We start from the raw sequence: 144,179 nt of genomic DNA, 5'->3' as shown, positions 1-144,179 counted from the left end.
TTGGATTTTCAGACATTATACATAGTTTTATGAGATGTTATGATTTGTCAATGTTTTCCTTCGAATGTTTTAATTAAAGTAATTTATAAAAATGAAATTTTTGGACGTGAAAATTGGGCTGTTACACTTGGTGTTCAAGCCTTGGTTGGAGTAGAGATCTTAGATCCAGAGTCTTCATCAATATTGCTAGCACTTGGAGGTATAAAGCTTATATCTTCATGACTCTATGAGTTATATCTAGTCTAGGGCTTGTTGTAAGCATATTTTGGTCCCTTGAGTCATCCTTGTGGGTATGAGCTACTGTAGGAGCTTAGAATGTTAGATCTTAGCATTTATAATGTTGTTAATAGTGCATCAAAGTGTCATCTTGATGGGTGTTGATGAAGCATGTTAGAGTTGGTGCTCATATTATAGATCTAGATGGACAAAATTGGGTTTTGCTCCCGTTAAGACATCCAAAGGGATAAAGTTGCCAACTATATCGATTAAGACTTTATTTAGACATAGATCTGAGGTTTGGACGTTAAGGTCTTAAGGAATTAAGACATTTTCTTAAGCATTAGGGCTCTGACCAGTACGTCGGGCGTACTTCTTAGTACGTTGTGCGTACTCGGTATGAGGCCCGATGGAAGTATTTTGAGTACATGGGGCGTATAGGTCAGGTACACAGGGCGTACTACCTGATGTGGGCCTAGGTCACTTTTTGGGCCATTTTGATGGTTTGGGATTTTGATTGAATGGGTTTAGATTTGAGGGGTAAAACAGTCTTTTACCCTAAGAGTCGGGATTATGGATTTGGCTCTCGATTATGGCGTATGATCTAATTATTAATTAGGGTGTTATTTGATCATATTTAGTGTGGAGATTTCCCGGATCAGCAGTCCGCGCATTTATCTGATATTTCAGCAGTTTGAGGTGAGTCTCCTCCCAGTATTTAGTCTGTCAAAGGAACCAATGTTGGCGCATGGATTATTGTTATTTGTATGTTAGTTGTTTGCGTGACTCATGCATGTGTAGTATGTGTTGTATGTAAGCCGGAGGGGGCCTAATGCCAGGCGGGTCCTGATGAGTGTGTTGGGCGGGGCATACAATCGACCGAGCTCAAGTAAGTTTTCACAAATTACCCATACATGTTCTATGTGATTTGATTTGAATTATAAACCACATGGAAGATTAGGGCTGAGGATCTTCTCAGGATTGCATGATATAATGCTAGGAGAGATGCCATTGTATGCCTATTGTATGAGCTCATACACTTGCAAGCTAGTTCTAGATTAGTCAGTGAGAGGATGGTTTGTTTAGTTTATGCTTGGATTCTGATTACTTGATGCTCGAATGCTTCTTTCTTTCTGATTTTTAGGAGTTCCCATTAACATCAGCTAACTAGTAAGTGATCACGCTAAGTTACATATTACTGAGATTGGATAATTTTAGAAGGTTAAGTTTAACCCTATTGTGCAGCTCTTGTCTGAGACTAACTGTTATAGTGTGAGACCTTTCATTCAAAGAATTATCTGGTGTCGCTGATGTGTAATTGTGATCATGAGCTAATAAGAGTGTGTTAGGGGAGTTCCTTCTATAGCTGATAGCGGAGAGTGGTGTGGTGGTATCCCTAGGAAAACCTAGGAGGTGATTTTGTACCGAGAGCTTTCCTTTATTAGAGATTGTTGGTTTGATAGGGAAGTAACTTGGGGGATTTGGGGCGATCCTTGAGGAAAGTACAGATTGATGTGGAAAGTAGTATGGGACCATACTATTAGAAGCAGAGGATCCGTACTCGAGTTAAGGAAAGTCATGATGAAACTAGGAAGCTTGTTGGGTGTGGGATTCATTGAGTATATTCTGATGGTTTTTATGGTTTATATTCAGTATGACGTCACTCGAGGAAGTTCTGGTGGAGATACGGGTGCGGGTGCCGGTGCCGATTCTGGTACCGGTGATGGTTCGGGTTCGGGCTTTGGTTTGGGATTATGGATGATCACATGCGAGAGTTCATTTCATCATAGATTACCCACAACATTCTTGAACATATTCCTGTGACATTCGGTACGATCAAGGAGGGTATCATGAAGATGTTGGATGAGCGCCTGGGCACTTTTCATTAATGAGGGTGGGGATGATGGTGGCTCGCACTTTGACTTTCTGTGAGTTCCAGGCATGTGGGGCTCCAAAGTTCTTTAGGAAGAAGGAACCGATTGCAATCAGGTGTTGGTTAGTGGATGTCATGAACACCTTTTGTACTAGTTGTTGCCTTGAGGGAGCAATGGTCAGACTTGCATCCTGTCTTCTGAAAGATAGAGCTCAAGATTGGTGGGAGGAGGTTGGGCATGCCTTGGTAGGCGAGGTGATCGAGACGATGACTTGGGAGGATTTTGTGACTAGATTTCGGGCTGAGTTTGCACCGGTGATTGAGGTCCAGCACTTGGCTAGGGAGTTTCATGACCTTTGCCAAAGTACTGAGACGGTGGCAGAGATCACTGCTATGTTCTGAAAGAGGGCATTGTTGGTTCTAAGGAGATAAAGAAGGCGAGATATCACGATATGCTGAGGAGTGATATCAGACAGTTTTCGAGTATATCCAGTTAAAGGACATTGGAGGATATGGTGGCGAGAGCTAGAGAGAGGGAGATTGACTTGGAGATGGAGAAGAAGTGGAAGCGAGATCAAGTTCAGGGTTCTGAGGGTTCGAGCAAGAGGCCCAAGGTTTTTTAATTCGAGATCGAAGGGCCGGCGGGGCCGAGGCCACTGCGGCAAGTGCGACAAAACGCACGAGAAGGCGTACGGGGTGGGTGGTTCTGGCTACTTCAAGTGCGGTAGGGTGGGTCACTTTAGCAGAGGTGCCCGTTATGAGGAGTAGGGCATTTCACCTGACAACTGAGGAGACACATGCGACACCAATGTGGTGATGGGTATGTATCCTATCCTTATCTTTTTATTTATGTTGATTACCTGCTTATATATATATATATATGTGTTTTGTTTTTAGGTTCGTTCCTCGTGAACGGTATCTCTGGTTTGGTTTTGTTTGATTCGGGGGCTACCCGATCCTTTGTAACTCTCAAGCTCAACGAGAGATTTGCCGATGCTCCGGGCAGCTAGACTATCCATTATAATTTGAGATTGCTGATGATAGTCCTATGCGAGTATCGAGGGTTCATCAAGGATGTATATTGGAGTTTTTTAGTGAGCGGTACCCGATTGATTTGGTCCCCATTCCCCTGCGCGAGAGCAAGGTCATTGTGGGGATGATTTGGTTGATCCCCAATGGGGGTAATGATTGATTGCGAACATCAGTTATTTCATATTCAGACCCCAAGTTAGGGAGAGGTGTTCAGCATGGACCAGCTCTCTCTTCAGCGGCTCAGACCAGGCGCTAACTTCAGCAGGGTTGTTTTGGATTTGTTGCTTATGTGATGGACACCCAGGAGAAGGGTAAGGTGACTATGGACGATATACCATTTGTTCAGGAATACCCGAATGTGTTTCCTGAGGATTTTCCTGATGTCCCTCCAGAGAGGCAGGTGGAGTTTTAGATTGACTTGGTTCCTGGTGTGTCTCCGAAAGCCAAAGCACCTTATCAGTTAGCACCCCCAGAGATGCAATATTTGTCTACATAGCTACGGGGGCTATTAGAAAGGGGTTTATTCGGCTGAGTAGTTCACCATGGAGAGCGCCGATATATTTTTTTTAAAGACAAAGGATGGGTCGCATCGAATTTGTATCGACTACCGGGAGCTGAATATGCTAATGATGAAGAATCGTTATCCACTTCCGATGATTGGCGATTTATTTGATCAGATTCAGGGTGCATCTTGGTTCTCCAAGATTGATCTACATTCAGGTTATCATCAGATGAGGGTCATAGAGGAGGATATGCAGAAGATGGCCTTCCAGACTTGTTATGGTCATTACGAGTTCGTGGTGATGCCCTTCGGGCTCACCAATGCTCCAGCCGTATTCATGGATCTCATGAATCGCGTATGCAGGCCTTTGTTGGATCGGACTATGATTGTGTTTATCGATGACATCCTGGTCTATTCCAAGACCTAGGGGCAACATGAGGAGCACCTGAGAGAGGTATTGGAGACTCTGAGGATAGAGAGGTTATATGAAAAGTTCTCCAAGTGTGAGTTCTGGTTGCACGAGGTGCAGTTTCTGGGGTACCCTGTCAACCCGAATAGTATTCTAGTTGATCCGGCCAAGATTGAGGTGGTAATGAGGTTGGAAGTTCCAAGGTCTCCATCTGAGATTCGGATTTTTCTTTGATTAGTAGGTTGCTATCGGAGATTCATTCATGATTTCTCCAAGATATCTGTTCTTTTTACCCGGTTGACAAAGAAGACTGTCATGTTCCGTTGCGGGTCTAAGCAGCAGGCAACTTTTAAGAATTTGAGGTGGATGTTGTGTGAGGCGCCGATTATGACCTTGCCGGAGGGTGATGAGAATTTTGTGGTGTACTATGATGCATCAATCACAGGTTTTGGTGCAGTACTGATACAACGGGGTCATGTGATCGCTTACACTTCGAGGCAGTTCAAGCCTTATGAGGCGAATTATCACACACATTATTTGGAGCTGGGAGCGGTGGTTTTTGCCCTCAAGATTTGGCGACATTACCTTTATGGGGTTTATTATACTATTTTCATGGATCAAAAGAGTCTGAGGTATTTGATGAATCAACCGAATCTGAACATGAGGCGGCGTAGATGGTTGGATGTGGTAAAGAATTATGATTGTGAGATCCTTTATCACCCAGGGAAGGCCAACGTGGTGGACGATGCTCTTAGCCGCAAAACGGTTGTGGCCCCGATCAGGGGTATGTGGTTGAGGATGACAGTGATTACCCCAATCTTAGAGTAGATTCGAGAGGCTCAGGTTGAGGCTATGAAGGAAGAGCACTAGAAGAGTGAGCGTATAGTGGGTCAGGTGGCTTCCTTTGATTATGATAGTCGGGGATTATTAACCCTTCATTGGAGGGTGTGGGTTACCTATTGGGTTGGTGCGCATCAGGTTTTGATGGAGGAGGCGCATAAGTCAAGATTCTCTATTCATCCCATAGCGACAAAGATGTATATAGATCTCCTGCTTGACTATTAGTGGCTATGTATGAAACAACACGTGGCCTGGTATGTGGAGAGGTGCTTGACTTGCAGGAAAGTCAATGCCGAGCATCAGCGACCCCACAAAAAAATGGAGTTGTTGGAAGTCCCCGTTTGGAAATGGGAAAAGACCATATTGGATTTTATCACCAAATTACCTCAGACGACATGCGGAATGGATTCGATATAGGTATTGTGGATCGATTGACCAAGAGTGCATTTTATTCCGATCCAGGAGAGTATTTTGGCGGAGAAGCTGGCAGATATCTACATTCGGGAAGTGTTGGCACAACATGGGGTGCCGGTTATATGGTCTATGATAAGGATGTTCGGTTTACTTCCAAGTTCTAGAAGATATTCCACGAGGAGTTGGGTACTCGTCTACATTTTAACACAACTTTCGATCCATAGACTGATGGTCAGAGTGAGCGGACTATCTAGACACTGGAGGACATTTTGCGGGCATGTGTACTGGATTTTGGCTGGAGTTGGGATACGTAACTTCCTTTGGCGGGGTTTTCGTATAACAACAGTTATCAAGCCAACATTGATCGACCTACTTTTGAGATGCTCTATAGGAGGAAGTGTAGGACCCTGATATGTTGGGGTGAGGTCGGAAAACGGTTTATGGGAAGTACGGAGGTGGTACTCAAGATGACAAAGTTGATTCAACATGTTCGCAACAGACTTTAGACAACACAAAACCGACAGAAGAGTTACGCATATAGACGCCGGTCAGACTTGGATTTCTAGGTTGGGGACATGGTACTCCTGAAGGTGTCACCTTGGAAAGGTGTCATCCGATTCAGGAAGCGGGTTAAGCTAGGCCCCAGGTATATTGGTCCTTTAAGGATGATAGCCCAGGTGGGCATGGTTGCATATCGTTTGCATCTGCCAGAGGAGCTCAGTCAGATCCATAGTACTTTTCATGTCTCTCAGTTGCAGAAATGTTTGGTTGATGATTCCGTAGTGGTCCACTAGAAGACATTCAGGTAGATGATTTCCTGAATTATATAGAGAGACCATTGGCAATTCTTGATAGGAGGAAGAAGACACTACGGAACAAGGTTGTGGATCTCGTGAAGGTGCAGAGGTAGCATCGAAAGGGTTCACAGTGGACGTGGGATCCTGAGAACGAGATGAGGGAGCACTACCTAGAGTTATTTTCGATAGCAGACTTCAAGGACGAAGTCTAAGTCAAGTGGGGGAGAATTGTAACACCCTATTCAAGGTATTTCTCTTTTTGACCCTTATTATGAAAAATGTTTACAATTTGGTCCCAAGGGGTGAAAAGTGGAACTTTAAGGGAAGGGTGTGTACGTTGGGCGTACTCCTAGTACGTGGGGCATATGTGGTCAGGGGACAAACCCTAATTTTTAGGGTTTGGAACCTATTTAAGCATCATTATGGACTCGAGACCCTTTCCCTCATCAGCTTCCTCTCCTCTAAAGATACCCCACGAAACCCTAGTTTGTTCTAGACTGTTTTTGAGATTTGGTGGTTAACTTTTAGTGTTTTGCTCACTTTGAAGAAGAAAGAGCTTGGTGTTCTAGACTTGGTTGGAGTAAAGCTCTTAGATCTAGAGTCTTCATCAGTCTTGCTAGCATTTGGAGGTATAAAGTTTCTATCTTGATGAATATATGTGTTAGATCTAGTCTAGGGCCTGTTTTGAGCATATTTTGGTCCCTTGAGTCATCCTTGTGAGTATAAGCTACTCCAGGAGCTTAGAATGTTAGATCATAGCATTTTCTAATGTTGTTAGTGCATAAAAATGTCATTTTGTCGGGTTTTGATGAAGAATGTTAGAGTTGGTGCTCATATTATGGATCTAGATGGACAAAATCGGGTTTTTGGTCACATTAAGACATGCAAAGGGGTAAAGTTGCCAACTTTATTAATTACGACTTTATTCAGACGTAGATATGAGGTTTGGGCGTTAAGGTCCTAAGGAATTAAGTCCTTTTCTTAAGGATTTGGGCTCTGGATAGTGCGTCGGACGTACCTCTTAGTACGCCCTGCGTACTGGGTATGAGACCCGATGGAAGTATTTAGAGTACGCGAGGCGTACAGGTTAGGTACGCAGAGTGTACTACCTGTTGTGGCCCTAGGTCACTTTTTGGGCCATTTTGAGGGTTTGGGCTTTGGTTAAATGGGTTTAGCTTTGAGGAGTAAAGTAGTCTTTTACCCTAAGAGTCGGGATTATGGATTTGGGATGTCAGTTATGGCTTATGACCTAATTATTACTTAGAGTATTATTTGATCATATTTAGTCCAGAGATTTCCCATATCAGCAGTCCGAGAATTTATCTGATTTTTTAGCAGTTTGTGGTGAGTCTCCTCCCAATGTTTGGCGGGTCGAAGGCACTAATGCAGACCCATAGATTATTGTTATTTGTATGTTAGTTATATGTATGACTCTTACATGTATAGTACGTGTTGTATGTAAGTCGGGCGGGGCCCGATGCCAGGCGGGGCCCGATGAGTGTGTTGTACGGGGCCCATCGCATGTTACTGACAAATCTGTTCCGGGCGGGGCCCGAAGGTTGTCGGGAAAGGCCCATTGTATGTATGATATGGGGTATTTTGGGGAACTCACTAAGTTTTGTGCTTACGGTTTTAAGTTTATGTTTCAAGTACTTCTAGATCGAAGGGGAAGGGCTCGAGATGATCGCATCGCACACACCCTGATTTTTTGCTTTATTGAATCTAATGTATTTTGGATGATTATGGATACTCTATGATTTCCTTATGGTTTTGATAAACACATTTGGTTGATGTTTTATTTAATATAAAAACAAAATTTTTGGTTCCGGGTTTTGGGACGTTACATCTCAATAAATTTACAATCAAGAATCTATATACATTGTAGAGGATTGATGATTTATTTGATCAATTGCAAGGGGCAGATTATTTTTCGAAGATCAATCTCCGTTCCGGATAGCATCAAGTTCGTGTGAATGAGAGTGATGTTGCAAACACGGCGTTTAGAAGTTTTGAGAGATGAGAAGTTTTATGCTAAGTTTTCAAAGTGTGAATTTTGGTTGTGGGAGGTTCGATTGCTTAGGCACATGGTATATCGTGTCAGAATTATGGTAGAACCCATTAAGATTTAAGTGTTCATGAGTGGGAAGCTCTGAGGAATCCTATGGAAGTGTGCAGTTTCTCGATCTAATTGGATATTACCATCATTTTATCAAAGATTTCTCATGTTTTGCTAGTTTCCTTACCAAGTTAACGAGGAAAACAATGAAGTTTTTTTTTTCTTTTTTTTTTTTTGGCCGGGGGGGGGGAGTTAAGAACAAGAAGAGACATTTATGGTATTGAAGAAGAAATTATGTGAAGCACTGGTCCTAGCATTTCTAGAGGGGACGGAAGATTTTTATATCTATAGCAACGCTTTGCCGAAAAGTCTCGGATGTGTTTTGATGCAACATCGTAAAGTTATTGCTTATGCTTCCCGAGAATTAAACGAAGCCGAAACGAGGTACACGACTCACGATCTAGAGTTGGCACCGGTAGTTTTTGTATTGAAGATTTGGAGGCATTACTTGTACAATACACACTACAAGTTGTACACTGATCGTAAAAGTCTTCAGTATGTGTTCAAAAATGAAGGATTTGAATATTCGACATAGAAGGTGGATTGAGTTGATCAATATTTATGATTGTGAGATAACCTACCAGGCTGGAAAGACAAATGTAGTAGCGGATGCGTTGATTCGGAAGGCACCAGAGGTCCACATTAGAGGAAGATCCTTGAGAATTTAGTTGGTATCCTATCTTTTTGAGAAGATTAAAGTAGATCGGGTGGAGGTGTTGAAGGCCGAGAATGTTAAAGAAGAGAAGTTGCGGAAAAATATAGAGTTCAAAGAAAATGATCAGGGTTTGAAAATGTTCAAGAATAGAGTTTGGGTGCCTGTTTTGGAGAGACTCATAAAATGATTTTAGAAGAAGCACATAAATCTAAGTGTTCTGTTCATCCGTAGAGTACAAAGACGTATAAAGATTTGAGGAAGATGTATTGGTGGCCTGGGATGAAGCCAACGGTAGCCAAGTTGATCTCAGAATACTTGACTTGTACGCAAGTCAAACTTTAGCATCAAGCTCTGTATCCCGAGGTCTAGTCAAGGTCATGACACTATTTGGGGTATTGTTGAACGATTGAAAAAGAGTGTACTATTTTTGGCAATTAGGGAAACGAATCCATTAGAGAAAATAGCGAAGTTGTATATTGATGAAATGGTAAGACTTTATGGAGTTCCATTGACAATAGTGTCGAATAGAGATCCAAGGTTCACTTCTAAGTTTTGGCATGCATTGCAAAATTGGGGATGAAAATTCTTATGAGTACATCTTATCATCCCCAAACCGATGGCCAAATTGAGCAGAAAATCCAAACCTTAGAAGATATGCCAAGGGCATGTGCTATTGATTTTATTGGTAGATGGGATGATCGCTTGCCACTTGTAGAGTTTTCTTATAATAACAATTATCATTCGATTATTGGAATGCCCCCATATGAGGCATTGGATGGAAGGAAATGTAGAACATCTTTTTGTTGGCTTGAAGTAGGTGAAAAAAGGCATATGGGCCAGAGTTAGTGAGAATTACCAATGAAAAGATAAAGGTTGTCCAAGATCATATGAAAGTGGCCCAAGATCACCAAAGAAGTTATGAGGATATGAAAAAAGACATTTCGAGATGAATCAAGGTGATTTGGTTACGTTAATGTAAGGGTAAAAAATGTTGTAATTAGTCGAAGTATATTTTGCACTCTTCGAATGTTTTATAATCTATTTTACTAAGGCGGTTTTATTCGAAGCTTAAGTGTCTATGCCTTAGTATATTTTTTGTATGCTTTCTGATTCCTATAAATAGGGATATTTTACTAGAGTTAGATAAAAGTTTTTACAGACTTGTCTTTGTACTCTGTAAACATTCGAAAGCGTAATAGAACTGAAACAAGATCATATTTACATCCGTTGTTCAATCTCGCATTATTACTTCAATTTTAACTCTGATTCATTTTATACTTGATTCATTGATTCTACAATTGGTATCAGAGCGGGTCTTCAAGATCAAGGTGATTTTTGAAGAACGATTCTCGGCTTGGCAACATTTGTCACAATTGAAGCAATTTTTGGTGAGTCTCTCTCTATGATCTCTCTTAATTTCATTGAATCGTGCGTTGCGTTTATGATTTTTGAGCGTTTTGTCTCGGATTGGATCGAATTTGTTTCAAGCCTAATTGGAGATCCAATCTATTTTTTTTACAGATCAATTTCTAACCAAAATCAATATCAAATTCATATTCTAATTCTTAATCTCAAAACCGATATCTGATCATTGTTCACTATTCATTCTTCAAATGTCCAAGCCCAATCAAAAATCAAATTACTGTTCATGATCTCGGTTCGAAGCCCAATATCAAATATAATGTTCCATCACTGTTCATGTATTTTTTTTGGCCCATATGTTATTTTTTTTCGAAAACGACTGATAATTGATAAGTCTATTTTGTGAATATACTAAATTGTCATAAATCTGTTGAATTGATGTATAATTGTCCAAGAATGGCACTACTTTGATGAGTTGTTGAACTTCATATGCAGGTCAATATATTGTACTAAAAGTGGGTGGAACCCACAAGAAAAACGAGCAAAAGGAAGCTAACAAGCATGAGAGACGAATTGATAAAGGAATGAAGAAAAATGGTGCTGAGAAATTTGACCACTCTTAAATGTTTTGATCATATCTCAAGATCTAGAGCTCTGATTGACATGAATGAAGAAGTTCTAGAAACTAGACAAAATTTCCTACAACTTTCATGATTTGCGTTTTTACTGATTCTACCGTTTTCATCACCAAAAAGGGCCAACAAAGATGAGAGACGTCCTAGAACGCGTCTAAGACGCCCCTAGGACGCCCCCTAGGATGCCTACCCGTTTTAGGCCATTTTCAAGTGCAAATCAAGGACGACAGAAGGCATGTAAAACGCCAAGAAGGATGCCCAGACGTCCTATATGACGTCTAAGACGCATACTAGGACGCCGACACGGAAACAGCTCCGAAAATCAGTTTTTCAGCACCTATTTAAAGGAGATTTAACCCTAATCGACTTTGGACTTCTCCCCTGCGATTTTACACACTTTTGGAGGGTTCCAAACACATTCAAACCTTCTCCAAACGTGTTTATGATCATTAATTTCCGAATCCGAGGCTACAAATCACAATGTTCATCATCATTCAACAATTGAAGTCGTTCAACCGGTGGATCTTCATCAAACTCCAGATTTGGTTACTTCTTCTCCAAGGTTTCATCGTTCCATGATTGATTGATCATTAGATTTTATTAGTTTTATGATTTCAAGTTTGTTTATGAATTTTATTATGAATTACATTGTTTTTATTCAAGTTTTGTGTTTTGTGAATTCTATGGAAGGCTAAACCACCTAGGGTACTTCTGGGAATGTTTAGGATGATTTGATGAACGTCTTTTTATTATTACTTCTATTCCAATCAACTTTGGTTATTATATGTTCTTTAATTTATGATTTCTATCAATGATAGTTGAAGTTGGGTTTTATTCATGTGTTTAATTTTACAATTAAGATAGTTTATTGTCAATTCAGTAATCGTGCTAATTCATATAGTTTAGGAACTAAGACGATGGGTTGAATCAACATATACTATTCCAAACTTGTGATTTTAAATGCTAAAAATTGTACTTGGTAATCATAAGACACAATATTGTCAATCCACTCATTGTTCATAATCCATTTAGACATAGGGAGTAAGACAACTAGTCGGGATAACATATTGTGTGCCCAAAGTTATTTATTGCATGTTAATTGACCTTAGTTATGTTTTCATAATTAATTTGGAATTTAAGGGAAGATAAACACGTGAGTCTTAATCATCCGACACTGAACCTGAAGTAACCTGGTTTTTCTCATTGGTAATCGTTTGCAATATAAAGTTTCTAGTTTTTTTTTTTTTTTTTTTGTTATTATTTTAGGAATTTGTCTTTGGATGCATCGAGGACGATGCAAGATTCAAAGTTGGGGAGGGGTGTACACAATAAGAAAACTGAAGATTGAAGAAAAAGTGACAAATTAAAAAAAAAGAATCATAATTTTTTTCGGTTTTCGTTCGGGCATAACGGAACATTATGAAAATGCCTCAAGTTAGTGAAGCTTTTCAATAATCAAAACCTATTCCACCACCGGTACCATCAGATGTGTCGTCCTCCTCATTTGTATTATTTTTATTAGTTTTGATGATTTTTATTAGGTAATCATTTTGGGATAAATGAATGTTATCTTAATTTTTTTTATTTATTATCTTATTTTCCCGAGTTGGTCACCATGAAATATGTGATGAGTTAGTAGCTTCTCTATATCTTGAATGTAACTCATCAAGATGGAAAATGATAGGAGTTTCGTACATTGAGTCATAATATATATTTAATATTGATTTTGTGGGTTGGGTTTGGAAATATTTATATTTATTTAAAAATTGTTATGTGAAATACCCAAGTGTTTGAAAAATGAAGGTTTTTGGCTCGAGCCTACGATCTTTCAATTGAGGACCCAACCGAACAATATGTGTCATCACGCTCTGAGTACTTGGTCTTACTTACTCCTACGCCTTTGGGGTTGGGAGGGGACTATTATTGTTTTCACACAACCAAAAAGCATCATAAGACATTGAAGAACTTCAAAGTATATATATTCAAGCTAAAGTCAAATACAAAGATGATCAAATCCGATGAAGCCATCAAAGAACTTGAAGAATGCACAATCAAGATAAACATGAAGAAAAGTTCAAGTTGAAGATATTGTGTGAAACAATATGTGACCCCTCGATAGCAGGAGTGTATGGGTTGGTCCATTAAGTGTTACCGACCGCGCTAACTATGTTAGTGAACCTTGAAAAGGGGACTTTGGCAATGAGTTCAACTGATTACTCATGAAGTTGATTATTGGAAAGGGTTCAAAAAGTGGAGGGTTTCAAACAACAAAGTAAAATAAGCATAACATGTGTTTTGACTTTAAAAGTCCGGATATGAGACTAATAATCCCCAAAATCAATATATTGTGCTATTGAAAATATTGTGATAAAAAGTACGGAATTCGTGATTCCATTGAGCTTTTCTTAAGATAAGAGAGTAAGACTACGCTGATTATTTCAGGCCAATCTCGGGACGAGTTTGGAATAAAGTTGGGGAGGTTTGATAAGTCTATTTTGTGAATATACTAAATTGTCATAAATCTGTTGAATTGATGTATAATTGTCCAAGAATGGCACTACTTTGATGAGTTGTTGAACTTCATATGCAGGTCAATATATTGTACTAAAAGTGGGTGGAACCCACAAGAAAAACGAGCAAAAGGAAGCTAACAAGCATGAGAGACGAATTGATAAAGGAATGAAGAAAAATGGTGATGAGAAATTTGACCACTCTTCAATGTTTTGATCATATCTCAAGATCTAGAGCTCCGATTGACATGAATGAAGAAGTTCTAGAAACTAGACAAAATTTCCTACAACTTTCATGTTTTGCGTTTTTACTGATTCTACCGTTTTCATCACCAAAAAGGGGCAACAAAGATGAGAGACGTCCTAGAACGCGTCTAAGACGCCCCCTAGGACGCCTACCCGTTTTAGGCCATTTTCAAGTGCAAATCAAGGACGACAGAAGGCATGTAAAACGCCAAGAAGGACGCCCAGACGTCCTATATGATGTCTAAGACGCCTACTAGGACGCCGACGCGGAAACAGCTCCGAAAATCAGTTTTTCGGCACCTATTTAAAGGAGATTTAACCCTAATCGACTTTGGACTTCTCCCCTGTGATTTTACACACTTTTGGAGGGCTCCAAACACATTCAAACCTTCTCCAAACGTGTTTCTGATCATCAATTTCCGAATCCGAGGCTACAAATCACAAATTTCATCATCATTCAACAATTGAAGTCGTTCAACCGGTGGATCTTCATCAAACTCTAGATTTGGTTACTTCTTCTCCAAGGTTTCATCGTTCCATGATTGATTGATCATTAGATTTTATTAGTTTTATGATTTCAAGTTTGTTTATGAATTTTGTTATGAATTACATTGTTTTTATTCAAGTTTTGTGTTTTGTGAATTCTATGGAAGGCTAAACCACCTATGTTACTTCTGGGAATGTTTAGGATGATTTGATGAACGTGTTTTGATTATTACTTCTATTCCAATCAACTTTGGTTATTATATGTTCTTCAATTTATGATTTCTATCAATGATAGTTGAAGTTGAGTTTTATTCATGTGTTTAATTTTACAATTAAGATAGTTTATTGTCAATTCAGTAATCGTGCTAATTCATATAGTTTAGGAACTAAGACGATGGGTTGAATCAACATATACTATTCCAAACTTGTGATTTTAAATGCTAAAAATTGTAATTGGTAATCATAAGACACAATATTGTCAAGCCACTCATTGTTCCTAATCCATTTAGACATAGGGAGTAAGACAACTAGTCGGGATAACATATTGTGTGCCCAAAGTTATTTATTGCATGTTAATTGACCTTAGTTATGTTTTCATAATTAATTTGGAATTTAAGGGAAGATAAACACGTGAGTCTTAATCATCTGACACTGAACCTGAAGTAACCTTGTTTTTCTCATTGGTAATTGTTTGCAATATAAAGTTTCTAGTTTTTTTTTTTATTTAAATCTTAGTTTAAATACTTTTCGTGACAATTGCAAGTATTAGTTCTTTTTCATTGACTACTTTAGCACAAAGTTTGACCACAAACTCCTCGTGGATTCGACCCTTACTTACCCTAGCTATCTAGTGGTTTTTGAGGTTATTTTTGATTGAGACAACGACCTCGATCAATAATTGATTGAGTTCTTTTTCCATCGAAATTCAATTGACATACTGATGAGAAAGTTTGATCGTATGTTTCAACGTAACGAATATTCTTGGTTCTTCTTTTATAAGCATTATTGAGTTCTGATCTCGATTTAGTGATCCTGTATAACCGATGATTAGAGATTGGTTATAAACTTGTGAATCGCTTTTGATTTGATGAATCTCATCTCAAAATCGGTAAGGATCAAGTTACCGTCAATCAAATCTTTTGATTTTGGTGAAATAGTTGATAAAAATACTTGAATGTTATGGAAAACAAGTTGAAAATACTTTATTTGATCCGAAAAATGGTGATAGACTTGTGAATTTGATGTTTCTTGCCTCATGAAATCGAAAGGTCAAACTTTAAGAAAAGTCAAAATCAAATTTTGTTCATCGATGATAAAAGAAGATAGCTTGAGAATGATGATCTTGTTAAGGCTGATGGTTGATCGTGTTTATTGAAATCGAAAATTTGGTTATGACGATGGATGGGATAACGGATTTGGGGTCAAATGATAATCACGATCGGAAAATCGATATTAGATATCGTATGTTTGAAACCTTGGATTGGAACGAAGTGTGATGTACGAAGGTTTATTTTGTGATATTCGTATCTGTGATTCAATTGCTGGGTGTGATATCAGTCAAAGTTGTTCGATGAATGTACGAAGCAATCAATCTGGGAACAAAGAATTTTTGGTTTTGATGATTTAGGTGTGATGTTGCTACAGAAACTTAAAATCAATTTTGATGTTGTGTTTGGTTTCTCAGTTAATAACGAAGGCTATGAAAAAGAAGTTTAATTGTAATTTGGGATCGATAGTCAGTAGTTGGGTTAAGAGTCGATGATTTGGAGTCGGTGGTATGAACGAAGATTTTGATGCTTCGTTAAATCGACGACGATTTTGGTTTCAATCAAACAGACGGAGCCTTGAAGCTTTTGGAGTTCATGTGTTTGTTCTTGATGATCGATAATTTTGATTTGGAAAGAACTGGGTTAATGTACGAAGGGTCCCTGTGTTTGGATTTTGAAGATACGAAGGGTCGATTGTTGATATTGGTATGTTGATTCTACAGTCGATTAAGAGGATGAATGGTTAAGAGGTTACTGTTCATAAGTGAGGCTTCGTATGCTTCGTATATCGTTTGATTGGGAAAAATGGAATTATACGAAGAGTGTAAAAGGTTGTTATAGATTTCGTATGAAGAGGAGAGAGAAAAGGGGGTTATAGATTTCATACGAAGAGGAGAGAGAAAATGGGCTGATTTCGTACGAAGGGTAGTTGATGATTTGTATGAAGGGTGGAGACCAATTCATACGAAAGAAACGGTGAGAATGAATGAAGAGGGAAGGAGAAAAACTCAAAGTTTCGCATATGGTCCTTAAAGTTTCGTTAATTTGGCAAGCCTTCGTATGTTTGATGAAAGCTTCGTATGATTTGAACAAATGACAAATTTTCAAATTCAGTCCCTTAACCTTCGAATATTTGGCAACCTTGACATTTGACTGAAGTTTCGAACTTTTGACACTGTTCACCCAAATTTGAAAATTGTCTAAAGCTTTGTATGTTTGGGACAACTCTTCGTATGTTTGGATCATAAGGGGCAGAATTTTCGAAAATAGTCCCTGAGGCTTCGAATGTTTGGTGGTTCATACCCAAATTCGAAAAAGGACTGTTTTTGCTGAAAATTGAAGAAAATGCAATTCAAGCCCCTGCAGTTTGTGCAAATTGACGCTTTCTACCCAGCTTTGGAAAAGGGGGAGAGTTTTGTATATTTTGCTGTTTTGGGTCACCGGGTCACTGCAGAATTTTGAAATTGACAATTTCTACCCATTTTTGAGAAATTTTGTCAAAGGCGATCCGTGAACGAAGCTAAAAATTGAATATTTTTTGGATTTTCCGGATTGAAGCACAAAGTTTATGTCACATGTTAAGGGGGAGTTTTGACACGAAAAATTCCGAATAGAGCACGTTCTCTTTCCTTGAAGGTTTTATAATCAAATTTCGATTATAAAAAGGGGGAGAAATTTATATGGAAATTCGAACTTGAATTTTTCATATTACGCGGATTTGAAGACCGAAGTGACCTTGATTTTTGAAGTATACGAAATGATGAAATTGGAAGTTCGGAAGTGATGTATTCGAAATGGGTTTGGTTTTATTGAAGATTTTTGGGGTGTGCTTTATGCTCAACTTTTGGTGATCAATTTGGAGTTTGAGAAGCTCGTGATCATTCGTTGATGCTTGGTTTGTACGGTCTCACATCCTAAAGCCCAAATTAAAGAATCATGGAAGAATGGAAGATTGAATTTCGTTTCGACATGTGTCACCCTTGAGGCTCGGATCGCGTAGTTGCTCGATTTTGGAATGTTTGAAGTGGGTCATTCATTCCTAACTTTGAGGGGGATAATGCTGGGGTACAAAGTTTTCCATGAATGACTTTGTAATGTTTGACTTTTGTAAAACCCACTTGCATGTGGTGCATTAGCCTTGTGACATGAGATAGAGAGTGAGAGAGAGACATGTAAACACCTCTATATAAGGTGGGTTTAGTCCACTTGTAGAGGTGTGCTTGAGAGGTGTAAAAGTTGAGTGTGTAAGTGTGTGTTATTTATGTAGACTAGATCTAGATCCCTTTTTGTGTAACACCATACATATTCAATACATCTCTTGAACACCCAAATCACCATGTTCATTGAGCAATCTTTAATTCCGCATGCCAAACCATGTTCTTATGTCACTACAGTTAAAGATATTACCATGGAAAGAGGCGATGCGTTTTGTTAATAAGGGTAACCTAAGTCCAAGGTACATTAGTCCGTTTAAATTTTTGAAGAAGATCGAGTCTCAAGCTTTTGAGTTAGAATTACCTCCGAAAGTTAGTGGGATAGATGATGTGTTTCATGTATGTTACTTGAAAAGATTTTGGGAAAGGAAGATGAAATAAACCCTTTAGATGAATTGAGAGTGGTGGCTTCAACTCAGTTGGTTGAAGAATCAAAAGCGGTTATTAGATCTCAAACAAAGAAGTTAAGAAACAAAGAGATTGAACTTCTATTGTTTAAGTGGAAGCATTCTCTTGGATCCGACCAAACTTAGGAAACAAAAGAGGAAATGAAGAAAAGATTCCCTTAGTTAGAAAATGATAAGATTCCAAGGATGAAATCTTCTTAAGGGAATGAGATTTTAAGAACCTAGAGCTATTGGTATAAGTATTTTAGATTGTGTTTTTGTGTTTAAGGGCATTTTGGTCCTTATGATAATGTTTGAATTATAGAATGCTATTAAATGCCTTTTATGTATTTCTAGGATATTTATAGTAATGAAACTATGTTATTATGTTTGGAGAATGAGTTAGAATTATAGGTATGAGAAATGGGGCGAGAAATGAACTGAAGAAGGGATTGGAAAGCTGATTACAACCTTACGACGTGGTAACTAGATAGCCGCAACGTGGTGGCAAAAGTAGGCAATTGTAGAAAGATCACCGCAACATGAAAAGGGAAAGACCATAGTGTCTTCAAGGCACCGCGACACAGTGAAGGTAAGGCCGCAACGCGGTCACAAGAACATATTAATATCTTGTTGTCCATCATTCTTGCTAAATAGCACCCCTAAACGCTTTAGAGCTAAGCTCCTACAATTTTGAGATTTTAGAAGGATCAAAGGGCGATCAAATGTATTAGAGGCAAGGTTTGAGTACCAAAAGCTCCTGAAGGTATCATCTTCTCCATTTGCTAGCTTTTAGGGCTTTAATGGTGTTTTGGTGATTTGAGTTAGGTATGAAAGATTGTTTTTAGAAAGCTTGTTAGTGATGTTTAATCAAGTGTTTAGAAGCTTAATACATGATTTTTATGAAGATTCCATGGTTGAACCCATGTGATGATTGTTAGGGTTAGAAACCCTAGTTTTGGAAAATCACGAAATGGTTGATATGTGTTAAGAACTTTATGAATTAAGTGTTATGAATCCATAATTAAGTAGTTTAGCAATTTTATTGGCAAAGGATTGTAAATTGGAAGTTTTACCAAAAGTATGATACTTTTGGCTAAAATCTCTATTAAGTTCTTAATGGTAAAGACATGTTAAAGGGGCTTAATATGTGAATGGCATAGGTTGTGGTAAGGAGGAGTTAGAGTCTCTATAGGAAGCTTTGAAGAAGGTTTGTAAGTAGATTGCTATTGTCTTCAAAGAGGTGAGTTATACTATCCTTTAGAGTATGATTTTATGAGATAGATTTTATGTTAAAGTATGTTATGATGAAAATATGTGAAAGTATATTATATCCTCGTTAGATAATGACATGTGGATAAAATGTGTTAAATCAATGTTATGTTGTCATGATATTATGTGCACATGTATGTATTGAGCAAAAGATAGGAATCCCAAGAAAGAAGAATGTCTACAGTTTTGCATGGAAACGGTAGAGTTAATAACGACCGGTTAAATTGTTTCCGGCAAGAGTAAAGATGTATGGTCACTTATGTGGCTAGTTAGATAGCGAAAGTATGTGAAATAAGAAAATGTTATATGTGTATTATGTTATTTTATAATTCACCAGACCTGTTGTTTGATATATATTATTTCCATGTATTTCAACTTCAGGTCGTAAATCTTAAAGATAGTGGACCTATAGGCCGATGGGATTTGAGGCACTTAAAACAACATTAAAGGGATAGCAGAAGCAATAATTTTAATCCTTAATAGGACCAAAATTCGGATCTATGCACATAATATCTATTGCAATGTGATTATGCAAGAAATCATACCTTTTAGGGTTCATAGAAACCCTTGTACATCTTCGATTGATTGATGAGAGTTAAGAGTCCAACGTAAAACTCCTTTTTCATAGTCGCACCTAAGGCACTCAGACCAACAACTTCCACAAAAATCTATGGAAAGATCTCAATGAACGAATGCTCCAAAATCCGGAATCTGATGAAACTGCATCGCCATGTCATGGACAAGAAGCCACCACAACACGTGAATGGGGATTTTGGTGGTTTCAGGAATTAGGAGGTAGGACCGAAATTTCTCTAGGGTTTTGAGTAAAACTCATCCATAGTTTCATCCATAAGGCCTCTCTAACTATAGGAAGTGATAGAAAACCCTAGAAGATAATTTTTTATTCAACTAATAATTATCCATATAAATGGTAATTATCCGACCGAATAATTATCCTCTTTTATCCTCCAAAATATTCCAGAACTTCTATATTTTATTTAATTAATTAAATACTATTATTTAATTAACAAATCAAGTCCCTATAATTTTCCTATGCAATTTTTGCTTATTTCTATCCTTGTGTGTAACCCATAAGGACCCTTCTCTGAATAGTAATATTACCAATTGTTCTAACCGTGTTGGGAGTATGGGCACCATTCTCCATCACTCCCACTTGCACAAGTTACCAACACTATATGGTCTATTATTCGCTAGTAATAAGTAGATTGGTCTAGTATTCGCTAGTAATAAGTAGAGAGTATACAACCAAATGTACTTGTCATGCTCACAACATAGAGTTGTGATACAACCCTTAGATAAGTGATCAAATATTCCTTTGTTTCTTCAATATATCTATATGAACGTGAGACATGGATATAGTCAATCTCATACAATCAAGATTCTGTTTCCCGATACAGACTTGTGTCAACCAAAACAAGTTGCATAATTGATCTATCAATTCAGTCTGAGCAGGACCATGAATTTTAATATCAACACCAAATCATCAAGGGGCCTAAAGATATCGACTCCAACTACTTAAATAAGAAGTGAAAAATAAACTTTAACTACATAGATTCCACCTATTCCTCATGTCATATCTAGCCAAACCTTGTATGATTGCCATTTACTGACAACATTGGGGAGAAACCAAGATACAACAGATTGTAGGAGAAAATCTCATGCGTCTCCATTTGAAGAATATATGATATTACCATCTTAGAATTACTTGTGACATAATCCATGAATTAATCTCTAATTGTGTGTTACCCCAATACTTTAAAATCTCCATTTAAAGTACTGATGAGTATTGCTCGTAAACATTGCTATATTCATACCCATGAACAATCTACCAATGCTCCATGACAACCTTAAATCACTACTTACTTCCAAGAGTAGGGTCGATTGTGGAAGTTTGAATAAATTAATATTCTAAAAGTGGTTCTAAACATGCAAAAGTGGAACACAATGATGTTCTAAATAAAATGACAGAACTCCATCAAATATTAAGCTCTCCACTTTTTAATCGCCAGATCAAACCGCGACCATAACTGCATTAGTTCCTAAATTAAAACAAGCTAAAACTAAAGTGCTCAAATTAATACACATGCAAGTCTAATAACATTAGAACTTTATGTGCCTATTAACCTTGGTTAGTGACTTTAGTTTAAAGGAATGAATCAACATATGCTATTTAGTTGACTATGATGTACTCACAATCGTGAATATACTTACTGAGTATTTACCATGTGATCTTATGTGACTTGGGATCTTTACTAAAGGTAAAAATTAACTTACAGTTACAAGAAACTTCAAGAGAACTATTAATGATTGGATACAACACTAGGGTCACTGTTGAATTTCTTTTAGTCACATAGTTTGTCTTTTCAATCTATCTCATTGCAATATACTCTAAGTCTATTATCAAATCTAGTTAGGTGTATTACTTGGTAATCTTCCAACCTAGTACTTTATTATTTATTCAGAGCAAGAACTTTGACTGCTAAGCGGAAACGTCACTATTAGTACGGAACTCACTATCAGTGTAACTCTTTCATTGATTTCTTCCATACTATCATGATTATATCTTTCTTCCTTTTAGGATTCCGAAGAATATTCTTCATTCTTTGTTCTTTTATTAACACCAAAATGATCTTATATGACTTGACATGCACAAGGCATTAGATTTACTAGCACAAACTCTTTAAGACTTCTGCATCTCGAGTTTCCACAAGATTCTAAGTGCTTTGGCTTAAATCAATGTTTGAGTTAGATCTATCTTCATAGACTCTAAGTATCCTTTCTTTTTCCTCCCATGTACTTCATAGCGAAACAATTCCTAAGCCATTTAAATCTTTTACACTTAGCAAAGTTAGGACATCATTCCTATTTTTAATACAAGGGACAACATTGCTCCGACTAGCTTCGACATTTATATGGATAATATTTTGTTTCTTGTAATTCAACTTCTGAATCCTTCATTAAAGAAAATCATCCAAACATTAGATGGTTGTTAGAATCCATTAATGGACTTCTCAAGCCTACATATCTTTCACAACTCATCTTGGTTTTAATATGTGTATGTTCCAATCCAGGCTTGTCATCTATTGAAGATCCACAAACACTATATAGTTTTAACACCAAGTGTTGGATCAATTCAAATTTCAACCTTACATGGACTGGATCTCATGTCTCATAGCTTCCTCCAATTTTAGTTTATTGGGCCTTCCATAGCTTCTGATATTTGATAGACTCTAATTGTAATCTATTTGTGACTCATTTTCCATGTGATATCGAGTCAACAAGGTCCACGACGTCTTCTATTAGATCTATGTGGAAGAGGTATATGGATGTCATTTAGTCTTTAACCTCTAATTATGTGCTGGTGTTCTTCTTTATGCTCTTTGTTAATTAATTCTTGAGTCTTATCAAGATTAATGTGGCTCCTACTAGTTCTTTCGGATATCAACTCTCTCTTTCGAAAGACTACCCTTAGAGCAACAAATACTTTGTAATCAGAGGGATTCCAAAAACCTAGTTTGGATGTCCAATGAGTAACCTATCTCACAAAGTGTTGTATAAAACTTTATTACACAGTTCAATGGAGATTTATTGGTTTGAAGAAGATCGGGTCTCAAGCTTTTGAGTTAGAATTACCTCCGAAAGTTAGTGGGATAGATGATGTGTTTCATGTATGTTACTTGAAAAGATTTTGGGAAAGGAAGATGAAATTAACCCTTTAGATGAATTGAGAGTGGTGGCTTCAACTCGGTTGGTTGAATAATAAAAAGTGGTTATTAGATCTCAAACAAGGAAGTTAAGAAACAAAGAGATTGAACTTCTATTGGTTAATTGGAAGCTTTCTCTTGGATCCGACCAAACTTAGGAAACAAAACAGGAAATGAAGAAAAGATTCCCTCATTTAGAAAATGATAAGATTCCAAGGATGAAATCTTCTTAAGGGAATGAGATTTTAAGAACCAAGAGCTTTTCGTATAAGTATTTTAGATTGTGTTTTTGTGTTTAAGGGCATTTTGGTCCTTATGATAATGTTTGAATTATAGAATGCTATTAAATGCCTTTTATGTATTTCTTGGATATTTAAAGTAATGAAACTATGTTATTATGTTTGGAGAATGAGTAGAATTCTAGGTATGAGAAATGGGGCGAGAAATGAATTGAAGAAGGGATTGGAAAGCTGATTATAGCCTTACGACGTGGTAACTAGATAGCCGCAACATGATGGCGAAAGTAGGCCATTGTAGAATGATCACCACAGCATGAAAAGGGAAAGGCCATAGTGTCTTTAAGGCACCGCGACACAGTGAAGGTAAGGCCGCAACGCAGTCACAAGAACATATTAATATCTTATTATCCATCATTCTTGCTAAATAGCACCCCCAAATCTTTAGAGCTAAGCTCATGCAATTTTGAGATTGTAGAAGGATCAAAGGGCGATCAAATGTATTAGAGGCAAGGTTTGAGTACCAAAAGCTCCTGAAGGTATCATCTTCTCCATTTTCTAGCTTTTAGGGCTTTAATGGTGTTTTGGTGATTTGATTTAGGTATGAAAGATTGTTTTTAGAAAGCTTGTTATTTATGTTTAATCAAGTGTTTAGAAGCTTAATACATAATTTTTATGAAGATTCCATGGTTAAATCCATGTGACGATTGTTAGGGTTTGACACCATAGTTTTGGAAAATCACGAAATGGTTGATATGTGTTAAGAACTTTATGAATTAAGTGTTATGAAGCCATAATTAAGTAGTTTAGCAATTTTATTGGCAAAGGATTGTAAATTGGAAGCTTTACCAAAAGTATGATATTTTTGGCTAAAATCACTATTAAGTTCTTAATGGTCAAGACATGTTAAAGGGGCTTAATATGGGAATGGCATAGGTTGTGGTAAATAGGAGTTGGAGTCTCTATATGAAGCTTTGAAGAAGGTTTGTAAGTAGATTGCTATTGTCTTCAAAGAGGTGAGTTATACTATCCTTTAGAGTATGATTTTATGAGATATATTTGATGTTAAAGTATGTTATGATGAAAATATGTGAAAGTATATTATATCCTCGTTAGATAATGACATGTGGATAAAATGTGTTAAATTAATGTTATGTTGTCATGATATTATGTGCACATGTATGTATTGAGCAAAAGATAGGAATCCCAAGAAAGAAGAATGTCTACAGTTTTGCATGGAAACGGTAGAGTTAATAACGACCGGTTAAATTGTTTCCGGCAAGAGTAAAGATGTATGGTCACTTATGTGGCTAGTTAGATAGCGAAAGTATGTGAAATAAGAAAATGTTATATGTGTATTATGTTATTTTATAATTCACCAGACCTGTTGTTTGATATATATTATTTCCATGTATTTCAACTTCAGGTCGTAAATCTTAAAGATAGTGGACCTATAGGCCGATGGGATTTGAGGCACTTAAAACAACATTAAAGGGATAGCAGAAGCAATAATTTTAATCCTTAATAGGACCAAAATTCGGATCTATGCACATACTATCTATTGCAATGTGATTATGCAATAAATCATACCTTTTAGGGTTCATAGAAACCCTTGTACATCTTCGATTGATTGATGAGAGTTAAGAGTCCAACGTAAAACTCCTTTTTCATAGTCGCACCCAAGGCACTCAGACCAACAACTTCCACAACAATCTATGGAAAGAACACAATGAACGAATGCTCTAAAATCCGGAATCTGATGAAACTGCATCGCCATGTCATGGACAAGAAGCCACCACAAAATGGGAATGGGGATTTTGGTGGTTTCAGGAATTAGGAGGTAGGAACGAAATTTCTCTAGGGTTTTGAGTAAAACTCATCCATAATTTTATCCATAAGGCCTCTCTAATTATAGGAAATGATAGAAAACCCTAGAAGACAATTATTTATTCAACTAATAATTATCCATATAAATGGTAATTATCCGACTGAATAATTATCCTCTTTTATCCTCCAAAATATTCCAGAACTTCTATATTTTATTTAATTAATTAAATACTATTATTTAATTAACAAATCAAGTCCCTATAATTTTCCTATGCAATTTTTGCTTATTTCTATCCTTGTGTGTAACCAATAAGGACCCTTCTCTGAATAGTAATATTACCAATTGTTCTAACCGTGTTGGGAGTATGGGCACCATTCTCCATCACTCCCACTTGCACAAGTTACCAACACTATATGGTCTAGTATTCGCTAGTAATATGTAGAGAGTATACAACCAAATGTACCTGCCATGCTCACAACATAGAATTGTGATACAACCCTTAGATAAGTGATCAAATGTTCCTTTGTTTCTTCAAGATATCTATATAAACGTGAGACATGGATATAGTCAATCTCATACAATCAAAATTATGTTTCCCGATACAGACTTGTGTCAACCAAAACAAGCTGCATAATTGATCTATCAATTCAGTCCAGGATGATGATCTAAACATTTCAACATGCATTGTGGTTAATCTGAACGACTAATTAGTGTAAACTAATTCCAACAGATAATCTACCATTAGATGATGGTAGTGTCATCATTCTTGACACATAAGATTTACATTTATTATAAGACTTAAGGTCAAATGAATTTCCAAAATTCGATCCAACTGGATATTTGGTAATGCAACTATTATTTGTATCTCGATAAGGATGACTCCATAATTGCATTTAATCCAACCAATGAAGCTCCATTGAACTATTGTTACTATACTATTTCAAATATTTCATGATATACTTTTAAATAAAAAAACATGCAAAATGTTCTTTATTTAAATAAGCTAGAACTATCTTACGAAACATTGTATATACACAATTTCAATCGTAAGACCATAGACTTAACATTTAAGAGAACAAGTCATCTTATGATCTTAAGGACAGTAAAGAGACTCGATTCGATGTCCTTGATCATAATCACTTCTCAATGTTATAGTATATTACTTCCTTTTGGTCACTACACATTATTACAAGTATTAGCGCCCATCCTTTAGTGAAACACTTAAGGATTTGAAGTTACATACCAATGGTGTTATGGATTCATTATTCTAATTATAGGCTAAACACTTGGAAGAACGAGTTAACTCTTGATCTTTAAAAATATTGTGGGACCTTGTTATCGATGATCAATCAAATCTTCTTTAGGTTTTAGTCTACTTCAGATACTTTGGGTATTTGTGCTTTTCTTACTCCTTTTCATAGAAAACAATTTAGCATATTAGAGCATGTTTGAGAATGGGCCTTTATATTGTCCTTAGCATTTGATATTGCGATTGGTTATACCAACTTTGAACATCCTCTTTGCCTATGTTCAACTGGATTTCTTCTTCTTGACACTTCTTTCATGATAGCTAATCATATGAGCATTTGAAGTTTTGAGTTCTAAGCTTAGCCATGTTAGTCCCAAAGATTCTCAGTATGCTATGCAACTCAACAATAGATCTTTCAAGTTGTTCAAGCTTAGTTAGAATTAACTCATCATAGCCAATTCTGAACGTGTGGAATTCCACATGTCTTCAGTCTTATCAATGCACTTAGTTCTTTGAATCTTGGAGTCTCTCTTCTTTGTCATGTTAATTCCAAAGGTACTCAACATGCAATGTAGTTCCATAATGGATCATTCCAAATTGCTCATATTAGAATCACCCGATAGTATGCACTAGTTGGCCAGTTGGTTATGTTTCTATAGTCAGCTCCCAACATGATGGAATTTCATATTGCTTTAATTTATACACTTGTCATTTGCTAAGATTGGTCTTTACCAAGTTGCTCATATCGAATTAGAATCACCTGATTATATGCACATGTTAGCCAATTGGTTATATTTCCATGCTCAACTCCTAACTTGATGGAATTCCATGTTTCATCAATGTTATCGACGTAATAAGTGTACTTAATGCTTGCTCCTTTCTACAGCTAAATGTACGATCTTTCTTTTGTTTAAGAAAAATATTCTCAAACTACGAACAAGATTGACCATTCCTTCTAGCTTATCCTCTTAGAGGATTTTATAGCAGTTAAATTTTAGTGGATACTTTTAAGACACTATTCAATTAAAGTTTCATCCTACTTTGTTTTATTAATCCTTAAAGAATAACTACCTAATTAAGAAATTATTTCAAACAAGGCTAGGATCCATATATCACTTCACGATGTGAAGTGGATTAGCCGAAAATCACACCAAAAAGCTATTTATGTAGACAACAATTGTCAATCTCAATCTTTATAAGAGTCCTAGATCTTTTTAGATTTATTGACACTATGTCAATAGCATGTTAATCTATTCTTATGCTCATTTAGCATTCATGAATGAATTAGCCGAGGATCATGAATCCAAATGGTGAATCGACCATGTGAAGTTACATGATATTCGAATCAAGTAATTCTTGAGAATCGCGATTACCATATACCTTACTTCAAGAATTCTCACTTGACGTGCCGGTAAACCACACACACCTAGCGCCAAAAAGAATACACAACAAAGCTTAATTTCCATGACAAGCATAAGATTCACATTTTTATATAAAACATGATTTTGGTTTAATACTATAACGTTTATACTTTTTGCAAGTCAAGTGTCTAATCATATCCTTTCGGTAACTCTACTCACAAATGCAAGATGTCGGTGAAGGTGATGAGCACTAAATGCCACTTCAAATTTGATCTCATTAGGAATCGAGGAGACCTCCTTAAACCTTAGCATTTAGAGTATATGAGCCTAGTCGTAGTGAGACTGAAAATGTTTTCAAACATGCGAGGATGCAATGTTCATATTTTATAATGCATTATATATAGCGTAATTTAAACCATTTAAAAATTTTAATGTCTATTAATTCTAATTAGACACGCAAGGACACAATGCTAATAGTTAATACGCTCAATCAAGATCTAATTCTTTGACCAATTAAACCAATAAGCATCATATTGACCAACTTTAGTAAAATTCACAGATTTACATGTTGAACTAAATCTATACATATAACTTAAGGTTCAAGCAACGAGGCAACAAATATTAAAAAAAATGAAATATGTAAACAGTCACCACACCGTGTTATAGATGTCACCACATCAAGGTGCGATACAAAAACGCATTTTCTGATCTGACCCCCACATCGTGGAGGAAGACCTACCACGTACTGGTGATAAAACAGATTCAAAAAAATTGATTTTTTTCAAGTAGTTCAGTTTCTAAAAAACAATTAAAACAATTTAACATTTAGAAAATAGATCATATCTAAGCATGCAAACTCAATTAAACCCACAAGAATGGAAACCCTAAAGTGAAAAGCGCGTGTACAGACCGCTCTAATACCACTGATTGGATTTGAGGCGCTTAAAACAACATTAAAGGGACAACAGAAGCAACAATTTTAATCCTAAATAGGCCCAAAATTTGGATCTATGCACAAACTATCTATTACAACTTGATTATGCAAGAAATCATACCTTTTAGGGTTCTTAGAAACCGTTATAGATCTTCGATTGATTGATGAGAGCTAAGAGTCCAACGTAGAACTCCTCTTTCATAGTTACAGCCAAGGCACTCACATCGACAACTTCCGACAACAACCCATGCAACAAACACAATGAACGAATGCTCCAAAATTCTGACAAGAAGCTACCACGACGTGGGAACATGGATTTTGGTGGTTTCGGGAATTAGGAGGTAGGTCCAAAATTTCTCTAGGGTTTTGTGTAAAACTCATCCATAATTTCATTCCTCATGCCTCTCTATTTATAGGGAAGGATATAAAACCTTAGAAGATAATTATCTAGTCAACTAATAATTATCCATATAAATGGTAATTATCCGACTGCTTAATTATCCTCTTTTATCCTCCAGAATATTCTAGAACTTCTAGACTTCATTTAATTAAGTAACAAATCACGTCCCTATAATTTTCCCAGGCCATTTATGGCTTATTTATGTCCTTGCGTGTAACCCAAAAGGACCTTACTATTAATAGTAATATTACCAATTGTTCTAACTGTTTTGGGACTATGGGCACCATTCTCCATTAGGATCATCAAGAATATGGACTGGATTTTTGTTTCATGCATTATTTCTTGTTGCTTTAATTGTGGTTAGGATATCGATTGGTACATCAAACCTCAATTTAACACCCAACCCTTCCAAGTTTGACGAAAAGTCAAACTTGTCAAAAAGTCAACCGTAGGCATGTCATGACCAAGACCAGGCTCTCTGCGCCCATAAAACGACAAAATAGATGGAAAACCTAGCAAAGGTGTGTCGTGACCTTAACATGGCATGTCGCTCTTAGTGGCCTAACAATCTCTTCTTATTAAGCACTTAATCCTTTTAGTCAAGGGTTGAATCTAACAAATCTGAATGTCGTGGGGATGTTAATGGATAAAGTATCCAACTTTATCCAGATCCATGGCTTAATATTCCCCAAACTCTAACCCCAACTCAAAATGTGACTAAAATGACCAAAATCTCATGCATAGGTCAAAGGGAATGCATGTACACCCATTTTTCCACCTTCAACAAGTCCATAAGTCATTCTAAGTCATTCATATAGTTATCGAGTTCTCCAACTTCCAAGAACAACATAAAAATACCATACAAAATATAGATTTAATGAAAACATCAAGGTAGAAACTTTAAACTCATAATGGTCAAGATATGTGATAGAAACAAGGATTCCTTACACCAAAAAGGACTTCCTTCACATTCAAACTTCACAAACAATACACAAAACTCAAGAACACAAGTATAAAGGCTAGGGTTTGCAAGAAGGGCATTTTATGGGAAATTGGAGCTACCAAATGAGGCAACCCAATGGATAAGTTCCTTTAAATAGGGCCCAAGGTCCAAAAATAGGGTTTCATATGCTAGCTTAGGCACGCCATGCATCAACTTAGGCGCTCAATGGTTTTCCATGTGTCCAGCACACAATGACCAACCATTATCACGCCAAATTATAGTCTAAATATCAATCTTGAATAAATAAAATACATTCCGAGAATCAGATGTTACATAGTTTCCGATTACGGTTAAGGATATTTATTATTGTACTTTGACTTTCAAACATTATATTGAAGACTCAAATAACGAATCTGAAGATTATGACTGCAAATTTGAAAATGGTACTATAGAAGAGTCGATGATGAAACTGAGGATATAGATGAAGAGATACATGATGAGGAATGTGTACATGATACATATGAAGAGATTAGGCATGAGAAAAAAGAGAAGTAGTGCTCGGGTGAAGAAGGTGTTTATTGTGATTTGGTGGAAAAGGATTCTAGTGAAAACCGGGTATACTAAAGAAGGAGAAATGGATTATGTATTATCAAGGTTTGTCTCAAGAAAACCTAAGACTAATGATTGAAAACAGGTGGATGTCGAGAATATGGAGCGCCAATCAGCTATCATTGAGGTGTTGGGTTTTGTATGTATCTAAACAAATTATTATGTACAACGAAAACTTAACTATAATCTTATGTGTTCATCCACCCTAAGGATCCAAGTTTCATGCTATTACTGCTACTCTACAAAAACATAAAACATATAGAAGGAAGAATAACATACCTCTTATGTAACTAGTGATCTCCATGCTTGAGATCTTGTCCTCAAATTTTCTTGGATGAGAGGACCAAGACCAAAATCCATCTAATGATATCACACCCAATGAATACCAAAAAGAGAATAAAAATAACTAGGAGAAGGGATCGAGATTTTATAAACCCTAGTGAGGGTTAAGAATTTTGTTCCTTAGGATAGGAGAAAAAATAAGGCGAAAGATCAAGCCAATTGAGCAACGAGAATGAAATTCTAAGCACCCTATTTATAGGATACAGTTGCGTAGGCCCAAAGCTACTCTAATCCCATGTGGGATGCCCTAAATTTCGTTCACCTATTATCCTCATAGGGTTTCTGGAATATTCCGATTAACCAACTATTGATTAATTAATATTCACCCCTTGAATTAATTTAATCCCAAATTAATTCCCAAATAGTTTATAATTAATTATTAAACCTTAATAATTAGTAAAGTAATTTCTCCTTTATTTATGCTACTCAATTTGAGTCTTGAGGGAAACGCAAGAAGACCCTGCCATTATTAGAAATATCACTAATAGTTAATGAAATTGGACACACTTTCCAACAGTCTCCCATTTGAACAAGTCATCAACTATACAAGGTCCAATACTTCTCAAATAATCAAGAAAGAGAATGACATCCAATGTATCTACCGAACTTTCATCTAATTAGGATTCAACCTTTAGATAAATGATCAACTATTCCTTCATTCTACAAGATATCTGTATGAAATCAAGACATGAATAATGGTCAATCTCATAATGCAATATTATGTTTCCTGATAAAGATTTGTGATAACTACATCTAAATACTAAATTGAACACAACAATTTCAGTCAGGAACCCGCCATGTACTTAAGATGTGAGCACCAAATCATCGAGGGTCCCATATATATTGCTTCTCCTGTTAATTTAGAAGGAACAAATAAACTTTGACTACATAGTTTTTGTCTACTTCATCATATCATACATGTACATACCCTTTATTGCTACTAGTTACGAACAGTGTTAGAGTAAACCAATGCATAATAGAATTATAGAGAAAAACCCCACATGTATGTAGATTTGAAGAATAGAAGATATTATCATCTTAGAATTACTCATGACTGTATCTATGAAGTAATATCTAAGTGCGATTTGTTCCAATAATTCAATCTCTATTAAGTAATCTTGAGTGTTAGCATAATCTTTATGTCATATCCAATTGCTATGGACCATCCACCAATACTCATGACAACCTTAAATCACTTACTTACTTACAAGAGTATGACCAACTGTGGAGGTTTGAGTAAATTAATACTTGGGAAATGGGTTCTAAATATGCAAAGTGAAATACAATAATAAGTTGACAGAAATGATAGCATCACTAACACTTTATTAAGTAACCACAAAATAAATACCAAATCAATTACAATTCATACTGCTAAATGTTTCAAAACTTTATTAAACTATCAACTAAACAATTGCACCATATCATCATCTAATCCCTATAGACCTAGTATGAATATCATGCTTGGTCCTTGATAATAGCTTCATGAATGGATCAGCTGGATTCTCCTTTGATGATATGTTATCCATGACAATGTCTCCATCCTTGACACGCTTCCTTACGTAGTGTTATTTTCTATGTATATGTCTCGAGTTACCATGGGCTTTGGGTTATTTAGTTAAAACAAATTGTAACGTCCCAAAAATGCTAAGTAAATTTTCATTTTTAATTAACCAAAACCAACATCCATTCGTTCGAATAAAAATATAATCAGAGTATTATAATGTATCCTCAAAATATCAATGCCAAATCAGAAATATAATGATGAGTCAAGTATGGGGTATGCAATGTGATCATGCCAAGCTCTTCCCTTTCTAAATGGAAGTACTTATAGCATTTAAACACAAAACCTTAAGCAAAAAGCTTAGTGAGTTCCCCAAAATACCAAATACTGTATAAGAACAAGACCAACCCAACATATATGCTTTTCGGTCCAACCCACACATTCGGGCCCAACCCATATAACCGGGACCTACCCATATACTCATGCCCAACACATATAATCAGGACCAACGCATATATTTGGTCCCAACCCATCAAACATACGTAAACATGCAAGAGTCAAAAAGACAGTTTAGCATCATATAATACAGTGTGAAAACTCACCTTGCAAAGATAGTCAAAAGCTAATAACTCACACACAGTCGAGGAACAGGTGCTAAACACCACCTAATCAATCATACAAGATGAAACCTTAATTCACATTCTAAAATAGCAATTTGACCCAAAAGTCAACCCAGGTCAAAGTCAACGGTCAACGTCCAAGTCAAAGTCAATAATTAATCATCAGCAAACCTCCATGTCATGGCCTCCCTTTGGCCACGTCGTCGTTGTGAAAAGACAAAACAGGCGGGCTGATCCCTAGTCGCCATGTTGTGGCGGCCTAAAGGCCACACCGTGGGAACTGGGTCTGAACAACTTAACGAGTTAATCTGTTTTCTCCAAATTCCAAGAGCTCCAAATCTCAAGTCTGATCCTTCCCAATATCTTGATGGATAAAGTTTATAACTTTATCCATTAATACATTCCAAAAAGACAAGATCTCTAAACCTAGGTTCTTAAATACATCAAAAAGCATGACTTATTCATTAAGCTCTTAATCACCAAAGACACTCATCCATGCTTTATAAAAGGCTTTCCTTCACCAAATGGATCATAAAGATGGGTGCTTTATAGACATGCATGTCCAATGCACGTCTATTCCATTTTAGGTCAAAATATGGGAGCAATGAATCACAAATTATCCATGGTACCAAAATACTACAAGAAAATCCATATATAGGATATATAGCCTCAAGGATCCATAAACTTGCCAACTTTATGGAATCCCTTCAATCAAGCTTCCATAATCAAGAAGAAAATGGACAAGGAAGCTAGATCTATAAGCTTACAACCAAAAAGCTTGAATCTTGGACACTTAAAAGGGTCCAGAGAATGCACATGAGGATGATGAGGATGTTTGCTTGCTGAACAAACACACTAGGACACCTTCTTCTTATTCTTCTTCTTCTTTAAGCTATCAAGAGCATAGAAATGAGCCAAGAATCACGAAGAAAGATTAAGGTTAGGGTTTTATAGGTTTGAGAATGATGGAGGCTGAGGGTGAGCAAACCCTAGCCCTCTCATTCCTTAAATACTTTAAAATTAGGATTTTTCCCATCAGGTGGTCACCACGTCGTTGCCAACATATTGCCACGTCGTCGGGATCTAAATGAAGTTTGTGATCCTTCCAGCCAAGCCACGTTGTGGTGACTCCACCACATCGTGGCAACCCAAAATCATGAATTTCCCAATTAAATAAAATACTTATAATATTCAGATGTTACAACTCTCCCCCACTTAAATCAGACTTCATCCTCGATGTCTGTCGCTGTAAATAACTCCGAGTAATGCTCCCTCATCTCCTCCTCATGTTCATATGTCCATTCGGAACCCTTCCGGTGCTGCCGTTACACCTTCACCAATTCTACCACCTTGTTGTGTAAGGTCTTCATCTTCCTGTCAAGGATCACAACTAGTCTCTACACATAGTTCATACGCTTATAAATACTTATAATATTCAGATGTTACAACTCTCCCCCACTTAAATCAGACTTCATCCTCGATGTCTGTCGCTGTAAATAACTCGGAGTCATGCTCCCTCATCTCCTCCTCATGTTCATATGTCCATTCGGAACCCTTCCGGTGCTGCCATTACACCTTCACCAATTCTACCACCTTGTTGTGTAAGGTCTTCATCTTCCTGTCAAGGATCACAACTAGTCTCTACACATAGTTCATACGCTTATCAACCTGAATGTCATTCAAAGAAACCATTGGAGAATCATCAACTAAACACTTTCGCAGCTGAGAGACATGAAAAGTGTTGTAGATCTGACTAAGTTCATCAGGCAGATCCAATCGATATGCCACCTTTCCCACCTGGGTAATGACCCTGAAAGGACCAGTATACATGAAGCCCAACTTGCCCCGCTTCCTGAACTGGATGACACCTTTTCGTGGTGACACCTTCAGGAGCACAAAATCCCCAACCTGAAACTCAAGGTTGGAATGTTGCTGATCTGCGTAACTCATCTGGCTACTCTTTGCGGTCTGCAACCGACCTTGAACCTGTTGTATCAATTCAGTAGTCCTGAGTACTACCTCAATACTCCCCATAACTTGTTGTCCGACCTCACCCCAAAAATGTTGTGTACAACTTTTTGGGCACTTATAGTAACCATTTAGTTGCAATGTAACTACTAGTTAAGGAGGTAATGTAAAACACACTCTTTGGTCTAGACTTTATAGTAAAAACCATAAGCTCCTTTAAGGAGTTAGAGGTTGTGTGTAGACATGATTCTTACATCCATTATTATCCTTAGAGGCCATGCTTTTACTTGTAAGAAGGTAAGGTGATTTAGTACATATCTCTTGGTATTTAAAAGAGAGTAAGAGTCCAAAACGAGCTAGTTTTTAACTCATATTTCCTCTCAAAATTGCTGTCAATTTTATAGCTTTCAAATTATCTTTCCCTCTCTTCTTTATTGCAATTTGGTGCATGAACTAAGTGCTTATAAGTTGCTTCTCTTTAAGGTTTATTTGGTATAAATATTAAGGCTTAAGAACAACTTATGTACAAGTGAATACTAGCATCTTTGGTGGTTTATTCTTGCTTCGTGGATACTTGAAGAGAGCTTCTCATTTGGAGCTTCATGCATCACTTCATCAACTTCCATCTCCCATGAGAATCAACGTCTTCAAAGTTTGTGATACTTTTCTTTCAATGGTTGCTGTTAATCTTTCCATGCTTTTGAAAATTATCCTTGATTGGCTAGAAGGAGTTTTAAGTTTATTATAATTTTAAATCTTTCGGTGCCGTTATTAGCAATTTTGGGAAAATGATTTTGAATAAAACCCAATAATGAGTATATTTAGAAGATGACCTTCAGGACTCATGGGTATTACGAGTTCGTGGTGATTCCATTTAGGCTCACCAATACACCGACGGTGTTCATGAATCTCATGAACTGGTTGTGCATGCCGATGTTGGACCGGTCTGTGATCGTATTTATAGATGATATATTTATCTATTATGTAACGACCCAACAAAATTTCCGTTAACAATGTTAGATTTCCTTTACTTGAATATTACTGGTTGTAAAGTTATTTTGATTCTAAACGTATAAATTGAAATAAATTTAAAAATAAGGATATTAGTTAATATAAAAAAGAAGTAAATGATATTTAAAAGGTAAATAATTTAATTAGACGGATTTATGGGATTATAGGGTAAATAAAAATAATTAAAAGGGTATAAATGGAAATGAGGGACTAAGGTGATATTAAAACAAACTTCAAATGTCATGATATTTAGGGTTAGGGTGGAAGGATCATAAGGTTAAGAATTGAGGGGTTTAATTGAAAATTTGATTGTAACCTCCCCATAGATTCGTCACTAGGTTCTGCCTCTCATCTGTTTCCTATTCCTTCTATTTATGCATACATATCAAGGAAAATAAACGAACCCAATGCTTTTGGTTCCTTCTGGTGCCTGATCAAACAGGGAAAAAAGAATCGGTCTTAAAGGAGGGGCACGGGAAAATAAATTGCGAGGCATGAGAGGAAGAGATAGAAAAGATCGATCGAGATTTGTGGGATGCGATTCTAGCCAAGTGAAATCGGCCATGTACACACGTGGTAAGTTCTTGTCTTGTTTCCTCATGATTCTACATCAATTGCTAGAGATTAGACCGAAAATATGAAGCATTGGTTGCGTATCTTTGTTCAATTTATCTTCTTCATTCCATATTTAATTCTTTTAATTTCTTGTGGGTTTAATTATGAATGGAAATTGATCAATAAATCTTGGAAATTGGTCGGAATTGTGAAGTCAATTGCTTCCCTTCGGCGTCTGATATGTGTGTGTGTGTGTATATATATATATATATATATATATATATATATATATATATATATATATATATATGTTATATCATATCTTAATACTTTAGCCTTGATTATGCTCATTATTAGGACAAAAGATACTTAATTTGCTATGTTTTGTGTATTAGCAGGAAAAGACATGCTTGGACAAAAAAAGGAAGCAAATTGGAATCTGGAAGCTAGGAATTTGGATTAAGACAAAAAGAAGAAGAAAAATTGAAGAACCACGACGTTTTGAACATCTCCGCGCTGTGGTGAAGTGAAGATTCCCGATAAATCTATGACTTGCCAGATATGCGGTTTTTACATCAAACCACGGTGTGGTAGCCATTAACCACGACGTGGTGAACCAATTTTTGGGAAATTATAAATATATCAATTTTTCTCTCAAAACGAACAGATGTTGGAGGCTATTATCGACTTCTAGAGATCACAGACGAACCTTGAAGGCTTTGAAGTTCAGAATTCGATTGCTATATTGATTTTTGAGAGATCTAAGGTAACATTACTCTTTTTACTTGTTTTACTTTGATTTCATCATGTCTTCCAAAGTAAACCTTGTTTTTACATGTTTGTTTGCTAAAGTTATGGGCTAAACACCCTAACTTTCAGTTAGACTAGATTACTTGATTATTCATGATTTGATTTATGGATTGGATTATGTTAAGTTGATTATTTGTTATGTTAGATTATTAAAGAACCTCTCTATGTTTATGATAACTACGCTTCTGTTTATCGTTGAGTTTAATTAAGTTTGCATGACCTATCGTTCTTAATTGACTTGAATCTTATGATCTTGTGATTTGCAAAATTGTAGGACTAGTGTTTTGACCAAAAACCTGGGGTTAAATAGAAAAGTGGGTAAGTGAATGTAGGAGCTAATCTATGAAGACCAATCATATATTGAATTGATTTAATTAACCTAATAAGATCAATCGATTATAAGTCTCACTTAACTCAAACCAAACACTAGTAAATTTGTTAGTTTATCCACTTAATCACTGTATGAATGAACTTATTTGCTAAAGGATTATGTTAGTGAAAATTAATCTAGTCACCATAGGAATCGGTAATCAACGAAGCATTAACCCATTTCACTTCCATTAAATCAACCAATAAAGCAAGTATATCGAATCTAAACGAAAGTCTCTTAATTATCTTGGTAAAAAATCATCTTTTGTTTTCCTAGTTTTTCTTGTGTTTTCTAGTTGTGTTCTTATTAATTAAGTGTTTAAGTTTCTATTCTTGCAAAACTAGAGAAAAAACCCAATTTTTAATTAAATAGTAGTTTAGGTAACTTTATTAGATAAAATTAGCTAGTAATTCCGTTCCTTGTGTTCGATACCCGACTATTTGTGCTATTCTATTTTTGATTAGGTGCACTACCTTAGGTGTAATAGTTAATTATATTAGTTGGTTAAAACTAGTATATAAATTACGTATCAAAATTTTTGACGTCGTTGCTCGGGAGCGGTTCTAATAATTAGTTAGCTTATTTTCTACTATTGTTATCGACCCTTTGTTTGGAATTAATTCCATTCAAAGTTTCTTGTCTTTCAACTTTTCTGATTTATATAGCTCACCACGCCACGGTTTTGCTAGACCACGACATGGTGGTCATTTAGTAAGTTTTTCGTTTTTGTTCTTTTTACGTTTTTTTATTGCAGCTTGTATATGACCAGTGGATCAAATTTTCCTTTGACACCACCATTTGAAGATCCGGAGTCAGCGTTCCATAAAAAGAAGGGCTAAAATGTAGGAGAATCAAACAACAAATTGGTACACCAACCCAAGTTTGAAAGCTTTGAGAAGACTCCTAACAAAAATGAAGTTGGTTACGAGCCCGAAATAGAAACAGAAAAAGGAAGAAAAATCAAAAGTGAGCCAAAACAACACGACGGACATTGTCGACATGACGATGGAGGAGTACAAGAGACGAATGCATGATGATAACGGACCGAGACTTATGCAACCCACAATTCCCGTAACAGCCAGTTTTGAATTGAAAGGACACATACTCGCTCAATTGAAAGACATAACATTTTGTGGGAAGGATCACGAGGACGCTTACAAGAACATTGATGAAGTCAATGATATCGCTGACTACATCAACATCCCCAACGTACCACACGAGACAGTGTTACTACGAATGCTCCCTGTTACTTTTAAGGGTGCGGAAAAGAATTGGCTAAAAGCACTTCCACCGAGAGCAATAACAACTTGGGCGAAAATGATTGAAGAATTCATACAACAATTTTGCCCACCATCAAAGGTTTCAAAACAGAAAAAAGCTATCGCAAATTTTGAACAAAACGTGGGAGAATCATTGTACGAGACATGTGAGTGCTATAAGGGATTACTTAAAATTTGTCTCAAAAACGATCTAAATGTGCAACAAGAAGTATCGATCTTCTATGATAGGGTAAATGTGACAACTAGGCAACTCCTTGATTCTCAAGGGCCACTCACAAAGAAAACACTGACTGTAATCAAGGAGCTAATTGAAGAATTCTCCAAACATTCAAGAGAATACCATAACCCTCGACAAGACGTAACAAGAGGAATAGTGAATGCAGCTTCAAATGACATGGCAACAGTCTTAACAATGTTGCATAATATGTATTGAATAATGACAAAAATAGATCAAACCATCCATTAAATACGAGTGGGGTGTGAAAATTTAACGGACCACATTTAACCAAAGATTGTGATCTAGATGAAAATGGACACCGAAAGGCCCAAGCTTGCTATTCGAGCGGTGATCGTTATGACAAAGACTAGAGAAAGCCCAAAAAGAAGTGGTTACCTTATGATGAATACAAGAAAGCCAAAAAAACAAATATGAACAAAAAGGAAGAGGCTTCTATCAGAAAGTGGAACCGGCTCCCGAGAAGAAACCCGATTTCAAAGCAATGCTTGCTCATGTTGTTGCCACACCAGAAAAGAGACATGACGATACCGAAGAAGTAGTCAGAAATCAGCAAGCAACAATCAAGAATATCTAGCAACAAATTGAGTAACTCTCGAAGCAATTCAACAAAAGATTACCAGGCACACTACCAGGCAACACCGAACAAAACCCAAGAGGAGCCCACATACATGCTATAACGAATAGAAGTGGAAAAATTGTTTCCCATTTGACTCCTATCACTAACACTAATTAGGATGTTGCGCAAGAAAAAGAAGAAACCAGCCAGGAAAAAATCGTTGAACAGTCACCACGGTGTGGTGACGAGACCACGACGTGGTCTTCTGCTGAAAACTAAAAGAGTGAACGCATTAAACCGTATCAGCCACCAATACCATTTCGAAGTCGAGCAAAGCAATATAGACATAGCGAAGATTACCAGATGTTCCTAGAGCACATTAAATGCCTTCAAATCAATATCCCATTCCTTGAAGCCTTAGCTCAAATTCCAAAATATGCAAAGTTTCTAAAGGGTATTCTAACAAACTGAAAGAATATGGGGGAGGTGTCTAAAGTTTTATTTAACAAAACCTGCTCGGCCGCCATGTTGAACATGTTGCTAAAGAAGATGGGTGATCTGGGGAGTTTAACACTTCCATGCCAATTCGAAAATTTAGCCACAAGCTATGCTCTAGCCGACTCGGGAGCAAGTGTTAACTTAATGCCATATTCATTTTTCAAGAAGCTTGATCTCCCGGAACCAAAACCAATTCTCATGGCCATTCACTTAGCAAACAAAATGGTGACCTTTTCAACAGGGGTTTTTGAAGATTTATTAGTTAAAATTGACAAGTTTGTTTTTCCCGCATATTTCATTGTTCTAGATATGGAGGAAGATGACCAAGTGCCAATTATTCTTGGAAGGCCCTTTTTGACCATCGCTCGAGCTTTGGTTGACATAAGAGAGCCAAACTCACTCTTCGAGTTGGAGAAGAAGCCGTAACTTTCGGGATAAATTGAGAGATAAAACATTCAAGAAAAGTGATGACATGGCTTTTTCGGTAGACGTTTTCGATGAAATTTTGGAAAAAAAGAACCAGATGGTTGGAAAGAGAACAAAGATGAAGGATACATGGTTATGAAGGAAAGAGACTTTGATGCTGAACACGATTTAAAAGAACTCGAAGAACTGCTAGAGGAAAGCGAGTACAAAGAATTAATGAAGAATTCTGAATCTCATCATGCTGTGGTCAAGATACCACACCGTGGATTTCAGAAAACGCACGACATATCACTAAAAATGAACACACCACGACATGTTGAGTAGATGACCACGCTGTGGTCACTCAACAGAAGGCCAAAATCGAATTGAAAGCTCTACCCAAACATCTGGAGTACGCCTTGTTGGGTTTTGTATACTATAACATCCTATGGTGCACATACAACCGTAAATGCCTTGGATCTATGTTTTCTCTAATTATACATGTAATAGTGTTTCCAAAGCATTAAGCCTGTAACAAGCATGCAAATAACATATGTATAATAAAACAAGTTTTAGACATACCTCTTGATGTTGTTGATGTTGCTAGAAAGACTTTGGCCTTTAAGAACTTAGTGCCCCAAGTGTTGCACCTCAAATGGAATCACAACACACCTAGAACAAAGGTGACTCTTGAGAGAGAATTTCCATGCACCAAAAACACCTCCATGAACTCCAAGAACTAGAAGTAGGCGTTTTTAGATTATGGAGCTTATATTTATATGTAGGATTCCAAGAGTCATGGGTATAACCCAAATCCATACCCACGAGTTTATGATCCATGGTTCATGTGGCCCAACTCTTTATGTATCCATACATAAACTTAGTCCAATATCGATCATAAGCCCAACAGATATAAATATAACCAATTACCATAATTAGTCCCCATAGATTTAATTTAGTCTCTTTTGATCACTAAATTAATTCCAAACTAATTCTTGATCAATACTAATTAAATCATATGATTTCATATTAATATATTAGAACTTATAATATATTAATAAATCATATATAACCTCTTCTCAAAAGTCCATCCTAACAAATTGTCCTGATGATATGCAACCCAAATGGACCATGCTACACTCGGGTCGAATACATACCAATAATAGTTATGGGCTTAGACATCTAATCCAACGGTCTCCCACTTGGATAAGTATAAAACTATTATTGCAAATACGACTCCAAAATCCCGACTAGCAATCGTAGCTCTTAAAAGCCGCTGTCGAACTCTGACCTAGTCAATGACGTGTCCATTAGATAAGGGATCATATATTCCTCCATTCTAGATATCATATGGACTGAGACATGGATTATAATCATTCTCTCTGTCCATATGTTGTTTCCTGATTTTTGATTTATGAAAACCGACTAATTGAACAAATAAAATCAGTCCAGGCCCGGCTGAGCACTTAGGGTTGTCATCACTAAATCATCGAGGGGCCCACAGATATCGCTTTTATCCACATGGGGTAAAAGGAACGGATAAACTTCTACCCAAATGCTCGCTTGTATTCACTCATCAAATTACACACAACGATATGTTTTATAACATCCAAGTTACTGGTGCATTTACATATGTCAATGTGCAACCGACTCGAAACTACAACTCACACGTCTCCGTTTGAAGAATATAAGATATTATCGTCTCATGATCACTCGTGATAAAATCCATGAAGTGATTCAAATGAGCGTGGGTTTAATCCAATACTCGAATCTTATTCCAGGAGCACTCATGAATACTGCAACTATGTCTAAAACATCTAGACATACTACAAACCCATTCATGATAGTCTTGCCTCAATACCTACTTCCAAAGTATGATCGACTGTGGACGGTTTGAATAACCTAATTATTCGGGAAGTCAAAACATGCAAAGTGAAACACAAGAATAATACTAATCCTATATGGCCCCAAAACTTTTGAGTCATATTGATTACTCATTATTCATTGTATAATGTTTCAAATAATCAACTTAATACTTGAACTAAAACAATAGTTGTCTCATGCTACAAGTATGCACACTATGCTTACCTATGGTCCTTTCTTTGTGGAATAGATCAATTGAAAACATTTCAATGATTCTCATTTCACAGTTCCAAATCGTTATGATAAATGTAAGAATACAAGATTCTTTGCCATTTACTGAAATCTGTTAGATTCTAAACTTATATGCAATGATCCTTTTGTAATGACTATGCACAAAAGTCACAAAGACTTGGCAACAGACATTACAAAGTATTCCAATGGAGAGCAATTCAATGGAAACGAAGTCTCACATTGAAATTACATTCCTTTGAACATCCTTCTTGTATTAAGTTTTCTAATCTTACACAGATTTAAAGAATAACTTCCACTTATGGAAACATTTCCATATTCCCATTTTGACTATCACTTCTGACAAGAGTTGCCTGTTTTCAGAATATGCCAATATGGTCCTTCCAAAATTTACACCATACTTCCAACTGTCCATGAGCAACCAATCTTTGGTAAACCTCAGATTGTCCTCGACAATTGCCTAATCATTTTAGTCACATCCAGTTCTATTCCTTTTTCCCTCTTAATGCCCTAGGCATTTGGAGAAATTAGAACGGATGAATATTACAGCACATGTAATCGATCCTCTATCCGCAGTATATGGGACACGATTCATGATGTCTCACATAAAGACATGATACTAGACCAGTATTTGCTATAATATTTCTATTTGTCATGTTCTCATAATTCGAATTATGAAAAGGGATGTCGTAATCATAATCGAATTTTAGAACGCAAATAATATTTCCATATACAGAATTTCCTTAATGTGAACCATTCCAACATAACATTCATATATATACTTGACTAAATTTGATTAAAATCTCAATCTAATCTTTTAGAATTGGAATGAAGTATAATTTCCTCTCCCTTAATTATAGCAAAACAAATTTTCAAACCCTGCAACTTGGCGAATTGAAACCTTTGTTTTCTATAATTAACATTGCTAACTTGCAACATTCACCATAAATGATTATGCTCCCACTAGCATAATAATTACATATTTATTAGCATAACACGTATGCTCCCACTAGCTTTGACATGTACTTAGAAATCAGCTGGACTTCTAGAAATCAACACTTTTTTAACTTTCTTACCAAAGTTCAGATTTCTGATATGAGATTCTTTGATAAGACTTTATCAAAATCATACACCATTCCTTAGATAGCTCACATATATGTCTAAACAATTTTAGAACTATGAAAAGGGATGTCGTAATCATAGTCTCAAATGTTTAGACCTTTGCCATTGCTCACAATTCGAATTTTGAAAAGGGATGCTGTAATCATAATTGAATTTGAGAATGCAAATATCACAATTTCTATCTCCTTAAAATCTACTTAGTGAAAGCGTTTCCTCACCATCATTTTCATGAATCGAAGAAAAACATTATGACACTTAGATTTTATGGTGTATGTGTTCCTATCCATGTGAATTTGTCAAAAACATAACCACGAGAGGAGGTTAGTGACAAATCCAAACTCATATGGACTGAACTTGTTCAATCTTAACTTCTTGCCACCTGGCAGCACAAGGGCCTACCATTGCCTCCAAGCAGTTATGCAAACAACTGAGAACTCATAGAACTCACATGCATAGTCAACTTTAACTGGAATGGGTACAGAAACAAGAATATGTCAACACAATAGGTTATAAACCTCAAGTCGTGTGCTAGTGATAAACAATACCCTTGATTAGTTCTTGAAACTTTTCAAGATATTTAAGACTCCCACTGACCTCTTGACATATAAGATTCTCTTATCAAGAACCATTCCTTAACAAACAAATATTCAAGAGTTAGTGCGGATTCTTATCAAGACAACCACTTCACACAATTGGCCTTAGTTGGTCTTTGTTTTATCCAAAACATCACAACTCACCAATTTCAAATGTACAAGAGTTGAAAACATTTTACTCTACATTTGATAAGTGTTTTAAACCTTCTTAACATTATGTCACTCAAGGCTCGATCTTGGAGTGTTACTCTAAGACTCAATTTTGGAACAAAGTATGATTCATCTTTTGATTTAACCATTTCAACAATTCACGGTTCCTCTTCTTAGCCAAACAAATGCACCAAGATGACCTTAGAGGATCAATTGTGATATGGCTTTCCATAATCATTAAGATGATCATAAAAGATGATACTGAAGTACTCTCCCATCTTTTTAGATTTGAGAAACTTTTATCTTTCTGCCTAATTTGATTCTTCTCATTTGTCCTGCCATACATTGAAACTTTTCCAATGTTTCAGAATTATACTTCAACTTGTAAGCACAACCATATTTACTAAACTTTAGTAAATCATGACGAATAGCCTTATCATTCTTTGTGGTGGACCTGATCAGCGCACAACCAAGTGTACCTGATCTCCTAGTCCTTCACTTGACTCACATATACATGTGAACAAGGAATTAGTCTTAATTTCCCAAAGATGAAAACTCTCATTCATCATACAATACAAGTTGCATGATTCCAAGTTTCTATCCAACTGAAACTTGGGTGATGAAAATCTTTCCTTATTTGGTAAATTATGAAACTACCACAAACGAAAGAATCAAATCTATTTTCCAATATTGCTATCAATGGAATCATATAAACAACAATTTTTCACAAATGTCATCGTAAGGATACTTAAAATAAATAAAATCAAAATTTTCCTTTTATTTTGAAATTGCGGAAAAACTTATCCTTACAATGCAAATACATATGAAAACTATGTTGTTATCTATTCCTAAGAAATCTATCATAACTTTTAAGCAGCAGCTCAAAATTATGATCTTCGAATCACGCGATCGAAATCCATTTTCGCGATCAGATTCAACATACTCTTCTTCTAAGCTCCCTCTCCTTTGTCGATTCGAAAAAACATCAAAATGCGACCTAGTCACATCATGTAATAAGAATCTCCAAATAGGAACTTGATAGAGTTAGATAGTGGACTTTACCTGAAGCATAGTCAATTTTTTTTTTGACTTTTACCATCGTAGTGAACTTTTAGGTAAATAAGGCAGCTTCGCAACTAATGGCCCCTCTTTTGGAAATAAAAACATATGGACATTTTAGTAATGGTACATGGGACTATCTCAGACTTAGCCTTTCTCTTTACCATTTGGTCAACCGGGTTGACTATGGTCGATCCCTTTCCATTGGGAAGAGAAGAGTTTTCTGTACTTCCAATGTTTCCATTGTCAATGTCCATGTAAGTTTGGGAAGTAGATATTCCAATCAAATTTGCTTTACTAGTGCTCTAAATCATTGCTGATTCAGCAGCAATAAGCAAATAGGTAAGATCATTAAGGGTCATGTCGTGGTCTGTCACATAGTAGTCCTTAATGAACTCACTATATGACTCGGAAAGTGATTGAAGAACCCAGTCAACAGTCAACTTCCTTGAGACTTCGACACCCAACTCTCCTAGCTTGTCAATATGAGACTTCATCTCCAAGATGTGAGTACATATAGACACTGCTTGCCAATAGGGATTGAGTGACCTTGAATTTTTTCAAAAATTTGTGGGTTAGGGAGAATAATTGGAGGAGGTGGAGGAAGTGAAGTATGATTTCCAGTCCCATTAATGCACAACAAAGGGATTAATCTTTCACCTCGATTGCCATTTGGGATATCATCTTCATTAGGATAGCTTTCTCCAAAAAGGATAAGGAAGACAATAGTTGTCATAACTAGACATCTATAAGGGATAAATTCAAGCTTAGTTGATTTAAGGTCTTAATATAACACCCAATATGAAATATTAGGGCTAGGACCCAACACAATATTTTATAACTTGGAAGAGGAATGTCGTAATCCAAGCTACAAAATATTTGAAGGTAGGTAAATGACGATTTACCAATTTCCACCATGAAAAACAAAATTTAACATTACGTTTTAAATGAATTGAAACTCCTAGATCTTTTGAAATTCATTGAACTATTCAATGGCATGTTTCAATCTCGATTGTGCCCTTCAAGTTTGTGACTGGGATGCCGAGGATCACAAGCAAGGAGTGAATAACCATGCAAATTAACTTGGTACACTTAATGTTACAACCACCTAATCAATGTGCCGATTAACCACACACGCTCCATTGATCTATGATTAATATCAACCTACCCTTTGCCACACATTATCAGTCCCAGATTAGTGTGCCGGTTAACCACACACGCTCCACTAACGACTTAACAAGGTGCAAAGTGCAATTTCATGGGTTAGCACCAAATTCACATTTTCCTAAAGTAACTAAGATTGGGAATTTAATAAATTTTAGTTACTTTATATTTATCATTATACTTTTAATGAAGGGAGAATTAATGTCTTGTCCTACCCGTTCAGCTAACGACCCTCCACCAGTCAAGGAAGCAGTGGGTGAGAATGGATACCCATTAAACTGCCATTTTATAGTAAGTAACCTTATACCCCCCTTATAGACCGGCTTCGTGAATGAGGCCTACTAACGGTAAGATTGACTTACTCTTATACATATATATAAATATTAAACCTATAATATTATAATAGTATAAGGGTTGAATTTTAAACTTTTAGAATTCTAAGGGTTGGAATTAAAGTATACATGGGGGTAACTTTACAAATTCCAAAACTTGAGGGCAAGTTTTGAACAATTCAAAAACTTTTGGTTTCCATAACTTATGAGTTTAATATGTTTTTTATGGAAGACTTTTCAAGTTCCACAACTTGAGGACAAGTTATGGAAGACATAAAACTATTTTATGATGACATCTAAAAACAAGACTTTTCATTTTTCATAACCTATAAACTTTAATGAATCTTTTAAAAGAAAAAACTCTTCATTTTCCATAACTTGAGGACAAGTTATGGAGTTCATAAAAACCATTAAGATCAATTATTCCAATTAACACAATAATCAAATAATTTTTTATGATCTAGATCAAACTCATGAGTAAAGATAATTCACATCAACAATTTTCAAGAAAATTAGCTAATCACATAAACTAATACAAATCTTGAAACTTTGACAATTATCCTTTATTTGGATGAGGATAATCATTACCATAGCATCAAAATCAAATTTTATGAACAAAAACATTTTGTGGTAATGATCCTAATCCAAAACAGACCAAAAAAACTCGAAAATCTACACTCAGGACAGCCAACTCGTCGAGTCCCTTGATGCACTCGACGAGTCCAAGAGTATCTTCAAGCAACTCGTCGAGTCACCCAGTGGACTCGGCGAGTCCTACTGACAGAATGCCGAAAATTCGATTTTTTTGCTTCGAAAACCAATAATAACATCAAATATAATAGAAAACAACCCATGGCTCTAATACCACTGTTGGGTTTTGTATACTACAACATCCTATGGTGCACATACAACCCTAAATGCCTTGGATCTATGTTTTCTCTAATTATACATGTAATAGTGTTTCCAAAGCATTAAGCCTATGACTAGCATGCAAATACCATATGTATAGTAAAACAAGTTTTAGACATACCTCTTGATGTTGTTGATGTTGCTAGAAAGACTTTGGCCTTTAAGAACTTAGTTCCCCAAGTGTTGCACCTCAAATGGAATCACAACACACCTAGGACAAAGGTGACTCTTGAGAGAGATTTTCCATGCACCAAAAACACCTCCATGAACTCCAAGAACTAGAAGTAGGCGTTTTTAGGTTATGGAGCTTATATTTATATGTAGGATTCCAAGAGTCATGGGTATAACCCAAATCCATACCCATGGGTTTATGATCCATGGTTCATGTGGCACAACTCTTTATGTATCCATACATAAACTTAGTCCAATATGGATCATAAGCCCAACACATATAAATATAACCAATTACCATAATTAGTCCCCATAGATTTAATTTAGTCTCTTTTGATCACTAAATTAATTCCAAACTAATTCTTGATCAATACTAATTAAATCATATGATTTCATATTAATATATTAGAACTTATAATATATTAATAAATCATATATAACCTCTTCTCAAAAGTTCATCCTAACAAATTGTCCTGATGATATGCAACCCAAATGGACCATGCTATTCTCGGGTCGAGTACATACCAATAATAGTTATGGGCTTAGACATCTAATCCAACATGCCTTTTTGGAAGAAAATAAGCAAAAACCAGTCATCATAGCAACTGATCTCACACCAAAGGAGAAGGAAATCTTAGGTGGAGTACTCAAGAAATGCAAAAATGCCATTGCTTGGAAGATCACGAATATCAAGGGAATTACACCCTCATATTCTTCATATAAGATTAATTTGGAAAAATGAGCTAAACATGTTGTGCAACGTGAAAGAAGATTGAACCAGAACATGCCATATATAGTCAAGAAGGAGGTCGACAAACTTTTGGATGTCTAAATTATTTACTCAATCTCGGATAGCCAATGGGTGAGTCCGGTGCACGTGGTACCTAGGAAAGGAGGCATGACAGTGGTAACAAACAAAAAGAATGAGCTTATTCCTACAAGAACGGTAACCTATTGAAGAGTGTGCATAAATTATCGCAAGTTAAACGATACCACTTGCAAAGACCATTTTCCTTCTCCCTTTATTGATCAAATGCTCGAAAGATTATCCGACCACCTTTATTATTATTTTCTAGATGGTTTTCAGGATATTTTCAGAATCCTATTGATCATCAAGACCAAGAAAAACCAACATTCACTTGCCCTAGTGGGACCTTTGCTTATCGCATGATGACATTCAGATTATGCAACGCACCGGCCACCTTCCAAATATGCATGATGGCCATTTTCCATGATATGTTTGAAAAGTTCATGGAAGTTTTCATGGATGATTTTTCTGTTTTTGGGTCTTCTTTTGATGATTGTTTATCTAACCTCGACTTGATGCTATCTAGGTATGAAAAGACCAACTTGGTCTTAAATTGGGAGAAGTGCCATTTTATGGTAAACGAATGAATTGTATTGGGCCATAAAGTTTCCAAATCATGGACAGAGGTGGATCGTGCAACGGTCGACATCATAGCTAAATTACCACCTCCAATAAACGTGAAGGGGGTTAGGAGTTTTCTCGGCCATGCGGGATTTTACCACCAGTTCATAAAAGATTTTTTAAAAAATAACTAGGCCATTAACTCAACTTCTTTTAAAATATGCTACATTCAATTTTTCTTTGTAGTGCCTTGAAGCTTTTGAAATATTAAAAGGAAAATTAACAAATACCCTAATCATGATTGCCATGAATTGGAACCTCCCATTTGAGCTCATGTGTGATGCTAGTGACTTTGTTATAGGTACAGTCCTTGGACAAAGGGTTGATAAGCACTTTCAACCCATATATTATGCAAGCAAAAAAGTAAACCCGACCCAAGAAAACTACACCACCGCTGAAAAAGAACTTTTGGTCATTGTTTACACATTTGATAAATTCTGCCCTTATTTAGTGTTGTCCAAAACTATTGTTTTTAATGACCATTCTGCTCTTAAATGTTTATTTTCTAAGCATGATGTTAAGCTAAGATTGATCTGATGGGTACTCCTCTTGCAAGAATTTGACATCAAGATTCGGGACAAAATGTGACAACCCGAAATTTCTATTCTGTACAACCATTTACTTCAATAGAAGTCAGAACTGTTTCTGCTAACTTTTAAGCTTTTTGGAGTCAGTTTGAGTGTTTTAAAGCTTAGTACTTCAAGAGATAACTAGAGAGATGATACCCTAGGGTTTATTGTGCATCAATAAAGTCTCAAAACTCCAAGAGTTTGGAGTTTACGGCCCAAACATGGTGTTTACGGCCGTAAACTCTAAGGAGTATAAATATGACACTTAGTCATTTTTATCACTTTTTCACAAATTCAAGACTAGAACTCAAAATCCTCTCAAGTATCATCCGATTTTCCTTCTTGATCTTCAACTTTGTAAGTGTTTCTTGCCTTAATTAGTTGATATCTTCCTTAATCTAGTGATCTTACATGATTTCATCCATGAAATCATTCCATTTGTGTAGATCCTCAAGTGTTCTTCATTCCACCAAGAACACCAAGAACACACACTAGTGTTCTTGGACTTTAAACACCCTTACAAGCTTCTATATTGTAAGTACTCTTACCCTAGTGTGTTATAAGGCTTGTTACACTTGTTAAACAACTAGAAAACACAAAGAAACTCAAGATCAAAGGTGTTTATGGTCAAGACATGTTCTTGGACCGTAAACCCTAATGAAAGGGCCATTGTGTGCCCTAGTCCCTTACCAAGCCTTGGATACTAGTCTAGATCACATCCTTGAAGTGTTTAGGACCTTAAACATCACAAAAACCAAGAACCATTAGAGTTTACGGCCGTAAACTCATGGAGAAATGGTCCATGGGCCGTAAACTCTATAAGTTGGTGCAATGGTGCCCCAATCACTTCCTAAGGTTTAGACTTGAAGATAGGATGCTACTTTATGACCTATAAGACCTCAAAACACGAAATGGTAGAGTTACCATGGGTTTACGGCTGTAAACTCATGGGTTTACGACCGTAAACTCCATGGGAGTTGGTCCCAAAACCGTAAACTCCAAATGAGTCTACCCTTGGACCTTAAACTCATAAGCAAGTCCCTACAACCCTTAAATGCAATCCTTGGCACTTATAGCACTTGAATCAAGTGTTTTTCAATTCCAAGGATGTCTTAACTTGGTTAATTAGTTGTTTAATGACTAATTGGATACATATATGTGTTATTATATGTTAACTAGGATCCTTGTGTGTGCTCAAGTCTTCACTTGACACTTAGCATCCTATAACATCCGTTCATCCAAACCACTCACTACAGGTGAGTTCATACCCCTTAATCAACCTTTTAATTGATTTTAAATGCTTTTATGGGGGGGAATACAAGTTGAACTATTATAGTTATTATATCAATCACATGTGATTAATAACTACCAAACAAGTGGATTTCTTACTTTTCAAACTGTGTTATCAAACAAACTACTCCAAACTATTTTGCAAACTCTTTTACATGTTAAATATTTTATTTTCAAACTCTTTTAAACTTATATTTTGTCAAATGTGTATCTATATAGATATAGTTATATAAGTAAGATTGAAAGGACTTAGGACTGATAGCTCGCCTTGTTTCCTGTTCCTTGTTTGGTTGTGGACTTAGGGTATCGGTTATTTGTCCGAAGGTCGTTTGAATTTTAGTTATATATTATGTATATGTGTATAGATATAAAAGTTCCTTCATTCAGTTCAATACCTTTGGGTACCAAAGGTATACAAACATGTTCATACATACAAACAACATTACTAGTAAACTATAATAGGTATAGTTTAGGAAGTTACAATACTATTACTAGAACAGTGAAACATACAATGAGTCAGTTCATACATGAGTCAATACATACTAGACAGAGAAAGAACATACAATACAGCTAGTACATACTATACATTATACAAGAGAACATACTATTACGAGAAATAGAGAGAACATACATACATACTAGACATAGAGAGAACATACAATACAGCTAGTACACACAATACATATACAAGAACACTACTACAGTTATGTGAGCCACGTAACGGGGCATGGCATCACCTGTCATGGCTCGTTTTGTATCCAGAATCTCCTTAAGTGGAGAGCATTGAGTTTGTGTATAGATCTATACTAGATTGACTATCCTACACCTTGCTGCTCGCTACAGTGGGACTTGCAAGTCTACGGGTGCCAAACGTCATTTCTTCTGACGTCTTACATCGTCGTGTTTCTAGTCGGTAGTATGGTACAGGTCGATCACATGGTACTTTAAATAACAATTGGTTTAAGGTAGTTAGTACATCAGTAGTTACTTAATACAACAGTACAGTACTATTTTATTTCCCCATTGCATTCACCTTGTGATCTTCACACAAGGAACAGTAATGTAGAAACTATATTTTTGGTTAATGATAGTCAGATTTGGGAAAATACATACTCTTACAAGAGTCTTACATACAAACACTTGATGCCTTGGTAGAAGGCTACTTTTAGTAGAAAACATAGGGTTTTCTAGGAAAGTTCAAACACTTACAAACCTTTACAAACATTTACAAACTTGTACATCACATACTTACAAACACTTTCATACAAACACAGACACTAAAATACTTATGATCTCACCAGCTTTAAAGCTGATAAACTCTTTCAAAATAACTTGTATTCTCAGGTCACCAGTAGACAGGTACCGGTGTCAGGTTTTGAGAAGATGGAGCTCGTTCAAGACTCATCTTTCATTTTGATTTATATTTTTGGTGTCTATTAAACTTGACAGAACACACATGTATTAAATGGATGATGTTGTTGCTTGTTTACTACTATGCATTGTTGTGATACTGTACATGACGTCCTCCACCCCCGAACGATTCTGTCGTTCCGGTTTTGGGGTGTGACACTAAAAGGGTATGGAACATGTGGCGGCCGATCACCACTCGAGATTGAAAAACCCTGAAATGGATGGATTGGAAGAAAACAAACTTGGAGACGACTTTCCTAAAGAATATATAATGGTGATCCATGGGGAAGAGCCTGGTATGCATATATTGCCAATTACTTAGCTAGTAGCTACCTCACAAAAGGTTTAACCCATCAACAAAGGAAGAAATTGTATTCGGAAGTCAAGTACTACTTTTGGGATGAATCTTATTTGTATAGGAGATGTGTAGATTCAATAATAAGAAGATTCATATTCGAGTGTAGATATTTTTGATGCATTGTCATAGCGGACCCATCGGAGGACATCACGGAGCGCAGTACACAGTGAAAAACATATTCGATTCAGGATTTTATTGGCCTACGATTTTCAAGGACGATACAAAATTTGTCAAAGAATGTGATTCATGCCAACGATCGGGCAACATTTCTTCCCGAAACGAGATGTCCCAAAATAGCATCCAAGTTTGTGAAGTATTCGATATTTGGGGTATCGATTTTATGGGAGCATTCCTGGCTTCTCGAGGGAATAAATACATTTTAGCGGCGGTCGATTACGTGTCAAAATGGGCGGAAGCACAAGCCTTACTAACAAACGATGCTCGTATGGTAGTGAAGTTCTTAAAAAGATTGTTTTCACATTTTGGTGTACCAAAGGCACTAATAAGTGATCGAGGGACCACTTTGCAAATGAATAACTTGGAAAAGTATTACAAAAATATGGTGTACATCATAGATTTTCAACACCATACCATCTTAAACAAGTGGGCAAACCGAAGTCACAAATCAACATTAAAAAGGATTCTAGAACGATCGGTCAGGAGCAACAAGAAGGAGTGGTCGGAAAAAATTGATGATGCATTATTGGCATTTTGAACCGTATTTGGTAAAAATTGTCATTTACGTGTGGAAATTGAAAACAAGACATATTGGGCTTTGAAGACATGCAACTTTGAATTGACCAAATTATACACCAATCGCCTAATGCAATTGAATGCCTTGGATGAGTTAAGAAATGAATCATACACAAAATCTTTAATCTACAAAGATAAAACGAAAAGATGGCATGATGCTTGGTTAAAAGGAAACAAAGAGTTTGAAACGGGTCAAAAGGTCCTCCTTTTCAATTCAAGAATGAATTTTTTTCCCGGAAAATTAAAGACACGATGGTACGGTCCGTTTATTGTGAAGCAAGTATTTCCGCATGGTGCTATCGAGCTAATCGAAGAAGATGTAACTACTTTCAAAGTTAATGGACATCGGGTGAAACATTATGAAGAAGGAATTCCAAGTAAGGAAAAAGAAGGAGAAAATGTGCACTAGGGGTAGCCTTCATAACGTAAGGCGGGAAGGAGTCTGGCTCACGACTCCTAAAAAAGAAGTGCTTCCGGGAGGCAACCCGTGATTTTGAGTTTGTATTTTTCTTTCCATTTTCTTTTCTTTTGTTTTTTGTTTTATTTTGTTGAAAAAGGATTTTTCACTCTTTTCTTTCTGTTACTAATTCAGGTTGTGAGGGCAAGCATGGTAACAAGTGTGAAGTGTGGTGGTTAAAATCGAAAAAATGAAAACGAAACAATTTATCAACACGGCGTGTTCTCTAATAAACACGCCGTGATCAGCTGGATTTAATCGATTAACGAGTATATTTCGAACAGCACGACGTGTTCCCCTTAAACACGTTGTGGTTTCATTTTACGCTATAACTTAAGTTTGTTAAACCTAGAAATCAAAAACTTTTCACATTTCACTTTACTCGACTCCTACACGTTGAGTTTGCCCCCACCACGAAATCCATCTTCAAAATTCCTTCAAATCTCCACAATTTTCTTCAAAAAGGTAAGAACTTTTAACTAAGAATCATTCCTTTAGTATGATTTAGAGTTTCGTTTTGCACTAATTGGTTATATAGACACATTTAGAGGATTTTTATTGGATTTAGGGTTTCAAATATGGTTTGTATTTGGGGTATTTTCGTCCATGAAAATCACGACTTATGGTGTATCTTGGTAACCCAAACAAACCCCTGCAATTATTTTGATTTAATCTTGATGGTGTTCATGCGATTTGAAACCCGATTCCTCACCCTATTCGTCAACCGTGGCGTGTTGGTCAGCAAACACGTTGTGTTGGCCTTACAGAGAGCCTGCATGTTTTTTATTCTAATTCATGTTTTGCTTTTTTTGGATTTTTTATTATTTTTTTTTTAATTTTTACAGAAAATTCATAGAGGGCGACGAACTCAACAACAAGACCCTAGGGAGCGCCTCACATTCCCTTGGTTCAACTTTCCCGAAGTGGTTGCCCCACTGGTTATGGTGGAATGGAGAAACCGGTTAGCCAATTTGAAAAATCGAGATTTTGATGTATCCAATGAAGTGGATTCAGGATTGGGATTGGTTACAGGAAGTTGGATTCGTGGAAGCTCTTGAACCATACTTAACCAAGTTGTTTGTTAAGGATGAAGTGTTACATGCACCGCTTAGAGGAAACTTTTTAGAATGTAAGAACCTGTGTTTAAGGATTTATGTTTGGAGTTCTTGGCCACTCTTCGATTTATTAAGCGTACCGACATATACGATTCAGAAAATTTAACTTTTTGTTCGGGTGGCAAAAGAGGGAATGTAGCTTGGCGGAACTCGCATGGAGATTGGATTTGTACAACCAATATGTAGTGATGATTGAGGGATTTGATGTTTTTATTGACTAGTGCCATAAAAATCTTCCGGATGGCATCCGTGATAGTACTAGGTGGAGCAAAATAGCAAATGGGGTTTATGTTCCCGGGACCACACAAGAAGGTGATATTAGGTCACCTATTCATCGCCTCCTTCACTGTTTAATTACATATACTATTAATCAAAATAATGAGGGGGATAAGGTCTCGAGTCTATAGATTTTCTTTCTTTGGAGCATCATCACCCCAATGGTTTTTTGCAACATACATTGTGAGGTGGAGTTTTGGATGAAAGAGCGGCGAAGGATAAGAAAAGGGCAATGATTTGTGGAGGTGTTTTGATTACTAGATTATCCCGCTCTTATGGAATACTTGAGAGAAGGGAGGCTATTTTTCTTACTTTGAGTCGGCTGTTGTATTTAACAACCTTTTATTTAGAAGGGTGGACATTGTGCAAGACAATGGTGGTAGTCATTTCTCCATTCCCGATGATGAGGCGGTAGAACAACTAGAACGAGGGCGTCGCGTAAGGCAAAGGCTCGATGATATGCAAGAGTAACCTGCAGTTATTCCCACCAAGGACGAAATGTCAATGGATCCTTACAAAATGGCAATGTATAGGTACCACGACAACTTGGCCCGGGGTGTTAACTATTCAAATATGCACCTTAACTTGATGATGCAACACATGCTGGTGTAGGAGAAAGAAGGATGAGTGAAATGACGACAACTCTCAAATTAGGGTTTATGGCTGTTGGGTTGAGAGAAAATATGAGTTAACAGTGAAATAAGAGAAATGATGTTAATGTTTATTTTTTTAAATAATGAAACAGATACATATATATATCAAGTAAGTAATATATGTCAAGTTAGTAATTAAAATGATACATATATGTAAAGTAAGTAATAAGTATGGTCTTAACTATGCCCATTTTCAAGAAAAGTATGGTTCAAGTACCTCTTAAATTTCAAGAAAAGTGTAATATGTTTTATATAATAGTAATATATATATATATATATATATATATATATATATATATATATATATATATATATATATCATATCTTAATACTATAGCCTTAACTATGCCCATTTTTAGGACAAAAGATACTTAATTTGCTATGTTTTGTGTATTAGCAGGAAAAGACATGTTTGGATAAAAAAAGGAAGCTAATTGGAAGTTGGAAGATAGGAATTTAGACTAAGATAAAAAGAAGAAGAAATATTGAAGAACCACGGTGTGTTAACATCTCTGTGCCGTGGTGAAGTGAAGATTCCCGATAATTCTATAACTTGTCGGATATGCAATTTTTACACCAAACGACAACGTGGTGGCCATTAATCACGCCGTGGTGCACTGATTTTTGGAAAATTATAAATAGATCAATTTTTCTCTCAAAATGGACGGATGTTGGAGGCTATTATCTACTTCTAGAAATCAGATACGAACCTTGAAGGATTTGAAGTTCAGAATTTGATTGTTAGTTTGATTTTTGAAAGATCTAAGGCAACATTACTCCTTTTCACTTGTTTTACTTTGATTTGATCATGTCTTCCAAAGTGAACATTGTTTTTACATGTTTATTTGCTGAACTTATGGGCTAAACACCCTAACTTTCGTTTAGACTAGATTACTTGCTTATTTATGAGTTGATTTATGGATTTGATTATGCTAAGTTGATTATTTGTTATGTTAGCTTATTAAAGAACCTCTCTATGTTTATGATAACTACTTTTCGGTTTATTTCTGAGTTTAATCAAGTTTGCCTGACCTATCGTTCTTAATTGACTTGAATCTTATGATCTTGTGCTTTTCAAAATTGTAGGACTAGTGTTTTGACCAAAAACCTAGGGTTAAATAGAAAATTGGATAAGTGAATGTAGGAGCTAATATATGAAGATCAATCATATATTGAATTGATTTAATAACCTAATAATATCAATTGATTATAAGTCTCACATAACTCGAACCGAATAATAGTAAATTTGTTAGTTTATCTACTTGATCACCGTATGAATGAATTTATTTGCTAAAGGATTAGGTTACTGAACATTATTCTAGTCACCTTAGGAATCGATAATCAACAAAGCATTAATCCATTGCACTTCCATTAAATCAACCAATAAAGCAAGTATATCGAATCTAAACGAAAGTCTCTTAATTATCTTGGTAAAAAAACCGTCTTTTGTTTTCCTAGTTTTTCTTGTGTGTTTTGTCGTGTTCTTTTTAATTAAGTGTTTAAGTTTCTAGTCTTGAAAAACTAGAGAACAAACCCCATTTTTTAATAAATTGTAGTTTAGGTAACTTTAACAGATAAAATTAGCTAGTAATTACGTTCCCTGTGTTCGATACCCGACTATTTGTGCTACTCTATATTCGATTAGGCACACTGCCTTAGGCATAATAGTAAGTTAAATTAGTTGGTTAAAACTAGTATATAAATTACATATCATTGTCATATTTCTTGTTTCTTTTACCTCCAATTCTAGTGATTTTCACATGTGATTTTTTTATGCATAAAGACCATGTTTTGAAGCATTCAAAAGGTTCTCAAAATTGCCCCTAGTTTCTTTTACCTCCAATTCTATAGTAAAACACCATTGTAAGAGCTGAATTAATAAAGTTATTTCCCATGAGATATTTTTCTAAAATTCCACCTAAGAGACATCCCAAGTGTGTCTTAATGTATAGCTTAACGAGCTCTTAAATGGTGGGTGTAGGATTGTATTTTGGTGTGTTAAAGAATCCTACTTTCAATCATGTTTTGGTCATCTCTTTGGTCTTTCCATTAAGTACTCAATTGATGTCTTGAAACCTTCATTCAAGACTAATTGTATGCAATATTTATTGGCTTTAAGTCCTTCTCTCAATTCTTGAAGTATTTGGTGATGTTTGTCAAAAGTTAGATAGCTAGAAAAATTCGTTGATCTGTCTTGAAAGGGAGTTGTAGAGGCCATTATGGTCCTAATTAGAGAAAATCTCCACAAGAACAAAGTTGTAGGAAATCGATTCTAGTTTCCAGAAAGTCTTATATCAGCTCATTTGGACTTATGTATTCTGTTTTATACTTAAAATATTGAACAAGGGTCGAGCTGTGAAACTTTATATATATATATATATATATATATATACATACATACATAACCTATTAAGAATTGAAGTGTGTTATTGAAACTTGGACCTCATTCGATAATTGTTTGGTATGTGTAGTTATTAGCTGAAACCTTGACAACTTCAAGTAAGTCGAAGACTTGAAGTAAAAGGAGAATTGCATCAAGAAAAAAGGTGATTCGATAATTTTCTTAAATTTAGGGCATAACCAAAAAACTACATGTCATAAGTGGATTGTTGATGCAAATTAGGATTATGCTAGAGTTGTTAATGCTTGAGATAGTTGTTTGAAAATATAGTGTTTATATCTTGTGTATGGTTATTCCATGGAATTGGTTGACATAGTGTTATGCAAATTATGTTCTAGTTGTAATTGCATTCAGTTATGATGTGTAAAGAATTGGTAGCCATATGCTACAATATATTGATAATATCATGAATTTTATTACATTCTTTATTACTTGTTAACGTTGTATGAGTAACATCTCTATGTTGATGTATGGTTGTTTTTTTGAGGTATAGTAGTGGTATGGGTAGAACCTTGCAAGTCTAATCTGTTGAAAGAGCTTAATCCATAATGGTTGTGAGTTTCAGGGTCTTTCTAGATGGTCGTGTGACACGTGGTTCGCGTGCACTCCGATGTATGATAAATTGGAGTGGTATGGCTTTATGGTGTGGTCGGATCAAGAATCATGTGGGAATTAGGAGGTATATTGGTACAATTGGCACCATTTATACTAATCCTAAACGATACCATGAAGTACTTGTACATTACAGGTCAGAGTAGCGAAAGTGGAAGTCATGGGGTTGGTGTTTCGTGTGGAAGTCATGAGTCACTTAGAGCACTTTATTGGCTGAGTATGCGAGTAGTTAATGGGATAATTTATTGGGTAGGATGTCACTAAGAAACCGCAAAGTAGAGAATCAGTTGAAAGGTGATTATATACAATAAATAGTTGAATTAAAATTGTATATAATAATCGGTTGAAAGGAATTAACTATAATAAACGGGTGAACTGAATTATATGTAATAATCGGTTGAATTAATTTTTTAATTATAATCATTTGAATTGAGATGAAAATGATACGGTGAAACGTTGTATTGTAAATGGTTGAAATGAATTATGATATGCGGTTGAATGTTGTTTTCTATTTGGTTGTTATATTAGCATAATTTTCATGGATGGCCCATTAGGGGATTGTATGTTTTTCCTTTGGTTGTACACAACTTCTCGGCTCACGAAGCATTTGCTGACACTTGTTTCTTTGTTGTACGCCTATTTATTGTTGTAGGTATCTTAAGAGTACGACTTTGTGAGATTGGGTCTCTTACTTAGTAGTTAGTTTTTAATAATGATGTCATTTCAAAATGTTTGGTTTTTATGGAGTATTTCTTTCCCACAATAATAAAATGGTTTGATGTTTTTTTATGTTTTTAAAAGTAATAGTGTGGTTGTTTTTTTTTAAATAAGTAACTAAGTTGTAACACCCCGTTTTGATAAGTACTTTGGTTGTGGTTTCGGAGGCCCAGGGTATGCGATTCGGTCTTTTATGGGGTCTCGGGTTTTGTCCGGAAGGTTTTAGGCTTAGGGGTGTGGCTAGGAGCGTAGGGCTTCCCGCCACCTTTTCATTGATATCAAGTTCGTCGGAAACGGACATAGAATGAAGTAGTTATGGCATTTTGAAGTTATTGTCAATTTTAGCCCCTAATGGAATTTTGTGACAAGGCAGCCCATGCATGCAAGGAATGCATGCGTAAGTTTAGCTGGGTACGCCCAGCGTAGGCTGGGTTACGCCCAGCGTAAGATGAGTTACTCCCAACGTATAAGGATATACGCTCGTGGGTGCGGAGAGGCGTACACCCAGCATACGAGAGGTACGCCCAACGTACGCTCAGAGTCCTTTAACCCTAATTTTTAGGGTGTGACACTATATAAAGAACATTATACCCTCTAGGGTCAGCCTCCTTCTCACCCGTAGATAGTTTTCACGAAACCCTAGTCTTCTTTGAGTGTTCTTGGAGCTTGGAAGGCTTTGTGAGAGCATTTTTTGGTGTTTTGGATCCACCCTTCAAGCAAGCAAAGGTCAAGGCAAGGTGTTGGTGTAAAAGAGAAGGTTCAGATTTGGGATTGTTGCTTTACTTCAGACCTTTTCATGGAATAAAGTCTTGAGCTTGATGATTTATCTCTTAGATCTCTCTTAGGATGAGTTTGTGGACTCTTATGGTCCCAAGAATGGATCTTTATGACGCAAGCACGATTTTAGGTCCAGGGTTGCCACCCTTAGTATCATGTGAGTCCCATAAGCAGTAAAGTTTCAATCTTTGGGGCTCATTTGTGGACATGCTTGAGATCTAGCCCTTTTCATGGTAGTTTGTTGTCACATTTCAAGTTTAGGCTCATTTGGTGGGTTGCAAGCCACCAAGTAACCAACTTTATGGAATAAGATGTCAAAGAGGACTTGGATCTGTAATTGTAGTTGTTGGAATGGAGTATTAAGCACTTAATGGAAAAGTAGCTTAACAGAGGAGTACGTTGGGCGTACATACAGGTACGCGCAGCGTACACCACCTTCAGCCAGTACGCTTAGCGTATATAGGAGTACACCCAACGTACTCATCAGATATGGGTTTGGCTTATTTTGGGCCTCGATTTGGGCCATGCAAGGGATTTTGATTCTTTGGGCCTTAGTAGGTCATCCGAAGTCAGATAATGTGGGACAAGAAGATGTTTGGGCTTAGGGTAAGGACCATTTGAGGGTTTGGGCCCAATTTAGCAAATTGGGCCACTAGTGGGCTTGGGAAGCCTACCTAGTGGTGGGCCTTTGTAGATCATGGTTTGGGCCTTAGGAAGGGATCAAGTTGGTCTGGGGGGGGGGGGTAAAACGGTCATTTTACCCTAAGAAGGATTATTGTTTTGGACTAAGTAATATTTTGGTATTGGTAGCTCGGGGAGCCGAAGGATCAGCAACTCAGGAATTGCCAGATAGCAGCCAGAGGGGTATCAGCAGGACTTTAGCAGTACAAGGTGAGTCTACTCACTGTGTCCATGGGTCTACGGCCACAATGTCGGCCTATTATGTTTGTGTATAGTAGGAAGTCTCGGGGGTTAGCCCAAGGCATTTTTATGATATATGTTCCGGATTACGATCCGATGTCGGGCGAGGCCTGAGGTATGTTAGTATGCTAGAGGTCTTTGTGATTCTTGCATGAGCCAGTAGTATGTTTCCGGACCAGGGTCCGATGTCGGGGTAAGCCCGAGGAATGTTATATGTTGCATAGTAGAGTATACTTGTTGTCTTTGCGATACATGTATGTGCCTGGTAGGGAGGTGAGTTTGGGCGAGGTCACGTATCTCACCACTAGCCGAGTGTGGACGGGGTTCCACGACTCATCAGTAGCAGAACAGGGGCGAGACCCAAGAGAGGCGAGGCTTTAGAACAGGAGTACAGTAGAGTATGTTTCTTTATGTACTAGTATGTTACATGTGTGTAAGAAAAGACTAAAATGAACTCGGGATGAACTAACCTAAGAAAAATAAAAAGAATGGACAGAATCGCGGAACCTGATCACTGTTAGTCAACATGGTCAGAATTGATCTTGCTATTATCTCATGAATTTTTCATTTGATGACAATGGAACCATAAACCACAGCTAGGACAACTCCTCTAGGTGAGTAAGGATGGATGGTCAGTCGCAGCCCCAATGGAACATGCATACAATGAAGAACATCTGTAGTAGGGAGAAATCAGCTGGATGGGCTCGAGTGGAGCTCTTCTTTAAGTGTACACTCTTATCACGAAAGTTGCATGATCTCACATCTGTCGGCCACTCTCAAATGTGATTGGGTTTCATCGCTCGGGCACCATTGTAGGAATCAGTTCACTTAGTGTTGGCCCAAACCTCCCGTAGTATCCGACTAGACAGTCTCTCTAACATTACCAATTTGCGAAAAGAAACAACTCGATCTATATACAACAAAACATTCCTAAACAAATAAATATGTATCAAACGCCGGGTGACCAAAATGTAGGAAAATTTGTTTAATAATTGAACTGGTCACCCATCCAAGATAATCGTGGCTTGGAATCTGCTTGGGATTCTCTTTTTTTGTTTTTGTTTTGTTGTTTTTTTTGGGACTTGACTGTCATAAATGCACTAACATAACTAATTTTTTATCAAGAACACTTTTTTTGGGACTTGACTGTCATAAATGCAACGCGCTGATCTTGATCTTAATTTTTGCTTCATTTTCCTTCGTTTCTTCGCATTTTCTTAGATTGGAAGGGCCCGAACATATGGAAACACTTAATTCTTCAAAGATAACTCCAAAAGAAACATCAAAACATCTTCAAAACTTCTTTATTCGAATTCAAAGACACGAAAGCACAATGCTTTCCAAAAATGTCCTTCTTTAATGTCTTTGGCGAGACGCCTCCAAACTTCACTTTAACACTTTGGGGCGTCCAAATGGACGACATCGGACATTTGAATCAAAACCTTCATTGAATGGCTTCAATCGATGTCCATTAACCTTGCAAATTTTCCCCGTGTCGACATTTTTTTAATTTCCACACCTCCATTGGGACTCTTTTCTTGTATTTGACTTTCTTTTTACGGGAGAACCATACCGGACTTAGAACTTTGATAATGGCAATCATCCAACCATATTCTTTCTTGTACTTGTTCATTAAGGTGACCAACTCTTCCCTCTTTGACATGGTGGTTGAGTAGGTGACCGGTTGGGCGTCTTCTTTCTCGGGATACGTATCCTTTGAAGGGTCCGACATATTTATCGTTTCAGGCTCTTGTGGTTGTTCTACCACTGGAGTTAGTTTCTCAATGGTAGTGGGTGGCTCAACCTCTCTTTCGTTAACCTCTATTACTTCCTTTACAGTTTCATTGACAACTTTCTCAATTTCTTCCTCCTATTTGACAGCCTCTTCCACCCCTTCTTCTTCTTCTTATTCATATAACACTCTTGGGCCATCAAAACATTTCTCATCTTTCAAAGGAATGGAAAATGCGCTATGAGATGGGCTCTCTTCGGATGGTAGTTTGTCTTGAGCTTCCATTATACTAATTGATTGAGCAAGTTGTTTTATTTGTTGCTCTAAGATTTTGAGGCTAACTTGGGTTGTTTCCTGGAAAATTTGGGTAGAAGTGGCAATGCTTTTCACAATGTCCTCTAAGGATATGCTTGGCGTTTCAGTTTGTTGAGGAGGGTAAGGATAGGGTTCTTGGAACTGTGGAGTTGGTTGGTATTGGTTATTTCCCCATGTTTGGTATGGGTTTGGGTAATGGTTATTTCCCCAAACTTGGTTGTTGTCCCACCAATGATCATGTTGAGGCTGATCATAACTCCATTGGTTTGACCGGTAGTAGCTTCCTTTATCTTGCACTTCTTCCAATTCTCCTTGTAAATATGGACACATGTCGGAATGATGTCCATTTTGGGCGCAAAAATTGCAAAGAAGAGGCATGGGCTGCACACTTTGGTCACTTTCAATCATCATAACTAACTGAGCTAGCTCAGAAAGTTTATCTTCAATGCAAGGAGTGTTCATTTTCGAACCATACTTTTTTTTCAATTTTTGAGTATTAAACTAGAGTACCTGCACAATGAGATCTAGGCATAGAGAAACAAACAGATTAAATATAAACCAATCCCCGGCAACGGCGCCAAAATTTGATGGTTGTCGAGGCCAACTAAATTAATAACCCTAAATATTACACACTAAAATAGTGTATAGTGGTAAAGGGATCGAATCCACGGAGATTGGTTCAATTTTATAACTCTATGAAAAATCTCTTTGTAAAAATACTTGTAAAATGACAATAAATTAAAAATTGGGGGTTTGGTCTTTTGAAATACTTGAAATAAACTAGAATTAAACTAAGACTTAAATAGATAATTTCAACAAAAATAAGAGTTTGATGTAAAATCAACAAGGCAATGATGGTTGACTTAAGGTTTCCTCACTTTGACTTTTGATGAAGACATCATTAGAATCCAATGGTGCAATACTTGATTTAAATCCTTAATTTGGCTATAGTAATCCAAGAAGCTTGAGATTACCTAGACTTTTCTTAGTTGTTAAAATGGTTAGAGAAGCTCATAACAATTTCCTTAGTCAAAGTCACAATTTCCATTAAGCATGTAATTAGTGAAAGTCAACTAGCATTAAGAACCAAAAAGTCACCAAATCCAAGAGGAGTCAAATGCTTTCACTACCATGTTGGAGAAAATGTTTTTATGATTGTGTGAAGCAAAAACAACACAAAAATCATTTGTTGCTTGCTAATTTGAGGATCCTTTACTTAATCAAAAAATTAGCCAACTAATCACCACAAACACATTTAAACTCATGAATAAAAACATACAAGTAGTGATAAGATGTTAAAACACAAAACATTCCCATAAAGATTTAAGAACAAGTTCATGGATTCTTCAACATTCAACAAAAGTTCAAAGGATTCAACAAAAGTCAACCAAGTTTAGTTTAGCCAAGCATGGCTAAACCCAAAGAAACAAAGTTAGAAAAGATTTTACCAAACATTCTACAAGATTCAAGAGCAAAAATGATGAAGTTCTTGAGGGTTCTTGGCCTTAAAAATGCTCCAAAATCTCCAAAGAAATGATGAATTTTCAGATGTGCAAGAGTTTCCAAAAGATGGGAACCAACCTTCCTCAAATAGCCTTCCAAATGAAATTCCGAATTTGCCCCTGCAGTGTTGTGCGCGACCCACGTGTTGTTGCGTGGGTGGGTTGCGCGGGTGGTGCCTGATATGGGCTTCTTTGAGTTTTTGGGGTTCCAAAGCATATCCCACTGGCCAGTTCGAATCCACTACGCTTGTAGTCCATAATTCTTCATGTTTTCTTCAGTTTAAGCCCAATATGACTATTCCTAATGATCTATAGTTCACGTAATCAACCGATCATTAATCTCCACATGCTTGAATATTCTTCCGGTTCTTGCAAATTCAAACTTTATTTTCTCCAAGCCTTCAAATAATCATCAAGCCCGCTTCATGCATCAACTTCCATTATTATAAAGCCCAAGATCCTTGAAATCCTCTAAGTCCAATCGCTTCCTAAAGATCCCACTCCGCTAATCTCATTAAAATCTGCAATTAAGCTCACAAAACTAGAAAGTACCCGAAATGGTCATAAAATAACGAAAAGGAAAATATGCATGGAAATTAACTAAATTATGGATGAAATATGCTAAAATAAACTATAAAAAGAAGTAAATAAAATGAAACTATCAGTTAGCCCTAGGCATTTTTATGATATATGTTCCGGATTACGATCCGATGTCGGGCGAGGCCCGGGGTATGTTAATATGCTAGAGGTCTTTGTGATTCTTGCATGAGCCAGTAGTATGTTTCCGGACCAAGGTCCGATGTCGGGGTAAGCCCGAGGAATGTTATATGTTGCATAGTAGAGTATACTTGTTGTCTTTGTGATACATGTATGTGCCTGGTAGGGAGGTGAGTTTGTGCGAGGTCCCATATCTCACCACTAGCCGAGTGTGCACGGGGTTCCACGACTCATCAGTAGTAGAACAGGGGCGAGACCCAAGATAGGCGAGGCCTTAGAATAGGAGTACAGTAGAGTATGTTTCTTTATGTACTAGTATGTTACATGTTTGTATGTGTATAGCGGGCGAGGCCCAGAGACAGGCGGGGCCTATGAGAGACAGATCTGTATACCGAGCGGGGCTCAATGCCAGGCGGGGCCTGATGCCGGGCGGGGCCCGATGCCGAAGCGATTCCGATGTCGGGCAAGTCCCGATGCAGCGGGCGGGGGCCCAATATGTGATTATATATTTGGTATGTGGTAGTATGGGAAATTCATTAAGCTTCGTGCTTACGGTTTTCAATTTTGGTTTCAGGTACTTCCAGTAGTGGTGGGAAGAGCTCGGGATGACTGCATCGCACACACCATGATGTTTTAGCCTGGGATGTTTTACTCTGATATGATATGTTTAGACATGATACTCGGATTAAATATGTTTTGAATGAATGGTTTGAAAACTATTGTCTTTATTATAGTATTAAAATGAAAAATTTTGGACATGATTTTTGGGTCGTTACAAGTTGGTATCAGAGCCTTGGTTTGAGGGATTCAGGCATACTCTCGGGTGTGTCTGAACTCAAACTAAGGACCTGGTATGAAAGTTTTCAAAAGAAAATCATTTTTATAAAAACGAGCTTTGAGAAAAGGAAAAGAGTTTTGAAAAGACAAAATAATTTTGAAAAGAGAAAAGGCTGTGGTGCATGCAATCAGCCGAGCTCAAGTAAGTTCTCCCAAATTACCCATACATGTTTGTTTAGATATGATATGCTCATGAGAACTGCATGTTAGATTAGGGCTAAGGATCTAGGAGGATGCCTTATATGCTTGTTATATGTGTATGATCTTAGAATCGCATGCTAGTACATATTTCCTGATCTGTGGACAAAATTGTTTGATTATGTTTCTGGTAAGATTTTTTTTCCGTTGGTCTGAATGATGCTTGCTCTGTGCTTGTTGGGACTTTGAGTGATGGGAGTTAACTACTACGAGAATAGGTTAAGTCACATGTGACCAGGGTTGAATAATCTCAGAGTACTGGATTTGACCCTATTACGCAGCTCTTGTTTGAGTCCAACCGTTGTAGGGATGAGTCCTTTACTCGAAGGATTATTCAAGCCTCGTTACATGTGATGGTATTCACATAAGTGGTTAATTGGCATTATGAAGAGTCCTTCAGCAGCTGAGGACTGGGTTGGGTTATAGATTTCCTTAGGGTAAGCCAAGGATGAGATTAGTGTTGGGAGAAATAGTAGTAGTGCAAGGGACTTGGTGGAGTCAAGGCAATATTTGAGGGAAGTACAGATTGATGTGGAAGGTAGTAGGGGCCCATACTACTGAAAGCAGAGGATCTGTACTCGAATCAAAAAGGGCTGAGATAAAACCACGGAACTTGTAGGGCATGTGTGATCCCTCAGTAGAGATGAGTATTATGATATGTTGCAGAATGGTGACGCTACGGGGTAGACCAGTTAGCGATTCAGGCGTCGATGAGGGATCGGGCTCGGGATTAGGAGACGAGTAGCTCGGGGAGCAGATGAGAGAGTTTATTTCAACAGAGATTACGCGCAATATTCTGGACCAGACTCCTGTGATCTTTGGTTCGGTCAAGGAGGGTATTTTACAGCTTCTGGATGAGAAGCTGGGAGCTTTTCGTACGGAGATGATGGCCATGATGGGGGCGCGTACCCTGACATTCCGAGAGTTCAGAGCTTGTTGAGCTCCATATTATCATGGGGCTCGGGACCCCATCGCTAGCAGCAGGTGGTTGGCCGATGTTGCCAACGCTTTCCGTACGAGCCGGTGTCCCGAGGGGGACAAGGTCCGACTTGCCTCCTGTCTTCTGAAGGACATAGCACGGGATTGGTGGGAGGAGGTTGGTCATGCCATTAGGGATGATGTCGCGTTGGACGCGATGACATGGAGTGATTTCTCGGCCAAGTTCAAGGCCGAGTTTGCACCGATAATTGTGGTGCAACAGCTAGCGCGGGAGTTTCAGGACCTCCGGCAGATGACTGAGACTGTGGCGGAGATTACCGCCAAGTTTAGGGAGAGGGCTCTTCTTGTTCTGTAGTATGTCGCGGATGAGGAGATGAAGAAGACCCGACATCACGAGATGCTAAGGGCTGACATCAGGGAGTTTGTGAGCAGGTCCAGCTGCAAGACGCTGGAGGATATGATTGCTCGAGCCAGTGAGAGGGAGATCGACCTAGATCACCTCAGGAAGAGGAAGCCGGATGAGATTCTGGTAGCCACAGGTTCAGGCAAGAGATCCAAGGGGTCAGACTCAAGATCGAGGGACTATCAGGGATGCAGCCGATGTGGGAAGTGTGGCAGGACGCACGAGGGTGCGTGCAGGAGCGGTAGTGGTGGTGATTCTGGCTGCTTCAAGTGCGGCCGAACATGACATTTTAGCCGAGATTGTACAGCTACCACCACCCAGGGATCAGACATGATATGTTTTCATTGCAGTCAGCGGGGCCACAAGAAGGCCCGGTTTCCGAGTTTACTTTCAGCAGGACAGGTGGTAGCACCTGCCCCTGCGACTTTGAGGATCACCGACGGCCATCAGGGCTGGGCAGGAGCGTCTGCGGTGGGGAGCAGGGCATTCCAGTTGATTGCAGAGGAGACGCGAGCAGCCCCGGATGTGGTAGGTGCGTATCTTTCTATTTCCTATCAGCTTTTATTGTGATTTATTTGTTATGGTACTGAATTGATGTTAGTTAATGTGCTTTGGAACTATGTTTCCTGCTTATGATTAAGTTATATGCCATATGCATACCATGGATGTTAGAGTAGTAGTTCGAAGATGTTTCCCTTAAAAGCAGGTTCTCAGGATGCAGTCACTATAGCAAGTGTGAGTGGGGCTCGTGAGGTGTTCTATTAGTCTTCATGAGTGGTTCAGATTTGGTATTGGTTAGTTTTGGATCAGCAGCAGCGGTAAGCGTTGGTTGTCAACAAATCGACCCTTTAGATGGGGAGAAGGACTGGGAATCCTTTCCAAGTTGGGAGATGTAGGGATCTAGTTGAATCGAAGTGGGGGAGAACTATCCCAGAGGTCAGGAGCAGAAGTAAGTGTAAAATTGGGATGAGTTCGCAACTTGTTGGGAAGGAAAGCAGCCCAAGTGGCTGTTTGGATAGAGGAGCACGTGAGTTTGGGGTTTGGGAAACTTCCCAACATTGAGTTCGTGTGTTCACGGTAGTTGATAATTGGTTAGGAACCAGGTGGGAGATTTTCTCGGCAGGACGCGAGTTAGCTGGAATGTAAGACTACAGGATCGTCGTAGCAATCCCCAACAGTTAAGCAGAGCGGTAAGAGTTGTAAGGCTGCGGGATAGCCGTAGCATTTCGTTAGCAGCTAGTTAGAGGAGTGTGGGCGAGGGCCTGTATCTCCTAGTTAGCGGAGTGTGGGCAAGGCCCGTATCTCCTAAATAGCATAATAGAGATCGAGGAAGGATAGTTCATTGAGTTTTAGGATGGAGTTGGTCCTGCATAGCCCTAGATAGGTGGGACCTGTGGGGGGGCACTCTGAGATATAGTTTGGGTGAGACCCGTGGGCGAGGCCCTTGTGATTATAGCAGCGCAGGTGGGACCTGGTAGAGACCTTAGGGTCAAGATAGGGGATCGAGGATCCCAGGACTTAGGGAGCCAGAGTGGCAAGGTAGATAAACCAGTTTTAGATAGCCGAAGTTTCTTCGGAAGTCGCTGGGAGCGACTGAGAGTTTGAGCTTGGGTTCAGTAACTGGAGGGAATCCTGTATTCCGGATAGTAGACAGATAGGTTCGGACCTGGGATGTCCCGGTTCTTTTGGAAAGAAGGCAAGAGGCAGCATGGTGTTCGAGCAGAAGTGTCTATCATGAGGGTTCTTGTGTGAGAAGTAGCTTGTTGATCGGAAGGGATAAGCCACTTGCAGCGGGATCAAATAAACTCATAGTAATGGATTCGATCCTGTTGCGCAGCTCTCGTCTGAGTCAAACCGTTGCAGGGATGAATCTTCTACTCGAAGGATTATCTGAGCCTTCTGTCAAGTATAACTGACCGGTGGGTGGTTGTGCAGGAGTAGTCGGTCAGGGAGACAGACCAGTATGGGATTCGTAATTTAGGAAAACAGATGTGGTTTGCAGAAGCTTGAAGTTCGTTTTCTTCAGACTGGAAGACCGATTTGGCTTTCAGTCGTCTTGGAAATATTGTTTCACGTGTAGGATCATCGGTTGCGTTCCTCAGATTAGTTGTTGGGAGATGGGTGTTAGTAAGGAGAGACTTCGAGGACGAAGTCTAGTTTAAGTGGGGGAGAGTTGTAACACCCCGTTTTGATAAGTACTTCAGTTGTGGTTTCGGAGGCCCAGGTTATAAGTGATTCGGTCTTTTATGGGGTCTCGGGTTTTATCCGGAAGGTTTTATGCTTCGGGTGTGGCTAGGAGCGTAGGGCTTCCCGCCACCTTTTCACGGATATCAAGTTCATCGGAAACGGACTTAGAATAAAGGAGTTATGGCATTTTGAAGTTATTGTCAATTTTAGCCCCTAATGGAATTTTGTGACAAGGAAGCCCATGCATGCAAGGAATGCATGCATAAGTTTAGCTGGGTACGCCCAGCGTAAGTTGCGTTACGCCCACCATATAAGGATATATGGTCGCGGGTGCAGAGAAGCGTACGCCCAGCGTACGCTCAGAGTCCCTTAACCCTAATTTTTAGGGTGTGCCACTATATAAAGAACATTATACCCTCTAGGGTCAGCCTCCTTCTCACCCTTAGACAGTTTTCACGAAACCCTAATCTTCTTTGAGTGTTCTTGGAGCTTGGAAGGCTTTGTGAGAGCATTTTTGGTGTTTTGGATCCACGCTTCAAGGAAGCAAAGGTCAAGGCAAGGTGTTGGTGCAAAAGAGAAGGTTCAGATCTGGGATTATTGCTTTACTTCAGACCTTTTCAAGGTATAAAGTCTTGAGCTTGATGATTAATCTCTTAGATCTCTCTTAGGATGAGTTTGTGGACTCTTATGGTCCCAAGAATGGATCTTTATGACTCATGCACGATTTTAGGTCCAGGGTTTCCACCCTTAATATCATGTGAGTCCCATAAGCAGTAAAGTTTCAATCTTTAGGGCTCATTTGTGGACATGCTTGAGATCTAGCCCTTTTCATGGTAGTTTGTTGTCACATTTCAAGTTTGGGCTCATTTGGTGGGTTGCAAGCCACCAAGTAACCAACTTTATGGAATAAGATGTCAAAGAGGACTTGGATCTGTAATTGTAGTTGTTGGAATGGAGTATTAAGCACTTAATGGAAAAGTAGCTTAACAAAGGAGTACGTTGGGCGTACATACAGGTACGCGCAGCGTACACCACCTTCATCCAGTACGCTTAGCGTACATAGGAGTACGCCTAGCGTACTCATCAAATATGGGTTTGGCTTGTTTTGGGCCTCGGTTTGGGCCATGCAAGGGATTTTGGTTCTTTGGACCTTAGTGGGTCATCACAAGTCAGATAATGTGGGCCAAGAAGATATTTGGGCTTAGGGTAAGGCCTATTTGAGGGTTTGGTACCAATTTAGCAAATTGGGCCATTAGTGGGCTTGGGAAGCCTACCTAGTATTGGGCCTTTGTAGATCATGGTTTGGGCCTTAGGAAGGGATCAAGTTGGTCTGGGGGGGAGGGTAAAACGGTCATTTTACCCTAAGAAGGATTATTGTTTTGGACTAAGTAATATTTTGGTATTGGTAGCTTGGGGAGCCGAAGGATCAGCAGCTCAGGAATTTCCAGATAGCAGCCAGAGGGGTATCAGCAGGACTTCGGCAGTGCAAGGTGAGTCTCCTTACTGTGTGGGGGTCTATGGCCACAATGCCGGCCCATTATGCTTTGTGTATAGTAGGAAGACCCGGGGGTTAGCCCTAGGCATTTTTATGATATATGTTCTGGATTACGATCCGATGTTGGGCGAGGCCCGAGGTATGTTAGTATGCTAGAGGTCTTTGTGATTCTTGAATGAGCCAGTAGTATGTTTCCGGACCAGGGTCCAATGCCAGGGTAAGCCCGAGGAATGTTATATGTTGCATAGTAGAGTATACTTGTTGTCTTTGTGATACATGTATGTGCCTGGTCGGGAGGTGAGTGTGGGCGAGGTCCCATATCTCACCACTATCCGAGTGTGGACGGGGTTCCATGACTCATCAGTAGCAGAACAGGGGCGAGGCCCAAAATAGGCGAGGCCTTAGAACATGAGTACATCAGGGTATGTTTCCTTCTGTACTAGTATGTTACATGTGTGTATGTGTATAGCGGGCGAGGCCCAGAGACAGGCGGAGCCTATGAGAGACAGATCTGTATACCGAGCGGGGCTCAATGCAAGGCGGTGCCTGATGCCGGGCGGGGCCCGATGCCGAAGCGAGTCCGATGCCGGGCAAGTCCCGATGCAGCGGGCGGGGGCCCAGTATGTGATTATATGTCTAGTATGTGGTAGTATGGGGAACTCACTAAGCTTCGTGCTTAAGGTTTTCAGTTTTGGTTTCAGGTACTTCCAGTAGCGATGGGAAGAGCTCGGGATGATTTCATCGCATACACCGTGATGTTTTAGCCTGGGATATTTTACTCTGATATGATATGTTTAGACAAGATACTCGGATTAAATATGTTTTGAATGAATGGTTTGACAACTATGGTCTATAGTATTAAAATGAAAAATTTTAGACATGATTTTTGGGTCGTTACATAAGTGTTCCGCTAACATATTATGTTAAAAAGTATTTTAAATAAAGAAAAAAATGGAGTAAAAATCACGGAGTTACATATTATAAGACCAAGGACCAACATAAGGTGCACCTGCGAAAGGTTCTAGAGACTCTGAGAAGGGAGTGGCTTTATGCCAAATTCTCCAAGTGCTAGTTTTGGTTACAAAAGGTCCAGTTCTAGGGGAACCTCCCCAACCAAAATGTTATCTTAGTTGATTTGGTTAAGATTGAGGCAGTGATGCGGTGGGAGGTTTCGAGGTCTCCATATGAGATTCATAGCTTTCTTGGTTTTGGTTGGGTATTATCAAAGGTTCATCTATGATTTCTCGAATATAGTGGTACCTCTGACTCATTTGACGAAGAAGACTATTGCTTTTCAGTGGGGGCCTGAGTAGCAGGAAACGTTTGAGACCTTGAGGAAGAAGTTGTGTGAGACATTGGTATTGACCCTTCATGAGGGTGTTAAGGATTTTGTTGTCTATTGTGATTCTTCGATCACAGGATTGGGAGTTGTACTCATGCAATAGGAACGACTTATTACGTATGCTTCAAGACAGTTGAAGCCTCATGAGGCTAATTATTCGACTCATGATTTGAAGTTGGGGGCAGTGGCCTTTGCCCTCAAGATTTAGCGTCACTATTTGTATAGGGTTCAGTGTAACATCTACACAGACCACAAGAGCTTAAGATACTTGATGGATCAGCCAAATCTAAATATAAGGCAACATAGGTGGCTCGACGTGGTGAAGGATTATCATTACGAGATTTTAAACCATCTGGGTAAGACCAACGTGGTGGTCGATGCCTTGAGTCGTAGGGTGACTAGTTCTCTTATTAGGTACTTGTTTTTTAGGATGACCATTGGTACCCCAATATTGGATATGATCAGAGGAGCACAGGTAAATGCAATCAAGGAAGAGAATCGGAAGAGTGAGAGGGTTGTTAGTCAGGTTTTAGATTTTGATATCGATAGCCCTGGCTTGATGAATCTTCACATGAAGCAGGATATAGCTTGGTATGTTGAGAGATGTTTGGCTTGTAGGAAGTTCAAGGCTAAGCATCATAAGCCTCAAGCCAAGTTGCAGCCTTTGGATATCACGCTATGGAAGTGGGAATAGATTACCACGGTTTTTATTACCAAGATACCCAAGACTGACTGCGGTTTTGACACTATTTGGGTCATCATGGATAGATTGAACAAGAGTGCCCATTTCTTTGCCATTGAGGAGAGTTATTTAGCAGAGAAGTTAGTTGCCATTTATGTCTGAGAGATCATTTCTCGTCATGGTGTGCCAATTTCTATAGTTTCTAATAGTGACGTGAGGTTTACTCGGCTTCACTTCAGCACGACATATCACCCTCAGACCGACGGGCGGAGTGAGAGGACCATCAGACACTCGAGGATATGTTGAGGGAATATATTATTGACTTTGGCAAAAGCTTGGATTTTTATCTTCCCTTGGCATAGTTGTTTTACAACAACAACTATCATTATAGCATCGGTGTGCCTCCATTCGAGCTTCTTTATTGGAGGAATTTTCGAACCCCAATCTGTAGGGGAGAGGTTGGTCAGAGAGTCATGGGGAGCATGGAGTTGGTGCTCAAGACTACGAAGCTCATTCAGCAGGTTAGGCAATGACTTCAGACGATGCAGAGATGACATAAGAGTTATGATGAAAGATGTTGTTCTAAGTTAGAGTTCTAGGTTGGAGACATGGTGTTGTTAAGAATACCGCCTTGGAAAGACATTATTCATTTTTGGAAGAGGGGAAAGTTAGGCCCTAGGTTTATTGGACCTTTACAGATCCTTGATCGCGTGGGTAGGGTGACGTATCGTTTGGATTTACATGAAGAGCTCTACCAGATTCATAGTACCTTTCACATTTCTCAGCTGAGGAAGTGTATAGCTAACACTACTACCATTGTTCCATTAGGTGATATTCAGATCGATTAGCGTCTGAACTATGTGGAGAGACCGGTTGTTGTGTTAGAAAGGAAGACAAAGACCTTGCGCAACAAGGTGACTGGGCTAGTGAATGTGCAGTCGCAGCACCGTAAGGGTTCAGAGTGGAAGTGGAATAGTAGACTGAGGTTTGACATCTGTTTGGTTTAGGTGGTGTGCGTAGCTGATTCTACATGACTGTGTGGATTTTCATTTCAGCTTTTGATTCATGTGAGTCTTATCACCATACTATCGGACACTGAGTGTCATGTTATGTTTGTTGTCTTTGTGACTTTTTCTTGAATGCTTATGCGCTTGTTGGCTGGGCCCGTTGGGGTAGACCCTCGGGGCTGGGCCAGCATGATTGAAACATAAATGCTGGGTTACACCCGTTAATTGTATATCATATGGTGTTTTGGGGAATTCACTAATTTTTGTTCTTACGGTTTTAAGTTTTAATGTTTCTGGTATTTCTGGTAGCAAAGGGAAGGCCACGGCCTGAATGGAGATTTTCTACACTGTTGACTTTTATTTTATTTACTCTTATATTTGATTTTGGAATTTAAAACTTATACTTTGGTTACCTTTATGGAATAATGATGAGTTGGTTGGACGTTACAATTAAATAAGCTACAATTAATTCAATTGTAACGGCCTAATTTGTCAAATATATTGCCTTCTACATGCATTAAGATACATAATTTTTCTACTTTGTTTTGGCCCTCTTTTTCTCTCTGAACGTTCATAATTTTCATTAACAGTTTGGCTTTTTTTCGGTGCCTAGATTCGAAGGTGTTCTTCTGATTATCCTAGATTGAATTTCATAATACACATGCATCTAGTGGAAATATCAATTCAAAAAGTGATCTTAATCAATACAAGTAATCCAGATTTCCATACTACTATTAACATGTTTGTCTTTGTGTACCAGATCCAAAACAATCTAGTATAAATCTGATTGTAGATATTTTCCGCACTAAACTATGTATAATTTTGCGTTATCTGAATTGTGAATTTTCTTAGTTGTTGATTCGCATAAAACTTATACAACTGAAATATCAGTAAGAATCACAAAATTCTTGTACAACATATAGTTTTATTATGTGATCTGTGTAGTCCTGATCCAAGTAAACAACCATTGTAAAGGGTTTGGATAATCATCATGTTCTTACTTTTAAGATGGAGGTGGCGACAACAGCATATCTGGCGGCAAGTGGCGGTGGAATGCATTCACGGCATTAGTAACACCATCTTCATTCTCTATTAGCTTCGCTAAATCCATTGCTCGAGCTTTCACCTATGAAAGTCACAATAAACCATTGATTTGTAAAAGATTAAATCATTTATCTATTTTCTATTTTATGTACCGGTCAAGTCATTATTATTTTTACAGTTAAAAAAATATTTTTTACTCGTGTTAATATTTAGACAAGCATGAAAAACACAATGTAATTAACAATTTTATTGTTTTACCCTCTAAACTAATCAATAGCCACAAAACTATACATTAGTATAATAAGAACATAAAAAAGTTAAGCAACATGACAAAATCGATATAAAAATAAAAACACGATGTACTTTTCTACGTAAAAAATCTTTTAAACTTCAAAAGAAACTGATTGTATTTGTATTAGAAGAATGGTTGTTTACTTGCCTCGGGTTGTAGCATGAAATTTATCGCATCTGAAAGTGCTTCAACTGTAAGTTGAGATATTGGAATTGGAGTGGGCCCCAGTCCTCTATTATATATTCTATCTCCCCAAAAATATTGATCTCCAAAGAAAGGAACGATGGTTGTAGGACACTGCATTGTTAGATTATGTAAATTTATATATTCAATATTTTATCGAGGAAAATTGTACCGATTATAACAAGTAATACAAACATAATAGAATTGGAAAATTTTCTTGAAACCAGTTGTGATTTTACAAATTATCGATTTACATAATTAATTATTTAATTATTTTTTATGACTCAGAAAAAAACGATTTTTCGATCGTCCTATTTAAAAAAACCAAAGTACTTGAAACACATTTTAGGATTTAGTCACTTAGTTTCTTATAATGAATAATAAAATAATATTTAATCAGATGAATTGATAAAAGTAAATTATGTGTCTTTTTTTTGATGTATTTTACCATGATAACAAGAACAAGTAATTGGATTATTGTGTATTCGGATTATATGTACGCGAGATATGTTTTCATAGCAAAATGATGTTTATGAAAGTATTAGAACTACTTTTCTAATCAACCTCTTTCTCTCTCCTATATTTTCCGAAAACCTCACATGTAACTCTACATATTGTCGTTGACTTCTCCTTTACCACCGATGATGATGGGATCAAGCAGTGCTTTTCCAACCATTGCCTTAGAAAAACGCATGGCATAACCAACATATGAGCTCCTTCTCCTCTAATCCTCGACCTTGATCGTCTCAACTACCATGCATGGTGTGGGCTTTTCTTTAGTAAAAGGTGAAATAACAGTTCACTTTATGTTCACTGTGTGGCTATGTGTCGTGAGCTTTTCTACACTTACTGGGTTGGGTATGGCATTATCGATAACTTGGAAGATCCCTCGGGAAAAGCTCATGCTATAATCGAAAGACAAGAAGGGTTTGTCTCGATTCCATTTTAAAATCATGGATTTATGATACTATCTCCCCACCGCTGCTATAGATCATTCCGAAATAGAATGTCATTGCCTAAGCCTGGATCAATCTCGAGCAGTTGTTTCATAACAATGTTGGGTCTGGTGTTGCGTCTGTGGGCTTGGCTATAAGTCCATTTAGTTAACCCGGTTTGGGCCTGTCCAACCGTGGATAAACATTAGGGTTAGAATATAAATATAGCATGCATGTATAGCTTTGAAAAAGATCGTTCTTTTTAATTACTGGCATTGTAACCCTAACACACCTCTACAGTCGAAGTTCTTCATCGAACTCTTCTAAGGTGTGAGTTATTAATCATTCGACACCATTGATCCATTCTTGTGTTCTTTACTTGATTAAATATTGTTTTTCTGTTTGGAATCTATCGATCTACAACTCAAATATTCCAACAATTGGTATCAGAGCAGGAGACTGTGTAATACATACGCATCTCTTCTGTTTGAAGAATACTTTAGGGTTTCCGCTTTTATCAATATAAAGACGTTGTCTTCTTCCTGTCGACGGTATCTCTAGTGTTTGATAAAACCCTAAGTTCAACGTTACAAGTCTAATTCTAACAGAATACGTTCATCATGTCTCATGATGACTCTCAAAGCAATCCAATCAACATCTCCAACAGCATAGGATCAACTACAAGGATTCCCATACTCTACACTCAAGATTATGAAGTGTGGGCGCATCACTTCGAAGATTATGTAGTTGGATCTGAAGACAATGGCTACTTGATCTGGGAAGCAATAACATTGGGTCCGTTTGTTCACTCTGGAACAAATGGAACAGTCAAAACTCAAAAAGAGTATAACCAACTCCTGGCGAACCAAGATAAGATGCCTCAAGACGAAAATGACAAGGTGTTATGTAACGTCAAAGCCATGAGGATGATCTGGTTTGCATTACAGTCCGATACATTTCGACTGGTGAGTTCATGCACAACAGCTAAAGAAATATAGGATAGGTTGAAAGAATTGTACTCAACAGATGAAGATCTAGAGCACTCGATCCAAACCCTTTTGCTCTCTGAGTTTGGTGCTTTTGTACAGAAACATGAAGAGAAGCTTGTTCAGACATTCGAGCGATTCAATCATCTGCTCAGCAAGATGATGAAACATGGCATTGAAAGGAAGGTGATTGAACAAAAGGTTACCTTCATGAATGGATGAAGGCCCGAATGGATGGCGGTAGTTTCAACTGTGAAGGCTCATGAGCAATTTAAATCATATTCACTGGCGAAACTAATGGGTATTCTAAAATCTCATGAAAGCGTGGTAACGAAGGAAGCAAAAGTAGTTTCGGGTGTGGGTTCACTGGCCCTCGTTTCTAAAAGCAAGAATGTAGCAAACGAGGAGGAGGAATCTGATTTGTCTGAGTGTGATCTATCCAACGAAGAATATGCAATGATGGTCACAAACCCAAAGAAGTTTGCTCGCAGAAAATTCCCAGTCAATAAGAACCGAAACTGGCAGGGAAGCTATAGTTCTGAAAAGGTGAAGGAAGAACCGAAGAACAACACCCAAAAGAACGATGAGAAGAAGGAGTAAACTTGTGGGAGACTCTGGCTACGATTTCAACTACTGTCATGGCAAGAACCACTTTGCCAAGGATTGTATGCTGAGAAAGATGGCTGAGAAAAAAGAGGGTGAAGATGACGAGACTTACTACATGAGAAAGCTGGAGGAGATAAAGAAGAAGGAAACTGCTAACGTGTCCATGAATGCTTTGATTGTGCAGGAAAACGTTGTTGATGATGAGTTTGGTGGAGTGGAAGTTTGGTCTACAGATTCTGAGGATGAAGAGGTACGCAGACCCTCACATGGAAGAGCATATGTAGCGAGAGAAGGAGTTGCTGAGTCGGCTGGGAGATGCTTAATGGTCACAACCGAAAGTAAGCATGAGGAAGCGAAGGTCATGGAAGACAGATGTTTCGCAGCCAAGCCCATGAGTGAAAAGATCAGCGACTGCGATCAGTTGATCAAGAAGGTACAAACTATCCTAGAATCTCATAAAGTACCAATAATAAACTATGAAAAAGACTTAAATGATTTAAAATCCAAGTTTTCCAATTTAAGTGGTAGTCTTATGCAAACACGCTTAGCAAATTCTAACCTAACTGACGAACTCAGCAGGGAGTCTTCCAAGAGTGAGGAGAGAAGAATATGGATTCAGCAGAAGGAGTTAGAGTTGAGTAGGGCTAGGGATGAACTTATTTATTTGCAAAGAGACAATTTGAAAATTTTGAAACAACGAAATGTTTTCTGTTTGATTGCTAAACGTCTATATACTAATATCACTCAGTTACATTTAGATTGTGAGATAGGAAAACAGATTCATAAAATGATTTTGCCCTTCCTTGAGTTTAAGGAGGACGAAATCATTGCTGAATGTGAATCTATAATGCAGACGGGTTCAAGCCAATGAGTGCTCGGTGCATCAATAACCTCCCTGAGAAGCGATTCCATAGTCCATTCAGGAAACCTGGACTTCTTCTGCTCTAGCAGTTCCTTCGCTTTCAATTCCTTCTCAAGAAGTTCCTTCTCTTTCTGAACCTTCTCCCGAATCTCTTGATCAGTAGGCTTGATTGTAACCCTAACACACCTCTACAGTCGAAGTTCTTCATCGAGCTCTTCTAAGGTGTGAGTTATTAATCATTCGACACCATTGATCCATTCTTGTGTTCTTTACTTGATTAAATATTGTTTTTCTGTTTGGAATCTATCGATCTACAACTCAAATATTCCAACAATTGGTATCAGAGCAGGAGACTGTGTAATACATACGCATCTCTTCTGTTTGAAGAATACTTTAGGGTTTCCGCTTTTATCAATATAAAGACGTTGTCTTCTTCCTGTCGACGGTATCTCTAGTGTTTGATAAAACCCTAAGTTCAACGTTACAAGTCTAATTCTAACAGAATACGTTCATCATGTCTCATGATGACTCTCAAAGCAATCCAATCAACATCTCCAACAGCATAGGATCAACTACAAGGATTCCCATACTCTACACTCAAGATTATGAAGTGTGGGCGCATCACTTCGAAGATTATGTAGTTGGATCTGAAGACAATGGCTACTTGATCTGGGAAGCAATAACATTGGGTCCGTTTGTTCACTCTGGAACAAATGGAACAGTCAAAACTCAAAAAGAGTATAACCAACTCCTGGCGGACCAAGATAAGATGCCTCAAGACGAAAATGACAAGGTGTTATGTAACGTCAAAGCCATGAGGATGATCCGGTTTGCATTACAGTCCGATACATTTCGTCTGGTGAGTTCATGCACAACAGCTAAAGAAATATGGGATAGGTTGAAAGAATTGTACTCAACAGATGAAGATCTAGAGCACTCGATCCAAACCCTTTTGCTATCTGAGTTTGGTGCTTTTGTACAGAAACATGAAGAGAAGCTTGTTCAGACATTCGAGCGATTCAATCATCTGCTCAGCAAGATGATGAAACATGGCATTGAAAGGAAGGTGATTGAACAAAAGGTTACCTTCATGAATGGATTAAGGCCCGAATGGATGGCGGTAGTTTCGACTGTGAAGGCTCATGAGCAATTTAAATCATATTCACTGGCGAAACTAATGGGTATTCTAAAATCTCATGAAAGCGTGGTAACGAAGGAAGCAAAAGTAGTTTCGGGTGTGGGTTCACTGGCCCTCGTTTCTAAAAGCAAGAATGTAGCAAACGAGGAGGAGGAATCTGATTTGTCTGAGTGTGATCTATCCAACGAAGAATATGCAATGATGGTCACAAACCCAAAGAAGTTTGCTCGCAGAAAATTCCCAGTCAATAAGAACCGAAACTGGCAGGGAAGCTATAGTTCTGAAAAGGTGAAGGAAGAACCGAAGAACAACACCCAAAAGAACGATGAGAAGAAGGAGTAAACTTGTGGGAGACTCTGGCTACGATTTCAACTACTGTCATGGCAAGAACCACTTTGCCAAGGATTGTATGCTGAGAAAGATGGCTGAGAAAAAAGAGGGTGAAGATGACGAGACTTACTACATGAGAAAGCTGGAGGAGATAAAGAAGAAGGAAACTGCTAACGTGTCCATGAATGCTTTGATTGTGCAGGAAAACGTTGTTGATGATGAGTTTGGTGGAGTGGAAGTTTGGTCTACAGATTCTGAGGATGAAGAGGTACGCAGACCCTCACATGGAAGAGCATATGTAGCGAGAGAAGGAGTTGCTGAACGGCTGGGAGATGCTTAATGGTCACAACCGAAAGTAAGCATGAGGAAGCGAAGGTCATGGAAGACAGATGTTTCGCAGCCAAGCCCATGAGTGAAAAGATCAGCGACTGCGATCAGTTGATCAAGAAGGTACAAACTATCCTAGAATCTCATAAAGTACCAATAATAAACTATGAAAAAGACTTAAATGATTTAAAATCCAAGTTTTCCAATTTAAGTGGTAGTCTTATGCAAACACGCTTAGCAAATTCTAACCTAACTGACGAACTCAGCAGGGAGTCTTCCAAGAGTGAGGAGAGAAGAATATGGATTCAGCAGAAGGAGTTAGAGTTGAGTAGGGCTAGGGATGAACTTATTTATTTGCAAAGAGACAATTTGAAAATTTTGAAACAACAAAATGTTTTATGTTTGATTGCTAAACGTCTATATACTAATATCACTCAGTTACATTTAGATTGTGAGATAGGAAAACAGATTCATAAAATGATTTTGCCCTTCCTTGAGTTTCAAGAGGACGAAATCATTGCTGAATGTGAATCTATAATGGAGACGGGTTCAAGCCAATGAGTGCTCGGTGCATCAATAACCTCCCTGAGAAGCGATTCCATAGTCCATTCAGGAAACCTGGACTTCTTCTGCTCTAGCAGTTCCTTCACTTTCAATTCCTTCTCAAGAAGTTCCTTCTCTTTCTGAACCTTCTCCCGAATCTCTTGATCAGTAGGCTTGATTTTCTGATCAAGTTTAGAAGCATTCCTTTCAGTATTTTCTTCCATATCATCATCATCATCATCTTCTCCAATCTTCTTCTTTCTTCTGTCCCTCATACTGCCCAAAGCTTCATTAACCTTCGGCTCAGTAGTGACGTTCGGTTTGGGAGGTGGATGAGGTTGACCTTTGTCCTGAGTAACCTTATCTCCCCCTTGTTTCGGATGGACACCAGTCACCGGAACACCTTCGATTCGACTCAACACATCCAATGCAGGTCGTAGTTTTTCAGCCAGGTGGCGTCGGATGGAGATGGTCAGAATGGAGTCGTGAGCTTCCAGTAGATGTAAGAGAATGGAGTGCACATCACCAACTGAGCTTTTAATCACCTCTCGCTCAGATTTTAAATCTTCAACCTCTTTGGTGGCATTCTCAAGCTTGAGATTCTGAAGCTTAAGCTGTGAGGTTCGCTTGTCAAGTACATCCATAATTTTATTCTCAATTGCAAGCTCGGCTTCAAGTTGAGTCAACCGATCACCGATTGAAGTATGAAGTTCTTGGTTAGCAGCCTCAATGGCTTTTCGCGCTTCCTCGAGATGTGTCTTTTCGGCTGCCAGTGAACGCGTAAGATGATCAACAGAAGCGTTCACTGTTTCAGCATCCTTTTGTACAGCTGCTTGGAGGGAATCAAGAAAAATTTGTGCCTCTGAAACTAGTTTTTCGACTTTTGCGGTCACTTCCTTGCAATCTTTAGTAGAAGCTTCAACAGCAACAGACGATTTATGGCATGTAGAGGTGGAGGCTTCAATGGCTTTGGCAGCATTGGAGATGGAGGCCTCATGATCTTTGACAACTGAGGAGAACAAAGCTTTAAGAGCAACCTCTGAATATGCACCAGTACAAGATGAGGAAAGCAGTTGATCAAGCTTTTCGGTTATAGCCTTGAGATGCTTTTTGGTAATCGGGGCGTCATCATCTTCATCGCTTTGTACACGATAAGGACTGAAATAAGTTGAATCAAATTCTATGTCCTCACCGCCAAGAACAGGTTTAGGTGATGCAGGTGGGGTTAAAGGAGTTGAGGTAACAGGAGGATCAGAACCGAATGGAGTTGCCCCCGTATCAGATACGTGGACATGAACAATTGGTTCGGGTGTAGTAGTAGTGGTGGTAGTTGTAGCTGTAGTGAACAGAGGGGTTGGAATGGGGATGGATGAAGCAGTTGTAGATGTGATAGGCGGAGGAGAAGGAGCGATAGTAATATGAACCGAAATTGGAACAGAACGTGGAGGCGAGGTTCGGTTGCTATCGTTAGTGGGTGAGGGAGGAGGCGAATTACCTCTAGATGTACTATCGGTTTCAGTAGCTTCATCATCAGTGGTCTGAGGATCTGGCTGGCCATCAGAAGGAACATACTCAGGATCACTTGTAGAAGGTGAAGGAGACTTCGGTCGTCGAGCTTGCTTTTTGACCCGTCGTTTCTTTGGATAAGGCTACTCAGGACAAAGGTCAACCTCATCCACCTCCCAAACCGAACGTCACTACTGAGCCGAAGGTTAATGAAGCTTCGGGCAGTATGAGGGACAGAAGAAAGAAGAAGTCCAGGTTTCCTGAATGGACTATGGAATCGCTTCTCAGCGAGGTTATTGATGCACCGAGCACTCATTGGCTTTAACCCGTTTTTTCGTTCGGCCTTGAGAACTCAAAGGACTTACAGTTTGACATGCCAATTATCCAAAAGGCATTCATCTTTCATTGTTTTGAGTCGACGGCGGGCATTCCTTCTCCAGACCCGAAGGTAGATCGGGATTTGCTCGAGGATTATCTCGAGTTTGCTCAGCCACAATACCTGACCTGGAGCACTCAGAAAATCACAACGGTCAAGGTCTTGAAGCCCACTTCGGCAGGGAAATTTATTAACATTAAATTCAAAGTGACTCGAGGCTCTGATAGCTCGGTCCATATGATTTCCCTGGCTGACCTACCGAATCTGAACCCTCACGACTGGATACTCCTTAATAATATTTTGCTGACCAATCTACAGGAGTATCAGCCTATTATCGATCACATCAAGCGGATGCTTGTATGTTATATTCATGAAGTCGCAAAGATGGATCAGGAGATCGCTGCTGCTATTCATAAGCGAACCACTGTGAAAGCGATTGGAAAGGCAGGCGACGTAAATACGATGGTTAAGGGGAAGATCGATCCAAAATGTCACACAGTTATGTTCACAAGGGGCGAAGGTCAAAAATGCATGTTCGCTCTGATTGACAAACACCTATTTTCCACTTCTTGTTTGGAGCACATTTTGGAGATCATACATAGGTGTAATCAGAACAGTGATGCTGATAAGAAATTGTTCACTGATATGCTTTGGTGGTATATTCAGTTTCGTCAGACGCTTCTTGCGATCATCCCTCGGCTCTTCAAAGTTGTAAAGAAGATCAAGGTCACTCAACCGAAGTAGTCTCTCGCCTCAATTGACGCAAAGGGAGAGATTGTTGGGTCTGGTGTTGGGTCTGTGGGCTCGGCTATAAGTCCATTTAGTTAACCCGGTTTGGGCCTATCCAACCGTGGATAAACATTAGGGTTAGAATATAAATATTGCATGCATGTATAGCTTTGAAAAAGATCGTTCTTTTTAATTACTGACATTGTAACCCTAGCACACCTCTACAGTCGAAGTTCTTCATCGAGCTCTTCTGAGGTGTGAGTTATTAATCATTCGACACCATTGATCCATTCTTGTGTTCTTTACTTGATTAAATATTGTTTTTCTGTTTGGAATCTATCGATCTACAACTCAAATATTCCAACAAACAACAAGGAGCAAAATCCACCTAACTCGATAATGAATTTTTGAACAATCTCTATCGGCGACTCTTCCATCATGGAGTATTGCATGTGAATTAAATCATCATGGATATGCTTGACAACATTCAAGGTATTGTTCTTGAAAAGAATTCGAAAGTGTATACAATTACGGTCTCGAAAAAATGACTTATAAGCCCAACAAAGTTTCCAAACCGTTCAAAAAACCACAATTATATTTTGTATGTTCAAGAAAGTCCAACAAACTTAACATTTTGTCTACAAAAGTCCAACTAACTTACACTTTTGTTCAATTCTCATTAGGGTCAAACATCTAATTAAAGTCAACGAATGACATGGCTTGTGACGTGGAATTAGATATTGGGGAAATGATTTGTAAGACCAAAGAAGTTTTGAAACTGTTAAGAAAACCTCAATCATGTTTTGGTTGTTAAAAGTAACCCAACAAACTTAACTGTTTGTCTAATAAAAAACCCAACGAACTTATGCTTTTGTTCAATTCTCATTAGAGGCAACCAGGTTCATTAGGTATACAATTAGTTGGCAAATGACATAGCATTATATTTACTGCCATTGAATAAACAGATTCGAACTACCTTTTATATATCGATTTAGGGCTTGGAGAAGGGAAAAACGAACGACGTCTGTGTTTGATCTCTTGTAATGACTACTTCTTCTTCTTCCTCCTCTCAATCGTTGATGTCCAACTCAAGATCTACAAAGAAGATATATGTGTTGGAATAGTGTCTAAGCCCGTAACTATATTTGGTATGTACTTGACCCGGTTGTGCATGGTCCTTTTGGGTAGCCTTCTCCAAAGCAACTTGACAAGGTAATTTAAGGAGAAAGAGAGAATATTATGGTTTATTAATATATTATAAGAATAATATATTAAAGGAGAAATCATATTTATTTAATTAGTATTAGTCATAAATTAATTAGGAATTAATTTGGTGACTAAAAGAGATTAATTAAATAAAGGGGTATAAACTGTCAAATGTATGATATTTAAGTTTTGGGTTAAGGAAACCTAATGGACTTAAGGGGGAACGAAATTATGATGGGGATCCATCATATTTTCATCATATTTTCGTCCAAGGCCTTATTCCAGAAGGTTCCTTGGGCTGCTTGGTGGCTAAGCTGTCCATTAGGGTTTAGACTGAAACCCTAGTAGCCTGCAAGTATAAATAAGACCCCTAGGCTATGGAAATCGACTACACTTCATTCTAAGAGAACCCTAGGGCCGATTTCTAGCACCTCTCACCCTCTCTCATATTGCCTTCTTGCTTGTGGGGTTTGTGAACCATTAGAGGAGTTACAATTGTGACTCTAAGCTCAAGATCAAGAAGATTACAAAGGATTCAAGCTACTTGAAAGAGGTAAACCACTTAGATCTGTTTTCTTTATGATAATTTCGAATTATATATGATAGATCTAGTTTTGTAAGTCTTGGATTCAAAGCATGTACCATAGAGAAACCTAGATCCAAGCATTAGGGTTTGTATGAGCACATAGGATTGTTTCTTATGCATAAAACCCATCAATATGATGATGCAAACCCTTGTGGATGTGGACGCCTTTCTCTGATTTGGATATCTAGAACAGAGGATCATCCAGAGAAAAAGTTCAGGGCTTGTTCGAACAAATGGGTAAGTGTAATTGAAACATTTATCATGTACACTTATCATGTCCATGTTCTGTCTATTTGGTTGATTATCTTAATAAGTTCTTGTTTTTGAAGGAACCAAAGAGATAGATGTCCAAATCTGAGATGGGCATCCACATCCACAAGGTATTGCATCATCCAATATCTTCTTTGTAGATCTTGAGTTGGAGATCAACGATTGAGAGGAAGAAGAATTAGCCATTACAAGAGATCGAACACAAACATCGTTTGTTTTTCTCTTCTCCAAGCCCTAAATCGATATATAAAGCACAATTTTAAACTGTTTGTTCCATGTCATTAAATATACTGCCATGTCATTTATCAACTAATTGTATACCTAATAAATATGGTTGTCACTAATGAGACTTGAACAAAAGCGTAAGTTCGTCGGCTTTTTTTAGACAAAAGGTTTAGTTCGTTGAGTTTTTTGAACAAACAAAACATGATTGGGTTTTTTTAACGGTTTCAAAACTTCATTGGTCTTACAAGTCATTTTCCCTTACGGTCCCTTTCCGAAAGATGACAACATTGCTAGTCTCATCTGTCACCAGTTGCCAATTTCGCTTTTTTTGGTGACACACTTAATGATCTTGTTAAAAGAGAAAATAATGAATTAGTTATGTCTTGCTCAGTCGTTGTGCTCAGAACATACCTCGTCACCTTAAATTCCATTAACCGAAAACATACGCCAAAATTATAGTCAAAACAGAGGCATCAAAAATAGTCGACTTCTAGACCACCACGACATCCGTGGCGGTCACCACCCTTCCTCTCCTATTAATACATTGACATTCTTCCCGCTTCTCATGAATGCCCAACAAACCTTCGGGAGATCAACTATCCTATCAATAGGCCCATATGGCTAGCACCTCTAGTCCAAAGTAGTCGTGAGGTTGTTCGGACATAACTTTAACCAAGATAGAAGATCAGGAAACTACCTTGCCTTAGTTTTTTACTACAAAAAATATCAAGAATCTCATAAATTGTGGCTGGTTTAAGGACTCTAGAGGTACCTCACACCTACAAGGCGATTCACGTATATTGAAATCAACTACTACTCCATATAATTCGCTAACTTTATTGGTTGGTGATTTATCTTCCATAATTGTAACTAAGACCGGGCACACTTAAATTCCTAGCCTTAACCCCATTTCCCCTTTCATCTTCATAGTGTCCAAATTACCCCTCAGGTTATTAAGAATCTGATTTATGTCCATAAATTTACTCATGATAATAAATGTGCCCTTGAATTTGACGAATCTAGTTTTTTCATGAAGGAATTTAGGCCTATTAAGCAATACTTCGATGTGACAGCACGAGCAACCTTTATCCCGTCACTAGCGCGTCGCATCAAACTTTTACCATCGTCACTACTTCCATATGTCAGCAACGTCTCGACTATCGTTAAAAACGTGGTTTTCAACATTTAGTGTCAATTCATCTTATTTTTTCAATAAAGTGTAGTCTTACATTCCTTGTTTGGCTTGTTATCAAGTAAGCATGTGTGTCTTCCATTTAGTCGTTCAAATAATGTTGCCCTTTTTGATGTAATTCATTCAGATGCTTGGATATCTCTATTGCTTATTCACAATGATTTGAAATATTATGTCATCTTTTATATATTTTTTTCACACTTTGTTTAGGTATATCCACTTCAACGCAAATAAGATGTTTTTATATATTTTTGATGTAATTCATTCAGATGCTTGGATATCTCTATTGCTTAGTCACAATGATTTGAAATATTATGTCATCTTTTATATATTTTTTCACACGTTGTTTAGGTATATCCACTTCAACGCAAATAAGATGTTTTCCAAGCTTTTACACTTTCGCGTATATCTCAAAAATCACTTTTAGGACATAAAATCTTTCCAACATGATAATGATGGTGAATTCGATAATCATAATTTACACAACTTATGTAATTCCAATGGAATGTCCATCCACTTTTCATGTCCACATATATCTCAATAGTACGAAAAATCATAATGGATGTTACACAACATGAACGACACCATTCATTCACTACTTTTTCATGCTAACCTTCCACCCACATTTTGAGTTGAAGCCTCCATATGGCTTTCCATTTTCTCAACATCACACCATCCACCACCATAAAAAATTATTCCCCTTACCAAAAGTTTTTTGGTAAAAAAAAATTGACTTATTCACATCTCTGTGTCTCTCAGGTGCTTTTGCTACTCACACATTGCCACAACCGTAAACTAGCTTCACATACTATACCTTAAATATTTTTTTGGGGTATCCATCCAGCCATCATGGCTTCTGATGCTATAGAATTTATCAATGAAAATAATAGGGAGACATGTTGTGTTTTACAAATCCCTTTATCCATACACATCCTCCACATCAAACAAGTCACCACCTTCCTTACATCCTTCCCAATAGATCCAACCACTACTATCCCTCCTCCTTGTTGGTTGCTTCAACACCGAAAACCCACCATAGTGTTAACACATACATAACAACTGTTCCCCTTACCACTACGAAAATCCCATCCACAACCCATTGGTCACCATCGAATCCAACCCACCTTCTATTACTCGACATACAATAACCACTCAATAAAAGCATGAGATCTCAAAACATGTTATATACCTTAATCACCTTACTTAAGTGACTCATCTATATCTCAATCTTACTTATATGCTTTAAAGTACCGAAACTGGTCCACAACTATACATGATGGATACATTTCCTTAATCACGAATGACACTTAGAATTTTGTTCTGCAACTAATGAGGGTTAACATGGTCAAATACATATGGTTATTTAAAAGGAAAAATATTGCCAAAATATTATCTTGCTACGAAGAAAGATTAGTGGAAATGACAAAAGTTAGTGCTCGCGTATAGACTATGATGAAACGTTCAGTCTGGTTGTCAAACCGACCACGATCCGTATGGTACTTAGCTAATAAGTCTCACATCATTGACTCGTTTATCAGCTTTATGTGAAGAACATATTCCTTCACAATCACTTACAAGAAATCATGTACATGTTCCAGCCTCTAGGTATTCACGATCGACAACATCTAGGCCATGTACGCCTACTTAAACGATCTTTCTATCGGATGAGATAGGTTCCTCGTACTTGGTCCATCGGTTCACATAATTTTCCATTACTCTAAGTTTCACCAGCAAAAGATGCAACTCATCTCTCTTTATTTTCGATACATCAACACACGATATACCATCTAGTTTATATAGACGACATCATGTTTACTGCCTCGTCACACACATTATTTCAACACATCATATCCTCTTTCAATAAATTATTTAATTGGCATCTTAGTCACTCAAGATCAATATGGCTTGTTACTTAGCCAACATAGATATGTCATTGATATTATTGACCATGGTAAGATGCAAAAACAACAAACCATGTTAGACCCTTGCTGATATGCAAGCAAACTATATACTTTCGGTCCACCCGTGGCTGATAAAATACTTTTTGTAGCCAGTATGAAGCTCTTTAATATCTCACATTCATGATACTCGGCCTTGCCTATGTTGTCCAACAAGTGTGCCTTCCATGCATGATCCCTAGGAAAAATATTTTGGGGCATTAAAGCGCATATTGCTACATCTTCGAGACACCATTAATCACAACATTCAAATTTATGTGTCACCTGCTTAGGGCCTTACTTCATTCTCAGATATAGATTAGGGGATGTCCCATTACATGACAATCTATATTTGAATACTACATCTTTATGGTATGAGACCTTCTATCTTGTTCATCCAAACACAAGAATATCATCACAAGATCATGTACAGAGGTCGAGTACCATGGAATGGAAAATTTGATCGCTAAAACATCTTGGTTATGAACCTTCTATAATAGTTGTACTTTTTGATCATCAAAGGCATGATTGTTGTAACACCCTGTTCCGAATCGTTTCCTATTCAGGGTGGTGACCAAAGGTCGGGAATTATCAGGCTTAGGACCGTTGAGAAAATGAGATTTGGACCTATTTGGATATGGGTGATGTAAATCTAGATGATCTGGGGGTTCGGTTTGTAGTTTGGAGCCAAGGGGTATTTTGGTAAATGTCAACTCGGTCTTTGATGGAAATTAGATTTTTATTCGGGAAATGTTAAGGCGATTATGAGATGATAAAAGCATAGATCTTCTCGTTACCTTTTCATGGATATAAGGATAGTCGGAATCAAATTTATAATGAAGAAGTTTTGGCCTTCGGAAGAATTAGGGTTTTGGGGAAAAACCCTAGTACGTTGGGCGTACATGGGAAGTACACTTGCAAGGACCCTTATGCGAGGCGTTCCTTGGCGTACGCTGAGCTTAGTCAGCAGTTTGATCGCGAAACTTCTTCCTCGTACGTGGGGCGTACGAGGAGTACGTTGGGCGTACGAGGAGTTCAAGAAACCCTAATTTAAGTGTGTTGTACCCTATATAAACACATTAAGACCCTAGGGCTGGCCTCTTTACAAACCCCCAAACCTCCTAAAACCCTAAGTCATCCCTTAAGCTTTCTTAGTGGTGTTCTAGAGCCCTTGAGAGGATTTTAGTGGTTGTTTTGCTCATTGTGAAGGAAACTTTGAAGATTGAAGGTGCCTTGCTTGGAAGGAAGGTCATAGATCCAAAATCATCTCACTTTTTGCAATATCTTTAAGGTATCAAGTTCATACCTTGGCTTGTAGATGTTTAGATCTCCTCATAGTTTGTTTTTTTATGCTTTTGGTCCCATTTTGGGTTGATTGAAGAGTTAAGACGTTTTAAGGGCTTGTTCTTTTAGATCTGAGCTTGTGGTGGACTCCTTGAGCTTCAAGGTGCAAGCTTTATGGGATTTTTGGTCACATGCATGCATTAAGTCACTTGTAAAGTCCTCTTTAATCTTAAGAGCTTCATTTAGCCATGCATGAACGTAAAGTTAGCAACTTTACGTGATAATCCAGCTCAAGGAAGTCAGATATATGTTTTGCACCTATGTCTTAAGGGATTAAGTGTTGAAATCAAGTTTTGGGTTAAATGGGTGAGTACGTAGTGCGTACAAGCAGGTACGCTTAGCGTACCAGCCCTCAAGCGAGTACGTTGCGCGTACGTGCTGAGTACGCCCCGTGTACTTAGTCTGATGGACTTCACATGTTTGGGCCTCATATTTGGGCTATTATTTGGGCTTAGTGGTGTGGGGCCTTGTTGGGCCACCTGAATGCAAGAGTTTGGAGTAGAAAAGAATTCGTGGGCTTTAGGGTAAGGCCCATGTAAGGGTTTGGGCCCAATTTAGAAAAGTGGGCCATGTATAGGCCTTGAGTGTTTATTTGGATTTTTAGGCATTTGGATTGTTGGTTCATGCTGAGTAAAGGGTAAAAATGTCTTTTACCCCATTTTGGGCAATAAGTTTGGACCAGATCCGATTATTGATGGATGTTTATTATGGTGATTTGTAGCGCAAACATTTTAGCGAGGCAACGGCCAGAGATTCTTTCTGTGATATTCGATAGTGCGAGGTGAGTTTTCCTCACTGTACTTGCGGGTCGAAGGCACCAAGCTCAGCCCTTTGGATTGTTATCCTGGTTTATCGTATGATTGTGTACTGTTGTGATCTGTTTGATCTGTATCTTGGTAGATAGGATGTTGCTATGTCGTAGTGATCTGTTAGATCTGTATCCTGGTAGATAGGATGTTGCTATGCTATTGTGATCTGTTAAATCTGTATTCTGGTAGATAGGATGTTGATATGTTGTAGTGATCTGTTAGATATGTATCCTGGTAGATAGGATGTTAGCATGCGGTAGTGATTGGTAAATCTGCATGTTTTTCTGATGCCTGGTTATATGTTTATAAGTTATGTGTATGTCGACATGTTATGGTTGGTTGGGTTGAGGCGGTCATGCTTTGTGCTAAAAGCCAAGACACCCAAGGCGGACCGGATAGACTGTAGGCCCTGCGAGGCGATCCAGTCATGCTGAAGGTCTTGTGAGCAGTCCAGATAGGCTGAAGGCCTGTAAGGCGGTCCAGTCATGTTGAAGGCTCTGTATGCATGTTGTTTGTTATTGTTATATATATATATATATATATATATATATATATATATATATATATATATATATATATATATATATATATATATATATTGTGTATTGGTACTTTGGGGGAAAGCTCACAAAGAGTTGACTTATAGTTTTGAGTTATGTTTCAGGTACTTCAAAGGATCGTAGGAAGGCGAAGACGTGACCGTACACATCCTCCTGTTTTGGACTTATGATTTTGGAAAAACTCTGATATGGAACAAGTTTTGAAAACTATGTTGTAAACGACTTATGTTTTTGGGTTGATTTTAAAAGTTTAAATTTTTCATGAATTTTATGGATGTTATAATTGTTTACTGTTAATATGTAAGTGTTATCTATCTCTCTGCCAATCCAGTTCAACCCTAATATATAAAACACATTAAGATTGATATTCACTTTGTTAATATGTAAGTGTTATCTATCTCTCTACCAATCCAGTTCAACCCTAATATATAAAAGACATTAAGATTGATAATATATAAAAGACATTAAGATTGATATTCACTTTGTCTGGGACAAAGTTGTTATAGGCTACATGCTTGTTCTACATGTTCCTCTACATATGAGTATTTAGATGTATTCACAAATGGTCTATCATCCTCTTTTATTTAGGAATAATATCCGGTCACAATGTCCGACCAACTACCCATGTTTCGTGTACGGGGGATGTTAACATATCCGTATGTGTACGTTTTATATAGTAGCCAATCAGTCTCGACCCATGTGTATTATTGTGTATCCAAATTATATTGTATATATATGTGATTAATGAGAGATATGCTTTATCAGAAAATAATGTTTATTAGTATTTTTACCTAAAAAAGTATATAGAAGTACAAGATGAAAATAATACCCCAGCTCTCAATCCTGTTGCAGTCGTCCCAGCGCCTCCATGATGAACCTAGAAAATCAATAGATTTTTTATTTAATATAAATGGAGTCGTGTATGCTAATTTTCCTTCGTTATAAGAGAACGAAGAATGAAACAAATTGTATTAATAACAATAGCAATAGTAAAAAAAAAAAAAACTCAATCATAATAACAATATCGAAAGTTGCCTTAAAATATAACCCACCACAGCTGCACACTGAGGGAACAACCAATCATGCGGGTAATCCACTATAAGAAAAATATCATCTGAAATTTTGGAAACTGCAATCCCATTTTTATCAAATGGTCAAGAAATTATAGGAAATGATTAGCTTAATGTATTTTGTCATGATGTATAAAACGAAAGGGATCAATCTGAGAAGAAACTTACATGTCCCAAGATTTCCCCAGCCTTGGTCAATTATTCCCCTTTGCCCCGTTTTTTTCAAAGCCTCCAAAATGATATTCGTAGTTCTTTTTGAATTCTCAATAGGCTTAAAATTAAAAAGTGATTTATTTTGTTATAATATAACAAACAATTGATTTAATAAACATTGATTCGATACCAAAAATTAATTAATATCAATTTTCAAGGTCACAATTACTTGAAAAGTTAAAGTGTACTTATTTTCTGTGATCCATTAGATCAAGATTCCCATAATAATATAACTTAAATTAGCAAGTATGAAACTAAGTTACATATAGAATTAAGTCCACTTACCATGCTTCCAAACCCAATATATATCGGACTTGTTCCTTTTCCAATCCATCGTGTGAATTCTATGGGTGGTTGATACTCGGAACCAATATTCAAGAAACAATAACCAACAACATCAACCAACGGACCCCAATCTGTATAAAACGACGTATAAGTTTATGCAACCAACAATTACATCTTCATTTCTTTTCATTTCATATTAAAAATATGATATAATGAGTAAAGTAAATGGCTAACACAACTATGTATCAAGCACAAGATGCAGAAAGTACATATATACAAAATATATTATACATCAAGATGCACAAAATACATATATATATACAAAATATATTATACATACAATATGTATTAGGCATATAGTGATGCACAATATATTTGATACATACAAAAGGTTATAGTATATATCATGAATAATATGCATCATACATACTCTTAGAATATGTGCCTATGATACAAAATACTAACATCACTACCAACACTATTTGAACCTACTGGTAACACATGTAGAGCAGATGAATCATTAAAAATCAACAAAAAAAACCTATTTGAGACTAAATTAAGTATATGATTTTGTTGCACCGACTTATATTTGGAGTTATTATGCCGTGTTTGATATATTTGTGTTAGTTTTAATTTTAGAGGCAAAATTATTAGGGACTAAATTTCAGTATGTGATAAAATTGTACTGGTACTTTGGAGAGAAACTTATTAGATACTATACTTTAGTCATTTTTTACACATGCATAATTTTATATATGCAGGGTAAATTATCATGAACTAAATTTTAGTATCCTAGGTTGATTAATTAGTCATAGTTAGGTATATGAGACCGGTGAATCGGTCACGAATACCATTTTAAGATAAACTTATTGGGGACTAAAAACCATTCTCTAATACACATGTCTCGGTTTAGATTTGGAGTTATACTTTTTAGGGCTGAATTTTACTATAATAGACTAATTAATTAGGCATGAATACCGTATATTAGACACTAACGAATCCGTCATGTATATTATATGGATGAAAACGTGTCAATGAATTTATTTTAGTCTCTAGTTGGCATGTATCATTTCGACTAGGTTCATTATACCAAGATAAGTAATTGTTGAACTACAACTTTTTTTACTAAACCGGTGAATGAAAGTGTTTTACTCATTTATAAAATCAACCCCGATGATATTTAGTGTTTTTTTTTATGAATCGTAAAGTAAACTCATCTTTGATTGAGATCCTAGTCTAATCCATAACCCTATACAACGATTTCAATATCTTTGAAAAAGAATAGGGATTTAAGGAAATTTTTTAGCGATGTTGAGATTTTTCTTACTTCATTACTTGTAAATCGATCATCGCCTATGAAACACTTCCATGAATTTATTTGAAAAAATATTTTTGGCTACTTCTTTTATCAGGCTTGTCTTCGATACACACTCTAGTTATATTAAGTCTTTTAGTGCGATTTTTTTCTATATCGGTTATTTATGAAACCATGAAAATTTTCATTTTTCTTTATACTCAACCCCGTCTCACATGTTGGCATAGATAATAAAAATCTTTTTCCGCATTGCGTATCTTCGATCAGTATTCCACTCAATAGTGAATCAACTTTCGTTTTATTAAGGGGAAAGTTTATTCATTTAGTTCCAAGTTTGCGATCAATGTTTTTAATAAGTGTAAGTTTAGGCTTTCTCGTTTGAAAATTTATAATTCCATCCATGTATTGACTGCTTCTTTTATTGGCCCAATCAAATGGAGAATAACTAACCATTATGGAAATTTTACCCATGAATCGGCCACCACCTTGTCGAAATTTGAATCCTTAGCCACATGTGAAATAATTTAAATAAGATGAGATTGCAGTCTTGAGAATGATTTTTTAACATGATGAGCAATGATCCAACGTCTCGTTGGGGAGAAAAAGAGCATTTTCATCAGGCTAGAAGTATAAGGCATTTAATACTAGACATATGTCCATTTTATAGTGTTATGAAATGACACTTTTTATCCACATACGTTATTCTTGATATATATATATATATATATATATATATATATATATATATATATATATATATACTAGTTTATAACCCGTGAGACCCACGGTTATAAAATTAATTAAACTTTTATAATAAAAACTCAAAATTATTAATCAATTATTTTAAATAAATTATTAATTAAGAGTTTTTTTTAGTTATATAAAACTATAATCATTGATTTAAATAAATATGTGAAATTATATCACTTTATAATTTATATTAATTTTATTTAAATTTTTATTCTAATGTTATTAATTTAATGTAATTAAAGTGTGAAATTTAAAATTTAAAATGGAGAATCCATGAGTTACAAATGGCATGCATTAATTAGAAGACATAATAGGGTGACACTTGGCAAAAGAAGAATAAAATATGCATTAATTAGGAGGTCTAATGGGATGACACATGTCAAAAGGAGAATAAAACTATTATTTTATTAGATTAGAATAGTGAGATATATATATATATATATATATATATATATATATATATATATATATATATATATATATATATATATATATATATATATATATATATATGAGTTCAGGTTCATTTGAGACAATGCTAATTTTGTGAGACCGTGAGACCAAATCTAAAAATAATTTTAAAATGCAAAATAAAAGGAAAAATCCAAAAAAAAAAATTTTAATTATTATTTTCGGAACTTTAATTACCTAAAAAAAATATAAAATAAATAAAAATAAATTACCGTTTTTTTTGAAAAATGCGTGAAATATTCTAATATAATATTACAATGTAAATATTCTAATGTGATTTTTAGAATGTTAGAATATTATACTAGATTTCTCGGATATGTAGAATATTCTATTATTCTACTAGAATATGTAAAAAAAAATATTTTTTTTGGTATTTTTTTATTTTTTTTTTTTGAAAATATAAATTCCGAAAATAATATTTGAAAAAAAAAAATTCAAAAATTTTCAATTATTTTGCATTTTAAAAATGTTTTTTGTTTTATCTACCAAATGAATGGCTAAGATTGCGTCTCATGGTCTCACAAAATTAGGTCGTCTCACATGAACCTAACCCTATATATATATGAGTAGGTATTAGACATATTCATATTCGTTAGTGGTGGATCTATAATTTTTTCACTCGTTATGCACTAGAATAGTATTTATTTTTATCAAAGGATGAACTTTCATACCTAGCAAACCATGCAAGTCTTCTTGTGTTATGATTTGCACACATTAATGTTGAAAGTATAAGCTACACTTGTCTTAGAATAAAATAGTAATTGAATGGTAGTTATTGTGTTAATTATAAGTTAGTTACTAGGTAGTTAATTTTGGTAGAAGTTGGTAGTTATATGGAAGTTATTAACCGCTAATGTAAAAGGTTGTAATAGTTAGGATGAAGGGGTTTGATGGTTAAAAAGGGGCTATAGCATGATCCTAGATTGGTTGATGGTTGTAACCATGGATGAAGTTTGGATTCATGAGCGAGTTGAAAAGATCTTGGTAAAGTTAATTTTTTTGTGATGTTTGTGTTTGTATGGTGATTGATGCACATGAAAAGATGATGGAAAATGAGGATGCTGATTTGAAGGGGTTTGTGAAGAAATCTAATGAAGATAACGGTGTGTGTGGGTTCTATAATGAAACTAAATTTGGAAAGTGATAATGAGGTTCATGAGATGATGATGATGATGATGATGATGATGATGATGATGATGACGACGATGATCGTGGTCTTCTAATGGTCTATAATAGATTGGTTGAAGAAAAAAATGAAGAAAATCAAGGAGAAAGAGAAGGAATCTGATATCAATTCGAAATCTTTAAAGGAGAATGAGAAAATCCCAAAATATAAGAAAGAACATGAAGTGTCAACTAAAGTATTTTTAGACTCTTTTGATGTATATATGAATCAATATGTGGAGGATGCCATCATTGAAAAAACGAATGATGATCATCGAAAACCAACAACCAGACACAGACATTGAAAGATTCTCACCAGCCTGATAAAAATGAAAGTCAAAGTAAACGAACTAGGATGGTTACTACTAAAATGTGTTCTAAAAAGGAAACTAATGAAAAAAAATAGAAGTAGGGCTATTGCTAATGGTAGTGCACAACATTAGGATGTTGTAGGTGTGGTTTAAGTTTAGCTTTAAGGAGAATGTTGAAAGTATAATCAAGACTTATCTTAGAATACTATAGTTATTGAATGTAGTTATTGTGTTATTCAGAAGTTAGTTACTAGGTAGTTAATTCTGGAAGAAGTTGGCAGTTATATGGAAGTTATTAGCCGCCAAAGTTAAGGGTTGTAATGGTTAAGATGAAGGGGTGTGATTGTTGATGTTTATATGTATGTGTCTTGTAATTCTATGGAACAAATGATTTTTTTTCTCTACTAGCATAACGCAATCTTCCTTTACAATGCAGTTATGTTCCTGAAATTCTTATATCTTTATATGTACTCCAACAAAATGGTATTAGAGAAATGATTCATGGTCCAGGCATATAGCATGGTTCTAGATTGTTTTGTGGTTGTAACAAAGGATGCAGTTTGGATTAAATAACCAGTTGAAAAGATCTCAGGTAAAATGAAATTTTCTTTCTTATGTTGGGATTTGTGTGGTGACTGATCCAGATGAAGGATTTTGGAAAACGATAATAATGACTCGAAGGGGTTTGTGAAGAAATCAAATAAAGATAATGATACGTGTGTGAGTTTTATGATGAAACATAGTTTGAAAAGTGATAATAAGGGGCATGAGAAACATAAACACGAGGGTCCATGAGATAATGATCTTTACGTTATAAGATTCTACAAGAAATTGGATGAAGAAAATAAATTGGAGAAATTCACGAAGAAAGAGAATGAATTTGATGTGAAACCCAAAGCTTTGGGAGAAGGAGAAAATCCCAAAATCTAAAGGAATGACATGAAGTTTCAACTACAATTGTATTAGATTCTTTTGACGTCCAAAGGAATTAATTTGTGGATGATAGTTGTATTGACTAATCGGATGCTGATCATGGATACACCAACAAACCAGAAACATGAGATTGAAAATGTTTCCTAGCAACCAGATATGAACCAGGAGGGTTACCACTAGTGTGTGTTCTAAGATGGCAACTAGTAAAAAAAATATAGTGGAGTAACTACTAATGGTGGTGTGCAACAATATATTGTGTGGATGTGGTTCAGGTCTAGATTAAGGGTGAATGTTGAAAGTATTGTCTTAGAAGAATATAGTAATTAAATGGTAGTTATTTTGTTAGTTATAAGTTATTTACTAGTTAGCTAATTATGGAAGAAGTTGGTAGTTAGAGAGAAGTTATTAACCGCGGAGGTAGGGGTTGCAACATTTAGGATGATGTTGTATGATCGTTGATGTCCAATTGCATATACAGCCATATTTAGTGGGGTGGATAGACCCCATTTAAAAATGGGTCTCATCTCCTATTGTAATGAAGTTTTTTTTTTTTTTGAAAAAATGGTATATTTGTACCCCACTTGTAACATCCCGATGATGAGGTTTTTTCAATTTTTAACCCTATGTACGAAGAAATATTGCATTTTGGCCCTTGTGCATGAGAAAGATTGCAAAATGGCGGATGGTGGCTTTTTTGTAATTTTTGGGGCGGACTCACGTACGTTGGGCGTACGCTAGGGCATACGTGGGTGAGCCACAAACCCTAATTTTAGGGTTTGGACCCTTTATAAACATCATTAACTTTTTATTTCCCCTTCCCCCCATCAGCCTCCAACCCTAATTTCGTCCATTGCAACCTAAATCTCTTGTATGTGTTCCTTTGAGCTCAAAAGTGTGTGTTTGTGGTGCCTTTGAAGCAAGGTGAAGCAAGAAGCACCAACTTGGAAGATCAAGACCTTATGGATCCAAGAACACCTCACCTCCAAGCTTCATTTTGAGGTATAAAGTTATGAAGTTGATGATTCTATGGATAGATCTAAGTTAGCCATGAAGTTTGTGTCCATTTGGTCCCATTAGTTGGGTATTTTGAGTATGAGCTACTCCAATCCCTTTAAGTTGTCCTTTCATACATTTTGAGGTGTTTAGAAGCATAAAAATGTAGTCTTGATCATTTCTTCCCTTCCATGCGTGAGTTACAAGGACTTAACGGGATAAGTGGTTAAGGGTTTTGATATTAAGCACTTATTGACCATGCAAGACCATAAAGTTGGAAACTTTATGGTTAAGAACGATATTTGAGACTTGGATATGCATTTTGGACGTAAAAGGTGAAGTATTAAGCAATTAATGGGTTAAGTGGAGGTCCAGTTGCGTACGTTGGGCGTACCATTTGGTACGATGCGCGTACACAACTAAACCCCAGATCCTGGTCAGCCATCGAGTACGACCCGCGTACAGATGAGTACGCCCTTCGTACTCAGCTGGGTCAACTCGGCTGGTTTGTTGAATTTGACCTTTGACCTAGTTTGACTTAGGGGTATTTTGGGTAAATTGATATTAATTTAGGTGGGCAATATTTTGGATAATAAGTGTCCAGTAGAGCCGGTTTCGGAGCAGAGACTTATTCAGCTCGTATTTAGACTGATAGGTGAGTTTTCCTCACTGTACCTGTGGGTCAAATGCACCAATGTCGACCCACTAGATTATATGTTCGGGTTATGGGATAGTACTATGCTAGTATATGCCTGGTTTATAGATCGATATGATTATCTGTATTTTCTGGTTTTGTGTTTATGTTTATCTTTTACATATGTCGACATATTTTGGTTAGGTTGATGTGATACTGCTTTGTGTTGTAGGCCAAGACACTTGGGGACGACCATATAGGTTGTAGGCCCTGCGAGGCGGTCTAGTCAGGCCAGCGGTCCATATATGTTATATGCGCTGCGAGGCGGTCAAGTCAGGCTGGCTGCTCATATTTGTATACTTGTTTGTCATGTGGTGTGTTGGTACTTTGGGGGAACTCACTAAGCTTTGGCTTACAATTTTAGTTTATTGTTTCAGCTACTTCAGAGGATCGTGGGAAAGCAAAGGTCTGATCGTGCACATCTTTCTATTTTCATGTGATTGGTTTATCTGGGACACACGGATATTATGCTACGTTTTAAACAATGAGTATTTTTGTAAACAATGATGGTTCATGGTTGATTTTAAAATTTTTAAATTTTCTTTGATTTTTGGAGTATAACACCACTTAAGGATTTTTGGCATTTATTTTAATTAAAAACCTAAAAAATCTTGAAAACTCAAATTTATTATTGTATTACCTCTCTCTCTCTCTCTCTGTATATATATATATATATATATATATATATATATATATATATATATAGGGTTAGGTTATTGTGTTCTAACTATCTATTGTGTGCATGTAGGATTGATTGTGGACCAATCATTTTTTGATTGATTCAACATTTAATATGCATTAATTACTTTCTTAAAATAGCTTAAATGATTGGTCCATAAACAATCCTACATGCACACAATATATAGTAGAAACATTTGAACCTTATCTTGTAAATCATGAGGAGTAAATGAAGTTTTTGTGTTACAGCATAAAGCAATCTTGCTTTACATTTCTTAAATGTTACTGAAATTATTATATCTTTATATTTAATCCAACAATTAAATCATGAAAACTCAAATTTATTATTGTATTATCTCTCTCTCTCTCTCTATATATATATATATATATATATATATATATATATATATATATAGGGTTAGATTATTGTGTTCTAACTATCTATTGTGTGCATGTAGGATTGATTGTGGACCAATCATTTTTTGATTGATTCAACATTTAATATGCATTAATTACTTTCTTAAAATAGCTAAAATGATTGGTCCAGAAACAATCCTACATGCACACAATAGATAGTAGAAACATTTGAACCTTATCTTGTAAATCATGAGGAGTAAATGAAGTTTTTGTGTTATAGCATAAAGCAATCTTGCTTTATATTTCTTAAATGTTATTGAAATTCTTATATCTTTATATTTAATCCAACAATTAAATCATGAAAATTAATTCGTACCACTTGGTTTTGGTACAACCTGAGGACTCCACATGTATCCGGTCGGGAAATGAGATATTGAATCACGATACATGCTTAAGTAAGAAATAGGAGTAAGATTCGACTTCTTTCTAAACTCGTTTATATATCCTCTTATGCCCCACCAAATGATATGATCTACAACTATATATGAGAGCTGGATGCAAAATAACAACAATAAGAAAATTACGATTAAGAATCTTTGTTATTGCAGGGAAATGAAAACGTACCCAGTTACCAGTAGTCTGAGGGACAAGTGTCAACTTCCTTTTGATGTCGTTTAGATATCCTCTTATGCCCCACCAAATAAAAATATCTACATTTATATACGATAGCTGGATATCCAACAACAACAATGAGAAAGTTACAATTAAGAAATTTTGTTAATGGTGTTTGAACGCGTACCCAATTACCAACACTTTGAGCAACAGGTGCAAAGGGGGAAGGGAACTCAGATGTTGGCCTGTATATATGAAAGGAGTGTAAGAATTAAGAAGATTCCATGTTTATTAGAAAGGATTAAAAACTATATTGAAATGATGATCAAGTTTCTAAATGAAGTAATTGAATCCATTCGACCGAGTTCCATATTTCACTAAATTTTGTAGTTTGCTAGCTACTTGGACCCATTAGCAATAAAACATCACCCAAATTGACCTATATTTCACACAAATGATACCCTTTCTACTCCACCGAAAAACAACAATGTAAGAATATAACAAAAGAAACTTGAGTCAAAACTTACGTCCAAGGCATTGTGAAGAAAATGTGAAGAGGTATACCAAGAGCTTCAGCAACGTGTGCATGTCCTTTCAAAATTCAAGCAAAGAAACACATTAAGATGTGATAACCTTTTCCAAGTTATAGTATATGGTTATTGTTCTCAATATTTTAGACGACTCGAATATCCAAAAACCTAATTATAAATCTTGGAACTAGACTCAAAATGGTGAAATTAAATATGTTTTGGTTTTCTGTATTTTGACCCCAAATCAATAACTAATTTTCTTTACGTATATTTATTTTTTCTCCAAATCAATATTTTGCCTTTATCTCAATATATTTCAATTATAAGAGCAGAAAATCAAGGTGTAAAGGAAACATATTAGGCAATATGAACTGACCACATGCTGGAGGATTTGCAATGATTGCCTGAGCTCGAAAAGGTTGGTTGGTTTTTTGATCCGGTTCTATGCATGCTGGAAGAAGAGATTCAATAATTTCCTTTACTTGCTTAGTTTGTGTGAGTAATTGACCAAGTGTTGATGGAATAAGACCTTTATTTCTTGCCATATCTAAAGTTCAATAAATCAAATTAATTGTGTTTGAAAAGGAATTCAAACATGATATCTATGTGGGTTAAGGGCTACATTTGTTACATGATATATGACTAGAAAAACTCTCTAAGGCTATTTTTGATGATAAAGAGGAGGACATTCATGTTTTTGCATATATAAGAGATAGATAACGAGACATTGTTCCACCATTTTAGTGGGAAAAATTGCATCTTTTAGTATTAGTCGGTGCATAGCAAATGCAAGAGCTATCTCATGTCATATCATCCATACGAATAGAGCTTAATATAGTTGCAATATGACAAAATAAATATAAGGCGAATTTGTTTATTAAGAAAAACCTCTTACATGCTGCCAAGATACGAGCATCACCACCCAAAGGATAAAAGTCTACACCAGCCGATTCTACAAAAGATTGGAAGTTTACATGTGTTGCCAACCTAACATGATGACCAAACTCCTGCAAAAAAATATATAACCATTTTGGTCGGTAGGAAGACTAAAAGTGTACAAAGGAGGGGTACAAGTCACAAGTTGATTTTGGTAATTATTTTTGTGGGGGTGATGGGCAACGGGAGCGGTGATAGGGTGTTTCGGTTTGTCCTATTAGGGTTAAGTGCTTGAAACACCAATGAATATTATTGATACTTTTATTTTAGCATTAATGTTTACTTTCTCCGATTAAAAAAATATTGTATTTAGAAAATCTATTCAAGCATAGAAAATACAAAGAAAAATTTCATTGCTACAAAAAGAGAAATAAACAAAAAGTACAATGCTATAATTAGATACAATTGGTAAAGTATAGTGTGTTAATAAGAAAAATCGCAAATACATGTTGTAATTGAAAGAAATAAATGTATGTTGGTACAATACACAAATATATGAAAGAACATTGTTATTTCTTGTATTTAACCCTCTTTATTATGATAGACGTGGTCAAAGCAAAGGCATAACCTAAGAATATCAAATTTTAAAATGAGTCTACTTTAAAGTCTAAAAGGAATCTAAAGATATTTTGGATAGTTTGACACATTATTAGACAAAAATTAACATCATAATTCTTTAGTCAATTTGTAAAAGCATAACCTAAGAATATCGAATTTTATATTAAGGTTAAAATGTTTAATAATGACTCATTGTTAGCTTAGACATGCCTGTAGTTTCTTTGACATAGCAAGAAAAGGTTGAACATCTCCTCTTGTTCCAACCACAAGAACTGCTATCTTCAATTTTGGAATGAAATTTTCATAATTGGTGATGATGAATTCCATGTATGATCTCGGTGGAATCCTTGAATCGTTTGATACTTAAACAAATCTGAAGCCACTATTCACTATTGCATAGATCCACCTCTACTGTACATTGACTTTGGTTGTATACAAGTTCCACAATTAATAGCCTTTGCTGAAAAAAAATCATGGAAAAAAGGAAATATAAATTGTAGAAACATTAAAAAAAAATTGATTGTGTTCCCACGTCATGATAGTGGTTTAATATTAATACAATGAACATGTTTATATTGGCTCTAGGTTACATTCCATATCTAATTTCTAATATAAAAAGTTGTAAGTATTAAATTATACGATATGAATGTTATTGTGTGAATGATACAAGATGTAACAATTGTATATATAGGTACATAACAAAATCATATCAAATTTACAACATCTATCTATTATTATTTTGAATAATTCTACAATCACTGTCACTAATATACCCCTATGTTGTTGTTTGAGAGGGAACAAGTTTGATGCTCAAACCTCACTAATATGCCCATGCAACTTGAGTAGGAGGAAGTGGAACATTTAATCTAGATTGATATATTGTACACAAATGGTAAGGAAGTCCTTTAGCAAAAGTATATATCTACTAGTACTTAGGTGGGTTTTATTGCATACAAAGTGAGTATCAATCTCAACATGTTTGGTATGTTAATGTTGAATGAGATTTCAGAGAGGTAGACAATAAATATAGTATCACAATACATAGCAGTTGTTTAATTAATTGGTATGTGAAGGTCAAATAGTCAATTACATAGCTAACTAGATTTGGCTACCACGCCAATGATACTGCAATACACAACTTTAATAATTACTCTGGAGACTGTTTATTGTTGTTTAGATGACCAAGAGACCAAGTTGTCACCAAGAATCGTATAGTACCTATATATTCATCATTGTGACTCGAACACCTCTTGTCGACATTGAAATATATGGTGGTGGAAAGAGACGAGGACGAAGAGAATCACATATAATGGGTGATCATTTATTTGATGTGATGGAGATTTTGTTTGAGAAACAAACATGAGATTTCGGTAGGCCATGCATAAACAATCATATTTTTTGAACAACGTATGTAATCTTGGGCCAATGTTAAATATTGTATATCATCAATAAGGCTTTGATATACTATAGGATCAAAGACAAAGAGTCAATCACTGGGAATACTTTTGTTGCTTGTGTTGACCCGAGTTATCAAGGGAGTGTAGTGGTGATGTTATCTTAGAACAAAATACATCTAACATATTGGTACATGGAAATAAATATACATTTAGGTTATCGTGTCTCTTATATCCAAAGAAAATGATTTAATCAAAAAAGATTAGTCATTACAAACTCCATTGACAAAAAGGAGATAATATATTGTAGAAGTGTTTTGGAGAAGGAGATAACAATAATGTCATTAACATATGGTAATATAAACATGGTATGGGTCCCTGGTCGATAAATGAATAAATATGTGTCCAATGTTTTCTTTTAAAATTCTATAAAAAGATTTTACCTAGGTGACACACATGTGATAGGCATATAGGATCTATGAAATCGGATGATTGATGCATGCACATTGTCTCTTGAAGTTCGCTATGTAAGAATGCATTTTTCACATCTGATAGAATCAACTATAAACATGAGACTACCAGGCTCATAATTGTGTAAATGTGGCTGATTGGATTAACGGGATAAATGTATCATCATAGACGAACCTGGCATTTTGATTTTTAGTATTGACCACCAATCATACTTTATATCACTCAAGTTTACCATCAAATTGAGTCTTGTGTCGATATATCCTAAGGAATTATATAATGAAAATTTAAATATCCTCATAATTTTTCTTCCTACTCATCCTCCTACCTATGTTAAATGGTGATACATGTTTTAAAATATATTAATTCTATTAAATATGACACTTGTCACCATTTGACATGGACAAGAATAAAAGATAGGAAGATATTTCATTTCTCTTGTATAATATATGGGTTGGTGGCCCTAGGAATCAAATCCCAAGACTGATGTCTTGTAATGCTTTAAGATTATTGGCCTCGGTAGTATTCTATTATTGGTTATTACAAGATGTCATAATGGATTTAAGAATATGAGATATATGAGTTTAGAGGTAGTTTTGTAAACTAAGGGGTTGATGTGATTGAAAGTACCATGTTTGGAGTAGGTGGTCATGGGATGGTTTAATGTCGATGGAGGAAGGGAGTTGTAGGTAGTGATATGGTAATTAAAGTGGATAGGTTTTGTGTTAGGCTTAGGTATGTATAGGTGGCAGTGTTGTGGTAGGGACACGTGTTTGTGGGAATGACTAGATGTGGAGAAATGGAAAAAAAATAATGGGATGTGGAATCCATTATTTATCTCTTTAAATCCCCTATCTTGATTATTTAATACTTCTATTAATCTAGTGAGTAGAAAGATAAGTAGGAACAAAAAGTAGTTGGATATTTGATTTTTCTGAGAAATGGGATCAGTAGAGGTGATACTAATTGTTTGTTTGGGTTGGTGGGTATGGAGGTGGTCTTGTAGATGCAGTAATGAATCAGAGGGGAATATTTCTAGGAATGAGTATTCAAGTGGTTGGGATTAGTAGGTTAAGAAAACAGGAATATAGACTTATAAAGTAATATATCAAGAGATGTGAACCTTTATGGTATTAAGATCAACTCACTAATACCCCATATTATTGGAGGGATATCCAAGAAAGACACAAATAAATGAGCGAGGTTGTAATTTATTCTATTAAATGATGTTTGAATTAGGAAAACAAGTACACACATACATATAGATGGCCATAGGTACGGTGTTACATGAATAGGGCCATGAATGGGGTGCATAAATGAAGGTTTTTTTGTGTCAAAGTTTTTAGATATGGGGTTATAACGGGGTTATGAAATTATTAATACGTTTTTCTAATGCCAAGTGTCCCAAGATTGAAGCAATTGGGATTCAAATTTGAGACACACTCCTTCGGAATGTTTAAATCCTAAATGATCACAATCGGACCACCTTAATAGTTATGACTATAGAAATTAATCATATGTTGATTTTTTTTCCTTTTTCAAAAAGAGATTAGAGGTCGTATGGATTGATTATAAATAGTTTATTAATAACCTAGTTTAGAAGCTAAAAGCTAGCTTTAGCTTTTTAGGTTGCATGTCAAACACAACCTACAGCTTGTTTCAGATATAAAGTTAAGCAGTTTCGAAAATTAAAAAGAAATTCAAGCATCAACAAATCAAACAACACCTAACATGTCATTCACCGTCTCAAATGAAATAATGCATGAATCATGTCAAAATAACATCAAAACCATTATCTTGGGCTCGATAACAATGGGGGTTTCTAAAAAACCTAATAGCTAGTATGACCGAAAAAACACAAAGAAACCCTAAACCCTAATACCATCATTGATTTATGAATGGTAGCCAACCATATTAGTGAAGACAAGCCACATTACCACATACAACATGTATGAATATGTTGTATTCGGATCTAATGATGTAAAATCTTCACATCGCATGACTTATATGCATGAATAAAAATCCTCATGCATACCACATAATATATGGTATGCATGATGATTTATATATGCATATGTTATATGCATGGGCATTTTATTATGCACATGTGTCATATATGGATAATAAAATGTCAATGCACATATAAGATGCATATAGAAATATCATACACACCTTAAATGCATATACAAACATATTGCATATAAAAAAACGTAGGTAAAATACCGGACTCATGTATCGCTAGAAAACCTCCAAGTCAAAATGTTTACTTAAAAATTGAATTTTGACCGAATCTTGGCACGTATGAATGCCCATAAAACAATGTTATGTCAATTTGTTTTAACAAAAAATGGATGTAAAATATCTCTTTTAAAGTTGAAAGAGAGACATGACATACAACTATCAATAGAACAATGCATACAAAGTAAACGAAGTAAAAAATTATTCAAATTAGGTTATATAAACAACGATCACCATAATACGTTAATACGTTTGACGCGTTTCCAATTTTAAGGAATATCTCAAACTAACCTCTTACGAAGGATGATGACCCTATCCATTTCTCAGATGCTAAGGATAATATGTGACCAAATCAACATTTTCTTTTAAATATGAAGCTCGCGCGACCGTTGGCAAATTAATCCGGTTTTGGAGTTCGCCAACCTTTTGGTAATAAACATAACGATGCTCTTAAAAGTCCTTAGTTCTGTTTAAACTATATAGCATGAATGAAGTAGAATTAAAGGCGACTTTAAACAAGGCACGTTTCTCTTGCATAAAATTTATTTAACACACAATCGTGCTTGTTGTTACTTAACAAATTGCATTGAAATTCTTTTAAATATTTATTTTCTTATATTAGTTTAAACTACTTACAATCATAAAATTCAACGAACAACATAATTGAAAGATTCATCATATATAACAACATTAATTGAAATATGAACCTAAAATTCTTCATTTTCTTATTACGTGCTATCTCCTTATCATGTGTTCCTAGTTCCTACTATGTATTATATGGCCAAATTAAACAAGTTTAGTTCGAATGAATTGCAAAATCTTTCAATTTTCCATCATCTCCACATAAATTTGAGCACAGTATTCTATCTAGCTCAACAAGAAAATACAGTAAGTCTAAGGTTTCATCACTCATAATGAGGGCCAAAGCAGGATTTCATAGTAGGTGTGTCATGGAAAAAATAGTAGTAGCACAATAGTAGATAAAAAAATCCAAAAATTTTTACACTGCATATACGAAAGTCAAGCGTTGCCAATGTCACTGTGAAACACTAAGCAAAACTGCTACTGCTCATAATAATGTTGTAATTCTTTGATGGGTAGCTTCTTGCTAATCTTGGCCTTTTATATATCATTTGCCGTTTGCAAAAAAAAAATAAATAAATAATAAAATAATAAAAAAAAAGTGCAGTATTATTCCACTAGAAAAAAAAAATTCGTATTCTAGAATTAAAAGTTACCACCATAATTAAAGTTTGCAACAAATAGTCTGATATAATCAAGAACTCAAAATTCAAAAAACACATGTGAAGATCAAAATAGGGATGTAGAGAATGTTATCATAGAGACATACTAATCTAGTGAAATACTCCGTATAATAGAATGAAAATATAATAGTAGTAGATCATGTTATAATTTTTTAAGTTGAAGATTCAATTTATAATTTGAGATTCCGTGATATAAACAAAATTTGGGAGCAATTCGCAAAATCATAAAGATGGCTATTGATCAGGTGACTTGATATAAATATGCTTCTCAATTTTAATGCATTTCATTCTTGATTTGCAAATGAAGTGGTCCTTTTATGAAAGATGTTGAAGACATGGTGAGATAATACCCTACAAACCACCTGGATCTGGTAAACAATTTCAAATAACGACACATGTGACCATTAAGTAGTTGAAACTAATAGGAATGGAGCTTGAGCAACTCCATAAGAGTGTTTTATTTCACTTCTTTCACTCAGCTACCCAAAAGATGGTTATTTACATTATCATTTAAATAATGAATTAACAAAAGTTATATCACTTTAAGAATTAGTAACCTATGTTTTTCGTCTAATATACACCACGAGGGATCGTTTCTGTCTAACCGATACGAATTCTAATATTTCCTCTAAACTTTTACAACTTTAAAGCCACATATCTTCTATAATACTTAACATCAACATTAGACTAAGCATTTGGACATGGTCATTTCAACACAAAAAGTACTTTACAACAACTTTTAAAGGAGTTTGTTGATGAAATTGTATTCATGATAAGCCGCATGGAAAAGATTTTTAGTTTGATAATAAGGGCAAGAAAATGACATAATCATGGAAAACAACTACATTTAATTAATATAAAATCATTTGCATTATGGTGACTTGGTAAAGTATGTGAAAGATATTTAATTAATATAAAATCATTTGGATTGTGTTAACTTGGTAAATTCGTGAAATATATGAATTATAACATATTGACTTATGTTTAAATCATGACATCAGCCCTTATGGCCATAGATGTTCGCATTCAGTGACTCCAAGTTATGAGCATAACTTTATATGTTTACAGCGGAGGGGTTTAGTTGATGCGCGAAAGTTAGCCTGAAATCCTCACTTTCCTATATATATATATATATATATATATATATATATATATATATATATATATATATATATATATATATATATATATATATATATTACATGATATGTAGCAATCATGATTGAAAATAAGGTAACCTCCAACAAAGTACTTTGATTTTATATTGATTTTTTGTTTAGCTCTATTTTTATAATGTTTCAACCTTGTATATATTTTTCATTAACCTTTTGATTCTACTTATTTTATACAATTTCTTGCTATTGTTGGTAACCATTTACATCATTTTTTGCTAACTACGATTGCTAATGTGGTAGTTTTTTATTGCTTGGAAACAAACCTGGGTTGCAACAGAAGCTTAAAATAAAAAAGAAAACGAAGTCTAAGAAAAAGGGAATCGAACTCGGGCAACTCCATACACAACCTCACTAAGCTAACTTATGAGATTGGTCAATGTACGATATTGGTCAAATTGGTGTGTGTATATATATATATATATATATATATATATATATATATATATATATATATATATAGAGAGAGAGAGAGAGAGAGAATGAAGATCAATAAAATTTTGATAGAAATATAAGAAATTTTTTATATACATATTTTTTAGCAAACAAACAAACTGATTTATTAGATGATTCATAAGAAAAAAATTCTCAAAAACAACACATTCATAATTTATTTTTATGTAAATTAAAAATAAATTCACTTTTATGACAATTTTACTGAATATCAATAAAATTATCGTAAAAATATATCATCGTGATGTTTTTTCGGGATTTTTTTTGTGAATCATGTTATGTTTTATTTATCTAGTGATTCATTTATTTTGTTCGCAAAAAATATGCAAAAAAAAAAAAAAAAAAAAAAAAACCTTCTTACCTTTCTACCAATTTTTTACCGGATATATATATATATATATATATATATATATATATATATATATATAAGAGAGAGAGAGAGAGAGAGAGAGAGAGAGAGAGAGAGAGAGAGAGAGAGAGAGAGAGAGAGAGAGAGAGAGAGAGAGAGAGAGAGAGATTTATAGAAATAGAAAAAAATGCCAAATAGTGAGATTTTAACTCGTATCATACTTAATAAAATATGTAATGTTTACCTTTAGAGTTCCACAAATGGCCAGGACCAAGCCTACGAGTGGGCTTCAATGGGATTTTATCGGTCAATGATCGACTTTTCTTGGCTTGTAAGCTACTATCATGGCCTTTTTTGATGGTGTTCTTCGGCCTCAATAAAGTTATAATCGTGCTTTTTTCATGTATGACTGGTTATATCCGGGTTAGGCTTGGGCCAAAGCTTTAAAAATTTTGTAAATAGTTTTAAATTTTTCTTTAAATTAATCTTAAAATTATTTAAAACTTTTTAAAATATTTTAAAATGGGATAGGATGGTTGGGCATTTTAGATATGTAAAATTGATTTTAAACTCTTTTAAAATGAAATATATGAAGATTCGTGAAAACCTAAAAATAATGCTTAGATTTCATTAATTGAAATGATCGTTACATATGATTAGTACATAAAAGGATACTAATAATCAATTTATTTGAATCAGCATTCTGGAAAGTCATATGAGAATTTTGCTTTTTTCAATTAATTAATGTTTGTTTTCCATTGATATCATGTACAACACTCTTTAAATCTTTGTGTTGACCATCATTATAATATTGGAAGTCGATGATCCACCATTTACATCTTTGATTTCTTTCGGATTATCCATTTATTCTTGTTTTTATTTTCTTGTAGCATATACTCTCTTTGTGTTTTTCGGTATTGGTGCCACCTCGCAAGAAACAACGAATTAGGCAAACTTATTGGGGTGTGATGCCGGAGTTCTTCCATTCGACTACCTTGGAGTTCCGGTTGGTGCCAACATGAATCTTATCAAAAATTGGAAGCCAATAATCAAGAAACAGCTGACAGAATCTCAGGATCAACTATCTCATGGAATTCGAAGTCTCGCCCCCTGATCTCGGTTTAGAGCTAGCTGTCAGAGCTCTTAACAACAACATCGTTGGCATTCGTCTAGGTCAAGGAGCAGACCATTGGAGATGTAAGTTAACTGGCGATGACATGTACACTATTAGCTCACTTAGACAGATTATTGACAAACATCCTGTTAACATTCTTGGCACTTCGATAATTCAATGGAGTAAGGTGGTCCCAATCAAGGTGTTAAGCTTTATTTGGAGAGTTGTACAAGGTAGAATACCCGCAGTTGTTGCTTTAGAGACTAGGGGTATTCAGGTCAATTCACTACTATGCAGTTCTTGTATCGGACAACCGGAAAGTGCAAACCATGTTCTTATTGATTGCCCGTTCGCCTGTATGATCAGTAACAATATCATGAGATGGTGTGTAGTAAAGCTCGGTCAAATCTCTATAAAGAATACCGGAGACCTTCTTCACTCTGTTGCCACATGGGGAAGTTGTCCAAAGAAAACGAAAATGCTTGCTTTCATCTGCTACAGAATGTTATGGAATCTTTGGAGGTTCAGGAACAAACGATTATTTCAAATGGAGAGTATTTCATCGCTATACTCTCTTTGTGTCATGTGTCAAAAGATAGACTCACACTATTTATCAACATCTGCTTCTTTGACTAGTACAACCTCTTTCATCACATCAAAAATCGTCCAAGGATTAAGCTACTTGTTGGAGGTTGAAGGATGTTTAAATTTATAATAAATTCTAGACCAGTTATAAGATTTAAGTTTTTGAGTTAATCAGGAGAGTAAATGACTCATTGGGCTTTGGTATTAAACATGTTGTGGTCTTAACCTTTTTTATAGTGTTTTTATAAGGTGTTACGTAAGAGTTAGTCGTGTTCATAAGGAGTTGTGTTATGTAGGTATTAGGTAGGACTTGGTTGTATTTATAAGAGTTTATTATATGGATGGTAGGTAGGGGTGTCAATTTATGACACGACACGACAAAAATACACGAAACGAAACGAAATTGGGACGAAATCAAAATTTAAATTCGTGTTCGTGTCGTGTTCGTGTCAAGATTAAAAAACACGATGTCGTGTCGTGTCGTGTTCGTGTTCATAAATCGACACGAAATTGACACGATTAAGCATGTGATTGTCGTGTTTTTCGTGTTTGTCGTTTTTGTCGTGTTATATATCTTTAAGTATGAATGAAATAAATTAATAGTTATGTAATATTATCTTTGTCGTGTTGTGTCGTGTTGTCGTGTTTTAATTGGTTCGTTTTCGTGTTAAGGAAAAAAAACACGACGTCGTGTCGTGTCGTGTTCGTGTTATACAAAACCTTGTCGTGTCGTGTCGTGTCAGACAAAAACACGACACGACTGCCCGATTTGACAGCCCTAATGGTAGGTAGGATTTTGGTGATTCCATAAATGGAACTATGAGCATTTTACCCCTCTAAAGATAAATTAAATGGGTGGTGGTTGGATATTTGTATTCACACTTAGAAAAGAACCATCGTTATTCAAAACAATAGTTGTAGAAGTCTATAACTTTAAGCTAATACATAACATGTTACCTTTAATAAATATACTACATGACACTTATGAAATTGAAAAATTATGAAGGTTTGTGATCGTATGATGTTGAAGGTATCACTCTATAATGGGTGGTACGATTCAATAAGAGATGCAAATTAAATCCAAGATATGTTAAACCATTTAACATGTTGTAACAAATTGGATCACAAACATTTCATTTAGATTTTCCACCATAGGTATAAGGAATACATGATACTTTTCATTATGTTACATAAATAGTTACTTGGGACAAGATGATAAGATAATATTATTTACTGAATTGAAAGTGAAAAACACCAAATCAAATAACTGAGGAACCGAAAGTCAATATAAAAATCTAAAGATAAAAATTACGCAATGAAGAGTTCAACTTGGTATTAGTGAAGTGAAAGCATAACAATGGACCAAACTACACTTGAGAGACAATAAAAGACAGGGAGAAAACGTACCCAAGATTTTTAAAATAATGAAATGCTTCTGAGGACAGAGAATGAGAATGTAACAACCAAGATTTTTTTTAGTATGTTTAATGTATGTAAATATGATAATTTTAATATGCTTGTTGAAGAATGTCTTTGTGTTTACAAGGAAACTTATGCACCATATGAAAGATGGCTAATTTGGTTGTCAATGTTACCAACATTTAAGTAATTAGATTTTATAATGGTTCATAATATTATAATTTTAGTAGTGTTCACTACTAGAAAAAAGGTTTTCCTTGAAAGACGAATTACGACATACAACACGTTTATGACAGGCATAAACGTCTGTCATAAAGTTTATGTCATATATCGTAAAATATCAATGATTTACGACAGACAAAAATGTATGTCGTAATTTTATGTCATATTTTAACGAGTAAATTAAAATGATTTTTATCCGTTAATAGTATAAGGAAAAGTTAGTAATCGCAAACAATAATACAATGATGTTATGTTGACAAGTACATGAGCACTATATAGTATGAAAAAAATTAAAGCATGTTTAAAGGATGTGAGTTAAATATTAAAACCAATAAACCATTAGATTAGTGCAAAAAAAACTAATTACAAAGCAGGGGAAAAAAACCCGAACTGTCGAACCAATTTGAAAAAGCTCCACTTTGGTGTGAGGAAAAAAACAAAAAGATCAGTGTGTGGAAAAAAATTATATTTTGGTGAAAACTCTAAAAAAAACCTAAAGAATGACCTTTCTAATCGGTAGGTTAGCATTATTTTTGTTTGCTAACCTACAAATAAAAGTTATTATATATAAAAACGATGTATGGTAGAAAATCTCATATATAAAAAGGAAAATTATGCATGATAATAGCTAGCAAAACATCAAAATTTTAAATGAAATAAGTGTTTGGTAGGGGTCTAACACTCATGCCACCACGAGCAGGATTTGTGCCCATGTCCTCACTATAAAAGGTCATATGCCTTCAACGGTAAAGGGATCGAATCCTCACTCTCTCAGCCTTATGCTTAGACACATACTTACCTCTCACGGAGACTGACTTGACCCTCGGAGCGTTCTCCCAGGACCTCCTCCTGGAGATCGGCTGACAGCCTGTTTCCTCTTGTTTTGATAACAAATCTCCACCGGAATCCAACCAAGCGCACCGAAGAAGACAATGGAGGAGTAATATCACATCATTGGCGGCATCCGCTATTGAGACAAACCACAAAAAAAGCTCAACGCGTAACTTCCGACAATGGAAAACGATGGAGAAGGCGGCACCAACAACACTACAACAAGCCCATTATGACCAATGTCGTCTCTTGAACCAGTTGTCACAGAGACAAACCCAATCCCACACCCACCGCCACATACTCTCTAAAATCGGGCATGCTAATCAACCAGATATGGGTTCCTTCGCAAACTGCAGCGAGCGGACAACAATCAGCTAAGACCAACTTGACTCCCAACACAGCGCAAATGTCGATCTCACTACTTTCTAGCAACGTGCCACCATATCCACCACCCCAAAAGGGAACACATCCACACACATAAATGCCGATGATGATGAGCTTTCATCTAATCTACTCAACCCCGGTGATAAGACCATCATTAATCACACCGTTCAGCGGTACAACCCGCAACATGTAACCAACATTCAACTAACCACTCCTGTTTGGTACGTCTTCCCCATATACAAACATGCATTTTTAAATTTCAATATACAACCCCTACCAATGTTCACCCCAACACCCATAAACAACATACACCAGCCACACTTAACCCCATTCCTACAAACAATCTTTCCCCATAACCATGGAAACACACATTTCGTCCCAACAGACCAACATACCCCGCCATTCATACCAGAGCTACACGGATATGACATACCTACCGCAGCTAAGCTCCCACACCTCAAAATATATAATGGAATGGCCTTCCCAGATAGCCACATATACTCTAACGAATGAAACATGCAATCACTAAAACTAGACAAGAAGTTTTGGTGCATGCATTTTCCAATCACTATGGATGGAAATACAGGGACGTGGTTTAAAAATCTGACACCCAATAGTATCAGAAGTTTTTCAAAGCTAAAAACACTATTCCCCACACACTTCATGTAACTAAGAAAATATAGGGGAGAAGTATGATAAATCATAGGATGTTGTTAAGAATAAAATCCTTTTTGATCGATTAGATTCTGACAGGTAAAGTAATAACACAATATGAAAACTAGAACACAAGATGTATCAACTGGTGTCGAATGATTAAAAGACACAACCTCAGAAGAACTCTATAAAGAATTGCTACTGTATAGGCATGTTAGGGTTACAATGAAAAGATCGATTCAACTAAAAGCAACTACGGTGCATGCATGCACTATATATATATATATATATATATATATATATATATATATATATATATATATATATATATACTATAACCCTAATAATTAATACGGTTGGACATGCCCAAACCGTGTACATAATGGACTAAGGAAAACAGCCCAATGACGCAACTTATAATACCCAACAATCTCCCGCTTTGCGTCAATTGAGGCCCGAACCCTTCAGCCTTTGATTTGTTTCTGTACTTCATACACCTTCGGAATCATAGCATAAATTGCTTGGCGAACTTCAATGTACCAAACAATCATATCTGAGAAGCACTTGATATCTTCTTTCTTGTTGCCTCTGAACTTGCCCACTTGCTCCAAAATGAACTCAAGGAAGGTTGTGGTATAGAGATGCTTATCAGAAAGATATAAGCATCCTTTACGAAAATCTGCTCCAGTTCGTTCCCTAGCAGAATAAACAACAAACCAATCTCCACTGTAAAGTTTTCCTGGTTTCAACTTTTCAAAATCCTCAGGATTTTCCTTGAGAACAGCAGAAGGCTTCTTTCGCAGGATGCCAGCAACTTCAACATCCATCTCCCCAATCTCTTGAATATAGGATTGTATCATGATCTTGAGATGAGACATGACAGGTTCATACTTTTATTTGTCCTTCAGCAATATGTTGTAAAGAACAAACCAGACGTTTGGGTTAAGACATGGAAGATCTGCTAGAGTAAACTCATAGCATTGACTAGCTGAACCTCTTGCTACTTTAAACTTGGCATTTGGAAAGCTATCAGTCTCGATCGGCCCTGTAACTTTCACACATGTAATCTTGCACAATGACCAAGTTTCGTATTGTGGCTTCATATGCTTTAGATAGAACGAGAATAGCATATGATCCGCTCCGCTGTCTGTAATAGGAGCATTCGCCACTTTAACAAAAGAACGAAATCTGAATGCTTTTGGAGTAATTGGCAGATCTAGTTGGGAGTCTCGTGTGTTTTGCAGTTCAAACGAAACTACTTGTTCTAACCAATACTGACTTGGAAGATCAACAACATCACACTGGATTTGCTTCAGAGTCCACTTGGGGAACAAAAGCTTTTTACTCTGAAGGGTAGCATGTGCTTCTTTCTCATCCCTTTAACTTCTCTTCAGCTTCACGGATGATTCGCTGATGTTCATCCATTTCAGCTTCCCTGACTTTTCTCCTTTTCAGTTCTTCTTCAGTAATCTCTTCTTCTTCATTGTCAATAATTGTTTCGTCACTAAACAACTTTTCCTTGTCTTTAGGTTCCTTCTTGACAATTGGCTTGACAGGAGCTTTAGGTGGCTTGGTAAGAGCAGTAGATGGTTTGGCAGGAACTTTGGGTTCTTCCATTCTTGATCCACCAGCCACATTATCTTTTCTTGACTCACCAGTCACACTTTCTTTTCTTGACTCACCAGTCACACTTTCTCCCCCTTGTTTCGAATTAAAGGATTGATCAGAAACACCTTCAAGGCGGTGAAGCATGTAAAAGACCGGCTTGAGCTTTTCGGTCAGATGCTTACGCATAGTGATAGTGATCATAGAGTCCCTTGTCTCAATGATATCTGAGAGCATGCTAGTAACATCAGTTATACAGCTTCGCATGACTGCCCTCCAGATAACAGATCATTGACCTGTTTCTCCTTTGCTTCAAGTTTGGTACTTAACACCTTGGCTTCTTCTGTCTTGAGAGCGAGAGAATCCTTGAGACCACTTTCCTTGACAAGATCGTCTTTAAGCTGAGAAAGTTGAGACGAGATAGTGGCTTGAAATGATTCATGGTCAGATTGAAGACCAGTCCGAAGCTCTTGAAGTTGCGTCTTTTCATTCTTAAAGAGAGGGACTCTTCAATGCTTCATTAGCGGATGTGGTGTTGGAATTGTAGGTGGTTTGAAAGTTCTCCATAAAGGCAGTGGTCTGCCTAATTACTTTATCGACTTTTTCGGTCGTAGACTTACAAACCTCAGCAGAATCGTCAACAGCTTTATTCGATGTTTCAACAGAAGTGTAATGTTCTTTCATGATTCGCTCAAAGATGGACTCAACGGCTGCTTGAGCATACACGTCCGGAGAAGAAGCTTTGTTAGAGAGAAGCAGATGGTCAATCTTTTCATGGAGGGATTGTAGTTGCCCTTTCGTCACTTGCACCTCATCTTCATTCTCAGTCCTGATTTGGAAGGGACTGTAAGTAAAACCCCCCAAGATCTTCATCTTCATCATGACAGAAGAGCATTTTTGGATCATCACGGTTAAGAGGGGAAATAGGAGGTGAAACATGAGTGGAGAATCCTGAAGTTAGAGCCCCCGTATCAGATACGTTGACTGAAACAACGGGTGGGATGGAGACAGTAGGATCTACTGTTGAATCAGTAAAGAGAGGGATCGAAAAAGGAATGCTTGTTTGTAGTTGACAGGAAACTGGTGGTTGAGATGAAACTGGGATTGATTATGTAGTGACAGGAGGTGGACCAGGTGGGATAGTAATTGGAATTGATGTATGAGTAGGAGAAAGAGTTGGAGTTGGAATTTTATCATTAAGATTTACCTCTTGTTGTGGAGAAGGTGGAGGCGAATCACCACGAAGTGAAACCTCAGATTGAGAGTGTTCGCTTTCCGAGCTTGATGAAGATGAGTTAGGTAGCAGAGTCATCTTGCGTAGCTTTCGCTTCTTAGGAGTGGTAGGAGCTGCTCCTTGAGTCTTTCGTTTCTTTGGAACTGGAGAAGATTGACCTTCTAGTACTCCTTTCTTCTTGCCTCCTTTCTTGCCTCCCTTCTGTTGGATTAATGTCTAAGTCCATAACTATATTTGGTATGTACTTGACCCAACCCGGCATGCTCCATTTGGGTTGCTGTCGCACCCCCAAACCAGAACGGCGTAAACGTTCGGGGGCGGAGGACTTTAGGTAAGTATCACAACACATGCAATATAGTAATCAAAGTACAAACAACCATTGCATTAATAAGTATAAGTTTTACATAAGCGCTTAAACATTACATATTCAAACACTGAAGTAGGTACAGGAGAAGACAAGAGTCGCGGTACGGTACTAGGTAGTCTTCTCAAAAGCTTCGGGAGTGTACCTGTCTATTGGATTCCTGAGAATACAAGTTATTTGGAAAGAGTAGCTCAGCATTTAAGCCGGTGAGTTCATAAGTATTTTAGTTCTGTTAAGTATACCCTAAGTTCTTTGAATAAGTTCACTGGTTTCTCCAGGAAATCCTATATCTCCTGAGGTGATTAACTGATAACCTCAATGGTTTCCCTCTGTAATTACTTAGTTTATACTAGTTATACATAACATAATATCGAATTGACAGTCAACTGGGTGTATCTGCCCTAAGCCCACAACCAAACAAGGAACAGGAAGTAAGGCGGAAGTCACACACTTTACTGTCAATCGGACATTACTTATGTATAACTATGATGTATCAACTAAGGAATTATAGAATTAACCACTAAAGGTCTTTTATGTTATACTAGTTTACCGAGATTGAGTGACTAAGTTCCATTGGATAAGTGGTTTAATCCCATAAACTGTTCTCTTTGTATTACTGTTTTGTATTTGTATTCCTTTATGAAAACTTGAAACCGAGAGTGTGCCTGGCTCCACCAGGTGTTAATGAAAACTATATTAAACCATTGTGTTTTTGTATTCTATAAACTGGTACTTTGAAGGTGTACTTTCGTTTATTTGTTTATACACTAACGTATTGTTAATACCTTTTTAATGAGTAGTTTTTGTTATAACCATACTATGACGGATGGCCTGAAACAAACGCTTTGTGGGCATTTAAACTGGTGATAACAATTGTCACTCATCAAACTGTAGCTAGCAGCCTGAGTGCGAGGTTGTCAATTCCCGATATAGATCTACACACACTTGTTTCGATCCCCGGCTGGAGATTCTGGTTATAATGTCAGGACTTCCTATGTTGTCTAAAATGAATTAAACAACCTGAATACAGAGTCTCATAAAAAGCATATTAAACGTTCATGTATATTAGTTTTGAAAACCCAATCATTCGGAAATAATGATTGACAGTATATTCTTGAATTAAAACCCAATCATTCTGAAATAATGATTGACAGTATAATCTTGAATTAAAACCCAATCATTCTGAAATAATGATTGACAGTATATTCTTGAATACTTGAATCATGAATTATTACCTCGTGTTTGCTAACTCGGGTACCCTGTATAGTACCTTTGCTAATGCAAACCCGGCAGAATGTATCTTTACTTCTTTAATATGTTATTCATATATTAAAGGTATTATACATATCTTGTTATATTTGAATGTATTTTGGTAATTTCCTTGGAAAGTATACAGTTGTAAATCATACTTGTATCTTTAGTTTTGAATCATAAATTATACCTATTATAATTTATATGTTCTATCTGATTAGCATGAATTCTCATGGAATATCACCTTTGCTCAGCCTGATACAAAGGTAACGATACTAAAAGGAGTAACCTTTTAGACTCATATATGTATAATATATATATAATTAAGAAGGAAACGACCTTCAGACAAATACTACAACCCTGATTCCACATCCAAATAAGGAAAAGGATATAGGATAATTCATTAGTCCTAAGCCCTTCAAGTCTTATTTATATATTTATACATATATAAACATGACTTTGGCATTTATATTTTGAAATAGTTTATAAAAAAAATTTCAAAGAATTTAACATGGCTTTACGTTATTTTGGAAGTATTTGGTAATTCTTAAAAGCATTCGGAAACTTTCTGTGTGATTATTATCACACACAGTTATTAACACAATTTAATATTGTGTTAAACTTGTATTTCCCCCCTAAAAAGCATTTAAAAACCATTGAAAAGGTGAATTATAGGGGTATGAACTCACTTTGATAAGCGGTGATTCGGGCAGCGTTTCGTTTCCCGGAAAAGAGTTTGTTTGACGAAAAACCGGCTCAAAACGGGCAGAGTTTCGATAGGAGAGAGGATGAATTCTCGAGAATTACGGGGCTCCGGGGCTTGCTTCGGGCTTTAGACGCGATACCGAGGCCTTCGGGGGTCGTGAGAAAGTCGAGGGGGTGAAAGGGTGTAAAATGGAGAAATTTAGGGTGAAAAATCCTTCAAATCCGAGAAGGCTCGCACCCTTTATATAGGGGTGCGAGGGTTTGGCCGAACGGAGGACAGGTGGCGAGGCTCGGACAGCTGGCTCCTGCGAAGGCGAGTCAGCAGCACACGCGTCATCAGCAGCGAAGGCCACGTGCGAAGTTGGAGGCGGTGCAGCTTCGGACCATGTGCGAGACATGTGACTTCGGACAGGTGGAGCCTCCTGAATGGACCGGACTTCGGTCCAATGGGGAAAAGAGGTGACGACTTCGGACCTATCAGGAGATGACACGCGAGGCTGTGGTCCAATGAGAAGCGAACACGTGGAGGCCTCGCATGCGAGGTGACGTGTCCGAGGTGACTCATGCGAATTTGCCCGGTTTTCCACATTTTCTTGATTTTTGTGCCAAAAACTTGCGAAAATCATAACTTTCGCATACGAGCTCCGTTTTTGGCGTTCTTTATATGCACGCGTAGGTAAAATCATAGTCTACGACTTTCGTTTAGACTTCGTCGGCTGATTTTGAGTTTATTTTTAATATTACTATTTTAAACAGACCGGGACGGGAATCCGTTAACAATTCATAACTTCTTCATCCGACGTCCGTTTTCGTCTGTCTTTTTACCGTTGTGCTACTTTTGACGAGACCTTCGATTCTCGTTTAAGTTGCATTGGCTAAATATCGATCGATTTATATTTCGAATTTTTAGCTGTCTACTGCTAAACCGAAATTTCGAAAAATCATAACTTCCTCATACGAAGTCAGATTTTGACGTTCTTTTCATGAACGTTCTTGGTTTAACATATTCTACAAGTTTCATTTAGATTGTTAAGGCTAAAAAGCATTTTATCGAAAATTCACTTTTTACACTGAATAGTGTTTTGCCAGTTTTGATGCGGATTTTCGATTGGTCATAACTTCTTCGTTATAACTCGGATTTCAGTGTTCTTTATGTTTTTGGAAACCTTGTTACAAAATCTACCACTTGGTTCATCCCAATTACGATTATTGATCAATTAATTTTTGACCAAAATTTGACTGGTGTGACAGTTGCACTTAACCGGCACAACTTATATGGATAGTCTTTTGAGAATAGTATATTTATGATTTATATTAATATATTATAAGTTCTAATATATTAATATGGAATCATATTATTTAATTAGTATTGATCAAGAATTAATTTAGAATTAATTAAGTGATCAAAAAGAACTAATTAAATATGGACTCTTATATATATGGAATGGGCCAAGTTCATTTAGGTTGGACTAAGATTTCATGGATGGTCCATGGAGCTTTTAACCCATGGATCCTATGTAAATGAAAGATCATGGGTATTAGGGTTTACATAGATGTAACCCTAATCCTCCATAATATATAAAGGGGTCCTTGGCTCACAAAATTGGCACAAGTGTGTGAAAATAAGAGTGGGCCGATTTTAGTGTGCCTACATATTCTCTCAAGTTCTTCCAAGGCGTTTTGGTGATTTGTGATTCCATTTGAGGCTTCCAAACTATTGGGGCTAAGCTCTTAAAGCTTGAAGACATCAAGCTACATCAAAAGGTATGTCATCTAACTAGAACTTTGTAGTATAGGTGCTTCATAATATGCTAGTTAGGATGAAACCTTGGAATATTGATTATTTGCATGTATAATAGAGAAAACATAGATCCAAGGTTTATAGGGTTGCATGTACATCATAGGAGTGTTAGAATGCACAAAACCCAACAGTGGTATCAGAGCCAGGTTGTTTTCTGTTATATTGATGCAAATGTTTTATTTTCAAAGTTGGAAAAAAAGGAAAAAAAAAACATGACGTTTGTCAAATTTTAAGATAATTACTTGTTTTGTGAAAAACTAATTATTTATAAAATTTGAATCATTTGCTATATGAGTTGAATTACGTCAAATTTAGTAAAAGATAAAATGATATGATTATTTTATTAGTTTTAAAAGGTTGATCTAAATGTTTTAAGGAGTTACAAATTTTGTCATAAAATTTTGGAGCTCAAAAGTTTTTTTTAAGTTTGTGATCTTAAGAGTTTTGAAACTTCCATAAGTTATGGATATGAAAGTTTTTTTTTAAAAAAAAAATTGATTCAAAGTTTTTATGGAGTTACAAAATTTGGTGTTAATGTTTTAAAGAATTCCATAACTTGTTCTTAAGTTATGGAACATGAAAAGTTTCATCATAAAACAAGTATTTAACTCCATAAGTTATGGAATCCAAAAGTTTTCAAGAGTTACAAAACTTGCCCTCAAGTTTTGGAATTTGGAAAAAGTTTTTTTATGATAAAAAAAGAATTGAATTCTAAAACTCTTGGGTTCATAACTTAAACAATTAATTAAATGGTTTTAATTTTGAATTTAATAATTGGAATTATGATGTTTTTATTGAATAATTCAATTAACTCTTATGGACTTTATTAATAGATAATTAAAGTGTTTAATTAAAAGAGAATTAATAATTCCATAATGACATGGTTTAAGTTTAATTAAATTAAGAGTATAGTTTAATTAATAGATTAAACCACCAAGTATTTTAAATGTCTAAAATACACCCTTATACTATTATAATATTAAAAGTTTAATATATATTATATGTATAAGAGCAAGTCGTCTTACCATTAGTAGGCCTCATTCACGAAGCCGGTCTATAAGGGGGGTATAAGGTTACTGCCTATAAAATGACAGTTTAATGGGTGTGCACTCTCACTCACCGCTTCCTTGACCGGTGGAGGGTCGTTAGCCGAACAGGTAGGACAAGGACTATAATTCTCCCTTCATTATAAGTATAATGATAAATACTAAGTAACTAAACACTTATAAATTCCCAATCTTAGTTACTTAGAAAAAATGTGAATAAGGTGCTAATCCATGAAATTACACTTTGCACTTTGTTTAAGCTGTTAGTGGAGCGTGTGTGGTTAACCGGCACACTAACCTGGACTTAACAAGGTAGGCAAAGGGTAACTTAATGTTTATCATAGTATCGTTGGAGCGTGTGTGGTTAACCGGCACATCGATTGAGGGGTAAATATTAAGGGTACCAAGTATATTTGCATGGTTACTTCAGACCTTGTTTTGTGATCCTCGGCATCCCAGTCACAAAACCTGAAGGGCACACTCGAGATTGAAACATGCCATTGAAAAGTTCAATGAATCTCAAAAGAATCTAGGAGTTTCAAAACCAATTAAAACCTAATAATATATTTCGTTTATCTTGGTGGAAATTGGTGAATCGTCATTCACCTACCTTCAAATATTTTATAGCTTGGATTACGACATCCCTCTTCCAAGTTATAAAATAGTTTGTTGGGTCCTAGCCTTAATATATCATATTGGGTGTTATATTAAGGACTTAAATCAACTTTACGTGAATTTCTCCCATTGTTGATGTCTGGTTTAGACAACAATGATCTTCCCAAACCAAGCTTTCCTAATGAATATGACTTCTCGAGTTTGGCTCATGGAAGTCATACTTCTCTTCCTCCACCTCCTCCAATTATTCTCCATAACCCACAAGTTCAAGGTCACTCAAGCCCTAATGGCAAGCAAAGTCTATGTGTGATCACATCTTAGAGATGAAGTCACATATTGACAAGCCGGGAGAGTTGGGTGTCAAAGTCTTGAGAAAGTTGGATGTTCAATCACTTTCTAAGTCACATAGTGAGTTCCTTTGGGACTACTATGAAACAGACTATGACATGAACCTTAATGATCATATCTATTTGCTTGGTGCTGCTGAATCAGCAATGATTTGGAACTATAGTAAAGCAAATTTGATTAGAAGATCAACTTCCCAAAAACTTTATGGACAGTGACAATGGTGACACTGGAAATCCAGAAAAAGCATTCTCTTCCCAATGGAAAGGGATTGGCCATAGTCAACCCAGTTGACCAAATGGTAAAGAGAAAGGCTAAGTCTGAGATAGTCCCATTACCAAAGGGTCCATATGTTTATTTTGCCAAAGGAAGGGGCGTTGATTGTAAAGCTGCCAAATTTACCTAAGGATGTTAAAGTCAATAAGTTTGACTCTACATCAGGTAGAGCCCATTATCTAACTCTGTTAAGTTCTATTCTGAGATCCTCATTACATGATGTGACTGGGTCACATGTTGATGTTTTAAGAATCAAAGAATAGAGAGAAATCTTAAAGGAAGTATATGCTGATTCTGATCGCGAAGGTGGATTTCGATCGCATCAGAATTTTGAGCAGTTTCTTAAGAAGTTATGATATATTGCTAAGGAATAGATAACAACAATTTTCCATGTGGATTGTAAGGATAAGTTTTTCCGCAAAGTTTTAAAATAAAAGAAAATTGTTTAATTTTATTTATTTGAAGTATCCTTACAGTGGCATTTGTGGAAAATTGTTGCTTATATGATTCCACTGACAGCAATATTGGAAAATGGATTTAATTCTTTCATTTGTGGTAGTGTCTAAATTTACCAAATCAGAAAAGTTCCTCATCACCCAAGTTTCAATTGGACCGAAACTTGGAATCTTGCAAGTTGAATAGTATGATGAATAAGAACTTTCAAGCATTGGAAAATCAAGACTAATTACTTGTTCACATGGATGTGTGAGTCAAGTGAAGGACTAAAGGGATCTAGTACACATTCTTGTGCACTGGTCATGTCCACCACAAAGCTCGTTAAGACTATTTGATTTACTAAAGTTTAGTAAATATGGTTATACTTACAAGTTTAAGTATAATTCTTAAACATTGGAAAAGTCTCAATGTATGGCAGAACGAATGGGAAGAATCAAATTAGGCAGAAAGATAAAAGTTTCTCAAATCTGAAAAGATGGGAGAGTACTTTAGTATCATGTTTGTGATCATCTTAATGATTTAGAAATCATATCACAATTAGTCCTCTAAAGGTCATCTTAGTGCATTCTTATGACTAAGAAGAGGAGTCATGAATTGTTGAAATGGTTAGATCAGGAAGATGAGTCATACTTCGTTCCAAAACAATTCTTAGAGTCATACTCCAAGATTGTAACTTGAGTGACATATCTTAAAGAAAGGTTTAAAACACTTGTCAAATGTAAGAGTAAAAGTGTCCTACTCTTGTACATTTGAAATTGGTAAGTTGTGATGTTTTGGATAAAACAAAGACCAACTAAGGCCAATTGTGTGAAGTGTTTGTATTGATAAAGAATCCGCACTATCTCTTGAATATTTGGCAAGATAGTCTTATATGTGAAGACGATAGTGGGAGTCTTAAAGATCCTAAAAAGAATTTCAAGAACTAATCAAGAATAAAACCTGAGGTTCTTCACTAGCACACGACTTGAGGTTTATAACCTATCGTGTTGACATATTCTGTGCCCATTCCAGTTAAAGTTGGCTTTGCATAGGACTTTTGAAAGTTCTCAATTGGTTGCATAACAACTTGGAAGCAATGGCAGGCCCTGTACTGCCAGGTGGCAAGAAGTTAAGATTGCATAAGTTCAGTCCATATGAGTTTGGATTTGTCATTATCCTTGTCTTGTGACTATGGTTTTGACGATTCACATGGATAAGAACACATACACCATAAAATCTAAGGGTCATAAGGTTTCTCTCCGATTCATGAAAATGATGGTGAGGAAACACTTCCACCAAGTAGATTTGAAGCAGATGGCAAAAGGTCTAAACAATTGAGACTATGATTATGGCATCCCTTTTCATAGTTCTGAAATTGTTTAGACACACATGCATGCTATCTAAGGAAAGGTGTATGATTTTGATAAAGTTTTATCAAAGCATCTCGTATCATAAATCTGAACTTTGGTAAGAAAGTCAATAAAGTATTGATTTCTAGAAGTCCAGCTGATTTCTGAGTACATGTCAAAGCTAGTGGGAGCATAAGTGTTATGCTAATAATCATCATGTTAGTGGGAGCATGATAATTATTGTTAGTGTTGCAAGTTAGCAATGTTAATTATAGAAAACAAAAGTTTCAATTCGTGAGGCTGCAGGGATTGAAAAAGTTGTTTTGCTATAATTAAGGGAGAGGATATACTTCATTTCAGTTCTAAAGGCTTAGATTGAGACCTTAATCATCTTTAGTCAAGAATATATATATGAATTTCATGTTGGATTGGTTCAACTTAAGGAAATTCTATATATTGCGTTCTCAAATTCGATTATGATTACGACATCCCTCTTCATAGTCAAATTTTGAAAACATGGCAAATAAAAATATTGTAGCAAAAGACTGGTCTAGAATCATGTCTTTATGTAAGACATCATGAATCGTGTACCATTTGCTTTGGGTACAGGATCGATTGCATGTGCTATAATATTTGTCATTTCTAAATTTTTCCAAATGCCCAAAGGCATTAAGAAGGGAAAAGGTCTAGAATTGGATATGACTAAAATGATTAAGCAATTGTCGAGGACAATCTGATGTTTACCAAAGATTGGTTGCTCAGGGACAGTTGGAAGTATAGTGCTAATTTTGGAAGGACCATATTGACATATTCTGAAAAGAGGCATCTCTTATTCAGAAGTGATAGTTAAAATGAGAATATGGAGTTGTCTCCATAGGTGGAAGTTATATGTGTAAGATTAGAAAACTTAATGCAAGAAGCATGTCCAAAGCAATGTACTTTGAATATGAGACTTAGTTTCCATGGACTTGATCTCCATTGGAATACCTTATAATGACTGTTGACAAGTCTTTGTGACTTTGTACATATTCATTACTGGAGGGTCAGTGCATATAAGTTTAAAATCTAAACAGATTTCGATAAATGATAGGAATTTGAAATTATCACATTTTTCGATAAGGATTTGGGAGTGTGAAATTAGAATCATTGAAATTATGTTCAATTGGTTTATTTTACAAAGTAAGGATCATAGACAAACATAGAGTGCATACTTGGTGTATGGCAAAGCTATTGTTTAAGAAAAACATAGTGTACATGCTTGGAGCATGGGACAACTAGTGTTTTTAATTCAAGTATAAAGTTGATAAAACCGAAACAATGAATAATGAGTAATCAGTATGGTGATAAATAAAAGTGTTTATTTATATTCATAGGGTTTGATACCATATTTGATTCATTTATTCTTGTGTTTCACTTTGCATGTTTTGACTTCCAGAATAACTAAGTCGCTCTTCCTGAATGATTAAGTTATTCAAACCATCCACAGTCGGTCATATGTTGGAAGTAGATATGAATCAAGACTGTCATGGGTTGGTTTGTAGAGGTCCAAGTTGGTGGACAAAGTGGTGCTACAACACTCATGATTGCTCATAAGTTCTGAGTATTGGATTCAACCCGCGCTCATTTGAATCACTTCATGGATTTTATCACGAGTGATCATGAGACGATAATATCTTATATTCTTCAAACCTAGAGATATGAGTTGTTACTATGAGTTGGTTATACATTGATTGCACGAAAACGCATTTGGTAACTCGATGTTATAAAACGTGCCTTTATGTATGATTCAACAAGTAGTAGAACAAGCCATATGAGTCGAAGTTTATCCATTCCTTTTACCTTCGGGATAAAAGCGATATATGTGGGCCCCTCGATGATTTAGCGATGACACATGTGAGTGCTTGGCTAAGCCAGGACTGATTTGATTTGTTCAATCATTCAGTCATCATAAATCGAAAATCGGGAAACAACAAATGGACAGAGAGAATGATTACAATCCATGTCTCAGTCCATATGATATCTAGAATGGAGGAATATATGATCCCTTATCTAATGGACAAGTCATTGACAAGGTCAGAGTTCGACAGCGGCTTTAAGAGCTACGATTGCCAGTTAGGTTTTGAAATCATACTCAATAATAGTTTTAGACTTATCCAAGTGGGATACTGTTGGATTAATGTCTAAGTCCATAACTATATTTGGTATGTACTTGACCCGACCCGGCATGGTTCATTTGGGTTGTACTTCACCGCACAATTTATATGGATAGTCTTTTGAGAATAGTATATTTATGATTTATATTAATATATTATAAGTTCTAATATATTAATATGGAATCATATTATTTAATTAGTATTGATCAAGAATTAATTTAGAATTAATTAAGTGATCAAAAAGAACTAATTAAATATGGACTCTTATATATATGGAATGGGCCAAGTTCATTTAGGTTGGGCTAAGCTTTCATGGATGGTCCATGGAGCTTTTAACCCATGGATCCTATGTAAATGAAAGGTCATGGGTATTAGGGTTTACATGGATGTAACCCTAATCCTCCATAATATATAAAGGGGTCCTTGGCTCACAAAATTGGCATAAGTGTGTGAAAATAAGAGTGGGCCGATTTTAGTGTGCATACATATTCTCTCAAGTTCTTCCAAGGTGTTTTGGTGATTTGTGATTCCATTTGAGGCTTCCAAACTATTGGGGCTAAGCTCTTAAAGCTTGAAGACATCAAGCTACATCAAAAGGTATGTCATCTAACTAGAACTTTGTAGTATAGGTGCTTCATAATATGCTAGTTAGGATGAAACCTTGGAATATTGATTATTTGCATGTATAATAGCGAAAACATAGATCCAAGGTTTATAGGGTTGCATGTACACCATAGGAGTGTTAGAATGCACAAAACCCAACACCTTCTTGGGTTTATCAGCCTCATCTAAGGATTGTTTCATTTCTGATGTAAGCTCCCTGGGACCCGAAACAGGATGCTTCTTGTACTCTGTGATAATTTTACTCGCCCCAGAAACACACCTATACATCGCCTCCATAATACATCCCACAAATAAAAACCTAGAATTATCAGCGATGATAATCTTCGTAGTGTGGAAAGTAGAAATCGACGACATTAACGAGTCCACCATCACTGGAAGATTGAATTTTTCAATTGCTCGCCACACCACTATCATCCAGAAACGTCCGCATGAGATCTCGTGGTGTCGAGACGAAGAATTCATACTCTGCACCAATTGAGCCCAAAGCACAGACTCGTAATCAAGGTTAATCCCATGGTAGAGGCCATATAGGATTGTCATGAAGGATTTGCTAGCACAATCAGATCTAGACACTCTCTCAGACAAATACTTGAAGAGAAGAGTAAATAAACCATTCCATTGTGGTGGGAGAAAAGATTTCTTGAACTTGGTGATTGTGGTGAGAAGTTCAGTATACCCCATGTGATAAAACATCTCGAAGATTTGGGCAGTGGTGATGAACTCAGGGTTCACCTTGGAATCAACATAGTTTAGCCCTAGAAGAGACCAAAACCTGGACTTGGAAACCGAGTGTTTCTTATCATGAACTTCGAATATGATCTTTTCCTCCTCCTTGACATACTTAGCAGATGAGAAGGCTTTCGACAACAGGGACATAGGAACACTTTCAACCTTGGTTAAGGCCGTCACCAAAGGTGAGTACTTCAAGCACCCAAGAATGGGAAGCATGTATGGGTCATACTTGAACGGAGCTAACTCGAGAATCAAGTTCTGGTTAGGCTTGATTGTGAGAATCAGCCATTGTTGCAGGTGCTTGTGAGAATCAGCCATTGTTGCAGGGGCTAAATTTATTTAATTGGGATATGGGAAGCAGAGTGTTCTTGAACAGATGAAGAATCAGCCATTGTTGCAGGTGCTTGGAGAAGATGAACAGCAAGAAAGAAATCGCCTTTTAGGGTTCTTGATAATTCTTAATGTGGTAAAGACTAACGTAATAATCGACATCCCCTTATATACAATTGCCCAAGAGAGAGAAAATCGAATCGTCAATCGCGTAAAAATCTCGTAAACATCGCCTAAAAAGACGTGATTTGACAATTGTTCCTCCGAAAAGTGTGGCAGGCGGCGTGATGATTGGTGACGATTCAAAAGCACGCGCCTTTTGTTTGAAATTTTATCTATTCCTCCACCTCTTCATATTTTGCCCTAACGTTTCATATCCCAATTAAATAAATTTAGCCCCTTTAGCTTGAATAAACCCATGTAGAAGCAAAACATCATTAGATCTGTAAAATACAAGAGCCATAATTACCACGAACAAGACTTTTGGAAAATCAATAGACTTTCGTGCAAGAGTGTGCCAAAGAAAAAGAAATAAAACAAGTTATATCAGTGGAATTTAAGTGATGTCATTAGAGACACGAATCTATAGATCCCGGGCACGAATCTCTTCCATCAAAGTCAAGAGAGACTGAGAAGTGTCTGTGTGGTTTCCCGTTGAAGTACGATTAATTGTTTATTAAGAAACATTGAAAGGCATCTTTTACTTTCAGCTTTATGGGTGAGTTCGCTTCAATCAAACTACGAAACTTGACATAAGTTCGAAAGTTAGTTGAAGTACTTGTGTGGCCAGTGTAGCCAAAAACATCAAGTAGGTTGGATAATTTTTCAGTGACAAGGGAAAATTTTAGAAATCTCAAAAACAAAAACGAAACTAAATCTTTTGGGAAGAAATGTATTAGTGTCAGAACATTCTATAAAGATCTCACAAAAATAAAAGATATTTCTTGGTACAAACCATAACAATGGTTTTCGTTAATTCATGGGCGAAAAGTTAGAACATTCAATGGTTCACCGTCAATTCATTGTGGTGTTGAATTTTTGGGTCTCACTTAGTATGTGGTAAAATGAAACTAAGCTCATTAACACAGATGTTGTGTAACTATAAACCTCAGTGGTAAATGCTGAGAGTCTCAAGGGTTACATTAATGAAAACGAATTTAAAGGAGAAAAGTGTTGAGGTGTAATGCCCGCAGATTCGGCTAGTCAATTTAGAGACGATAAGCGTCAAAAATGACTTTTTAATAGAGGATTATTTAGAATAAATAATCCTAACTAAGTTTTAGTATATGTCACAAGGTTTCCGTACATATAAAGAACCCTGAAATCCGAGTTATAACGAAGAAGTTATGACATGTCGAAGTTTCGCGACAAAACCGGCACGACACCGGGAATCGTAAAAAGTGAGTTTATGATAGAGTACTTTTTAGCCTTAGTTTTCTAAAAGAAAGTTGTAGAGTACGTCTCCACCTTCGCTTGGATATAAATAACGTCAAAAATGGAGCTCGTATGCAAAAGTTATGGCCTTCCGAAGATGCAGCTGTGTAAGGGCATGACACGTGGTAGAAACCCTAGCCGCCTTAAGTCACGACGTGAACATGAAGTTCACGACATGAAATGTGTCAGGGACACTAATCGGGACTAGAAAACACGTGTTAAAGCTATGGGATGACTCATGCAAGTTCACGACGTTAATCTATCATGTTCACGACGTGAATGGGCCCAGAACAGCCTATAAATAGCGATCAATACCCTTTCATTCCTTACACCTTCTACTTTCTTTCTCTCTCGTTCGCTGAAGATGTTTCCACTCCCCGAGCCTGACGATCACGAAGCGCTGACCGTTTCTAGTTAGATTCTATCAACTCACGCTGCTAAGGTGAGTGCATAGTTACTTTCATCTTACACATATATATGAAGTATTTTATATAAATTAAATGCTATGTGTGCATATAACCTGTATACTTGCTATCTATGTTGGATGAATGATTTTATACATGTTTTAAATAATTTAAACTGTATATATATGTATTTTATATCTACGAATATGTTGGGTAAAACATTGGTAGATGGATGATGAGAGATGAAAGATCATATGAGTGAACATTGGCGACTATGATACTTAGTGTCCGCTGTATAAACCCTGGCGACTATGCAACTTCGTGCCTATTATATAAACCCTGGAAGCTATGGACTTAGTGCCTATTGTATAAACCTGGGTGACGATGTGACTTCGTGCCTATTAGATAAACCCTGGCGACGATGTGACTTCGTGCCTATTCCTTAGGATGAATCCTTAGGAATGAAGGATAAATGATTCTTAGGGTAGATCCTTAAGATTAAAGAAGATAACGGGGATGGGTAATTGGGTTGATTGTTTGATGATTAAATATAACAATTATATTATTGTGGGTTGAAAACCCTATGTACTCACCAGGTTTCCCAACCTGAACCACTCAGTCTATTTGTATCACAGGTATCGATACGAAGCTACTTTACATAGAGAGATTAAAGGAGATGTAGATCACTAGGGTAAATATATGTAAGGTCTGTTTATGCTTATGTTTCAGTATTGACGATGACATCCCAAAATTTTAATATGAATAAAATACATTTCTTCGGAAATGCTTTGATAATATATTTATCATGTTTTTCTGGGAACAAATTCCGCAATATATTTATTTAAAAATATACTCTGATTTTCAAATAAAGCATAAACAAATCGGTCTTTTCGGACCGTGAAATTGGGGATGTCATAGTTGGTATCAGAGCATTAGTTTAAGCGAACTAGGAATTTGTAGGAAATTTCTAGACTTAAACTTAGAATGCTAAGCGATGATCGTGAGGAGTGTGTCTAATATATTTTAGGTAGTACACCTGAATTGACACAAGCACTAGCTTACTTTAGGATTAGACGCCTAAATTGCTTTTATGTGCTAAATGATTTATATTATAGCCTTATATGCTTTATGATGCTATTATTTGATTGGATCCATGGTCTATTGCTGACCGGATCTGGAAATTTTATGTGTTCAGAATTCTAAACGTTTGATTACGGTATTAGAACTGGCATATAAGTTTTCGGTGTGATAAGGATATTTATACGTCTATCGTAAATAAAATCTTTCCTATCTTAAATTCTCGCCTTGGTACACCGAACGTCTGATTGGGTGTACAAAACGTCATGGTGAATACAGACTAGGAAATATCCGAGGAAGACAACAACTTGAGCCGAAGAATGTGATGGGTCATGCATCGATCGTTGCGCCTGCGTCTGAACCTATCACAATGGCAGAAGTTCAGGAAGTGATGCGAACCATGATATACTAATAAAATAGAGGAAATAATAAGGCTTACGATAGTGAATGATACCTATCAGAAGATATTGTAAGAGAGGTATCTTGCCTTTAGAATGCGTCTAATAAATAATACGTCTAGTACGGGAGAAGTACACTTTCGATTGGCAGAAAGAAAGAATTTTTGGTATAATCCATAAAGTTATCCCATGGTCTCGAATTTCCAATACCAACCGAGTTTAAGAGGAATTGATGATTGAAGATGCGCATGGAAGAAGTCCTAGTAGAGTCTAGGAAAATTTTTATGATTATTTGGGCACATTCGTATGTGTTAAATTGTTTTGTGATTTTAGGACTTGGGGACTGTGAGACAATAGTTGGGACGAGTATGAGTAGGTGTGAAAGGTAGTAGATGCATATACTACCGGAAGCACATGACTCGCACTTGGATCGGGGAAAGTCACAAGGTTACCAAGGAGCTAGTAATTGATTCTGTTTTATTCAAGTATGTCGTTACCATCGTTCCGGTAAATGACTAAGAATATGAATGATATTCCGACCCTAGTGGTCGTATCAAATCGATTCCCACTAAGACAAGTATGTTACATGGTTTAGAGAACAAAGATCGATGTAGTATCCGACTTAAGCCAGAAGAATAAAGTGAAAGATAATCGAAGCGATCAATAGAAGTATCGCGATCGTTGTTAAAGAAAGAAGCTTGTAGTTAGAAGTGCTACAAGCTATAATGTAATTATATCACATTAGAACATGAAGGAAGATATATTCCATTATGGAATTTGACTCTAAAAGACTTGAGTCTAAGCGTTGTATCATACGATGAGAGGTCAATAAAACATGACCCATCGGCCTGTTATGATAAATGAAGGAAAGAACCTATCATAAGTCTTTTAAGAAGAAGAAGGGGTCTTCAATAAGGATTTATTTTGTAACTCGAAGGTTACAGTTGAAAGTCCAATGCAAGATAGAGAGCGGGTGCAAGATTGAGCACCACCTGCAGTCAAGAAGTCCAAGAGTTAGATACTCATTCAAAGTAACATAGAAGTTACAGTTATTTCCTAGGATGAAGAGATAATGCATGGAGTCATTATACAAGCCTTGTTTTGTTGATGATTCCGGGACGTAATCATCCTAAGGAGGAGATAATTGTAACGCCCGCAGATTCGGGCTAGTCAATTTAGAGATGATAAGCGTCAAAAATGACTTTTTAATAGAGGATTATTTAGAATAAATAATCCTAACTAAGTTTTAGTATATGTCACAAGGTTTCCGTACATATAAAGAACCCTGAAATCCGAGTTATAACGAAGAAGTTATGACCTGTCGAAGTTTCGCGACAAAATCGGCACGACACCGGGAATCGTAAAAAGTGAGTTTGTGATAGAGTACTTTTTAGCCTTAGGTTTCTAAAAAAAGTTGTGGAGTACGTCTCCACCTTCGCGTGGATATAAATAACGTCGAAAAACAGAGCTCATATGCAAAAGTTATGGCCTTCCGAAGATGCAGCTGTGTAAGGGCATGACACGTGGCAGAAACCCTAGCCGCCTTAAGTCACGACGTGAACATGAAGTTCACGACGTGAAATGTGTCAGGGACACTAATCGGGGCTAAAAAACACGTGTTAAAGCTACGGGATGACTCATGGAAGTTCACGACGTGAACCTATTATGTTCACGACGTGAATGGGCCTAGAACAGCCTATAAATAGCGATCAAGACCCTTTCATTCCTTACAGCTTCTACTTTCTTTCTCTCTCGTTTGCTGAAGCTGTTTCCGCTTCCCGAGCCCGACGATCACGAAGCGCTGACCGTTTTTAGGTAGATTCTATCAACTCACGTTGCTAAGGTGAGTGCATTGTTACTTTCATCTTACACATAGATATGAAGTATTTTATATAAATTACCTTCTATGTGTGCATATAACCTGTATACTTGCTATCTATGCTGGACGAACGATTTTATACATGTTTTAAATAATTTAAATTGTATATATGTATTTTATATCTACGAATATGTTGGGTAAAACATGGGTAGATGGATGATGAGAGATGAAAGATGATACGAGTGAACATTGGCGACTATGAGACTTAGTGCCCGCTGTATAAACCCTGGCGACTATGCAACTTCGTGCCTATTAGATAAACCGTGGAAGCTATGGACTTAGTACCTGTTGTATAAACCTTGGCGACGATGTGACTTCGTGCCTATTAGTAAACCCTGGCGACGATGTGACTTCGTGCCTATTCCTTATGATGAATCCTTAGGAATGAAGGATAGATGATTCTTAGGGTAGATCCTTAAGATTAAAGAAGATAACGGGGATGGGTAATTGGGTTGATTGTTTGATGATTAAATATAATAATTATATTATGTGGGTTGAAAACCCTATGTACTCACCAGGTTTCCCAACCTGACCCACCCAGTCTATTTGTATCACAGGTATCGATACGAAGCTACTTTACACAGAGAGATTAAAGGAGATGTAGATCACTAGTGTAAATAATTGTAAGGTCTGCTTATGCTTATGTTTCAGTATTGACAATGACATCCCAAAGTTTTAATATGAATAAAATACATTTCTTCGGAAATGCTATGATAATATATTTATCATGTTTTTCTGGGAACAAATTCTGCAATATATTTATTTAAAAATATACTCTGATTTTCAAATAAAGCATAAACAATTCGGTCTTTTCGGACCGTGAAATTGGAGATGTCACAGTTGGTATCAGAGCATTAGTTTAAGCGAACTAGGAATTTGTAGGAAATTTCTAGACTTAAACTTAGAATGCTAAGCGATGATCGTGAGGAGTGTGTCTAATATATTTTAGGTAGTACACCTGAATTCACACAAGCACTAGCTTACTTTAGGATTAGACGCCTAAATTGCTTTTATGTGCTAAATGATATATATTATATGCTATTATTTGATTGGATCCATGGTCTATTGCCGACCGGATCTGGAAATTTTATGTGTTCATATTTCTAAACGTTTGATTACGGTATTAGAACTGGCATATAACTTTTCGGTGTGATAAGGATATTTATACGTCTATCGTAAATAAAATCTTTCCTCTCTTAAATTCTCGCCTCGGTACACGGAACGTCTGTTTGGGTGTACAAAACGTCATCGTGAATACAGACTAGGAAATATCCGAGGAAGACAACAACTTGAGCCGAAGAATGTGATGGGTCATGCATCGGTCGTTGCGCCTGCATCTGAACCTATCACAACGGTAGAAGTTCAGGAAGTGATGTGAACCATGATAGACTGATAAAATAGAGGAAATAATAAGGCTTACGATAGTGAATGATACCTATCAGAAGATATTATAAGAGAGGTATCTTGCCTTTAGAATGCGTCTAATAAATAATACGTCTAGTACGGGAGAAGTACACTTTCGATTGGCAGAAAGAAAGAATTTTTGGTATAATCCATAAAGTTATCCCATGGTCTCGAATTTCCAATACCAACCGAGTTTAAGAGGAATTGATGATTGAAGATGCGCATGGAAGAAGTCCTAGTAGAGTCTAGGAAAATTTTTATGATTATTTGGGCACATTCGTATGTGTTAAATTGTTTTGTGATTTTAGGACTTGGGGACTGTGAGACAATAGTTGGGACGAGTATGAGTAGGTGTGAAAGGTAGTAGATGCATATACTACCGGAAGCACATGACTCGCACTTGGATCGGGGAAAGTCACAAGGTTACCAAGGAGCTAGTAATTGATTCTGTTTTATTCAAGTATGTCGTTACCATCGTTCCGGTAAATGACTAAGAATATGAATGATATTCCGACCCTAGTGATCATATCAAATCGATTCCGACTAAGACAAGTATGTTACATTGTTTAGAGAACCAAGATCGATGTAGCATCCGACTTAAGCCAGAAGAATAAAGTGAAAGATAATCAAAGCGATCAATAGAAGTATCGCGATCGTTGTTTAAGAAAGAAGCTTGTAGTTAAAAGTGCTACAAGCTAGAATGTGATTATATCACATTAGAACATGAAGGAAGATATATTCCATTATGGAATTTGACTCTAAAAGACTTGAGTCTAAGCGTTGTATCATACGATGAGAGGTCAATAAAACATGACACATCGGTCTGTTATGATAAATGAAGTAAAGAACCTATCTTAAGTCTTTTAAGAAGAAGAAGGAGTCTTCAATAAGGATTGATTTTGTAACTCGAAGGTTACAGTTGAAAGTCCAACGCAAGATAGAGAGCGGGTGCAAGATTAAGCACCGCCTGCAGTCAAGAAGTCCAAGAGTTAGAGACTCATTCGAAATAACATAGAAGTTACGGTTATTACCTAGGATGAAGAGATAATACATGGAGTCATTATACAAGCCTTGTTTTGTTGATGATTCCGGGACGTAATCATCCTAAGGGGGAGATAATTGTAACGTCCGCAGATTCGGGCTAGTCAATTTAGAGATGATAAACGTCAAAAATGACTTTTTAATAGAGGATTATTTAGAATAAATAATCCTAACTAAGTTTTAGTATATGTCACAAGGTTTCCGTACATATAAAGAACCCTGAAATCCGAGTTATAACGAAGAAGTTATGACCTGTCGAAGTTTCGCGACAAAACCGGCACGACACCGAGAATCGTTAAAAGTGAGTTTGTGATAGAGTACTTTTTAGCCTTAGGTTTATAAAAAAAGTTGTAGAGTACGTCTCCACCTTCGCGTGGATATAAATAACGTCGAAAAACAGAGCTCGTATGCAAAAGTTATGGCCTTCCGAAGATGCAGTTGTGTAAGGGCATGACACGTGGCAGAAACCCTAGCCGCCGTAAGTCACGACGTGAACATGAAGTTCACGACGTGAAATGTGTCAGGGATACTAATCGGGGCTAGAAAACACGTGTTAAAGCTACGGGATGACTCATGGAAGTTCACGACGTGAACCTATTATGTTCACGACGTGAATGGGCCCAGAACAGCCTATAAATAGCGATCAAGACCCTTTCATTCCTTACACCTTCTACTTTCTTTCTCTCTCGTTTGCTGAAGCTGTTTCCGCTTCCCGAGCCCGACGATCATGAAGCGCTGACCGTTTTTAGTTAGATTCTATCAACTCACGTTGCTAAGGTGAGTGCATAGTTACTTTCATCTTACACATAGATATGAAGTATTTTATATAAATTACCTTCTATGTGTGCATATAACCTGTATACTTGCTATCTATGCTGGACGAACGATTTTATACATGTTTTAAATAATTTAAATTGTATATATGTATTTTATATCTACGAATATGTTGGGTAAAACATGGGTAGATGGATGATGAGAGATGAAAGATGATACGAGTGAACATTGGCGACTATGAGACTTAGTGCCCGCTGTATAAACCCTGGCGACTATGCAACTTTGTGCCTATTAGATAAACCCTGGAAGCTATGGACTTAGTACCTGTTGTATAAACCTTGGCGACGATGTGACTTCGTGCCTATTAGATAAACCCTGGCGACGATGTGACTTCGTGCCTATTCCTTAGGATGAATCCTTAGGAATGAAGGATAGATGATTCTTAGGCTAGATCCTTAAGATTAAAGAAGATAACGGGGATGGGTAATTGGGTTGATTGTTTGATGATTAAATATAATAATTATATTATTGTGGGTTGAAAACCCTATGTACTCACCAGGTTTCCCAACCTGACCCACTCAGTCTATTTGTATCACAGGTATCGATACGAAGCTACTTTACACGGAGAGATTAAAGGAGATCTAGATCACTAGTGTAAATAAATGTAAGGTGTTTTTATGCTTATGTTTCAGTATTGACGATGACATCCCAAAGTTTTAATATGAATAAAATACATTTCTTCGGAAATGCTTTGATAATATATTTATCATGTTTTTGTGGGAACAAATTGTGACAACCCGAAATTTCTAACGTGTACATTCTTCATTTTCATCAAAGTTAGCCTCGTTTCGCTATTTTGTACTGAAGTTTTGGGTCTATATGAGTGCTTGAGACTTAGTATAACCTTGATATGAGTCTTTGGAAGGGTGAGAATGTGTGTAGCATCACTAAAACGGGCCAAACACACCTAGCAAGGTGTGTGCGGCCAGCCAGCCGCACACAGCCAACCGCACACCCCCCTAGCCTCACACTCCAGCCTATATAAAGGACCCTAAGTCAACCATACACCCTTTTTCACACTCCTTCAAAGCTGGAACATTTTCTCTCAAGAGTTCTTCAAGTTTTCCTCTCCAATCATCAAAACAAGTAAACATCCTTAGATCATTACTACAACACATTATAACGCCTTTTCCTCGAGTTTGATCCATGAAATCATCACTCCAGATGATCTTCATGTGTGTACGGCCGCACACACATCATGTGTGACCGCACACACATCTTTTGGTCCTAAAATGGGCTTAAACACTCATCCAAGCTTAGCATCGACCAAAACACCTTCTTAGGATCATCACAAAGCCTTGGAAAATCGATTTGGACACATTTGTACGACCACACATAGGCCTGGCCGCACACGCCATGTGCAATCGCACACACCCTTTTAAGGGTCCAAAATGACAACAAACTCCCAATCCGGTTAAGCAATGGTCAAAACACCTTCACTAGAACATCCCAAAGGCTTGGAACCACGCTTTTGACACACTCCATAGTGAGTGTGCGGCCGCACACAGGCTTGGCCGCACACTCTGGCCGCACACACACAAAACCCATGCTTTTGTGGCCTTACACCCCAATATAGGGCCATACACTCCTTATGTGCAACCATATGAGTTGGTACATTTATGAATCACTACATAAGTACTACATCGAGTAACAATACATGCTATACACTATACAAGAGAACACGCTATACACTATACAAGAGAACATACTATACACTATACAAATATTGAATACTATAACAGAATGTGACATACTACTTCTCGATACGACACTTCATTGTGGTATCACCTTGTAACCAGAGTCTCCTGGAGGGAGAGCGGGCATTATGTGTATAGATCTATACGGGACAGACACTCCCACATCCCGGCTGCTAGCTACAGTCCGAGCCGATAAGGCCCAGGGGTGACAAAATGTCACACTACTACATATGACCTGGAGGGTCATCAGTTATTCAGCCGTCGATCAGCATGGTTACATACGAGCTCACATTTTAACCTTTAATTAACCTATTAAGAATTAAAGGTAAAACGGACTCTCCGAGGTGTATTGTACATGTAATACTACCTGGAGTCTGGATTTTCATTACTATTAGTTAGTAGTGATACTGCTATGTTGAAACACTAGTTTCCCTAATACATTTATGTTGTAATCACATTAACGGAGGGAAGTCTAGAACTATATTTTCATACTGATAGCTTCACTAGGGAAACACTCCTACATTTTATAAAAGAACAACTATCCAAACAATCGGGTCTTGGTAGAAGATTACCTTTTTACTGGAAAACATGGGGTTTTCTAGGGAGTACACCATTTACAAAACATTTGAAATCAATTACTACACAACTTTATTACAAACATTTTGATACGAGCAATGACACTAAATACTTATGAATTCACCAGCTTTATGCTGATACTCGCCTTCAAAATAACTTGTATTCTCATGTCATCAGTAGACAAGTACAGATGAAGCTTTTGAGAAGATGGAGCACATACAAGACTCATTTTTATTTTGATTATACTTTTGGTGTCATACAAACTATACAGAACACGCTTGTATTACAAATTATTATATTAACGCAATGGATGTTGTTGCTTGTCTTTACTATTATGCATTGTTGTGATACTGTACATGACGTCCTCCACCCCAGAACGTATTCCGCGTTCAGGTTTTGGGGTGTGACACAAATTCCGCAATATATTTATTTAAAAATATACTCTGATTTTCAAATAAAGCATAAACAAATCGGTCTTTTTGGACCGTGAAATTGGGGATGTCACATGAGGTGGTATAAGAAACGAAAGTACCTATGCTATGCGAAAGTGATCAAGCAGATAACTCTTAACTCAATGTGAGAAGAGTAAGGTAGCTCATGACTCAAGTGAATTTTGCAGCCTGATTGGGAAGAAACGTAAGGTAGATTCGTTTCATTAAGGCTTCACAAGAAGTATGTTGAGGCTTAGGACAACATGCAACAACATGCTTATGGGGACACTTAGCTAATACATAGATAAAGAAGTTTATACCTGCCCCATCAAGCGAACGAGAGTAACTCTTGAGATGT

General features: G+C 36.7%; 3 protein-coding genes and 1 long non-coding RNA gene across 5 annotated transcripts; 3 read left to right on the top strand and 1 right to left on the bottom strand.

Moving 5' to 3' along the window:
- Positions 1 to 36,363: 36,363 nt before the first annotated feature.
- On the top strand, positions 36,364 to 41,197 carry LOC145121149 (uncharacterized). Its single transcript, XR_013714518.1, has 3 exons — positions 36,364 to 36,535; positions 36,913 to 37,280; positions 38,449 to 41,197. It is a non-coding gene; the product is annotated as an uncharacterized LOC145121149 (long non-coding RNA).
- Positions 41,198 to 53,622: 12,425 nt separating this feature from the next.
- LOC145122370 (uncharacterized) lies at positions 53,623 to 54,054 on the top strand. Its single transcript, XM_079057978.1, has one exon. It carries the CDS (start codon positions 53,623 to 53,625, stop codon positions 54,052 to 54,054), a length of 432 nt encoding a protein of 143 aa, XP_078914104.1.
- A 22,006-nt stretch (positions 54,055 to 76,060) lies between these two features.
- LOC145120319 (sterol 3-beta-glucosyltransferase UGT80B1-like) lies at positions 76,061 to 109,765 on the bottom strand. 2 transcript variants are annotated; one of them, XM_079056148.1, is made up of 14 exons: positions 109,625 to 109,765; positions 105,444 to 105,693; positions 104,635 to 104,746; positions 104,116 to 104,286; positions 103,737 to 103,800; positions 103,397 to 103,454; positions 103,222 to 103,326; positions 102,974 to 103,148; positions 94,932 to 95,062; positions 94,602 to 94,704; positions 94,416 to 94,492; positions 94,193 to 94,240; positions 76,861 to 77,010; positions 76,061 to 76,503 (listed from the first exon to the last, which is right to left on the bottom strand). In XM_079056148.1, exons 2-14 carry the CDS (start codon positions 105,558 to 105,560, stop codon positions 76,381 to 76,383), a joined length of 1,434 nt encoding a protein of 477 aa, XP_078912274.1. In that variant the 5' UTR covers positions 105,561 to 105,693; positions 109,625 to 109,765; the 3' UTR covers positions 76,061 to 76,380. The 2 variants fall into 2 exon arrangements, with proteins under 2 accessions (XP_078912274.1, XP_078912275.1); XM_079056149.1 differs by having other exon boundaries at positions 76,390 to 76,503; positions 94,155 to 94,240.
- Positions 109,766 to 113,660: 3,895 nt separating this feature from the next.
- LOC145122369 (uncharacterized) lies at positions 113,661 to 114,401 on the top strand. The gene has a single exon (XM_079057977.1). The coding sequence runs from the start codon at positions 113,661 to 113,663 to the stop codon at positions 114,399 to 114,401; it is 741 nt and encodes a 246-aa protein (XP_078914103.1).
- The last annotated feature ends 29,778 nt before the right edge of the window (positions 114,402 to 144,179 follow it).

The sequence above is a fragment of the Lactuca virosa genome, chromosome 6 (genome assembly GCF_052849685.1).
Source record: "Lactuca virosa cultivar CGN04683 chromosome 6, Lactuca_virosa_CGN04683_v6, whole genome shotgun sequence".
In the NCBI taxonomy this organism is placed as follows: Eukaryota; Viridiplantae; Streptophyta; class Magnoliopsida; order Asterales; family Asteraceae; genus Lactuca; species Lactuca virosa.
Note: the sequence above shows the minus strand (reverse complement) of the source record. Positions and strands in the feature narration are given on the sequence as shown.

Bases quoted from the DNA above. Each gene is read 5' to 3' on its own strand.
- LOC145122370 (XM_079057978.1), top strand. From the start codon at position 53,623: ATGTCCCAAAATAGCATCCAAGTTTGTGAAGTATTCGATATTTGGGGT.
- LOC145120319 (XM_079056148.1), bottom strand. From the start codon at position 105,560: ATGGAATTCATCATCACCAATTATGAAAATTTCATTCCAAAATTGAAG. The intron at 103,455-103,736 runs GTAAGTTTTGAC...TCATATATACAG, and splicing joins TTCTTCACAATGCCTTGGAC to GCCAACATCTGAGTTCCCTT. The intron at 77,011-94,192 runs GTATTATTTTCA...CTAACAATGCAG, and splicing joins CAACAGGATTGAGAGCTGGG to TGTCCTACAACCATCGTTCC.
- LOC145122369 (XM_079057977.1), top strand. From the start codon at position 113,661: ATGGAATTCGAAGTCTCGCCCCCTGATCTCGGTTTAGAGCTAGCTGTC.